Raw genomic sequence first — 105885 nt, forward strand, 5'->3', positions numbered from 1 at the left:
CCTCATCCCTTTTGTATGCGGAGCATGCACGTTTCTGCTCCTCCATTACACACACCAGATTTTGAGGACATAATGCTCTCAGGACATAAGCCTTTAGCGGACACATGATTTCAGGTGGGGGCACATGTGTTTGTCCAGAAGGAGAAACTCCAGTGGACTAAGAGTGTGTTTATATATCCCAGCAAGGCTGGAGAGAGATTGAGCCACTCACCAGACTGTCACTGCCATGGACTGGAGGTGAAGCAAAACAGCTTCAGTTCCTGACCACCCAGAGTTGGAAAGGAAAAAGAAAATACAAGTTTGTGTGTGCAGCACCCAGGACCTGCAAAAAAAAAAAAAAAAAAAGAACAAAAAGAGAGGAAATTTGCGTCTGCTGGATTTAAGAAGTTACTGCTGGCATAAAAAAATGAAGTAGTAAATGCGTATGATTTGGGGTTAGGTGAGCACTGCAGATGCAAGTTCCTGGGGATGAGCCGTGCCCGGTCCGTGCCAGCTGGCAGAGCCGAGCCTGCGAGAATGTCCCTGGAAGCCCAGTAGAGGGGATCCAGCTTTCGGGGCTGGTCGGGGAGGAAAGGGAGGGAAGAGCAGGAGGCTCACCCCAGCTTTGCTCAGCTGAGAAATGGAGTCCAGATGACAACAAGGAGGGGTGAAAGTATGGGTCTCGGCCATCTTTGCTGATGGGGAGCAGGTGGCCGCCCAACAGGGTGCCAAGGCGAGTGTGTGGAGGGAGCCCTGCCCTGCCCCAGAATGGCGGGCCCCGGGGCAGCTTTCACAGGGCTCTCCAGACCAGGGTGTAGGAGAAGGTGTCCCTTCAGAGACAGTGAAACCGGTGGGTCTTACCCCTCCTGGGTAAAGCCCCAGCCTTGAAGCTTGTCCCAGAGGGGTAGGTGAGAGCACGCTTTTTCATATAGACTGTGGCATAAGCCATAGCTGACCCCATGAGGAGACACCCTGGCAGCCCAGCCTCTCCTTCCAGCTCCCGCTGGCACTGGGCACCAGCCCGTCAGGTGGACACTGTGGCAGAGGCCATCTTAGGCCCTGCCCCAGTGCCCAGCCAGGTGGAGGAAATGTCTCCTCAGTCCCGAGGGCCACCACAGGGCTGGGGTGCTGCTGGTGCCAGAACGACACATGGCATCACCTCAGGGACCTCCAACACCACCCCTCCCTGCCACACGAGGCGAGATGCGGGCTGAGGGCAGTGTTGAGAGGAGCATGGTGGTGATTTATGCGTGGCGACCCATAGGACCCCTGGATGACAGGAGTAGCTGCAAGATGGAAACCCCGCAAGGATCCCCTGGCAGCTCGGGAAGCCGCTCTGAGTGGAAAAGGGGCCGGTCCTGAGCTGGGAAGGAGGAGAAGAGGGTGGGTCGTCTCGCCTCCTGTCAGCCTCCTCGCAGCCAGTCCGGCAGCGCAGGCAGCAGCCGCGGGCAGCCGGGTTTTCCTCTCACCTGCCGGGCAGGGAGCCCCGGCCAGCGCTCCCCCTCCACCATGATCCTTTGGCTGTGGCTCTGCTGGGGCTTCTCCACCTCGGTGGGGCAGCCCGACTCGGAGCTGATGGCGAGGTACCTGGAAGAGAAGCTGATGGCAGACTACAGCATCATGGAGCAAGTAGGTTTTAAGGCGGTGGTTGTTTGGGAGCATCTGGTGGCCGGGGCTGGCTTGTCCTGGTGGCTGGGGCTGGCTTGTCCCCTCTTAACCATCAGTACTGACAGGCAGGGCAGTCTGCTAAAACTGGATCCCTGCAGCATGCCCATAGCTGCGGTGGCAGTTTAGCTCCATGGGAGGCTGCTACTAATGAGCAAGGCAGTTATTGGAGGTGCTAAGCCAGGAGACCACCGGCACCCCCCCGGGATGGGTGCTACTACCAGGGGACGGGTCCAAAGCTGACATCCCCGTAGCTGTGCTAACGAGATATTTCGCAGGGACAAGGGAGTTAACGCAGCGTCCTGGCCACGTGCCAGGCTGAGTAATTCAGAGTATTTCAGGCTCAGGGGAAAGTTTTTCTGCCTATGGTCTCAGTCTTGATTTTTAACTCCTGCTGGATGAAACGAGCCACCTAAGTTTCAGCTTGTAAAATGCTTCTTGACCAGAGGAGAAAAAAAAAAATATTCTGCAAGTGAGGGCTGTTATGTTGTGTCATTGTACGACTTCGGATTTTCTGGGGAAATAGGGCTGAAAGGGCAATGAATGTTTTGCAAGTTAGCAAGAAAATTTGGGTGATGGTTTGTGAGGCTGTGATTTAAAAGGTTGAGCTTCAGATCCGTGCTCATATCCTTCAGGTCCATAATAGATACCCTGGGTGACTTTGGGTCACTTAGGCATCAATCAGTTATTTAAATTTGATGAGATCTGAGAGGCTCTGTAATATCTGAGACACCCATGTGGGACTGGCAGATACAATGCAGGACTTATGGAAGACCTGTGTCTTGCTGGAGGCCAGGTGGGATACCCTAGCGTGTCTAAAATGTCAGTGTATGCCTGTATTTGGCATCTGCTGCCATACAGTAAGTGGGAAGAGTGAGACTCTTCATATGTATCTGTACCCATCACAGAACTGGTCATTCAGTCTCTCATCCCACCTAGAATGGGAAGAACCTCTGTCTCTCCAGAAGTGCCCATGTCTCTCCGCTATGAGGAGGTCAGCAACTTTGTTGTCGATCTTGATTTCTGTGAACACATATTCCTTGATGGAAAATTCAGCTGCAAAGCAACGTTGTCTTGCAGACGCACCTGACCAAGTGGGAGAGAATATCTGCACCACTGTTCTGCCAGTGGTAAGATATCTGGGAACATTCACTCACCTGCTTTAGGGGGAAAAATAAGTTGCAAAGCTCAAGCAACTGGCTCACAGTGCTGAAATAACCTGGTTGATCTTGCTTGAGGCAAATGAGGGTGTTTTCACAGGAGCTGTGTTGCTGGCAGATCAGTAGCAGCAGTAACTTCCAACAGAAAAGCAGTGATGTATAAACAGAGGCGGTGACCTAGTCCCCTGGGACAGCCAGATCTAGAAGAGGACATCTGTCCATCCTCACTGAACACATGATCCAGGTTAAGAACAGGCAGGTGCTTCCCCAGATCAAGATACTGTGATAAATCTCTCTAACAGATTCAGGAGAGTGTAGAGGGTTGTGTTTAACTGTAACACCCCGGGAGGATCTTCCACCCACAAAGGCAAGTACAGACACAGGTCTTTGCAGGATGGTGGTATTTGCAACGAGCGTGGATTACATGTTGAGTTATCCAATGATTGACCGCTCTGCTAAGCTATTTGGGAAGGTTGCTAGTTATTACCATTGCACTAGAGGTTGTTTTTCTGGACAGCTCTTTTCAGGTCGTTGGGTTGCTGCTGCCCAGCTTATTCTCTGTATACCACGCTAAGACTAGCAGATGGCCACAGCTATGGGGTCATTACTAGCCATTATTGGGCTCTAATGAGTGCTTTGGAAGGACTTAAAGGTTGATGGGAACTTGGAAATCGTTTCATTAGATGATGCTAGTGAAGCTGGATGGTTCAAAACACTCCGATGGACTGATCGGTATCATAAGAAGGAGAAGAGAAAGCTCTGGGGAGACCTTATAGCAGCTCCAGTATCTGAAGGGGACCTACAAGAAAGATGAGGAAGGACTTTTTTTAAGGGCATGTAGTGATAGGATAAGGGATAATGGCTTTAAACTGGAAGAGGGGAGATTTAGATTTGCTATTAGGAAGAAACTTTTTACTCTGAGGGTGGTGTGGCACTGGCCCCGGTTGCCCAGAGAAGCTGTGGATGCCCCATCCCTGGAGGTGTTCTAGGCCAGGCTGGATGGAGCTTTGAGCAACCTGGTCTAGTGGAAGGTGTCCCTGCTTAGGGCAGGGGGGTTGGAACAAGGTGATCTTTAAGGTTCCTTCCAACCTAAACAATTCTATGATTCTCTGATAAACCTGTAGCAGTCCTTTGGCAGCAGTCACGAAGTCCTAGCAAACAGAATACTGTTATCTGGTGATCTTTAGCTCCCCACTGATGTCTACTGGTTATCGTCAAGACTTTAGAAGGTATTTTTTGAAGGAGCCAAGTCATACAAAGCCTTCTTATGCAAATAAGCAAGCAAACAAAATGGGTGTGATGGGGAAAAGTAAAACCAGTAAGTAAATTTCCAGTTTTCGACAATTAGTCAGTAAAAACCATTGTGACCGTTCCATAGAGGACGATGGACAGATTTGTTTCAAAAAGTAATCCTTTAGTACAAAAAGTACCAAGGAGCACTGATCTCTCGTCCCTGACTCTGGTTCAAGCAGAACCAACTTCACAGATATTTGTCTGGCTTGTTCTGAAGAACCTACAGTGTTGGAAACTGTAAGCTCTTGCAGCAGGCTCCTGAGGTGCTTTACTTGCCTGAGATAACACAGTCAGATAGAGAGTTTCTTCCAAAATTTAAACTGCAGAGAAACCTCCTCTCCTCTCCTCTCCTCTCCTCTCCTCTCCTCTCCTCTCCTCTCCTCTCCTCTCCTCTCCTCTCCTCTCCTCTCCTCTCCTCTCCTCTCCTCTCCTCTCCTCTCCCCTCCTCTCCCCTCCTCTCCCCTCCTCTCCCCTCCTCTCCCCTCCTCTCCTCTCTCCTCGCCATTGAGAATTTTCCAAGGTAGCTGTTTTTCCTTGGTTCTAATTTTACAAAATGTTGGCGACAATAATGCAGAAGGAAATGATAAAGATTCTAGCAGAGGAGACTGTTTAATTTCTCCATTGGGCTTTCCTGAGCTTTTCAATACATGATATAAACAGACATAAAATCATCTCTTTGGCAAGGAGTGCTGTTATTTCAGTGTAAATCAACAGAAAGGGCAAATCAGGTAAAAAAATATCATTGCATTCCTCTGCTCTCTGGAGTTTCACCGACATTTTAAGAAGTCGCTTGGCTTCCTTCATTGACAAGAGACTTGTACTCTTTGTTTTGGGGAGGGATTTCATTTGGAGATGTTGCTAAGCTGAGACTTACAGCATGTGCAGCCAGAGGAGTTGTTGTGAAGGGCAATGCAATGAGTATGATTGCATCGTCATAGGTGAAGTACTTAATTTCATAATAAAATCTGTGGCTGAGTTTAAATATCTTTATTCCCTTTTTGCACATAACTAGTGCTTTTCTCTCACAGTACCTGTGGAGAGTTATTCAGCAACAGATCTGCTGTTGAGGTAATATCAACAAAGTCCTCCCGTGGAGCAGGTCCACACATGCAGCAGATTGGGTTATGCTTGCTAAACCCCATCAGATGGGTGCTAGGTGTTAACCTGGTGGCTGCTTGAGCTCGAAGCAGCCACACGGTGCTGAGCTGAGGACAGTCTCAGGTGACTAGATCATCTGAAAGGTCCCTTCCAACCTAGGCGATTCTATGATTCTATGACTGGGCCTGTGGGGTCAGCCCTTTCCCTGCCCAGCATCTGTAACTCACGATGAGTCCTGAGTGCTCTTGGACAGACGAAGACCACAACTGGGGAATGGGCTTTGGCTTTTACTTGCCTGAGAAAGCAGATGGGTCTTGCATGGTGTTTGATGAGCATTGTGGACCATTTAGCAGCCTTTCTCATCATGTGCCCTATACCATGCAATGGGGCAAAAACAGTGACACAGAGCCTTTGTGAGACTCCATGGGAAGCTATTAGGGAATACACTTCCCGGGCCAAGCAATAGCATCCAGGGCTAGGGCTAAAGGCTGAGGTTGCTGTCTTCATATAGAGGGTCTCTTGACAAGTCACATTTGCAAATCACACAGTACCTCCTCGCCTGCGAGAGCTGCATTCCACTGCTGAGCTTTGATCAGTGGGTCTGTTAATATAGAAGAGATTTAGGTTTTAATTTTAACTAGCGGAACATTTGAACCTGGCCATGGGTGATCAGTTGCTCAAACCCGTGTCGGGATTTAAACAGGTGACATGTCTTCTGTAAGCTGACTAGACTCTGTTAACTCCCTTAACTCTTTGCAGGTTGCACGCCGTGTCCCAAGACAGGCCAAATTTTTGCAGAGGCTGGTACGTATCACACATTTTACCTCATGGGAATTACACTTGCTTTACGTGTATATACGCGTGTGTGCATGCCTGTGCCCAGAAATAATCTGCGTCAGTGGGTGATAGTAGGGTGAGATTCTAGGTAAAAAAAAATCTTCATTTTGATCAATGCAACAGGTACAGGTTCTTCTAATACTTCCCAATCCATCTTCTCAGCCCCACATTTGGAGTGAGAACAGTGAACATAAGCCTGATGAAATCTCACTGAATTTGAAGAGAAAGGGAGAGTTTGCTTTCAAATCTGAAAATCTCTGTTGTTCTTCGTTGATGCAGAGGCCAAAATTTACTGGAGAAAGAAAGACACCAAGGAAGCCAATATTGCTCTTTCAGCATGGGAACCTAAGCTTTAAGATGTAAACCTGCAGCTGTGAGAGGTACAGCAAATCTGTGAGGGCCGGCTGTTTGGCTAAAGAGGCAGCCAGTGAAATTGCCGTTCACGGCCGGTTATTTTTTCTGGCTTTTCTGAGGTATGGAGTTGAGAACCGAAGGAACTCATTTCACACACTGAGCAGCAGTGGTAATAGCTTCTGGTCGTTTTGATCTTTGACAGATTTGAATCAGCAGCCTAGAGGAGGGCAGCTCATGCTCTTATTACCAGTTTATTACTTCTAATCTGAGATACAGTCAATTTGTTTTGATGAAAGCTACTGATAAAGGTAAAAAACATGGAGTGTATTTCATTTATCTTCCCCTCTCTTCTGTCTTTCCAAACATTTGATGTAAACAAGCATAAAATCATTTGTTTGGCAAGAAAATTCCAGCTCCTAGTTCATCATAATAAGCAGGACACCTTCCTAAAACACCCAGCCAACCTGCCTCAGAGCAGTGTGCTAATCTGCCGCCTTGGCATTCCCTAGCTTTATTTTTAATAGGGATAATAAATCACAGCAATAATAATATTAAACAAATGGTTTGTTTTGTTTTTTCCTTTGTGCTGCTTCTCATCTTCTTGAAGGCCTTAATAAAAAGTGGAGAAAACAAACAGGCGTTTATGCAGCTGTAAGCCAGGGCATCAGGCGCTGGTGGATTGTGCAAGAGCTCCAGGGAATGCACAAGGATTGCAGACTGGAACTTGGGCTGCCCGCCAAGCCCGACCCAGCAACCTGTTTGGAAACCGCATCTGCCCCCAGCCATTTACATTTTCTCTATACAAGGAATGGCAGATCCCTTCCAGGGATGGGAAGATGAATCAGTTCTTTCATCCTCAGTTGGATGTGATGCCCTTGTTCAGTGTTTTCCTTTCTCCAGGAAGAGGGAGAGGTGTTGAACATCTCGTTTTCATTTGGTTTTGCCATTCCTCAGTCTGTGAGAGTATCAGAGCTGGAGCTTGTTCAGTTGATATGACAGAGATCAGTTGAAGCCAGAAAAGAGTAGATTCATCAAAAAAACCCTAAGTGATGTGGTTCTTCATATAAAATATTAAGCTGTGGAACTGCTTGCTACAAGATGTTGTGGATGCGAAAAGTTTACATGGATCCAAAAAAGCAGCTGTGTAAAGTCACAGAAGAAAAATCCACAGAGGTTTACTAAACACAAAAATACCACCCTTGGTTCAGGAGTTCCTTCAGCCACAAATCGCTGAAAACTGAGAGAATATTTCTGGGTAGTATCAGTGCAGGTTGGACTGATTTTACACTCTTTTCTAAGCATGTACTATGGATCTCTGCCAGTGATGGGCTACAGGGTTAGAATCACTTTTGTTCTCACCCAGTACAACCATTATTACATTCGTGTCATAACAAGTCCATGTCCTCTGTCATATTCTAAAGACTTTCTGACTTCACTCGAATCCATCACTGCATTCACAGTGTTAGTCTCAGTGTCAGACATGTCACTGCAGAACCACTTGTATCTCAAATAAAAGGCAATGGGCTTGATCCTCTTTTGCTGTTGAGCTGTCAACTATGTTTGAACCCACAGCTTATGATGAAATGCAAAACATGGGAGTGGATACAGAAGATCTGGAACCAAAGGATTTGCTGTAGTTTCAGATTGTCTCTTTCCCTTCTGTTATTGAAGCTTTTATATCTCTTACTGTGCCACAGGCGATTGTCAGTATTGAAGACTGAATAAAAAAACATCAGCTCATTATATCTGGAAACATCCCTACAATGCTACTTCAGATCAAAAGTTCCCATCCTCTCCTTCTTCAGGATAATGAGACTGGAAAGCCATGCCTATGTATCAGGGAAAGTTCTAAGAGCAGCAGGGTCTTGGTCTAATCAATAGCAATTGAGTAAAAGCCACTAGTGGCCTAAGGAGGGGACATCAGATCTGAGCAGATATGCTCTAGTCTAGATCCATCTCACTGAGCTGTCTGAAATCAGTGAGACAAATCACACCTTAAAAATGCTCATTTCTTGCCAATATGGTCCATATGAGCTGAGCCTGTGCTAAGTAGGATGTTCACGGACACAGAGCATATCACACATTCTCCACCTGTTAAAGATATCTATCATGATTAGGTTCAGTTGAGACACCTTTATCAGAGTCTTTCCAAGCCTTGAAAGTGCAGGTAGATGGGGCCTTATTTCCAAGTCTATTGACAGTTTTGTGCTTGTTTCTGGTGGATCCTCATTCTTCCGTTTGCCTGGAATTCACTAGCCCAGCAACTTGGTTAGTTGGATGCTTGCTTATTACTGCTCCTGATGCCATCAGCTACTGCAGAAACATTCCTGTTTCATACTTGCTCATACAAACACTTGCTCCCTTTATAAAGCAATTTGTCAAAATTATTTTTGTTTGGAAAAAAAAAATAATCCTGGAAGCGCAGCTGACGAGCATGTTCTTGTCTTCACAAGTCTTATGTGGCTGGGACTTTTTATCAACCTCAATAGGAAAAGTCTCAGGTTTTTTGGCTTAGGGAAGTTGCTCTGTATGTGCAATGTATTTTACTCTTTGGCTTCCTTCTGCTTTGTTCAGCCTTTGACGGTTTAAGGCAACACATAGAATTATTTTTTTTTACATGGACTGCTTATGGTTAAATACACTGAAGACTTCCAGGAAGAAAACTGTTGAGCTCCATGGAGACATTGCTGTCAAAAAATCCTGTTAGACTGGAGAAATGTTCCAACCCAGGACTTGTGCACAAAAACACATTCCCAAGAAGCAGAAATTGGCTTTCAGCTTCTATTGCTACATTATGTGTCATTCATTGCATTCTCTGCTGCTTCTCTACTGGAAGGAATCCAGTGTGGCCTAAAAGGCTTAAAATATTTTGCCTGAGACATCACAGTGTCAGTGTTTCTTATTAAGTCTCTTCCATCCATTGGCTGAGACCTCCAGGATGGATTCTCAGCAGAGGAGAACTCAACCTACTCCACTGACAGCAGTGTTTCTGTTTACATAAATTACGGATCTGATTGTGTGAATTTGAAGATGCTGCTTCACACACAGTGATCTCAGTCTTTCAAGAGGTCTTACATCTGCTCTTGTGTACAGGCCACAGAGCAGTTTCTCTGACATCAGTTCTGGACCCTATGGGGCCATATTCTGGGTTTCTCTTCCCAGGCCATAAAGAACTAATTCTGTTCCTCTCACGCGGTCAGAGTTGAAGGGTGCAATTTAGGATACATGTGGATTTTGTCAGTGTGTTTCACAACATAAAGGCTGGCATACTCAGAGCTCTCATACTTCCCAGACCCTTCCCAAGCTTTGGAGAATGACTGTGGCCTTTGCTCTTGTGTGTGAACAAAGACAGTGCCATGCTCCTGGTTTACCTTGGCAACTCACCTGAAATTTTGACTGCAAGCCCACCTTGTCTGCTGTTGACTGTTTTTCATGGGCAAGTCTAATATTCATAGGGTGGTAATTTGCTTGAGTACATTAAATATTATTTGAAACACTGAAGGGGTGAGTTATCTAGCTGTCGAGGTTAATGGATAACCTTTTGATACGTACAGGAAACCAGGCCTCGGATGTCTGAATTCACTGTGAAATCCACAATCATCTCTCGGTATGCTTTCACCACGGTGTCGTGCACAATGGTGAACAGCGGATCTGAGGCACGTGAAGCCGTGTTTGAGATGCAGATCCCAGCTGCAGCCTTCATCTCCAACTTTACCATGTAAGTAATGCTGACAGCTGGGTGGACAATGGTTCTCCCATCCCACAGGTAGCTCTCTGAGATTTCAAAAGCTGGCTAATCTGCAGTAGGACTGTATCAAGGCCTTTTTGCATTTCTTTGGGAAAAATAAAACCACACGTGTGATATACTCCATCCAAGACTGGTCATGGCCCTGAAGCACAAAGCAAGTCCTTGGTTGACAGGATGCTAAGATCCAAGTCCTCACAGTGTGCATGGGGAAGAAAATGATTCTATTTCCCATCTATGGGTCTTTTAATAACCTCCTCTCTCTTTGATTTGGACCAAAAAAGTCTGTCCTAGCCCTCAGAAACCTTCTCAATTGAAGTTTCAGCAACACTGGTACACCATAGTTATTCCACCTAACTCTGACAGTGGTGCCTAAGAAGCTCCTTGTTGTTCCAGGTTCTCCATACCGTCAATGGAGGAGGAGAGTCAACTCCAACTAGCAGATAGGTTCACTTGCTGCTGGAGGTGCTAGTCATTCTATGTGGATAATAGAGCAAGTAGAGGGTAACCAAGCTCATACCGAAATGACTGACTAAGGAATAAATTAAGCTGCTGGTTTCAAAAACTGATTTGGTTTGGTCATGCTCAGTTCCCCCCTATGGGTAAATATTGGGGCCACAGCTTCAGACCTGACCATAGCAGATAGGGGACCAGCTCTTTTAGAAAGACTTCCATTTGGACTAAACAGGAGGAAAAACAGTCTTTTGCCATTGGCCAGACAAAATGTATGTTAAGGGCTGTTTCTTTATGACCCTGTAACTCATTCCCAGGGAGAAGCATTTTATTTAGGGGGGCAGCTAATTGAGAGCAGTCATCCTGAATATTGTCATGTCTATTGACAGAGATGGTGGATCTGAGACCAGACCAAAAAAAAGTGCTCCTTGGGTTTCTTGGCAATTGCTTTGCTTTGTGGTTTGCACCCTTGTAGTTGGAGATTACCTACTGAACAGGCATTTTAGAGAGGTAAACTCCTGGACTAAAAATGAACTCTGCTGGTATAACCAGACAGGGAACTTCTAAGTCAGCGTCTGTCTCAGTGACTCGAGTGGACTCAAGGAGAGTTACACCAGCATGACATGTAGCCTATTCACATGTGCACAGTCTGTGAACCCTTCTACAGCAAGCTGTACTGCTGTCACTCTATGTGGGTGCAGAGTGGTCATGCTGCCATCTCTGGTCTCTCCAGGAGCATCGGCAACAAGACTTATTATGGAGAGGTCACAGGGAAAGAAAAGAAACATAGCAGTGATGACAAAGCAAGGGACAAGAAACCTCCGAGCCCTACGGATGGAAGGTACGTTTTGGGCCTTTGTCTGTGTTCTGTGAAGAGACGTACTCTCCTTCCATCTTTATTTCAGGTGCTTTGGCATGCCCATCCATGGATTTACAGGAAGAAATAACTAAGTAGAACGTTATTCACACTGCCTGGTGTCATTCCCATACCTCAAGTCATGTAAAGTTGCATGTGGCATTTTCTAGCCCTGTTACACAGCATTTTCACATCCTCTGTGTAAGAAACCAAGAGACAGATTTTCCTTTAGCTCTGTTCCATGTTAAACATGTTTGTCATATTCGTCTCCATAAGAAGTCATCTCATCTTTTAAGACTTTTCCTCCTGTGGAAACCTCCTACATGCTTAATGCTTTGTGAAGCATTAGGATGTTTTCTTGCTTGCTGGTTTCACATATTTATTGATAGGGAATATTTATATTTGATAAACAAAATCCAGATTCATCATTCACCGGAGGAGGTGGTACCTGATGTGTATGGGGTGTGAAGGTGTCTTTGGATTTTCCTTCCAGGGAGAATGGCTATGAGACATTCAAAGCTTCTGTCTTCATTCCTCGCAAGATGCAGGCCAAGTTCCTACTGCATTATGAAGAGCTTTTGCAAAGGCGACTGGGGAAATACGAGTATACAGTCAGCATCCGGCCCCAGCAGCTGGTGGGGAGGTTACGAGTGGAGGTGAACATCCTGGAGAACTCAGGCATAGTTTCACTGGAAGTGCCTCCCCTTCGAAACAGCAAACATAAAGGCAATGGGAAAGTTGAAGGTAAGGAGAGATTTTATGACCCGTGGTTCTGTTACTTGTTGGTCCTAAATCACTTCTCAAGAACAGGACTGGCAGTGTTAGGAGTTCTCCAAGGCAATTTTGGATAAGAGTGTAGATTGGTGTTTCATTCACTTTAGCTCCTCTCCAAATGAGGCATTAAACAAAACCCCAACACGGTATTAAAGCAGCACTGTCTAGGATCAAGACTATATTGGAAACTAGAGGACCCATCTCATGAAGACAATAAGAAAAATTATGTCAGCAGCTCATTAGGCATAAATTATTCTGGCAAATTCCAACTATGACTTTATTTAGAAAGATACATTTCTTACTTTCCCTTTTAAACTCTTGCTTCACTCACTGTATGCCAGGTACATTCCACCCCAGAGGTGTCTGCCTTTGAGTGACAAGCACGTCTCTAAGCATTGTGGGTCATCAGCGATTCTTATTTAGAGATGTCTCATTCACTGGCATGGAAATCTCCAGGTTCATGAGACCTGCTATAATGGCTGCGTGAAAGGGTTTTCAGGATTATGAACTCTGTGCGGTTCAGTGGTGGAAATTCAGACTTATCATAAAGGCTGATGGCTTTTGTTCTATTTTCTACAGATGGCTATGTGGTATCTGTGCACAAGCATGTGAGAACTTTGAAGTTTAGTGAATATAGGGCTGATCCCATCTGAGCCAGTAGGATATTTTTTTTTTCTATTGTCTTTACAAACTTTGAACTGGGCCTTCAGGCCTTGTGCTCATTTCAGCAGGCTCTTCCCTGGCTCCACTTCTCCTGGGAACTGTTTATTTTAAGTGAATTGTTTTTTCCATCCATCCATGCCAAGGCAGATAGGAAATCCTGCATTTTAGAACATGGGAAATTCCAAGAGGAAAATCCATGTTTTGCCAAAATACTAAGTGTCATCTGAGTATCTATACTTACCCCCAACCATCCTCACTCTCTGTTCAGACAGTGTAAAGGTAATCTTTCTACTGTAAACTAACAGTGAGGAGCACAGGACACTGTGATTGCTACATGTTGACAAAACCTCTCACCAAAAAAAAGAGGGTGAGTCAGAGCTGGAAGCAGGATGTGGAGTTTTGTGGGACTTGGTCCTCAGTTACTCGAAGTGACATAATGCCAGCAAAATCATTGCAGCTGTTCACTTCTGCCAGGTAAAGACCCTAAAACATGTGCACTGGAGTTAAACTGGTTGCTCAGCGTGATCTTACTGATTTCATCCAAATCACAATGAAATCAAGACTCTCAGTGACTTGGACTAGCTTCAGGTCAAGCCTCATACAGCTAATTAGTCTCTCTGCCGTCCACCCATGTATTGTGTGATAAATGTGCTCTGACCCTCAACACGAGGGACAGGAAACCTCTTTCACCTAACAGGGAGTATCATAGTGCATTGTGGTATATGGTTTCCTGCAAAACATCTGGCATAGATCAAGGTCAGAGACAGACTAAGCAGAGCAGACGCACTGTTGATCTAGTATGGTATGGAAATTCCTATACATAAATGACATACAGGGAAAACTCTCGTAACTTGCTGGCCAAACTGCAGTCTGTGAGTGCTGATCATTCTTGGCACTGTGCTTTAGATTTAAAACAGCTCATATAAAAATGGGCCCAAGCTCCAGGATTCCATAATTCTCCCTAGCTGGTAAAATGTCTATAAAATAGGTGTCCTACTGCAGGATGGGCAATGCAACTGAAGCTCAGATTCCCCATGCTTTATCCTTGCTCAGAATTCAATTACAGACACTTTCTATCTGGAGTCGCCCTATACAGTTGGTGAAATCTGTTTGCTGTGGTGAAATCACTGCTATGTAAGTCATTGAAATGACAAACACACTTTTGGGGTCCACCACGGGCAGTCAGGAGTGGGTTGTGCCTCTGCCAGATCAAGTCCTCATTGGTGCCACTCAGGTGAGTGCCACTCAGATGAGTGTATAGGGTTAATGAATTCCGTAGGTTAGCTGATCTTCTTTCGGATCTAAAGCAAGATGAGGAGACTAGGACATTATAAGCAGCCAAAACAAAAAAAAAATTGTCAGAATGGTCTCAGAATGGTCTAATAGAGGTTGCATAGGAGGACGGCTTGTTTTGGATGGGAGGAATTTATTGCTTGTGACTTCTTCTGGCTGGCAAAATCATACTTGGAGCAGACAACACGAACTTCCTGCCTTCCTAAACACAAATGGAAATACCATGAGAATATTCCTAGGGAGGGCAAGGCCAAGGCAAGGAGCATTGCACTTGGAAAGCCAGTGTACTCCAGTCAGCTGTCATCTCTCAAGCTTGATCCAGAAAGCAAAACATCTGAGTCATTAGATCCTTCCTGCGAAGCCTTCTTGCTCATATGACACCCAAAGACTAAAGAGATCTGCACACGAAGTGAGACCTCCAGAGAAGGCTGTGGGTTTTTAAATGAAAGACAAGTAAATCGCGTGCCAGGTCAGAGTGGCTGCTTGGCAGACAGTCTGCAAACTGGGAGAAACCAAGAAGAAGACAGTGGCTGGTCTCTTCTCAGATTCCTGTGGCTTAAAACCCTTCAGTATCATTTGACTGGAAAGCTCGGCAGCAATCTAGTAAATAAGTGGCCAGCAAAGGATGCCAGACCAGGCAATGCCATACTGTGTTACCTATGGTGCCCCAAATGAGAGGTCATGGCTTAAAAAAATGACCAAATCAGGAACAGAGTCTTGCACATTGGAAAATGGTACTGCCTCACTGGTTTGAGTTTGAATCTGGCATGAAAACACTCTTCCTCAATTTCCTATGTCTACAAAGATGTCTGTAGTATCTCATGGTTAATGATTAAATGTGAGATTTTTTTATTTTTGAGTATTAATAGATTACATTGAAAGTATTGGGTGAAATATGTATTGTGACATTAAGTCATCAGTTAAATGACAATCCGAGTAATATGTCCAAAGCGCCACCAACCTGAAACCGTTGTTGAGGATGGGATGTAGCTTCACAAGTCATTTAGATACTTTTGACTCTGACTGACCTGGATAAGAAACTACATTCTTTTCCTGAGTACCAGTCCTGAAGATTCAGTTTTGGATAGGAAAATTAAGCTGAAAATCAAATCTCTTTGGCTCTGGAGCCATCAACAACTCCACATGATGAGCACCAGCAGTGACTGATGATCATAACTGAAATGCTCACCTGTTGTGTCAATAAATGCTGTTTGCAAAACTAGTGAAAAAAAATAATAACAATAGTTTAGATGGCCAAAAGTGGAGGAATGGCTGATCTGTCTTATTTCACGGGCAAATCTTCTTACATTTGTGGTGCTTTCTACATGCCGTCCGTAGAGCCAATCAATGTACCATGCAGGAACCATAGTGGAAAAAACATTTCTCTGTTTAATGATCTTTTAGGATTTGCACTTTTGACTGCAGCCAAACTGATAATATCCATACAGCCTGTGATGAACAGAAGAGATAAAACTTAAAGACCTGTATACAGAAGATGTCCCTTGATGAGAAAGAGTGAAGGACGCTTTTTGTTACCATTGATATAACAGCGCAGAAATCACAGCAGTAGGAGCGGAAGCAGTAAAGAGTCCAATTCTGCCTGCTTTTGGCTGTAGGGGCCCAAGATACAAAGACTGGACTTAGTTCCACAAATTTCCAGTGATTTATGAAAAGTCAAGCTGTGCTTTGCTACAGATAGAGGCTCTTGGAAAGTCCTACGTACATCCTCTTTGAACATGGAGCAGAGACAACTGGGATGACATGTCTTTCCAGGATATTTCCTTTGACAGTGACTCCTGTATAAACAGCTCCATCTGAGAGTTGTATTTTTCCCAAAGGAAGATATTAGGCATGTGAGTTTTGGAAAGTGATCTTTTGTCACGTGCAGGTGATGTCTTCTGTCACATAAAAACCCCAAAACAGGAGACACTGAGGCTAATGATCCTGGTCTTCTCTGGTGACCTCAGAATGGAGCCATTTTCTGAATGATGTCCTTCCCAGCATCCTCAGGGATGACTGTCCTCATCCTTTTCCTCCAGCTCAGCGGTGTGAGAACTAGTCATGGACTTGTGCAGGGAGACAGTAGGCTGCCTGAGAATGACTATTTCTCGTCAAAGTCATAGCTCTCGTAAAGGTTTTTATTTGTTATCACAGTTGTCTAGAAGTTTCCACCTGTTAGTGGAGGATGAACTTGGCATTTGAGCTCTAATCCTGACTCTGCCAGTCTCCAAAATAATTTAGTTTTGACTGTTCATCATGTGAGGACTACAGTTTCGTATGAAAAATGCTTTTTCCTGCTCTGTTTCTTTCTTTATCTGAATTTGGTAGAAAGTTTGTCTAAAGGCCCTATTAACTACCTCAGTGTGAGCACCGACCAACTCAAGTCTTTGGAGCTCATCCACGCTCTGTACTCTGAATATCTCATAGATTTTCCTCTCTCAGTCACTTGTTTGAAAAGAACTGGGCCAATAAACAGAGGACAGTAATTGTGATCCAGATATCAAGTGCTGCCTAAAAAAAAGAAACCCAGGGGAAGACGTAGTTAGTGTATTTAAATATATAAAAGGCTGCTGCAAGGAGGAAAAGAATATTGTGTTTTCCGTGTCAATAACAGAAAGAATAAGAAGTCAAGGCTTTATAATTCAGAAAGAAAAATGTAAATTAGACCTTAAAAATGTCTGACAGTGAAAAAGGGATACTCTGGAGAGGACTGGCAAGGGCAGGTACTGAGTTTCCATTACTGGAGGTCTGGAGTGTTTCCAGACCATGTCATAAAACCAAGTAGGAAGGGATTCGGTCTGAGAACACGGGATAATTATACAACCTGCCTTGCAGATCTGATTTCTATTATTCCAGAGGGAAAAAAGGTTCTTTTGGACCTTTTCTACCAGAAAAGGTCTATTTGTTTTTAATCTCCGTCCTGGAGATGGGAGGTGAGTGGCTATGAAGAAGATGGGGGAGCTTCCCCAGCTGTTCATGTCACTAATGATAGCTATGTGAGGGAGCCTTGGAAACCTCCTCTCCAGGGGCTCCAGGGGATGACATATCTCACCTCCAAAGATTGTTTTGAGGAGTAATAGAGGAGTGCAGTGTGATCCACATGATCCCATCTAGATTCTACAGTGCTGCACAAAACTGGATACACGTGATTATGCCCATTTGACAGGTGGGGAAACTGAGGCACGGAGCAGCTACCTAACTTGGCTGATTTCGGATGGTTGGAGTTCTGGTTGGAGTTCATAGGAATGCTAGGACTGGAACTCATGCTGTTGTGGCTCACAGCATACTCTGCTCACCCATCAATGTACTTACGGCAGAGAAATACAGAAGTGAAGTCCAAAGGCCACAGCCATGGATGTACATCTGCAGTTGGCATAATGGGAGACCTGTTTCCAGTGTGAGACTGACTTTCACTAACCCTGATATGATATGGCCAGGCAGCCTTACCGATGACAGTTCTTAGCAGTTGAGGAGGAGTAATGTGAAACCCTCAAATAGATCAGAAAATATAAATGAACTGTGAAGCCATTTCTATGAATTCTAGGCATTTCTCACACACTGTCAGCTAAATGGGATTTTGGAAGTGATAGAAGGCAGATGGAAAATCCAGGAAGGCCAATACAAGCAAAACTGATGCATTGTGTATTAAAAACATATTACATCTGTTGATTCATGAGATCAAAGGGCAGCTCTAAAAGTAAAAACAAATCAAGATTGAGGTAAAATCCTATAGAGCTATTGATTTATGACTTTTCTGTGCCAGAAGAAATCTGAACTGCACACAGGTTTTAGAAAAAATGTCAAAGCTCTGTGTAATCATTTTATAAGCTGCTGTTAAGATCCAACACTAGTGTCCTTAAGTGATTCCAGTGTACTGGGTGGGACCTCTCTCTCTACCAGGATGGATGGATTGGAATCGGCATAGTCAGAGAAGCCACGATGCAGGGTCAATTCTTGACTTCACTGAAATTGAGTAATATCTGTCATTCAGCCTTCTTGGTCAAGACTTTTGCTGATGAGTTTGTTTCACATTGCAGGTCCTCCAGCTCTAATTTATTTGTGTAGAATTTGAGCCTATGAGAAAAACCTTCCCTGCCTCAAAAGTACAGTCTTGTGCCTTGTCTATTCAAATGTGCTCACAGCTCACAGGACAGCTATAAAAGTAAAGCCAAATCAACATGGAAGTAACAGCCTAGAGTGCTAGTGATTTATGACTCTTACTTTCATTCCTTTGCCTAGAGGAGTCTACGTTGTGCATAGCACTTTAAAGTAAAGATCACAGCTAGAATAATAATTTTATAAACACACAAGAACCCTAGTCCCAGCATTTCTATGGACTTTAACCTGTGGGAAGTCAGGTGAGTTAGGTAACCACTCCACGCCTCCATTTTCCTACTTGTTAAATGGACATAATCATATGGATCTGATTTTGTAAATCCCTGTGGGATCTGGATGTGAGGTGGATTGTGTTCAATGTTGCATACAGACGTCAAGTTGCATTCCTCTAATGCTGCTCAAAGCACTTTACAAAGGTGGAGAAATGCCACTCCTCGTTACATAGTGTTAAAGGAAGCCCTGGAGAGGAGCTTTCCACGACTGCCTGCACCTTGTCATTGTGATCAGTATTGTTAATGGGGTATAGCACATAATTAAAATTATCCTAAAGCAGATGTCTGTGTCTGACCAGATGTATCATACCCTAATATCCCCTGACACTCTTGACCCGATCTCCACTGAGAATAATGGGAGCCTAGAAAATAAGCTCAGACATAGGTGCTTGCATTGTGAACACCTAAACTGGAACTGAATCTCACCGATCTTTTCTTTTCCCTGCCATACCACAGACTTCTTGGTCCATCTTTGGCAAGGACGTGAGACCTCCCCACACAGTATAATTATTCCCATCAATTTTAATCAGCACATGAGCGGATATAATAGAACTTCTTTGCCTCAGTGAAGCGTTGGAATAATCAATGTGAGAGTTGAATCACCCAAGAAAAACATCATTTGAGAATCTATTTTGATGTTTTCAGTAGCTAGTTAGGATACGGGGGAAAGACCTCAAAATCTGGGGAAGTCCAAGGCCAAATCTGACCTTTGCTGAATCTCACGTAAGGGTTCTTAGGGTTCAAAGGGAATGAAGAGTTGCCACACCAAAAGAGAGTAAGGTGGGATTTTGGCCACACAGGGAAACAACAAGGAATCTTCATATCCCTCTACTTTAGCAAATGAACACAGCTAACAAGACAAGCAGAGGTTCCTTCAGGGTGACTCAGACCTAAATTATTTTCTTTCTCTGAAAGGCACAGCTCTCTTCATTGACTCAGGAAGGGAGATTAGGGTGAGTTACATCTCAAGGATGCAGTTTGCACGACTGCACTAGCAAGTGCTGGATTTTGTCTCAATCAGAAAGACTGAAATTGCAGCAGCTGTACTGATAACTCTTGGCTGAACATAAAGGCAGGTAAGATATTTGGATGTAGATATTACACATAAGACGCTTGTCAGATCAAGTGATCAATTAGTCAGATCAGTCCCACCTCACATGCCCGAAGTTCATCTGAACAAGTCGCCTCAAGAACTCTTTATAATCAATAGGGAGAAATCTGCCATATGATTCATCTAATCCTAGAGGAAATGTTTAAACAGGTCAAATGAATCATACTTGCATTGACTGGCAGGATCTCAGGTCTAGGATCTGCGTTCTTCATGTCTAGAGTTGGCTGGAATACATACCACTTATGTGTCTGAAGTTGTGTGTTCATACAGAAAGCAGTTTGCAGTCATACAGAGAATATCTGGCCTTTGAGTTCAGCGACCTCCAAATAGAAGCGAGCACAGGAATTTTGCCTAAACATTTATATCCCTGATGGCATTGTGATGTTGGTTTCAGTTTAGAGGGGAAGGGTTATGTCACGTCAAAAGGGTTTTAGTCTTGTTTCTGTTTCAGGGTCCTGCCAAGGGCCTTCACTGAAACAGTTCTGTTTCAGAGCTGAGGGCTCTGACTAAGACAGCTCAGCGTTTGCCTCTTTCAAAACCCTGTCGAGGGCTTTCCCTGAGGCAGCATCACAAAGCTGTAAAGATAAATGATTTATTTAAGTGACAGATATAACAGATTCAGAATTGCGGTTGATAAATGCACTAGCTGCGATAGCGCTAATATGCTACAATAATGCTAGCAAAATAGATGAATAAATGAATAAATGAGTCAATGAATAAATGAGTCAACGAATAAATGCTATCCTGGGAGTTCTTCATCCAGAGGTGAAGGCACAATACTTTTACCAAGAAGGCATCCCTGTCTTGGTAGGGGAAGAGGAGCACAGCCTGTAAACTGTCTTTTCTAGGTCTCAAGTTTCTTCTCCCTTGGAGAGATCTCTTCATACAGCTAACCTCCTTATTGCCCTTTATGTCCTAACCTTATCTGATCCCCTCCCTTGGGTGACATTTTAGTGTGATTTGGGTAGAGAGTTGGGTGCTATAGTCATATATGTTTAGTATGTACTTCTTTTTGCTCATTATCATACTTAGGGATGTCAACTTTAATATTAATTTTGTGGATAATTAAGCAAAAAGTCTCACTCTGGGCACCAAGACATTCAAGATTCTGTGCTGAAGCCATTTATCTGCTATTTATCTGCCATTATCTGCTATTTATCTGCCATTTATCTGAAATTTTGAGCCAAAACAGGACCGTTCTACCACCACAAGACTCCCTCTTTCGGCTGATATCTCTCCTTCCCCAGGGTTTGCACAGGAGATAAGGGGCCATCAGCACTATTAACCTCTTATGTACCAAATCCCACAGATTATTAAGTCCTTATCACTGGTGAGTTGAATCTTTAATCTCAGTATGTAACTATGCTAGTTCACCTGACTCCATGCTAATACTGTATGTGCTGTGCTTAGACATCTGTAAGACAATGGGAAAAACTTGTAAGATTGTGGTTTTATCTCAACAGGTGATGTTTCTCCTCCTCCTTCTACTGTAGTTGGACATACCAAAACCTTAGCTAAAGTTACATTCAATCCCAGTGTTGTCGAGCAAACCAGGATCGCCCGAAATGGTATTTTGGGAGATTTCATAATTAGATACGATGTCAAGAGGGAGCTGAGTGTTGGTGATGTTCAGGTACTGTACACACGACTCATCTTTTCTGTGTTGTTAACTATACCTGAGGTGGTTCAATTGCTTTGCATGCTCCAGATGTCCTAGAAAATGTTCCCCAAGTGAAAGGCTACTTCTTCATCCTATAAGAACTATCCAAAATAAAACCAGTCAGTTGGCAGCTACGAGATGGACTTAAAAATCACACGTATAGAAATTCACCGAGTTTCTTTTTTGTACCTGCTTTTCAGTTTCTCAATATACTGGCTGGATACAAGGCCAATTGCCCAAATGTACTTTGTGGTTCTAATCCCTGGGAACATATGTTATACCCTTAGAGCATTTGGAAGGAAACTCCAATGTCCACCACGGAAGGCAATGTGGAGAGCGCCAGTACACTCCCCCAGTCTGGATAAACCAGGGACCAGAATTAAGAGGGACACCAAGGAGCACTCATATATTCCAATGTAGACACAGACATTGAAAGCAGGATGAGGTGTGCCCAACCAAATATCCCAAAATGATGTGTGTGGAACATTGTACCATGATCTACCTTTGATTCCTGACTTCCTTGCTCTTCCACAGATTCTTAATGGGTATTTCGTGCACTACTTCGCCCCCATAGATCTTCCTCCGTTGCCAAAGAACGTTGTATTTGTGCTTGACAGCAGTGCCTCCATGGTGGGAACGAAACTGAAACAGGTGAGGTCCTTGCATTTATTATAGACTGGTGGGCTGTAAGGTTGTAGAGAGCTTGGTCCAGGCTTATTCTCACCAGACGGGTTCTTCTGCAAAATGTTTTCTTCGTCTGAGGTGAGAGGAGGCTGGGAAGAAACCTCAAGATGAGATGATTTACCAGCAATCCTGTTAGTGGGAATGGGATAGGAACAGGAAGTGCAGAGGACTTCATCACTCTGTAAAAAAGGTTGATGCTGTCAAAACTGAGCTAGGATGTTTCAGGTAGGATTGTGCTGGGCAGTTCTGTTCTGAGCAGTTTGAAGAGAGGCAGATTAGGGAAAATTCCCAGCAAAGTGCATTCACCAGACCATTGTATCCAGCTTAATAACAGAGAGAAAGTACTGCTGTCTTTAAATTACCTTGGCAAAAGCCTTAGCAATGTATAACTCGGTGGGTTCTGTTGAAAGAAAGGTCAATTTGTCCTGTTTGAGAATCTGAGTCTTTCAGCATAAATCTCAGACTTTTTTCCAGGGCACAGATCTTAACGTGAGCCAACACGCCAAGCTGAAGGGCACATCACCAACGCTTAAAATTGACCTTTGACATGGAGGGTTCAGGCTGGTGCCTAAAAGTTTTTTCTTCTTCAATTCTCTGAGCTGGACAGATGGAAACCATCTCCAGTTCAGGAGCCAAGTGGTTGGCTTGGAGGGAGCTGTGCCTGGGGGAATGTACTCTTTCTCTCAGCACAGTGCTATCAGTCTAATCCAGCAGCAGCGATGAATTAAGAATTCATTTCTGTTCTGAATGATTTGACAGATATATCTCAGGTCTGCACTCACACTGGAGAGGCAAGTCCAGTTTCCATCTTATGTATCTGTGCTTAAAAGGAGAAAAGCCCTGGTAGGTTTAGTATTGTTTCCTTCCATTTGAAGCCTTGCCCCACCAGCATGAGATATGGAGAAGTTAGTTGGCTTCTCTCTATTGAATGGCCACATCTTTATCTTCTACATTCTCACCATGGCTGAGCTAATGACAATGGACAGTGGCACTTTCCACATAGGTTGACACCAATATGGGGTAGTTTCGGCTTGTGTGGATGGTGTGATGTTGTAACTCTACTAGAACGTCTGAAGGCCGATGGCTTCAACTTGTGATCTTGGCCAGCTAAGGAGCTCTAACTGGTTGCCTGCCTGGAACATGCTGATGGAAAGTGCGGTTATTTGAGAGCCTTTTTTGTTTCCTTGGCCACCAACGCTAGCCCAAATGTCCTTGAAAACACAGCCTATGGTCATTGTCTGACAGTTCTCCGACAGTTCAACAAGGATATCGGGGGTATATACGCTTTTCTCTCTCTTTCTCGTAAAAACTTTACTATCTGGTTTTAATGGTGATCATAAATCTTAATTTAGAAGCTGTGTCCCCTATTAAATCAAATTATCTCCACTGTGAGCTAAAATGGAGTATGATTTTTATGGCTCCTAATTATCTTCCCCAGTGACTGGAGTAGCAGAGAGTTGTTAACAAACATACCTAGTTCTATGCTGAATGAGGTCTTGAATGAAGATGCTTTTGAATCTTTACAAATTCATGTGGACAGAGCATGGCTCTTGGCCTTCTGACGAAAAATGTCCGCCTTGCCTCACAGAATAAACAAATACTGCACAAACGCACCCAGTCCTGCATGCTGAAAGCAGACAGTAAGTGATACAGGGCTGAAGCAGGGAGATTAAGACTCTGAAGGGCTTTGGTGCTGGTGTGAGCTGCACAAGTGGTGCCTTGGGTCAGCCGATTAACCTTGTACTATGAAAGCTTTTATTCTCCTCCTGAGCATATTAGTGTTTCGTTTCATATACTTACTAGAAACAACATGGCCAGGGATTAACCCTTGAAGGTCTACTTCATAGCCTAGCCAGCTAAACATACAGGAATCTCAGGTTAATTATCTACAAATAGGTGCCTTTTGAGCCTGAAGTGGGAGACATGTCTAGCCAGAACCTTTGTTGAGGGTGTAGCCAGTTTTTCCCCGGTTATCTCAGATATACACTTTTTATGGAGACCCACTAGTGTGCTATGGAGGAGTGCTATGTGCAGGAAGCACTTACCTTCCTCTGATTTCAACTGCTCAACTGCTCTTGGAATTATGACCTAAATCGTAAACTCCACACACAGATTAGTCAAGGAAAGACCAAAATCTAGGACTGGCTGAATAATATGCCTCTTTTCATACGCTAAGAAAGTGTGATCAATTACAGCCATGACCCATGTCTGCTCAGTGGCCTTTTTACCCAATTGTTGTTGTTATTATTAAGATGTTTGTTAAATTACAGACACGTCCCCTGGTGGCAGGATACATCCGAGCAGAGGAAATGCCTCTGTTTCTTCTTTTCTCTAGGACTTTTGCAGCTGTGGTGATCTGTGGTGGTAGGGAGAGAGCTGGGAATTCCCATGGGACTGTCTTGCCTCATTTCTCTTTACTGAGTCACATGCAAGATCAGCTAAAAATACAACCAGCACTTGTAAAGAGTGCGCTTTCAGGTCAGCTGCACCAACTATGGCAAAGGGCAGTTTTTAGGGTTGTATAAGCAAGAATGAGAAACATCAGCTATGCACCCTTTTCTGTAGTAACCTGAGGAGATTTTGTACTCTTCAGTGACCCCTTCGTGAAGTTAATGGCAAAATGAGTCCAATGAGGTCAGGATTTCATGCATCCTGCAGTTCCCACAATTTTATTGAGAGTCATTTCTTCTTTTCATCTCCCAAGGTTTTCCTTTTCCTGCATGAATTTTTATCTGTTTGTGCCATCCCTTTCTCCCTAAGATATCTCTGTCTTTGAAGTAACAAGGTGTCCAGACCCAGTTGCAAACACGTATAGTGAGTCTGGTTGACCAGATTAAATCAAATCATTAAGGCCCTTGAGATATTCCCCTCACATCACTGAGGTATGTATTAGCTTTCTGGGGAAAATTAGCTAATGTCCGTATTCCTCCTGCAGTTTTCACAGCCTCTGAACTCTGGTAATGTCTAGCAGACTCAACTGTATCACAGCAGTCCACCTCCACTGAGAAACCGGGCCTTTGCAACAGTCCCCATCTAGAACTGGCAGAGAGACAAAGGTCAGGAAGAGAAAACTCTTGTGCATCATGATAAAATGTTTTTCATGTGTTCAAGATTTTGCACGTCACTACTGCGGTCCCACTGGCAAGGAAAATTATGGTTTTGTCCTCACAAGCTTTTATCCTTCATTTGCAAAGAGATGGTAAGCTCTGTGCAGAATAGTTGCTTTTAACAGGAGCCAAAAGAGCCCAGGGAACAGGTTATACTGCAAGGTTTACTGGGAATCAAAAAATATTTGCCCTTTGAGCAGTCTGACCTGAGTGTTTTAATGGTATCTTTTATGGTATCTTATCTTACGGTGTCTTATCCCCAGCGTCACTAAACATGGTGAAAAAGGACCTTTATCATCCCTCAATTCAATGTTATAGAACAAGCATGTTCCAAGCTATGAACGTGTCCACAGGAGGATGGATTCGCAGATGTTTTGCAGACATGTGGTGAAATGTAGTTGTTTCAACCACAGATTCATTTCACCTTACCTTTCCCACAGGCAATAAATGCCCACACACTCAGTTAAACAGTTGGCTATACCGCAAGCCTGGCAACTTGTCAATGGTAGCATGCCAGACTGTAATTTTCTTTGAGGTTAATTGTGCTAGGAGGAACTCAACTGAAGCTGGGACTTGCGGCGTATTTGCAAATGCTTCGGTTTATTTGCCTGCATCCATCCAAGGGATACTGTCGGTAGCCTAGATCTGTGACCCACACCTTCTGAGGGCCCGAGAGCCTTACACATACCCGTAAACTTCTGTCTCTCAGCACACAGACTCCCTCTGAATAGTTTCAGGGTGGTGAGAGAGCAGACAAGCACCCAAACACTTGATGTTCTCACTCCAGACTTCACTGACTTCTGGTTGCTGCAGAGCTGGCTGCAGGCCTGTTGACTACTAGTCCAAATAATGGCTGCTGCCCAGGAGAACTGCCTTAAATCACCAGGGGACTTTGGAAAAAATGCTAATTCTAATTACAGCCTTTTAAACAGTGAGTTTAAAGCTACTGTGAAGAGGAAAGATTGGTCAGCTTTTTCCGTTTCTATTGGAAAACAACAGCCTGAGTGAATGAAGAGCCGTATGCAGTGTCTCCAGCCCTGACAGCTTAATGCAGCTGCCTCCTACTTGGGAACACACAACAGCAGTTTCATCTCATTCCTCTCTGTAGATGTGAATATATGTATGTATATGGAATATTCGATCTCACAGAATCACAGAATGGTAGAGGTTGGAAGGGACCTCTGGAGATCATCCAGTCCAACCCCCTGCCAGAGCAGGGTCACCCAGAGCGGGTTGCACAGGAACGCGTCCAGGTGGAGTTTGAATGTCTCCAGAGTTAGAGAGTCCACCACCTCTCTGGGCAGCCTGTGCCAGTGCTCTGCCACCCTCAAAGAAGTTCCTCCTCATGCTTAGGCCCAGCTTCCAAGAAAGATGCAAGTACTTGTCATGCAGCAAAATACTCTGCCTTCCCCAAACCCTAAAACTTATAAATAATGACACGGTCATACAGCAAAACAAGTAACCTTCAGAGCAAGATGCCCTCAGATATTCAGGACAGCGAGCATCTAATTCGGGTCTCGGGACTAACAGCCAACGTGGCCCCAGCTGATTTGCTCCATGCCGAGGCAGTCGAAGTAGAGACAGAGTTTCCTAAGAAGATCCCAGCCCACCTACAAATGGCAAGTCCTTTAATTGGGTTCAGAGTAAATAGGTTGCAAAGGCAGAGTTTAGCATGGAAATGTTGCTGAGTCTTGAACTGAAACCCCATGAAGACTCTGGGAGTTCTCCCAAAGGGTTAAATGAGACCTTTGCTGAATTCATCAAAGGATTAATCAAAACCAGATGCTACTGAAGTGACAGACACAGCCCAGTGATCGCCAGATAAGTCCATAGTGATAAGGAAGCTGCTAAGTCAAGCTGGGAAGTCAGTCCATGGATCAGGGTCATTGAGGTCTATGACCAGCTACTGTGAGACAGCTACAGCATAGCTCTTGGTCTGGGACTCAGACTGGGACTGAGGGCCCAGACTGGAGCTTAAATGGGCAGGAGTGTCGTTGGAGGCCCCAGGTGGGGCTGGTCAGAGCCTTTAAAGCCTATTAGTATGCTCAAAGCTCTGGCATACGCATGCAAGTCTATGAAGCTACAGATCTGTGTTTCTTTAGTAGTCTTTTCCAAGCTGGAATTGTGTTTTTCCAGTTGCTGGAGCAATACCTGGAAGCCAGACCTGGCTTCTATTCATGTTTGTATCATGGATCTGTTATGTGAACTTAGGTAGGTTATTTTCTTTGTCTGTGCTTGTCTCTTTGCAGAGTCTTGTCTGTTTAGCTGGGCTTATGGCTGTAAAAGATCCCCCAAGTCTAAAAGACACCTGATCTTTGCCAAGACTTAAGCTATTAGTCTAATACTGTTGGCAACAACATTGCTATTTCCAAGTAAATACCCCTTCACCCAAACGTGGAGTGTGCGCTCCACTTTGCCCAACTGGGACAGTCTGTTTCTAACTGTGAAGAGCAGTCGAAGCTCAGAAGTTCTTGTGGGACCCTGAAGCCTGCTGGAGTGAGTCTTCCGTGTTATATTCCTGTATGAAGTCACCAGTGTTCACAGGCAGTTCTGACTCTGCGATCTGCATGATGTAATTTGAGGTCCCTTAGGAATGAGAGTTATGATACTACCTGTGTCGTGAGGAGAGAGCTTTTGCTTCGATAGTTATCCCTGATGTAGTGACTTCGTCTTCTCCAAAACATCTGCTCTTTTCTCTGTGGAGTTTTGGGCAAAGACTTGGCCTGCTCATGTCTGAGGCAGCAGTTTGGGATGGAAGTGGGCAGGAGAAGGGTTGGAGGCAGAGATGTGCAGGAGGGAGTGGGGCTCCTGGAGCTGCTGAGGGGATTTGGAAATGGGGAAAATGGGAAGGGGAGCAGGTGTTGGAGGACTGTGAGGGCCCTGTGTCAGATTCTCAGGTGGGAAAACAGGCAAGTTTGGTTTTTTTAAAGAACAATTTAGTGCTCTTGTATTGTGTAACGCTAAACCTGAGCAAAAGAGCTGGGTCTTTGCTCCAACCAACCAACCGTTGTCACCATCCCTCACTCACTGGAGATGATCATGAGGAAGTCACATCTAAAATTAAGAGGTATTACAGTTCATAGAAGAAGGGCCAGAGCTATAAGAGTAGGTGGCTGCAGAGTCACAGCCTCTGCAGAGGGATAACATGTACTTCATCTCTGTGGAAGTACAACATTCCTTTTCACGGAGAAAGAATACCTCCTCCCTGTATAGGAACAGTGCGATCTCTCCTTGGTGAAATAGCACAGAACTTTTCACCATGGAGAGGACACATATCTCTGTGAAGGGGCAACTTATCTTTCCTAGCAGGCTACACGCGCAGGTAGGGTGTTCTGAGAAGGGGATAGAAAGCTTCAAACCCAGCAGGCTTCCGACTGCTGAGGTACCCACTGTGAGAGAGTGGCTACGTGATGAAGAATGGAGGCTAATCAACATGAAAAGCAGAGCAACCCGTGTCTCAGACCAACTCCTGCTGCATAATGTCGCAGCTAATGATTGCTGAAATCAAGGGGATGTACTGTGGACAACCTCTTGGGCATGTCAACTCTTCCCAGCGCTGTCAGCAGCTGATCTGTGTGACGGAGAATGAAAGTCCTGAGTTGTTGTAACAGTTTTCATACCCTGGGACTAACGCCATCTTCTGAGGATGGACAGAGGGAGAGTTGTCAAGCTCTGCATTGAGGGCATAGGGCACGGTTCCCTTGGTGCTGACCTTTTTGCTGCTAGCTCCATGGAAATTGTTTGTCATGCAGACAGGGTGGGGGTCTGAGTGTCTGACTGGCATGGTATGGGATGTGATGCCACTGGAAATGAGCTAAGCACAAGACAAAAATGTGGCCTTCATACACTGCTGTGTCAGTCTGGCTGTCTGCCCGGGTAGCTCCGTTGTTTCCAGGGGAGTTATTTCAGTATGGCACTGTCGGGCAGCCTTTAAGCTTTTCCATTTGACTTATTGTACAGAGAAGTTTACTGCTCCAACTGTGATCCATACTGCACTGTTGATAAGGACTTGAAATAATGATGCTTGGTGCTGGTAGGAACTTGCCTTCTTAAATCTTTGTATTGGCATTTATTTATATCCTCAACGTTGCAATGAGATTGCAAAGACTTAGCATCTGCTCTGCCCTCTGGGCATGTGAAACTCCGGCTCCTGAGAAATCAGATCATCTTGCAGTTTTTCATGTATTTATCCTCACCATGCTGTTGGGTGCTAGAGAAATGAGTTACCCCAACTCATAGCGAAACTTGTCCACAGCTTGGAGACAGTTTTATCTTCCACTGAGCAGAAATTCAATGTTCAAATGCCCTGAATGAATGTGGAGCTAAGTGGTTTACTCAATGTTAAGTGGAAAATCTTTTTGCAGAAAAGGCAATAGAAACGGTTGTTCCAAATGATGGAGAATTTCTTTTGCAGACAGGGAAACTACAAAGCAACTTTTTCTCAGGCCATATAGGGAATCAGCAATGTTCAAGTTACTAGCAAGGGATCTGTGATGTTCCGGCGGGAGAGGCTGGACCATGGACTGGAGACAGACCTTTATTGTCCAGAACTCTACAACCAAACTCCCTCCCGTCACAGGCCAGAGTCAGTGTAAAACAGCAGTGTAAAACAAAATACTTGTTGTCCAGAATTGTGAGGGAGTTTTCTTTGATTACGCGATCAGTCTCTCCCAGGAAGAAAGCACAAAGATACATTGACAGGGAGAGGGTGAGTTGCAGTTCCTGAACTGCACAACGCTCCCTGCAGAGGAAGAAAGGACAGATTGTCCCCCAAAAGAGGGGGATGGAAGAAGGTAAAAAAAATTCCAAGGGTACACTTCTGGGTTAAAGCCCATTTTTGGTACAAAAGTCCCTGTTGCTGGCAACTGGCATGTGATTTGCATTATGTGGGCAGAAAGGAAACTGGGACACAGAGGAAAGCAAACCTCACAAGATGTGGCTTCAGACCTCAGCGGGAGTGACACGGCCCAAACCTCTGCTCTGCTCTCTCTGTACCTCAGCTCCTCCGTGTAAAATGGCAGTGGAGCTCACACCACCTTTCCCTTGGCTACTGGATCCCAAACTAAGCCATGTCAGTATCTTGGCTGACCTCGATAGCACCATTTCAGGTGCGACACTGAAGTCAGCCTTTCCTTAAGTCACAGTATTAATCCCTCTGACAGACTATGGGCAGATTTGACCAGATATGGCTGTTGTAGCTCGGACAAGCCAGTTCTGGACCTTTTAATCATCTGCCTGTGCATGGTTGGAAAAGGAAAGATATGAACCAAAGCATAGAGGATAGTGAAGGGGAGGGGGGAGCTCTTCTGTTTTTTCTCCTTGTACTTCCTTGCAGTGTTTTGCCAAACAACATATTTACTTGTACTGTTCTCCTTCTCACTGTAGGAGATCTGTTTTCTGAGCCCTTGGACAGAGCTGTGGGTTCCTAATTCCCTTTGAGCTTACATTTTGTGCCTTTTAGCTCCTTTCTTGTCAAACGTGGCCTCTCACAGGCGATCTGGAAGGACAAAGCAAAGCCTACTGAAATTTTGTCTTCTAGTTGTGACATCCTTCAGTAGATGGTTGCAGATGGTCCTATGTCTGTTACCTGCAGACTGTCCTCATGCAGTGCTTTCAGCTGATGGGTACTGCTTTCCAAAGGCTTTGGTGGTAAATGCGGTCCTCTTTGCTATCCATGCTCTTTAGACTGACTCATCTCGAGCCCATACGGTTGCCTCGTGCTGGGTGAAGCTGGAAAGGGGCTGTGTCACTGGTGTCAATGTCTCACTGCCCAGCCGTTGCGAGGGCAGATGCCAGCTGTGTTTGGGCGTGCAGAGTGCAACTGAGGACTGCCAAGTGATCTCAGGGGTGTTGGGAGAACTCCCCCTGTATCTGGAAACTGCTTCCAAGAGTTACACTGCAGTGCTGCGGAGACCCACTATCCATATAGAATTGGATTCAGCGTGAACTGAAAGTCTTTTGATTTTTTAAATTCTTTTTTTTTTTTTTAATGGGCTGGCATGAAGCTTGCGCAGAGGCTGTGGGCCTGGGATGAAGCACATTGCTCCTAGGCAATGGAAAATGTGAATACGTGGGCTTGGGACACGCATTATAATGAGGTGCTTGAATTCCCCCCTTGCTTCGTAGCAGGGCCAATATCTGGCAATGCCGTGGCATCTAACAACCACACATTGTCTCCCTTTGAACTGCACAGCTTTCAGGGTAGCCAGGCTTCACCCTCATCTTGCTCCTCAAACAACCAAGAGACTGTGGAGTAAATGTCATTGGAACTCAGTTTCCTCCTAAAAGGTACCCAGATGGTCTGACATCATCCCAGATGTCTCTGAGGCAGCTCTTTGACCCAAGAAAGGGCTGAAGGCTCTCAGCTCTCCCATGGGAGTGTATCTCTTCCTGTGCTTTGCTCCACCAGTGTTTAAGCTAAGCAGGGTCTGTCAGAGCTAGCTCCAAGGGGTCAGGTAGAATGGTGACAAGTCACAGCCAAACTGGAGTGTAGCTGAGGGATTTCTCCTCTTCCTGATGTTGCTGGGGGTCGCATAGCCCTGAATAAACCTGGCCGTGATGCAGGGCCCTTAGCAAGCAAGAACCAGAAAAGCAGCAGTTGTGTTGCATGTTGAGGTATTGGTGTGGAGGTGACAATGAAGACCATGGTGGCTGGGAGCTGGCTTGTCCCTGACTTTGTAAACCTGAGAAGACACTATCTGCACATTGGTCATTTAGACAGCGAGAGCCCATCTTCAGCTTTTCATCATTTCTGAAGCAGAGACCAAAACTGTAATCATTCCCTGGCATCCATGGTCATCCCCCTTGTCCTCAGCTGTAGACCATCACTCTTCTGTCCCAGATTTGGGGAGTCATATTTTGTAGCCCAGGAGGTGGCTGTTTCAAGCCCTAGGTTTCAGCTGAGCTGACAGCTCATTCACCAGCACAGCTTCTCGACTCAAGCTCACTGGAGCGGCAATTCAGTCTCCACCTTTCAGCTCAATTTCATCCATGCTAATTTGGAGGAAATGGAGGAATCTTCCTCCACCGAGTTCCCCTCTTTTAAACCTTGATTTAAAGGTTGTCTCTGACAGCTACAAACCATTCCTAACTGGCAAAAATGGATTTTTTTCCAGCTGTTCTGCATCGCTACTTCCTGACACCGTCTCCTTTAATCCTTGCTCCACCCTCCACACAAAAATGCATCTCGACCTTACAGCACCTGGCACAAGGGTGCTGGATCCTTAAACTGGATTCCTCAGTGTGAGCGGGTTAGATCTGTGCCTGGCTTATCTACAAAATGAATCAGTGCCATATGCACTGCCATGGAGGAAAGATATGTTCCTCACCAGGGAAGAAATGGTTAATTTTCTGCCTCGAAGGAGAGTGCCTTTGGCAGGAATTTCAGTGCAGTGACTCACTGGGGCCAGGCGGGACGGGAAGTGTAAAGACCCCATCAGCATTGGAGCAGCTTGGGAATCCCATGGCAGCCTCAGCCCTTGGCTCCTCGGAGCCAGGAGAAGTTCCAGCTGTGGCCTTACAAGGCCAGAACGAGAAACCTGCTGCCGTGTTCCGACTGAAGTTTCTGCCAGGCACTCTCTGCACAAAAAGCTCTGCAAATCCTTGCCTAGGGGCTGGTGGAGACAGGAGGAGATGGCTGGGCACCAAGAGCGCTCAGTCAGAGCGCTCAGTCGGAGCTGCGTACTTAAGGATTTCAAGCGCTGCACTTTTACCAAGATACTCCCCTTATTTAAAAAGCTGCTTTTGCCTGACAGCTCCTGAACCATATCCAGCCCTCCAGAGCGAAGTCACATATCTCTCGCAGCCCTTTTATGGGTGAGGGATATTGGTAGCAAAGCATGTGTTGCCACTCCATGAGGACTGCAGTCTTTGGGATAAACCTGGAGGTCTGTGTGGGCTGGAAGGGGAGAGAGGGAAACGCATCGGATGAGCCAGGCAATTCAGAGCACTCTAAGAGAGGTGGAGAGCCAGTTCAGCTCCTTTTGGCTCCAGTAAGCACTGTAATGCTTGGAACTGGGCAGGATTTAGTCTTGAGGTGAATCCCACCTTCTCTATAGTTGAGCTACTCAGTCTTTTGGAGGCAATGCTGGGAGACAGGCACATCCAGACAATGACTCAGCCCATCCTAAAACCTGTCCAAAACAGATGGGATGGATTACTCTCTGGAGGTGTCTTCCCCTGCCTAGAGAGGGATTAGATGCAATGCCCAGCTTTATGATGACTGAATTGGGAAAGCTGAATCCCACCCTTTATTTTAACTTGGGATGAGGTAAAAGCTGCAGGAGAATGAACCGTATGGCTTCCCTCATTCTGTTTGCTTTGGAGAAAAACCATGTGCACACACACATACTTGTACATATGTTTGTGTGTGTATATATATATGTCTATATTACATAAATTCAAAGTTTTTTTATTGAAGTTGCAGAAGCAAGTACATGACAGAGATGCCAGAATCCAGGCTGTCTGTGCATGAGCATTAAAATATGACAGAACTTTTTCCTGGGAAAAATTGACTCAAGCTCCATGGAAATGACTTAACAGTGACAAAAATAAGAGACAAAAAGGAAAGGGAATGAAAGAAGGGGAGAGAGATGGTCCCAGCCCCATATTTGGCCGCAGTATGAGGGTGTGGGGAAGTGCTGCGTTTTCTAGGAAAGTCTGTTTCAGTTCCCTCGTGACCCCTTCTGCCATTCTAGCTTGGATGCTGCGTACATCAAACTACATGGCTGCTCTGCCTTGTTTCTCTTTTTCTTTTCCTTTTCTTTCGACTGAACACAGGCAAGAATGTCAAAAGGAATTTCTGAGCACACTGGAGGTGAGATGCAGTCTCTCTGCAAGAAGGCCAAAGCAAGATTATTTTTCCTCTTGCTTTGTTCTCAGAAACAACAGAGCTGTTTGGGCCCAATAAATCCCTCTGAGAAAAGTGCAGTTTGACAGAATTGTAAAAAACTGAAAAGAGGGTTTTTGTAATGGGAAAGGTCAAGTCATGTTAATTATAATTAGAGCTATAATGTGGATAATGAGATTTGGGGATTTTTCCCTCCAAATTGTTGCTTCTAGGCACTGCTGTTTCTCTCCCTTGTCTACCCTGAGGGGCAGTGGAGGGGGAATGTTGCACGCAGGGAGCTGTTGTGGTCTCATTGTTTCTTGCTTTAACATCCTGCCCCGAATTTCCTTCAGCAGAGGTTGGCGTGAAGGCTTGATCACACTCACACAGGATAGAAGCTTCTCCATTTTCACTTTCTGATTACTTTGATCCCATTTTTTGAGGGATAAATGCATTGGCCACTCTCGTTATCATGGAATAAATCCAAGAGTCCTTTTCTCCACTGTGTGATTCCTGCTTTGCCCTTCTATGCGTGCATGAGAGATGGTTTGGCCTACTGGATCGAGAGCTGGAAACTCCAAGTTTTGGAAAGCTCTCCATTTTTGGCCTTGACATCATTACTAAAGTATCTGTGCCTCGGTTTTCACTTCTGTAAAATGAGACTGTGAATGTTTGAAGGCCCTTCTAAAGTGTGATGTCTTGTATTATTTGACGCATTTTTGCAATACAAAAGAGGATATAAGAGAGCATAAAACCTTTCCTTCTTGTTCATATAACTGATATTTAGCTCATTTTAGCAAGTTCTCTTTGGACGGTTAAACTGGGGAGACAGCCTTCATGTTTGGGGCAGGCATTCATCATCTTCAAGGTCTATTTGGTGCACATCGCGATGTGAACCTAGTGGGGTTCTCCTCTTCTCTTTGAAAGACCCTCTTCCACTGGTGTTTGCTTTAGTATTATTATCTATGAAACATTCATAAAATGCATGATGGTGAGACGTGGAGCAATGTTCCAGCTAAGCAAATGGAGGAATGAATCCCGTGATCCCTACAGAGGAAAATGGTTTATACAGAGCACAGAAACAGGCAGGGAAGGACTCCAGACCTGGCTCCAAAATTTTTGAAACTATGGGAAATATTCCCCTTAACTTCAGATGGACTGGAAGCCAAGTCACCAGCTGGGAGGATTAGAGATTCCGCTGCGGTGGGTAATTTGCTGCAGTTGCATCATTGCATCATTGGCTTCGATGCAGAATCCAGAGGGATATTGATGACACAGCTTGATCAGTCCTTTGAGCTCCTTTCCAAACTGTCTTTACATAGCAACATCAGGACTAGAAACATATGGTTTCCAGCACTGGTGATTATCTTTTGTATTTTTTCTGGAAAAGCCCTTCACATATTTCCCTGATAGGCATGAGAGAAACCTTTAAATGCTGATTGAGTCCACCATATTAAGGCTTAATGATGGCCAAGAAGGGGCAGAGCTGAGAAGCTGCTGATCCCTCTGCTTATAGATATCGCCTCCCATGTGTTTTGCATTTAAATATAGGGTATGTCTGCATGGATAGAAGCTGCTTTTGGGCATCTTCTTTCAGCTGGTCTTACTAAGCTGAAGTTTGTCTCCCTGTGAACACAGCTGCATAGCTGCTAAATCAAAGTTGGTCACACTGGGGAGAACTGGACACATCTGCACTCTTCCTGTTGGCTTTTCCTCGGTTGTCTGTCTTTCCCATCACCCAGAAACCTTAACCTCTCTTTTGATGAAGTCGTCTTGATACCAGCTTCCCTCACGCTGGTTCCCTGTATTTACACAGGATGACGAAGAGCAGAGCAATAGAATGTTGGCATGTTGCTGGAAAAACAACAGGCCTGGGACAAAACTGACAACAGGTAGAATCTGCAATGACTGGTCAGGGCTTCTTTTAATGTCATATTCATTTGAACATATTAGCTTAAACATCTGTGAACTGTTCATTGGAGTATGTATATATCATTCGGTATCCTAATTACGAACAGAGCATGTGCATCCTTGATGTATTCAGAGGTATTTCAATTTATAAGTAACCTTTTTAACTATATGCTACTTACAGCCTACTGCAAGTCTAGAGGGCTTTAGAAGAACTCCATTAGGTTTTTAGCCTTAGTCAACATTATTCAGCATCCCTTAGTTCAGAGCATGGTTTTCCCAGTCGCTGGGAGCTTTTATCCCAATCGTTATGCATGATTTTTAAGTTTAGTTAGGTCTAAACATGTGTCCCACAGACACAGATCTTCGCAAGAGCTTTTGGGCAAGAGTTGTTATTTTGTCTTAGCATAGCACATGGCATCACACAGATCAGGCCTTGAGACAGGGAAAGACATCCCAGTTTTCCTCATAAGCCAAACTGGCAGTGTAGAAATACCTAGAAGATCAGCAAACATCTTAAGAGTTAAATTCTTGCCCACTAAAGGAGTGAGAGTTGTGCCTACTGGTTTCTTTTCTCTTCTCTTTCTAGACCAAAGAAGCTCTCTTCACAATTCTCCAGGACCTAAGGCCTGAAGACCACTTCAACATCATTGGCTTTTCCAACCGAATAAAGGTCTGGCAGCAGGACCGGCTGGTGCCAGTCACTCCAAATAATATAAGAGATGCCAAAAAGTACATTCATAACATGTCGCCTACTGGAGGTATGATCCAGAGATATGAAAGGGATTAATTTTGCTATCTGATTAACTACATCAGAATGGAGAGGGGAATGTGGTCCTGTAGCATGTAGCAATACAAAGACATTGGGACTCAGGTCATGGGACAAGGGGGCCCCTTCCCTACCTCCTCTCAGGGTTATGTGACAGAAGGCTATGTGCCCTTTATCGGTGTACATGATGCAAAGGTGTCCCCAGATCCAGTAATATGACCTAATATACTCATTAAATCCAAATTGGGTCCATTCTCCAATTTATCTGGTGAGACCCCTGGAGTAGGAAAGTTCCCAAGGTTATTTCTTGAGGACACAGGAAAAAATACCATATCCTGGTTCTTGCGCAGTTTCTGAAAACCTATGTAAATGCAGGCACATGGTTTTGTCTCGGCTGGAAACTCCAGGCATGGGCTACCCAGTGTGGACTGTGGACTTGCCTTCTGCAAGAGCTATTTTCTCACCTAGTACTGTTTTCTTCTCATCTCTACCAAGGAGCAGACAGAATGACATTTAAGAATTTCTTGTCCTTTTTTTTGTTTGTGCCTTGTTGCCAGGAGTGAAGAGGGGAGAGGAGGAGACTCCAGAACAGTGGCAGAGTGAATTTGAATCAGTGGTCTCCTATGAGGCTATGGACACTAGTATAAAAAAACTTAGTGAGGATTGTAATCATAGAATCACAGAATGGTTCGGGTTGGAAGAGACCTCAAAGATCATCTCATTCCAACCCCGTTGCCATGGGCAGGGACACCTCCCACTAGATCAGACTGCTCAAAGCCCCATCCAGCCTGGCCTTGAACACCTGCAGGGATGGGGCAGCCACAGCTTCTCTGGGCAGGCTGTTCCAGTGCCTCATCACCCGCACAGGAAAGAATTTCTTCCTATTATCTAATCTAAATCTCCCCTCTTCCAGTTTAAAACCGTTACCCCTCATCCTATTGCTACACTCCCTGATAAAGAGTCCCTCCCCATCTTTCCTGTAGGCCCCTTAGGTAGCAGAAGGGGCTATAAGTTCTCTCTGAAGCCTTTTTTTTTTTTTGCAGACTGAACAATGCCAATCAAACATACTTTGGCAGCTGTGCCCATCCTAGCTGAGCACTCCCCAAGCAAGCAGAGAGCTGCAAAATGACCTGTGCAAATCCTTCCCCATGCAAACAGCCACAGGTGGTTGAAGGTCAGACAGGGCCTTCCCATGGCTGCCCCTGAGCAGTGACCGCTCCAAGCAAAGGAAACTCCCTGATGGAAAAACACGGCAAACTGGATGGTTTGCCGTACTGTTTGTGTTGTGAGAGGAAGAGTTTAGGAAGTGGTCATGGGCCCTGCCCAGTTAAACAATTACCAACAGTGGGACTAAACTCAAAGAACAAAGCTTTTTACTCCTGAAGTGCCAAAAGCGCTGTGCAGGAACCAGCTGAGTTTGCCCATGAACCTGCCAGAGAACAAAACTAAAAGGAAATGATTAACTCAGGTTCAAGAGGAAGGTGCAGTGATTCTCCACCACAGGCCAGCGGTATACTTCAGTTTTGGCTAACTCTGCATTTTTCCTATAAATGTGCTGTTGCTTGAGTATCTTTCAGTGAACATGGACTCAGGCTCACAGATCACACACACGAAGAACGTGCTGTGCTTACACCGCTCTGTCGTACTCACACACCAAAGAAATGGGGAAAAAAATATTGCTGCTAAATATTTTTGCATGTGGCAAAAGGCAGTTTTCAGTGCTTGGTAGCTCTCTGATGTGGCAATCTGCCACGTGGGATGGTTTTCTTTTGTTTCTTGGGAAAAAATTCTTTCTGAAATTTTGAGTCTGGAGACTGAGAGAATATTAGGATATTTAGGTGCAGGGTCTTGGTTCAAAACCATTTTGCAAAACACCAGTCTGGATTTTGAGGACTTTTCAGAAGTTTTAGCCCCTTTCCTGTTCCTTGTCTTGCTGTAGTCACTGGAGCTGTGGACGCTACGTTTCTAGCTACATGATGCATGGTCAGACCTGCTAGCACATCCTCGCTGATATCTCCCTAGATATTTCCTTCTGGATCTCTAGGAGGAGTTTGTTGTGTACGGCTCAAGACATTTCACCTGTTTTTTTCTGAGATGTGTTTTTAACCCAGACATACTAATCTTGCAAAGGTCCCACAACTAATCCCTCTTTGATATAGCACAAAAAATACAGCGAGCAAGGAGATACCCATACTCATTTTCCTGCTTTCTTTTTTTTTCTGAACACTCAGGAGGTTTGAATCCTTTTCATGGTTATTCTTCCAAAGTACATGTACTCCCTCATTTATTTTCTGTTTTGTCCCTCTCTCCCAATTCAGGCAGCTCCATTCTTCACTAGCCAGTTTTGTGAAAACACACTCTTGGGCTAACAAAGCCATTTCTCTTCCCTTTAAAATTTGTTAGCCCCTGGGGTTTGAGGAACAAACCAAACCACTTGTTTTCCCACTAGAAGGCTTTTTTCCTCTCTTCGAATCTTGTGCCCTTCAGACAAAATGAACAGAACTTGCTCTCCCAGTTCAGATACCATCTGGGAGAGTCCCTAATTAAGTTTAACTGTTTTTTATGTGCTGGCAGGACATGGTATGTGCTGTGACTCTGCTCACCATGGCTGACTATTGTACATTGAGACATTCAAGGATACAGCAATTTTACACAATAAACTGCAGTTCATAAGACTATAAATACCTCTGTTAAACTGGTGCTGAAGTAACAGAGCTGAAGTGAGTTAAAGGGCTAGTGCAACCACGTGTAGAGAAAAGGAACTTCCTGATGAACAGAGATGCTGTCGTCATACTAATGGGAGCTTAGGAAATTATTTTTATCACTCTTACAAAGAGAAATGAGCTAATCATTTTGGTACCTTCCCAGGGACTAATATTAATGGTGCTCTCCAGACTGGTGCAAAGCTGCTAAATGATTACATTGCTCAGAACGACATCGATGCCAGGACCGTCTCTCTGATCATCTTCCTCACGGACGGGAGGCCCACGGTGGGGGAAACACAATCGTCCAAAATCCTCAGCAACACCAAGGACGCCATCCGTGATAAATTTTGCCTCTTCACCATCGGCATTGGCAATGATGTGGACCAGAAGCTGCTGGAGAGGATGGCACTGGAGAACTGTGGCATGACGAGGCATTTCCAGGAGGATGAGGATGCAGCCAGCCACCTCAAAGGGTTTGTTCTGCTTTTTATATGCTTATACTCTTGTTCTCTGGGCAGGCATTTGGGGAAGGAAAATCCACTAAGGAGATATCACAAGAGATAGGAGTTTCTCTGAGGCTCAACTGTGGTTGAGAGAGGCAGAGTACGCTGAGGTACTGAGGATGCCTACACAGAAATTGTCTCCTAGTGGTTACGTGTGGACAAGAGTGTCTTCCTTTTAAATCCGATTTTGTAGATCCATCTGCCACTCCACCCATGTCATTTGCTTCTCAGAACGTGCGTTTTGGATAGCAAGTGGCTTTCGCTGGCAAATGAAGGATGTGCTGATTGTTTGGGCTGCAGGAACCCAGCACTGCAAGTACTTGTTCAAACACCTCTATCTGATTAAACAGCTCACTGTTTATCAAGCTCAGTGATGGCAAGCCCATTTGGCATCTGGTGCCAAATTTACACAGAAAGGCACAATCACTTCCTGGAGGCCAATTCAAATCACTGTTGGAGGGAAAATCTACATGGGTGCCAATGTAATTTTGGATTTTTGTAGTCAGCGGGTTGTATTTTTACACAGAATCTTCCTTGCTATTGTACTATAAGACAGATTGTATCCCTCACTCCACTATTCGTTATACCCCAGGAGTTATTTCACAGAAAATTCTCAGGTTTAATTCACTTGTGTTTTAAAATGCATCGAGGTTCCTGCATCAAAGACAGTGAGTGCTCAGAGAGACTTTAAAATAAAGCCAACCAATTCAGGCTTTGGGTTTCCTTGGAGAGAGAATAAAACAGAAAGTGTGACTTCCAGACAATCTGTTTGAGCAGATGTGAAAAATAAATGCAGCCTGATCGAAAAAAGGGCCGAGGCCAGTTCATTGTTTATTTACCAAATTATACTCAAATGACTTGCCAAGAAATGAGGAGTCTGGCATTTAAATGGGAAATATGGCATTCCTGGAGCAGGTTGGGAAGACACATCAAAAGCACATCACTGCAGGGAAAGCACGGTACTGTAAACGTAGGCCTTGACCCCTCGTGAAGGCTTTCTGGCCTGTCCAGTGCAATGGTAGGTCATATTAATAAAACATTATAGGGTTAAACTCTCTGGTTCCATGGAATTTTGTTGCTTGCTCCAACAGAAAGCCAGCAATAAGGTAGCAGTGAGTTCTCTTCTGCCAGTCCTCCTGTAGTTAGGATTCCTCCATTCCTTGGGAATGTCCTCATTTATGGGGGCATAATGCGATTTCTTCTTGGTTTTTTTTCTCCTCTGACTCTCAGAAAACTATGTTCCTGCCTGACCCACACTGACCATCCCAACCTACATTATCTAGGGCTTTTCTAGTGATACAGAAGCTTTGGTTCAGGTACTCTCCAGCTTTGGGGGTCATCTTGGTCTTACAGTTTCTGGGTCTGGAATACCATGCATAACACGGCTAGAAAACTGTGTGTAACAGCATCTTTTCAAAGTACGTTTTGAAATAACTAGGGTGCTTTCTGTGAGCCTGAGCAGCCAAGAATTTACATTTGATGGAGGGGCCCTCTTAAGGACACTTAAGTGGTCACAAATATCTCCTTGGAGACCTCTTGAATCATAGTGGAATGTAGGTGACGGCCAGACCATGTTGGGATGCTTCTGAACATACTTAGGAGACTGTTTCGATGCCTAAGAACCACTGAAAACTAAAATGAGGCAGAGAATACTTCAGGTTGAAAGGGACCTCTGGAGGTGATGTAATGCAGCCCTCTGCTCAGAGAAGAGCTAACTTCAAATTTAGGAGAGGTTTTTCAGGGCCTTGTCCACTCAAATTTTGAAAAACCCGTCTCTCTGCACCCAGTTACAGTGGATGCAGTAGTTAAATTCGGGACTTGGTAGCTCTAACTTCTCCTGAATGTCTTAGGAGCTACATTAGATAGTCTGACTGTATCCTTGGCCATGTATAAGTGCAAGACTATGTGCATACATTTGGATGAACAGTACTAACGGTAAGAAATCTGTCTTTGTTTCAGGTTCTATGATGAAATAGGAACACCCCTTCTCTCTGACATCCGTGTTGATTACCCTGAAGACAATGTGGAGCAAGTCACCCAGAACTTCTTCCCTAACTATTTCAATGGCTCTGAAATTATAATAGCTGGCAAACTCATCAATCGTACCTCAGATAGCCTCCATGTGGAGGTGACCGCTAGCAACTCTAAGAAGTACATCCTCCTCAAAACAGATGTGGCTATTGACCTGCCAAGCAGGAACGACATTAGAGGTGTCCCTGGCCTGGAAGATGGCAAAGGTGATAAAAATTACATTGAGAGGGCATGGAGTTACCTCACCATCAAGGAATTGCTTAACTCCCGGTTGAAGAGTGATGACAATCAGGAAAAAGACTATTTGACGGAGAAAGCCAAGTCAATGGCCCTGACTTACAATTTTGTTACTCCCTTCACTGTTCTGAAGATGAGGGAGGCTGGGCTCCATTCAGAACCACCTCAAGAGGATTTTCTTAGCCCTTCGACCGATGGCATTGGTGAGAAGTTGCAGAGCTTGCAGGGACACAAAGCACCACCAGGTATGAGGGAAAAAAAACCTGTGTACTGGTAAGAAATCTTTTTGCATAGGTAATGTCTCATGGCTAACTTTGGCAACAGGGATGATCTAGCCCATGAACTGCGGGGTAATAAACAGAAAGCTAACATCATATTGATTTTGCTCATTGTGGGATGGGTGACCTTGAACAAACCTTTCAGGCACCTGACTCACCCCCTGGAAGCACTTACTGCTCTGTAAAACTATTGAAGAAAAATTGATATTCTAAATGAAGCCTAAACTGCAGGAATATGTCCTATAATCTTGCTGAATAATATTTTGGGAATCTTATTATACTATGGCTCTTTCTGATGCTCAAGAAGTAATTGTAACAGCCTTCCTTCCCCACGTCTAGGTATACACAGACAGCAAGATAAACAAAGAATTAAAATCTCCAAAACTTCAGGTCAGTGCCTGTTTTCATGCTTTTAATAATTCAAAACAGTAGTGGTTGATTTATGGAAATCTCAGTTGCAAGCCATTGTGGTATAACTGTCCTGATGGATCAGCCAAAATCCTATTTACCAGACCTGCATCATAGGGAGAAAAATGAAAACAAAACCAAAATACAGAGAGGAACAGTAATGAAAAGAGGTGTGAGAAAACATAGCAAGGCAGATGATCTACAACAATTAATCCTCATGTTTGAGACTTCTGTAGATTAGGGCAGAACAGGAATCACATTCTTTCGGTACTAGAACTAGTCAAAAAACATTTTATAAAAGTAAAAAGTGGTGTTGAAGGAAAAAAGAAAAAAAAAAAGAAAATTCAATAGTGCTTTCCTATTTCCCTATTGGTTCTGCACCTCTACTTAACATCCTTTTCATACATTAAACACTGCAGAATAAGCCCAGATCAAGAATGTAGACTTGAATTTCACTGGATAAGGTCAAATTCACCTTACGGACTAGGGGTTTGGCTGGTCTTCTTTTAATTAACAAATATCTGGTAGTTGATGATAGGTCAAGGACTGTTGAAAAATGAAGGTTGTGGGATTGTTTAAAATCTGCTGTTGACTGCTCCAATCTGATATCGAGGGCTAGGAAGATTCAGCATGAGGTGTGCCCATGCAGTAGTCCTTGGTTAAGAGTTTTTGTGTGCTGTGGGGGATGTAGCCTCCCAACAGAGTATGGAGGAGTAAAAAACACCTGCATGACAATTCCCATAAATCACTGAAATGATATTCCAGGAAGAAAATATCCTGATTTTCACTTGGACTGCCTCAGGGTTTAAGTTTTCATTGAAAACCTAACCTCTTCTGTGAGAAAAACAAAAAAAATAAAATAATCTTTATGAAAAACAAAGCAAAACATGGCATTTCCTGGCAAACTTCATCCGACCCTCTAAAAACAACAAACCAGGAAGTCTTAGAAAAAACAGGGACAAACACATTTTGAAAAGCTGTTTTGTTACATTCTTGGAACACTGCAGTTTTGTGTAACTCTCTCATGTTTGTCTCTTTTTTTCATGATTTCTCAGCGGATGGAGACCCTCACTTTGTCATTGATTTTCCTTCCAGCAAGTTCTCCGTCTGCTTCAATATTGATGGAGAACCAGGGGACATTCTCCGACTGGTCTCTGATCACAAGGAATCTGGTGAGCAGTCAAGCAAAGCAGTCGCTTGTGGAGGAAAGCTGAAGTGCAAGGCCAGCTCTCTAGCTATAAGACGGAGTACCAAGGTGCTTCCCAGGCAAAAAAGCATCAGGAAATTAGAAAGAGTTGCTTTTCTGGCCAGGCAATGGAAAATTGGTGCACAACAGTTTTCCAGCTCTAACAACCTGGATTAGATGGGGAGTTAGACCGTTCACTTGCACTTACTAACCTCCAACTTTATCATAGTTTATGGGTAAATCCCACAGCAAGCCTAAGCAAGAAGGAGGCCTGGCGACTGCTACACACACAATTCATCTACAGAAGTCTTTGTCAACAGATTAGACCTAACCATAGAGTGAACTGGCCTGTGTGTGTATACAAACTTTTCCTAGTTCAGGTCTTCAATGACTGGAATCATTGGAGCAGCAATTACATCTAAACAGCCCAAAGACCCCCTTGAGTGCCTGAGGACCATATTGGACCCCTTCAGTCCAGCTAGATTGGAGACCTCAGCTCCTGATGATCCAGTATGGTCTAGGGTTGCACTTGACCAGTGCTACAACAGCCACAGGCATTTTTTCAAACTGCATGCAGTGTTTGTGTAAACCACGCAGCCACCTCCGTGCCGTGCGATTACGCATGGGCTTCAGCTTCCTGGTGCAGAGACAGTGCATTTCTTTGATGGTGCAACTTCATCAGCCCTCTAGCTACAAAGTCACAACGTACAAATAAGAGATTTGGACTCACCAAAATTGCTCTGTTATTGGAACCTCACTCTTTACTTACAGAGCTGTTTGCTTCAGGGCAGAGCAAAGTATCCAAAGAGGCTAACCAACAGCTCTGAAAAAGCCCACACGATTCAGGATCTGCTTTGCCCAAGCCAGTCTGATCCCCAGGAGCCCAAACTGTGGTCTGGTCTGATCTGATCTGGAATTCTAAGCAGGGCAGCTAATAAGCGGATTATGTCCTCATCAGGGAAATGGTGGGAGGAAGGGGTGTCAAAACCAGAGACAATACACAGGATTGTTTTACAAAGAAGATAAACAACCCCACAATAAAGTTATAAGAATTCTGTTCCGTGTGGCAGTGCTCTCACCTCCATATTTCTGTGTTCACGCCTGGCTTAGTGAATAAGGTCCAGCTTTTGGCAATGTTTCCCTTAAACATCTGTCACAGATTGTGTTTGTGCTACAGCTTCAGTGATTCTGTGGCTCAAACATGGAATCAGCTTGAGAAAAATAGACGGTGTAGCACTAGCAAGTTGAATCTATGAAGACAGAAACGAGAGATTTCCTCAGCAACGGTGGGATATGGAGATATTTCATCCCAGTGTTGATGGCTTGGGTCTAGTTTGGGTTAGCCCCAAGCCGCCTCCTTTATTGTTACTATCTAGTAGCTGTTCTGAGACCTGTGGGAAGTGAGACACTGTCTTAAGGACAGGAAGTAATGAAAATCATTAAAATGATTTGGAATCTTTGTGTGGACATCCAGGTTTCAGCTGACTCAGTGTGATCCAGGGAGGTGGTTGAGTCACCATCCCTAGAGGTATTTAAGAAACGTCTAGATTTGGCACTTCAGGGCATGCTCTAGTGACAGAGATTGTAGGGGTTTTTTTGTGTGTGTGTGTATGGTTGGACTCGATGATCTCAAAGGTCCTTTCCAACCATGAAGATTCAATGATTCTATGATTCTAAGAGGTCTGCACCTTAGACTACTTAAAAGTGGTTCTTTTGGGACAAAATTGAGGAAAGCTGGAAGAGCAGCACAGGCGAAGCTGAAAATAACCCAATGGAAGTGCAGGCTTCAGGGTCCTAAACTGCAGTGATACAGAGAGAACTGAATTTCTTAACACTGGCACCTGAGGAGGTTTAGCACTTCACTACAGGTCCTGCTCAGTCTTTAGCATGTTGACCAAAGCAGTACCCCTTCCTCTGGGGCTTCCCAGGCTAGTTCTCTTCTTAGGAGTCAGGTAAAGGGGGACATCAAACTCCAACTGGCTACTACCTGAGATACTCTGAGACAGCAGCATTCAGATACACCCAGGTCCTCTCCCTAGAAGTTCAGCCCCTATGCCAGTTGGTGATATGAGGAAAAGCAGGCCTGCCAGCGGCTCTTCTTAGTTCTCCAAGATCTGGTATGTTTGCCCAGGTTTGAGTTATGCATCAACAAATAGGTGATTGAGGTAAATCATGCCACAGTTGGTTGGGCTATAGCAGTCAGGAAGATAAATATTTGCCTTATGTGGCTCAAAGCCCCCCCAACATCATTGTCTTGTAGATAGGTAGGCCTAAGGTTGGATGGAGCTTAGGAAGTGGCTGTGCTGAGGAGCAGCTGATCCTCTCCCGTAGCACTGTGTACACAATGTTAGGAGTAATGGGGCTGGGGGCACCTGTCTCCAGGGAAGGCCAGTATTTCTGAGCTTGGGTAAATTTAGGCGCTCTATATAACGTAATCAATTTATAACAGACTGGCCATACTGTTTTGAATAGCGGTAGGTGAAATAATTGAGCATGAGGTGGTGAATTTGCATGTCCTCGGTTGCAAAGCTCATATATTTGAGACAATAGACCTATTCTTGGTTCCAGCTTTCATTTATTATTTTCCTGCAAGGTGTAACTGTGAATGGGAAACTAATTGGAGCTCCTGCACCACCCAACGGCCACAAGAAGCATCGGACTTACTTCAGCACCATCACCATCCTCAGCAATAAGCCAGAGAGATCTTACCTAGAGATCACACCCAAAAGAATCATCCTGGATGATGGGGAAAGACTTCTTCTGTCCTGTGATCGGAGTGCCGTTGTGCGGAGCAGCAGCCTCGAGGTGTCCATCTCTGCCAATTCCAACATCACTGTGACCATACGAGACACAATCAGCTTTGTCATCCTCATCCACCATTACAAGAAGCCAGCCCCATATCAGAGGGATCACCTGGGGTTCTACATCTCCAACAGCAAAGGCCTCTCTTCTGACTCCCACGGGCTATTGGGTAGGTAACAGGTTCTCAGATTCAGAGCTGTAAGCCAGAGAAAAATGATCTCCCAAACTGTTTTAAAGGGCAGAGACAAGGTTTAAGACATTTAAGGAGGTAACGAACAAGGCAGGTGGGGGTTAAATTCTCAGGTGAGACTTTTACTTCCACTCCCAAACAACTTCTTTTTTTTTTAGCATCTTTTTCTGTATGAGCTATTTCCCACCATCCTAGCTATGTGGCTGTGCCTGTTTTTCACATTTCTACTCTTTTTATGATTGTCCAATACAGTTGTCATTACAATACACATGCTTGATGTTCCCAATAAAGAGAAAAACCCCAGATGTTGCACGAGAACCCTGAATAAGGCATCAATAAGAGATTCTTTAACAGTAGTCCTAATTCAGAATAGCCTAGATGCTAATGTGCTGTCAGGGACACAGCAAAGTAGGGTCTGATTCTAGACAGAGAAATCAGTCAAGTGAGGACTTCTAGATTCTGAAAGAGAGCTCTAGTCACAGAGCTAGCACATTGCCAGAGATCATTGATTTAGCCTTCAAGTGCTGCACTTGCACACGTCCAGAGGGTCTGTTTTTGCAGGACTGAGCTGTTTATACCTAAGCCTGATTGAGATCAAGAAACATTAGTACTTTTTGTGGCCCCTTCGTTTCAAATGTGAAGTGAGAGAAGAACCATCCCCACATTTTGAGAGTAATGAGGCTTTAGGAAGGCTCAGAGAATGTCTAGATGGTTGGGTTCTTCCAGACAATGAGAAGTAGTGATGTTTACGGCTGTGTACAAGTGCAGAACTAGGACTGAAGCCATAGCTTCTGTGATGTTCAGGCCAGGCTAAACAGGAAATGATTCTTCGTGAGTGGAGTTTTGGATTTGGGCTGCTTGCATGTGCAAACCTCTAAATCCTTACTTAGGTTTGGCTGAAAAGAGCTTGCCCCCAAGAAAACAGGGGAAGAGAATTTGGAGCTTCAAGCCTAGATCATCTTTCTGCTTGCTGATGGGCTTTCTGTGGGTTATATTATCTTCTAGTAACCACAGCCCACAGAGGGGAACTTGCTACTAGCAGCTCAAACAGGTCTTTAGCTCAGCCAATGTATCTTGATGAGTGAAAAAAGAAACAGGGTTTTATTCTAATCTGTATCTCTGTTTGTGAGATTTAGAAAAGAATTGCAGGACCTAGATTCACCCTACTATTGCAGAGAAGCCCTTTACAACTCCATATGCTAAGAATCCTTAAAATGTGGCCTATTAAAAAACAACAACAAACCAACAACTTATAAAGAGGCACAAAACAGCCAGTCACGGACTCTATTTTATTTTACCTTGCAGGTCAGTTCTTGAACCATGAAGTTAAACTTCTTCAGGAATCTCTAAACACAAGTCGTCAACAGGTTGGTCAGAATCAAACTGAAGCATTAAAGCCAAACCCTACGAATACCCTGAAAGTGAAGGGAAGGCTCGTTCCTGTTGTGTGGAAGCAGCGGAGAATCTACAACGGCCAGCAGGAAGTTGACTGCTGGTTTGCCAAAAACAATGCAGACAAACTGATCGATGGGAGCTATAAGGACTATTTGGCTTCTCATCCTTTCGACACAGGGACCAGCTTTGGGACGATTAACAACGTTTAAGACCGATCATAGCAATGCATTGCAGCAGCATGTGTGACAGCGGTTCCCTTCTGAAGCCTCTAGAGCTAGGCAAATTATGAATATTTCTTTACTTTTTGGTGCCAAAGAAACCAAGGCTTTTTTTTGCCCTTGGAAATCAGCTGTCTCTCTTTCATGCTAGATGAACATTGTTGATCAAATTTCTGAAGACGAGGAGGTTGGGGGCGGGGGAGGCAAGAGTTGAGGACATGGTTAAAGGCGTGATCGGTGCTCTCCCAGTGGGAAGAAAGGGAGAAATGGTCCACCACTCATATCAAACTGGCCTTAAAATAAACCCGTGCAGGGATCTGTGCAATACCCGCCAGGGGCTGGTGAGTCACCCAGTGAGAGGCACAGGTCACACAGCACCGTGTCTATCTAGAGAGACAGCCTTGGGTGATATGCTTTGTAAAGAAGTGATTTGGAGCACCTGCTCCAACCATGGTCCCTGGGGAAAGAAAAGAGCAAGAGGAGAGGTGGGTGGATATTCATCTGCAGTGACCCATTAGCACCAAAGAGGTAACAAAGAAATCAAAACCTTAAATCAACAGCTGACAAGCCGGTATTGCTTTTTTGGTTACTGGGATGGAGGTCTGGATTTGCCACTAAGTATGAGGTTCCCTGAACCACTATGGACCATGAAAATAGCAGTGAAAACCTTTATGTGGTTTATTGCTGTCTCAGTGCACAGGCTGCAGGCTTAAAAAGCACCTTCAGTCTTCAGCAGCGACAGGAGTGCCGCAGGCTCCCATTCCATGAAGCATCTCATTTAAATAACATTGCAGGCTTAGTGATTTCTTGAGTCTTGGCTCCCTCAGAGAGAAACAAAGTTCCACCATGAGCTTCCAACAGACCTGCCACCTCCTTGAGCAGAGCATCACTTCTGCTTAGCAGAGATTTAATTTCCCTAAAGGATGATGAACTGGCACCTGCGATAGCTTATGAACCTACAAAGCAGACCAGACATTTCTAGCTGCTTTCCTAACCGGGGGGAGTCTTTATTTACTCCAAACTGCCAAAAAATTTTCATTCCGATTTCCCCTGGCTCCATCGCCTTCCTTACACTGCAGGAATTTGTATGCAGCAGTAATTTGGCAGCAGGAGGTTACAGAAGGGTTCACCAGCCACCCCCACTGCAGGTGGTGCTGCTCTGCAAAGAAACCTCCAAACCCAAACTGCAAGGCTGCGGTTTATTTTAAAGTGAGACATCACTGAATAATGCTATAGATCAGCCACGGGAGAGTTTGCTTAGTAGAGAACTTGGCCAAAAAGGAGTTTGGCAACCACAAACACATTTACATGGCAAGGCCAAACTGAGCTCGTGTATACTCTCCCTTTCCAGAACTGAAAGGAGGGTGGGGGCGGAAGCATCTCCAGGAGCTAAACAATGTCCATGTGTTTGGAGAAAACAGACTTGCCGGAGACCGAAAGAAATAGGTTCAACCTTGACTGATTTTTTGCATACTTAACAATTAAATCATATTGTTGCCGTAGGAATTCCAGCTGCTGGGGGGTGGGGTGGTGATTTTCCAGTTGCTTGGTCGTCTAGTTCGTCCTGCTTGCACTGCGGCAGCAGAGCAGGTAGCAAACATGGTTGCCTATTCACACCACGTGCTGTGGGGAAGAGGGAAACAGCCCAAAGCAACCAGCTAAATTTAATCGCACTGTAGAAGATCCTTACAGAGAGCTCAGTTAGTGCAGAACTCATGCCAAGGCTCATGCTTTGGAACAAAACATAAAGAAAAAAAAACTACTGCTATCTTGAGAAATAGCTCTCCCGCAAGGCATCATGCAATAACCAAAGGGGTTAATGCTCTGGAGCATGCTCACAGGCCAGAAATGAGATGAGAAAAAGCATCTGTGAAGTTGATTTCTCCACCCATGAAGACAGTGGGAAGATCATCCGGCCCATTTCTTAATAACCTCCCATTTCACTAGCAGAGGGTGAACGGGATAACGGCAGTGAACTTCTAGACAGTCCAGGGTTCAGCAGCTGTCTTCTTCATCCTGTCCTCACTGAAAAGAGATTTCTTTGAAATCTTCACTCTCCTCCTACATTTTGCTGTTCAAATGTATCGCTATGGGGAGTGATTGGCTTAGGCTCTCCTCTCATCTCTCCTGAATATAGGTAAGTATACACATATATATATATGCACACACACACATATTGCTAATGCTTCAGGTGCATCATTACTCCTCCTCCAGCCAAGGAAACATATGTCTTTCAGGGCCTGAAAAGAACAATGATCAAATCCCTCTTCCCAGCCATGTGAAGCACCTGGAGCAATATACTCAAGTTCTCGTTAAGGCTCCAGTTATCCATTTCACAATAAATATTTTACAGTGAACACTGCAGTGAAGCTTTCATTCGGCAAAGATAAAACAAGCTTTGAAGCTAAGGTTATGTATGTTTTATGCTACTGGACAAGCTCATATTACCAGATGGCTGAAAGAACCACTCATGAGATAACAACAGGTTGGGAACCAAAGTAATTTCAGCAGAAAATTAAAGGTCAGTGACGTTCTTCAGCCTCTATACACTTGGTAGGAAGCAAGAAGTGTGTTATATGAACAGACCCTCGGGGTCTACTCCCACATTAAACTGAGAATTTAATCACATGAAGACGACTGATCCAGCCTTTAAATACAGTAGCATAGGACATGGGAAATCAGAGTTTGTGCTCCTGCTGCCCCGAGAACAGTAAGAGCAAAGGCAAGTCACAGACCTTAAACTTCGGCTTTCCCCGTCTATAAAGGGGGCATCACAACACTCCCCTCTCTCAGAAGGGGAATGTGTCCCGGCTGGTCCTCACGGTCCTTTGCCGCAGCACAGAGAGCTCCCAGGCACTGCACATACAGGCACACGTTTGTTCTCATCACAAAGAACATCAGAGAGCCCTTAATTTTGCAGTGATATGGTTAAAGGTTGCAAGCTGCTCAGATGGCTCAGGAATGAGGGCTGAGCAATCACTTTGGAGCGCAAGGGGAACAATCGCACACCCCCATTTCAGACAAGGGAACGGGACTCCTGAATTTAGGGTTGTTGAAACCGCACTGGCTACACAATGCTCGCGAGGGGAACCTCCCCCCACATCGTACTTGCCCTGCTATTGCCTACTCTGAGATTTCCCAGCCAGCCTCAACTAAGGGCTAAGAGGAAGACCATGTCACCCACCTTCCACTTCAGGACGAGGACTCTGCTGTGGCTGAATTCGCACTCTTCACATACTGCAGCATTGCGCTACGCAGCCCTGTAGCAAGAACAAAACCTCGAATACCAGTACACCGCAAAATAAGGAGCAAGTTTCCAATAAGGCAGCTGTTTTAATCTATTTTCAGCCAAGACCTTAACGGCCCAGGAGTTAATTCCAGCCCTTACCAGCACAGAACTCCGCCAGACAAGCAAAAGTTGCACTGCGAAACCGATTTCAGTAAGCAATATAAACAATCTATTCAGAGGGCTGTGTGCCATGTGTTCCAAAAGCCATTTGACATGGCCAGCACAAGTAGGATTTTCACCCCTCATTTAAGTAAAGAGGAAACAAAAAGGGACTTAATTTCCAGAAATACAGTACAAAGCTGCACAGCTGCAAGCGTAGCCAGGCACATCCAGTTCACTAAGGGGCATGCAAGTCTGAGTTGCATCTAATGCTTCCAAACTACTTTGAAGTTAGGAAAAACAACAAACCCAGAAAACCCCACAAAACCAAAACATTTTCACACGCTCCTCAGCTCAGCTTTTAAAAGTCAAAAGCCATCCACGTTCAAAAATCCAAATCCTTTATTTTCTACTCCCTAACAAGGAGCGTTTTCTTGGGAAAATACAAGGGAAGGAGGGAAAAAGAAAGGATAATTCCTGCCCAACAGTTCTGGGGACCATCTTGCAATAAGCAGAGCCCATCTATAGCTCAACCAGGTCTATTGGTTCAGTGGGTCCTGGATCAGAACCTGCCCTGAGGACTATGCACCATTTGGACATCCCAGCTGTGTGTCTGCACTCGGTCTAGGAGTGCACTACGCAGCTGCTCTGCGCTCTCTCTTTCTCTCCCCAGGAGAGATGTAAAGTGTTTTGCATTTTTGTGTGTTTATAGATGAATACAGTACATTAACAAGAGAGCAAGGGCAAAGCATCTCGCGCTTGGAGCCTGGATCCAGGGGTCTTCTACAGCAGTCCTACCTGAGGCCGCTCCCTTACGCCCAGAACATCAGGGCTGGTTAACGGGGCTCCAGCTGACTGTTCAGATCTAGTTTTTGAACCAGGTCCTGCAGAGATTTTATATGTTTGTTTTAAACTAGGTAAAAGGAAAGTAGTCAGCTTCTAGTTGGTAAACACTCACTTGTAAGGTGGTAACTGGGATTGATCTCCCAGTCTGTGCCAGCCTGGAGTGGGCACAGGCTGATGCTGCAGTATCAGGTCTTTGCACTGAAGTGGCTCATACAACCCATCCCCAGAAACCGAGCACTGTGGCTCAGCTCTTCTCCCCTAGGCTTACCAGGACAGCCCTGCTACAGAAAGGCAACCTGCCCTGTGAGAAACTGGACAGGAAAGATTTCAACAGATCCCCTTCACAACGTTTGGGTCTTGCAAAACATCACGCACATGGAAGCATTTCAATTATGAAGCCGTTTTAGGGTCAAGTATTTATTGCATTCCTTATAAAACAGTAAAAAGCGTCAGATCCACTAAGACAATTTTCCCAATTCAAGACATTTAAATACATATTGCAAATCAATTCTTTTGAGTATTGTGCATATATAAAAGTGTCACATTTCAGGTAGCACACGATAGATCTATTTTTCCTTTCACCCCCTATAAAAAAAAGAAAGGCAGACAATCTTTTGATTTCAGTCTCTAGCCCTGACAAAGAGTTACACCCAGGGGCCAGCCAGGGGAAGAACATACCCATAATATCCCCAGCTGCACCGTGCCTGCATGTGTACAGGTTAGGGTCAGGCAGCTAAAGCAGATACTGCTCAAGCTTGTATAGGATGCACAAAACACCATCCCAACTGCAGGAGATGACGCAGGCAAAAGAATCCCTGCAGATCCATAGGAACCAACTGGCATTCCCCACCCTGCCCTTCCTCGGCCAGCTCAAGGATCACAGCGCTGCTTCCCTTCCTCCACCTCCCGTGTCTCAGTGCTGTCAGATGACCACTTGATAACTGGGCTGCTTCATCTTCTGGTTCATTCCCTGGAGTCCTGAAATATCCTGGTCGCTTTCAGACTGATCAAAATCCATTTCTGGAGAGAGTAACACCTAGAAAGGAGAACAGACAGATGTTGTTGAGAACAGACAGAGTGAAAGCTCTCAGCTCTTCTTGATACTGCTTGCTGAAGGGGACAAGGACCCCTACAGGGGGTCTGTTGCAAGTTCTAATCCTTTCCGGAAGATGGGAAAGGTCTCAAGGTCACCTTGACCATCTCTCCAACAATAGCCAGACAGGTTTGGGCACAGACACCATGATGATCTGGTGTCCCACCATCCCACCCACCCCCTCCAAGAACAGAACAGGCAGCTAAAGGTTCTGTTCACCATGGGACAGGACTCGCACATAGACATGCATGACCGGGCCAGGCTGTAGCCTCAGTGGAGACATACAAAAATTAGGCCACATATTTTGCAAACAGCTGTACCAAATGTAGACTTTTTCCCAGGCCCCCAGCTGCTTGCTATCTCCAGAGCTCAGCCAGGAGAGCAAGGGGAGCTACAGAGTCAGCTTCAACCATGGCCAGCAAGCTCAGGAGTGGTGTCCTAGCCTGGTAGCATCTTATTTCTCCCTGGCACAGCAGCTCCTGGCTCAGCCTAAATTGTGGGAGCCAAAATAGAGGACTGACCCCTCTCACTGGTACCTCTCCAGGTAAGAAAGCCCACAGCTTTGCTGCATGATCAAAAGGCTGCCCATTGCCTCCAGGAACACCTACGCTCTCAGTAGCTAACTTCAGACTTGAAGCTACCAACAGGCTGTTTTGAGCTAACTGGCTGCCACCGGCCTGGAGCGTTTGCATGATGCAGACAGAGCCACGGGTGGGAGATCCTCCAGCAACATCATCTGGAAGAGGAAAAAGGCCGGATTTTACTCAGGCAATGGCTGCACTGACTGCAGAAGAGCTGAAACCCAATGCCAGCCAGCAGGCTGGATGCATGAGCAGTTTGCACAGGTAATATTCATAGCTTGATAGATTGTTTGCTGAACCCCATCCTACCCCTTTTTCTTACCTCAAAACCCCAGCTTTGGGCAAGAAAAGCCCTACGGTCATTACCCCTGACAGCAGCTACCTCTAAGGACGGCTGAAGTGCAGTCAACCCTCGTGCTACAGCTTGTGTCATGCCCAGCAGTACTCAGGAGCTCAGTCAAATCATGGAATTTCTGGTAAACTTTAGCCACCCGCATCAGAAGCCTGGCCAGGTCCTTGGCACCCAACTCTGCAGAGGGGTACAAGCCTAAGAGCAGTCAAGGGTCTCCAGTTTTATTTCCCTAGATGAGCAACGCCAACAACCCTTTCCCCCTCCTCTACTTGCCCATCACAGAACCCAGATAGCATCATTAGTTCATGGCTGATGCAAGGACAAAGACCAGGTACCACAACCACCCCCACAAACAGAGCTTCCTCCAGCAAGGCAGTGTAGACCCCCCACCCAAGCCTCAGCCCCATCTGACCCCACTTTGCTCCAAAGACTGGACCAACACGCTATGGAGCGACAGCCTTCCAGCTCAAAGGCAGAAGTCAAGGGAGGGTGTGTGGGCTTTCAGCCCAGTGCATTCACACGCTGAGTGTCCCCAACAGCTCAAGCGGGAACCCAGTATTCCTTGGGCAAAACCAGGAGCACAGGGGAAATTAGTCTTATCTGTGTCTATCTCCGTGCACAGTTGTGAATTAACGTCCACTCGTCAGCACTTAGAGAGCACCATGGGGCCAGTCACCACAGCAACAAAACAGGAAAAACAAACTCCAATGAGTCAATGACTTCAAAGGAGCAGAAGAGCCGCAGGGGAAGGTTTCCTCCCCACCCTCACGAGCTCTCCAGCCCCTCCATCTGATGTTTTTATCTTCACAGCAGCACGTCAAACACTCAAAGGATGGCAGTAGATCAGATTGAGCTCTCTTGTCCCCCCCTTATCAGTCTCAAGGAATTTTTTTTAGTTCAAGATACGCACTGGAAAGTTTCCATCTCTTCCAAGTGAAGATTTCCTTTGTTTATCATATTAATATTGTGATGCTGTTGAACCATGAACAAATGGGCAGGTAATTAGTCACACACAGCATTATAAACTCACTGAACTCTGACAGGCTGCAACAGGCTAGTTTTGGGGCCTAATGAACTGGTAATTTTGGTGGGTTTTAGCTGCAAACTCAAATCCCCTTGCAGCCAAGCATGGATGACAGAGCAGACATCGAGCATTGCGCACCCAGACCCATTCAGGCTGCTACCTGCCCACCACACAGCTCTCACAAAGCTGCTCGAGCCAACAGCAACCTTTCCACAATTCCCTGGGGAGCTTCTTCACAAGACGGCACCTCATCGCTATGACAGTACACAGGACATACCCTCAGATAGGGTTTTCAAGCCAAACTCCAGTTTGGGAGATTTCAGCACAACTTGGACAAGATGCTTCCCCTGCGGCTGCATCCAGGTCAGGATCACAGCAGGTCGGTGGCACAGCTGGGAATGAACCACGGTTTCCCAGTCCCAGGACAATGTGCTACTGTCTCACTCTGCAGTCCTCAAATACTTCATGCATTCCTCCCCACACCAGGAGGCCAACAGCCTGCAAAACAACATGAGTCACGCTACCGAAACAGGGCTGCCCATGTGCTCTGCCAACCTCTCCTGTCCGGGGGAAGAGGCTGCCTACTGCTCTGGTACTCCATCCAAGCAGACCCTTTAGATAACTAAGTTCTCATCTGCCACTTAGATGGCTATGACACAGGTTGTCAAACAAAGAGCTTCTGGAGACGTTTCCCTGCTAGCCATGGAAACCTGTTTGCCTAAATCTCCACCAGCCTGGTCTAGAGGTAGGAACCATCCCACCATCCTCCTGTATCTGAGCTTAGATAGGTTCCCATGAGTCAGTAGGGCTGACAGGTGGGAGAATCTCCTTCCAGAGGCACCTCTATGCCCACCTTCATTTAGCTTCTCTGTAAGGACCAGGCATGTTAGTTCACTTTAAGCTATTTAAAAATCAGTTCAGTTAAGCAATGAGCAAATCAAACTCGCTCTTGAAGTATTCTTCAATACTTAAAACCAAGCAGCACAGGTATTGGCATTCACCAGCATCTTCAGTCTAGGGATCTGCCAACAGTCACAGCTCCTGTGAAGGGAATTGGGATAAGGTGCTGAACTCCATGCTGACCAAAAGCAGACCCCTGTGTAGTATATTAGCTTTCCTTAGCTTTCCTCCCAACCTTAAACTAGCTTCTAGTTTCACTCTAATGGTTCTCGCAAGCACTACTGTTATTAGACCAACTTTTGCTTTAAGGCTCATCTCTGGAAATTGTAAGCCTTCAGAAAAGGAGCAGAAACTCATACACCACCCTTGGGGAAAAAACTAGAAACAAGTTTAAAAAAAGATCAAATAAAACATTATTAAAACTGAGTTGTTTTCCTGAGTGGAGGAAACAAAGAAATCGCTGATACGATCTAAAGTTTATTGGCACTTGCAAGGGCAAGGGAAAAGAAACTCAGGTCAAGGGCAGGACACATACACAGCAGAAATAGGGGCCATGCAGATGAACACATTTCCCCAGCCTGAAGAGCACTGGATTCAGACTGGCACTCAGAGATCTCTTTCCATCCCACGAGAGGGCAAAAAAACCCCAAACTGTGTGAAGACCAAGGCCAGGCACGAGTCTGATACAACAGAAAGCTTTAAGACTGACTTGGAAGGAACAGTGAAATTCTTCCAGCTGTAAGAGCAGGTTTGTCCCTTTCAGTGCTTCAGTGCAAGAGTTCAGCGTTTGCTCCATTATAAGCAAGAGACCATCACCACATCTGTGGCTCACCAGAAGAGCCTTAAAACCCACAAGAGGCTGCCGGTTCTTTGGTCTACACTGCAGCCACAGAGTCAGTAAGTGACATCAGTGGCAGAACTCCTGGTTTCTGGGTTTATTCTTCCTACCCAGCTGGTCTACCAAGCCAAGAACAAAGCTGAATTTTCCTGCTAACCCTAGAGAAAATACCGAGTGGGGTTTTTTAACAGGTTAATTTCAGCCCCCTCTTTCCGTTCTCCTTCCTTTCCCGCCCTCTTTTTCCAACAAACTGCTAGTTCAAGTGAAAATAATGACAGTCTCTATTGGCAAGACAGGCAGAGGGGTGAAATTCAAGAAGGCAGCTTGATGGGGAGCTGTTGGCGCCTGCTGCTAGACAGCACTGATGAACCCTGATAAACCACAGGACACGTTAGCCTCAGCCAGCTCTGCCCTGTACAGATGCTTCTCAGCCCCCCCTCCTTCCTCCTCCTTTGGGCAGCAAGGAGGGAAGAAATTCCCCCACTTGAACAGGTTATTAGCAGAAACAAGCCCAGCAAACCCTCATTTCCTGTTTTTGAGCCTAAATTCCAGCCCATCCAGCTGTAAGGCCCAGCCAGCCAACATGATCTTTAATTTATAGCCTAAAAAGTTGACACACGAAGCAGGAGTCTACGCGTCAATCACATTAGTTGATTGAGGCCCAGCACCAAGAAGCAAAATTGGAAAAGCAGGTCACCCATTTCTGTATTTCTTCATTATCTTCCTTCTCAGGCCAAATTATTCATTGGGACAGAGGCACAGGAACATCCCTGAGCAGAAAGGACGCAGTCTACATAGACTGCTCCAGGTACAAACTGGTCCCCTTGGTAGCTCCACTGCAGTAATGGATCAGAAGGTTTCAGGGTGGACAGATGACCTGCATGTTTAAGGTCTTAGTAGAAGTTCGTCTGAGAAAAGGAATCAAGTACTTGGAAGATGGGAGAAGCCTTTGATGGCAGGAGTCAGACTGTGGGAGCTGTTTCTATCACTTGAAACAACCTGTCTAGGCTGAGCTACCAGAAGAGTCTTTACTAGCTTCTGCCAATTAACAGGTATCTTCCCTTCAGATTATCCAGAACTGAGCTAGAGGCCACAAAACTCTTGCTGCCCACTTCAGTAGAGTAAGGCAGAGGGCCAGCTCCATTTCCATGGAGGACCAGTAACTGTGACACCATCTGTGTATCCACAGCAGCCACCATCTATGGGATCAGATGCTGCCAGTTTAGGTTCAGAAGGCTGAAAAGAAGGTTGGTGTCTCAACTAGAGATGTTGCCTCCTCACCCTTGCTTCTGAGCTGGTGTAATTTTAACTGATCTTAAACCTTCAGGAACACACCAGCACATCCAGTCAGCAAGGCAGATCCTCACCACCAGCTTGACATTTTGAGCAGACCTCCAACCTAGCTCTTCTAAGGAAGTACCACTCTTGAACATCAGTCACCACCAAGAAATCAGGACCGTGCCTTAACCAGGGACAATTTCATGCCCAGAGGGAATCCACCTTAACATCCCAGGTATGAGTTCTCAGCTTCAATGCATGACCATCAAGACATACTGGTACTGCCCAGCTCAGGCCTCTCTTCCCTCCTCTCTCCAAAACAATACAGATTTCTCGAGGATGCCCTCGCCACTCGCACCACTCAGGAAACTCCCCGGGGCACAACTGTTTCCATGTTTCTAGTGACCTCTCCAACCTACAATTGTTTATCTGGAGGCAGGGCCAGGAGGAGTGACTCACTTGTCTCAACAGCTGCTCACATCTGCCTGGCCTTCCTGCCAGAGGGAGGATTCCTCTGACACTGCATCCCTGCGAGCAGTGGCCACTTCTCCACTGCACCTTTGAGCTGTGGAAAGAAGCCACGGCTGCTGTGCAGACTGCCAAGCACACCATTAAACACTATCACCTCCACGTGTATTGCAATGTCACCAGTAACTGGCCATCCCACCCATCAGCACAAGAGCCAAGTTATTCTTTGTAAAAAAGCTCTCAGAGAGCAAGAGCTACTTCTGTTCATCCTAAATTCCTCGGCAGAAGCTACTCCAGGAGCCAGCCTGCAACTGCCATCTTATCTCAGCGAGTCTCGCCAGCGAACTGCAGGATACCAGCAGTCATTCACAGAGCACTTTGAAACAGGGTCTGGGTGCCAGGGGAAAGAAGGGAATTCAACCCAGTGACTCAGGTTGTGGTGTCTGCCCAAAAGCCAATGAGAAGCAGACACCACCTGCACAGCAAACCATGTGTCATTAATAAGAACAAATCTGCTGGGACTGGAGAATTTCCTACTCCCCATAACTTTTTAAGTGTCAAGCTCACACTACAGAAAATACAGCTTCGTACAGCCAAGGAACCATCATCTGGTTGAAAAAAACCCAAACAAACAAACGCTGAGAAAAATAGGCCTTGTCCTCTAAAAAGGATGCTACTGATTACAGTGAGGAAAGCAAGATTTTCTAAGCCCAAATTAAAATTTCCCACTATTAAAAATGGGAAAGTTGAGAGAGACCACGCAGAGGTACACGCCAGTTCAGCCTGCCACTCCAACAAGTCCACACAGCTTACTGCAAAAGCTAGCTCATACCCCATGAGATACAGTCATCATTTAGGGCAATGTTTCAACAACACTTCATAGGCTATGATATTCCTCATTGTTAGACAGGACAAGATGCTCCCAGTAAACACCCCTCTGTTGACCTTAGCTGCATGCATGAAAAGTTTATTTGACTTAGCAGGCTCGTTACCCACATTCATGAAAGACGCCAGGTCTAAGCAACATGATGGCATCAACCATGGCATGTGGTAAAGCACTCCAGCCACACCACAAGCTTGCAGTTTGGTCTCAAAACACTGGACATCCTTGGTCTTACCTGAGATTCCTCAGTCCGCCTAGCATGAGGAGTTTCCATGGATCCATTGATGTCCAGGGTGTCCTTCTGCTTGTATTTCCTCATGATCAAGCTATCCACAACCCAGAACATAATGGCCTTGGGGAGAAAGAAGTTACATTAATGCATTGCAGAGACCAAAGTCATTCAATCACAGCTATTTCTTCTCCTTTTCTTTTCCCTAGATATCCAGCCTTGATCAACCTAATTTAATATCCAAATGAACCCTGCATTAAGTGTGTCCATGAGGGTTGGATGAGTCAAATTACTGAGGTCCCTCCTCATATAGATCTTACTGATTCCATAGCTGTTGAAGACCCAGAGGGGAGGAAAAAAAAAAAAAGACAACTACGATAGGCCAAGTGTTATCAAAACACTGGAACAGGCTGCCCAGGGAAGTGGTTGAATCACCATCCCTGGAAGTATTTAAAAGATGGGTAGACATGGTGGTTAGGGATATGGTTTAGTGGTGGTTTTGTCAGTGCTAGGTTTATGGTTGGATTCAATGATCTGAAAGATCCCTTCCAACCTAGACAATTCTATGATTCTAAGTTTCCACCAAGAAATAACCATTGAACCAAGCTCCACACAACGTTCATCTGCTCTGTTTGCACCAGTCCCTGGTCAGTTCTTTGAGAACCAGGGTTTGCTTTCAAATAAGGAAGCACAACTGGTAGCAGAGGCAGATAACACCAACTTTGCCATTGCTGCATCCACTGCAATGCTCATGGTATGAGTTGAAAAGAGTTCAACTCACTTCTTGTCCAGGGGCATCTGAACAGCAACACTCTGTTCTCACTTCCCATCTTAGCAGGAACTGAGCATCAGGTCAAGGATCAGGGGCACCAGGAAAAAAGCTGAGCTTTCAAGAGGTTTTGCTAAACTACTTTTGAGGAGAACAACAGTTTTGGGTAACCTGAACACCTTGCCCTGCTCTAATGCAATTCGAAGTCTAGCCAAATGGCTAGATTGACAAGTTGCCAAAGGTCACCACTGACGAACCATCCTGTAGGAACTTAAAGGGCTTTGGGGCATCCCCATGCCTGTAACTTGCTGCTGAGACACGGCCCTTGGCTAACAAGGTCCAGATTTCTTCGAAGACCTAAAGAGTCAGCCACCCAGCAGCTTGGACAAGGGAGTGGGAATTACAACCGTGTCAGGGTAGTAGCGACAGATTTGTGTATTTGTGGCAACAAATATATTTGTTTCCACTCCCCTCCACCCTGGCCCAACCACTTCAATTACTCAAGGCTGCCCCAAGCCAGATTCTGTACATGCTCCCTATTGAGAGGGGACCATGATTTCCAAACCACCCCACCCAGTGCTTCCAGAGGCATTACTTACATTGACTATAAAAGGTACAACAAACATGACCAGGACGAGCTCCAGCTGGGGGCTTGGGATGTAACCCAGGAGGATCTGCTGAAGCTGCAGAGGAGAAAACATTTAGAAGCATTATTTGAACAGCTCTGTTGTGAGACCTCTGCTGCAAACTGGTTGCCTTCTTACATCAGCAGTCTCCTATAGCTAGGGCTCTGCAGCCTTTGCTTTAGCCCAGCTCCTAGCAAGATTACATGGGCTATTCCTTTAGCCCAGCTGCCAAACATATGATTTTGTATGGAGCAAGAAAGAAGCACTGCTAGTCTTTCAATGTAACTACAGACCAAAACAACCGGTGGGACTGTCCTTGTCTCCTTGGAGCCTAGCTGCAAAATAAGGACACCAGCCATGCGCAATAAGCCTGGAGAGGAATCCAGCAGCATCTCTGGATCTAGAAGTGTGTGCTGTGCAACATGTTCGTGTCCAAGTCTGAGGACAGCAGGCTACTGAGTTTGAAGGACAAGCCCTGAACAGGAACAGATAAGTGCTCCGAGATTGCTGTAAATAACTCTTCAGTCAAGTCACATCAGCCTGCGCGGCACTCTGTAAATGCACTCAAAATGGGAGTTACCCATTGACTCCCAGAATTGGGTTTTATACACATCACACCTACCCGCCACCAGGTATGTGGCTACAAGTGCCACAGGTAATTATTTTTAGTTTTTGAAAGAGAAACTCATGATCAACACAGTTACCATCGCATGAAGTACATACAGAAGGGGAGGGGAAGGACAACATACTACTTGGATAGTTCTTTCCAAATTAATCTCCAAGAGTCCCCCTAGTTTAGGCATGGGATCGCAAAACACCAGCAGGAACTGACTTGACAGGATAATGTAAAAATCCTCTGGCAGAACTGAGGTAGCTCAGCTGCCAGCCCAGCCCATTTCAACCTTCCAGGGATGGAAAAGAAAATTAAAGCAGCATCTTATTCCACTAGCTTTTGACTAGCAAGAGAACGTACCAAAAGCCAAACTGTCATGAAAGTCATGTTTCCCCAAGCTTAAGCAATAGCTAATTATTACAGAGAGATGTCAACAAGTCATGAGGATTAAAGACCTATAATGACGGCGACGACTAATACGGCGAAGCTGACAAGAAACAAGCCACAACAGCTGCGGCTAGAAAAATACAGCTCAGGAGCTTACCTTTGTCCAACCAGGGATAAACAAGACAAGGCTAATCACAGTCTTCTCAAAAGCCATTATCAGCAAGTAGAGGATACACTGGCCAATCCAGGCAGCGGCTTGTGGAGGGTCACCTGGGAAAACAGCATATTAAGTCTGAGACAGAGGCCAGGAGGAGACAGCCTTGCAGAGGAGTCGCCTCCTGCTTGATACCTGAGCTGGTGAGAGGGACAGAGAAGTGCTTCCATATTGCAAGCTTTGCAGCGAGACAAATACTCAATACTAAACTTAAAATTAGTGGAGAGATTTTCTATCTTTATTTGTAGGAGCACACGCTTGGGGTAGAAAGGTTTGGTGTCCCTGCTACAAGTCACTACTCCATTGAAGATCCAAACATAACCCAGATTTAAGCTCAAATCTTTCTAGTTTGGACAAACAAGCAAAAAAGTAAATCTGACTTGTATTAGAGAAAATTTAGCAGACAGTTGCAGCTCCTTTTGCATCTTTGCAAACTGGTGCAGAGAAACAAGCGCAGAAAGGGAAAAATGCCCCCACTTCCATTTGTGCAGACTCCCTGTATCAAGGCAGCTATTCGGCTTTCATACTGCAGTGGTGCTTTTGAATTAAACTTGTCTGTAAGCAAGAGAGCTCTCCCTCATGAGACACAACATGCACCACTACCGCCACTTTTATTCTAGAAGCTGGTTCCCTTCTTCTGCTCCTTTTAGGGCTGATTCCGAAATGGAGATGACAATTAACCAGACCTCTGGTTAATCTGAAGGGCAAGCAAGTAACAAATTTCAGACATGACTCAAAAAGCCCTACTTACCTAGCAGATGCTAACACACTATATGTATTTATCTTTCTCCTTTCTGGCTCTCCATTCCACCAACCTGCCTCTGAAGTTCACCAAGAGGAGAAAACCACCACCAAAATCCATCTTGCCTTGCATCTCCTCCCCCATTGCCTGTCCTTCTTAGATCAAGGGCTTTACTGGAGCAAAAGTCCTACAAGTGACCTACAAGGCAGGCAGTCACCTTCTGTAAATGGGAGACACACAGCTCTGGCTCTGCCTGAAGACCTGGAACTCCTGATGTTTATCCAGCCACCCCAGCGCTTGCAGACACTCCTGGGCTCTCAAAGGCCACAGCCCAGTAGCATCACAAGCGCTTAATGGAAAAGTCGTTCCTGGTAACTATAAGGGAACAGGATCAACTTTTACGAAACTTGGTTTGGATAACAAATATCCACTTGGGGAAAGGATACATAGCCTTTGAGATGCATGTTTTCCCTCTCCTTCAGACACCGGTGGACGTTGCCAGTATCCACCCCACAGTGTTGAGCTACTTTGAGCTGGATGGATACAGGGATTTGAGAGGTGGAAGCCCTGCTTGTACAAGAGGGTAGGTATCTCATCTCCTCAAAGTACAGACCACTAATATCCTTTATATAGGGAAATCTTGAAAGCTCAGAAATCTCAGCATCCTACTCAGATGGTTCCTTACAAGCATGTGTTGCTTTGGGGCATCAGTCACCCAGTTTGCCCCTTCTCTGGTACCTTTTTGCCAAGATACCATAGGTTTCATTTCTCTTCACCAACCAACCTAGAAAAGCATGCAGAGAAAAGCGTGTTCCCCTGACTTTTCCCCCCCCCTTCCAGCAGATAGGAGTCTCATAGAAATAGCTCACAAAATCCTGGAGCAGAACGTCAGAATCCAGAACAGCAGATCGATAATCCCTTCTGAATTAAAGCTAATCCCAATAGTAATCCTCAAAACAAGATACTACCGGACTGGCCCTCCTCTATACAAGGACCAGTTACTACCCTACACTCTTCTCTATTAAAAAAAATAAAATAAATCAGTCAGTAAAGACATCACCTGCAATTTGTTCCCTGCTGAGCCTTACCCACCCAGTTGCCAGCAATAGCACTGAAGTTTTAGTCACCATTTTCAATACGAGAAGCATTGATTTTCCATCCTAAACAGAATTAATTTTTTTGCTGATGAAGTGAACAGCTGGTTATGTGATACGTGCTATCTGAGCAAGAGATGGGGGCTCCATCGCCCCATGTTTTAGAGCGATTCACTCAAAAAGAATCAATGCTAATTAAATATGCATGTTTCCAATGGGGTACTCACCAAGTAATAAGTAAAAGCATATTTTTACTGTTAACAACGATAATGGTACCATATCCATTACATGTGCTTGCTCCAGCCCTCTGTAAGCACCCTGCCAGCTGGTTATCATCTTCCCAAGCTCGTCAGAATATCTCAGGTCTGCAAAACTGAGCTACAGTATCTGTCTCAGGAAAGCTGCAGCATTTCCTCTTACCACTTGAATATAGAGATAAGCCCTGGCAAACACTCGTTCCCCATGTAATCAGGCCAGAATTCGCAATTGCATCTGTGCAAGAGAACCCAACCCACTGCGAGATGCCGATGCACGACAGGCAGCGGACTGGGAGCTCTGCCCTGGCTTTTCTCAGCACAATACTGTTGAGACGTGGCGGGGGAAAATGACACCAGCAGTTTGCAAAAGCACATTTATCCAAACCACTCCGCAAACCTCCAGCCACAGAGACCAGCAGCGCATACCAGGATTTAATAAGAGCTGGTATCCAACCAAGGCCAGCTCTAAGGGGATCTGCTTTCCAGCAAGGGCAAAACAGGTTTGCGTGTTTATTTGTCCTTATTCTGTCATTTGTTAGCAATGTCCCAAAACATTTGCCCTGTTGCAAAGCTACAGTTAAGAAGTAGAGGCATCCAGCTAGTGTCTCCATGCCTCAGAGCGATCACCTTGCATCCCAGCTTTTTAATTGCTCAAGCCGTGATTGAAAAGGAAACAAAGGAGGGAAGAGGGAAGGACCGGGAGGCCAAGGGTGCAGAGAGGCTGCTGAGCCGCGAGGCCAGCAAGCGGAGCGTGCCAGGCCAGCAGGCAACCGCACGGAGGGAGAGAAGGAAGGAAGAGGGAGCCAGGAAGGTTACGTGTGAGTGCAAGCAGCAGAGCCCGCAGAGGATCTCAGAAAGCACATCTCCGCTCCTTGGCAGGCAACAGCTTAATGGGTGGTCTGCAGAAGAGACGGGAGCGGTGTTATAGGCTGCTGGCAATTAAAGGCCAGTGTCAGAGAGGCTTTGATCCTCCTGAGGCATGGACAGCCTCTCCCGATAGATGCAGATGCACAGTTGTCTCTGGCACAGCAGGGCTTTTTGCCCCACACCCCAAGACCAACCGATCCTCCTACAAACCCCCGGGTTACCATCACCCATCAGAGCTCCGAGTACAAACAAAACAGGAAAAACAAACACATCCATCGTGTCCTTCCTCCATTTGAACTCTTTCCCTTCTGCTCTGTGTTGTCAGCTGTGCTCCATCCCCTGTGGGGAGAGGGGGCTAATGGCCACAGCACCCTTTGCAAGTCGGCTCTTCTGCAGGAGCGGGCACGATGGCACTTGCCCAATACTTCCCTCTGCTGTCTCAGCTTGCCCAAGAAGCAACAGCAAGTTTGAGATCTCTCCCAAATACCTGCTCCCTCACACCCTTTTGGGGAAAGGTCACTACCATTCATCATGACAAACAGCTGTGGTTCTTAGTTTTGTATACTGTGCACCTGGCAGCCCTACCCCTCAACAAGCCAGCTTTACAGACAGGTTTTGGCTAACCAGCCTGACACACAGACCCTAAAGAAGAAAACCTGCTTCTTAACCCATCCTAGGCGTGGACTTGCCTGTGTCTCCAAGGTTAATAGCTCCTCACCCCAAAATTTTCCCTTTCACTTAGCAAGAAAGTCAAACTGCTCATGAGTTTTGACAACTTTTGGAAACGGAAAACCTTTTCTACCTTGACTAGCGAACAGTTTTTGCTGTGCAAGATCCCATTTAGGGAACACCACTTCTCCGGGACTAGAGGTCTGCCCCAGTTAGGCCACCCTCACTGGCTAGAGCATACACAGTACGGCAAGCCTACGCTACCGAGCGGGACAGACCTGCACCGCTTACTACCCACCACATCCCACCTTGTCAAGGGTGCCTCCATCAGGGCATGGAGCTTCAAATATTCATATTTCTCACTCTGGTCTTTTCTGCATCACCTACAGAAGATGCTGTGAATCTTCTCCACAGTTAGGGGACATCAACACTTGCACGTCCAGGGTAGACAGTGGAAGGATATGGAGACCCACAGACCTACACAGAGGCCAGATTTGGCCATCTGTTCTATCACCTTAAGCAGCTCAAAACTGCTACTCTTTTGCAACCCCTTCCTCCTCCTTTCCCATTCTGAACTTTGCTTTCCAATTATGGGATGAGATGTTTCTGTACAGGAATCCATCCTGGAGTACACAATTAGACAGGACTTCATTTCCACCCCCTGACAGGAAGATCAGAGGGTGTCTTTACAGCTACTTTTTACTGCATCTTGGTCTCCCAAGCACAAGAGGCCACTCAGTAACAAAATAACTCTGGACAAAGATGAAAACGAAACAGCAGCATGGCCCACAGTGCTACAAGGATGACTTCAGCTATAGACAGTGGCTCATTTCCTCTTCGCAAAGGAGCTCAGCTGGCTCCTCCTTACTTCAGCAGGTTTGAAGTCACCCAAGGACCATGGATCCACCTCAGAATGGCCACCATCCAAGTCTAACTCACTACTAATTCATCCAACTCCAACTAATGCCAGTAACACACAAGTCAGCACCTGTTGGCATCTCATCAGGGAAGAGGGAGCCTTTAGCGTAATCACTGGACAAGCCCATAAGATGGATTGGCCACATCATCTCCTCCTTTAAAGGCTAGATGGTATTTAAAGGTCCCTTCCCCAAACTATTTATGACGCTATGATTCCACAGTTAGGAAGCGAAGCTGGAAAACTTGAGCTGATCCCAGCTAATCACACACCTCGTTTAGGCGCTGGCTTCCTACAGCAAGATGGTCACAGGCATCCTCAGATGCCACTTAATATCTTTAATGGATCAAGTGCTGTCCAGAGGTGCCCTGATCCATGGATAAGAGAGGATTCTTCTTACATAAAGTGTTTCCAATACATAAATCTAGGTGAGTACCTACAAGCCTGTTTCTGCCACACAATATTGCCAGGCAGCAAAAACCGATCTGCTACCTGGAGGGCTTAAAAAAAAAAGTTCTCCTCTTTTGTGTATTCAAAGTTTCCCTTTCCTTGTAGAAGAGTGGGGAACGGGTCCAAAGGATCTTTGCAGCCTCCACATGACACCTGTTAGGAGATTACGTGTATCCTGCTCTCTTTGAACACTTCCAGTTTCTTGTCCCCAGTCCTAGCTGGAAGGTAACCCAGGACATCTCAGCCCTACGCAATGACTCTACCACCAGACCCTCCTTTTAACTTACTGAACACCCTTTGCTCAAGTCTTCTTGTAGCCACCTCCCACCCTTATAGAAATAAATACCCTCCTTCACCCCGAAGAACGCACACATTGCGTTTAGACTGTTCTCCTCCAGCAGCATTGCTGGTGCTCCCCACCCCACCACCAGCAAGACCTCCTTGGTGCAGAGCCAGGACCACTGGTGTCCGCAGCAGCCTCACACAAACACACGTCTCATTCGGCTTGTGTGTGGGAGCCCGACTGCTCGCCGAGCGAAAGCAGCACTGCTTGAGGTATTTGAGTTGTTACCATACAACAGGATTAGTTTTAATCCAGGCTGTGTAATGTACCAAGCTGTCAGCATGGCCCACATGTTCCTGGCAGACAGCTTTATTTACAGTCTTTTGGGAACTGTGCGGGCACCGAGCAGGTAGGGAAAAGCTTAACCACAGCCAAAGCAGAGCGTTCCGGTGGGGCTGAGGAAGAGCAAACATTTGAAAGCACTGAAAGTTGTACTGGGTGACATAGTGGGGATAGAAAAAGTCAATAAAACCCTCTAATGAGATACTCAAGTGGTACCTGCAAAACCAAAGGATCTAACTATCAGCGCCGAGTACAGAGAGGAGGGTAAGAAATAGCAATAAAGCATCTGAATTGCACAGAAGCGCTCACTTTGAGGGCAAGAACAGGTTTTCAGACATTGGGACCTGATCCATCAGAATGGCCAGATGGGTCCAGTGGACATCCCAGACCCTCTCTGGCACGTTCCACATCTGAACTAAAAGTGCATGTACAGCTGGAATCAGTCCCCGGTTTGCAGTGTCACACCACTGCTCTGGCTCTTCGGTCCCTGCAGACACTGCTATTGCAGTGGGGTAAACACTGCTGCCACCAGCCAGATTCAGGAGGTCCAAAGGTTTGTATCCCTGCTCAGAACACACACTCGACTGTTTGAGGATGGTCCTCAGTCCTCTCCTTATTTTTCCCGCCTTGGTCCTAGGGGTGGAAAGGCCAGGCTTGCTGAGGACAGGACAGACCCTCAAGGTTAGAGCTATTTTCAGCTGCATTTCCTCAAGCGTTAGCAGCCAACTCCCTTGGCTGCTTCAGGACATGGGAATATTTGTTATGGAAATTTTGTACAACATCACAACGGGGCCAAAAGCAGCCTACACAGGTCCTCAGTTAAACTCAGCAGCTGGCACAGAGCAGATTCTCCTATAACTAAATTTGACCAGCAGAGTTCAACAGGCCACTAAACAGACTTTAAAGCCCTCCAAGCAACATGCCTTTCCATTTCCAGACAGTGAATGAGCACAAAGCATCAAGCTTAGACTCATCAGTGACCGCAACCGCAGTCATACACAAGTCAGCATCCAGATGGGCTTCCAGAGAGGCATTTTCAAGCAAGAACACCCTCTTTTTCTCCCAGTCCTTTCTTAATGCTCCTCTTCAGCATTTTACTTGCACATTGGAGAAACCATCTCTTAATGCAGATTCATAACATTTGCTTACCTAAAAGAAATATTCCAGTATTTCTAGAGTAACGCTTTACAGTTATAGACACATCTACAATGCCAGGACACCATGGCCATCCAGAGCTTCCCTCTAGGGAGCTGCTTATTGCCATGGGAATGGGGGAGGAAGAAGAGGGCTGGAGCATTTGGAGATGAGGCACAAAGCTGAACCAGGCTTCATCTGCATGCTCTGACTCCAGCCAGCTGCTCCCCTGCTCAGTCTGTACAGACCCAGCAGCATCTCCAAGACCTGGGGTATCCACCTCCCAAGTCCTTTGCAGCTTAAGCTCTGCTCTCCGCCCTGCAGAAGTCCCCTACAGGGACAGCACCTGTAGACACGGCCTGCTGCTACCCTGCCAGAGCAATGGTGCACAGAGCATTCATGGAATTTGTTAGCTTTGAGTACGTGTAAGGCAGCCGTCATTCTCTAAAGTCTACTTGAACCAAGATGAAGAATAAACTTCTTCAATCTTTGATCTTCGGAGCCAAGCATCTGCAGAAGATTTTAAAATGCAGTTTCCTGTGCTTACATGCAGTCCAAGGAGTAATGAAGAGCTGTTGGGCGACAATGGAGGAACATAAACATATAGGAGCTTTTGAGTCTCCACTAGCTAAAAACCAGGTCATTCCTGGCTGCAGCCGCCTTTGGCTACGAGCTCAGGCACAAGAGAGGCTGATCTCAGCGTCCGTGTCTCCTGTGTTTTGTGGTTTTTTTTTTTTTAAATACAAGAGTAATTGATTTTTCTAAACAGTTCTGGACAACTGGATGCTTAAAATAGTAGCGTAGATTTAGGTGCTTTTTCCCTCCCTTTCCTTTGCTTCTCCATTAATGCAGCTATTGCATTCACACAGGGAGAACCACCCAGGGCCGCGGAGACAGGCGTACCAACAGCAGGGCAGAAAGGACTGCTGGAGCCCAAAACAAAGGATAACTGCAGTGATTTGCAGCAGTTGCAGGGATGCAACAAAGAGCTGGAGGCTCAGAACGGAAGCAGTTGCAACATATTTTTTTTTTTTTGCTCAAAGACCATGGAGGTAGATGGGTACTGGCTATACTGGGCAAAAACATAATTGGTTCTTTCCTGATGGTTGGAGAAATGGCACTCACCACTCTCTGCAACATGGATTTGGTGCTTTCCTGCCCCTCCTCCTCTGCAAGGCTGCAAGAGATGCTTTTGCTCCTCAGGAGAATTGAGGAAAGCAACATGAAGTCTGGTACAGCAATTAGACCAGAATGTGAATCATACTTCTGGAGTCTGTATCAAACTGTACGAAGTTTGCTAGCATCTTCCAAACGGATTTGGAAGTTACTTAACAGTCAAGATGAGGATAGCAGTGCTTTGCTTCCCTAGCCCTACAGCAGGATGGCACTGGACATGCCACTTGACTCCTACTTAACTTTCCATCGTGGTCACTCTGGCCAGAGACCTGCACCAAAAGCAGTGCTTGGTGGATGCGATATTTAATCCTCAACTCAAGAGCTAAACTCAAGCAACAGCAGAAACTTTTTTCCTTTTATTAATGAAAGCAAGGTTTCCTCAGAGGAGTGAGCTGTTTCTGTAGTCTAAGCCAACCTTCACGAGGGGCCAACTACAGCTCAACAGAAGTTCATTACTGCTCTGCAAGGTTAAAACAAGCTGTCAGTACGCTTCTACATTTCCTTGCTTCTGCCCAACTGCAGACGTGGCACATGAAGCTGAAGCTGTGCCCTGGAATGGCTGCAGTTGGGCTTCGAGTCCTTGTTGCTCAAAAGGGAAAAAACGTCAGTCCCTGAACCAAGAACATCTGGAATTCCTCTATCACCTCATCTGAATGACTTCAGTGCTCTGTGCTTGGCTCCTCAGCTCTTTGAGAAACAGCCATTAGGGAAAGAAGACAGTCCCCACCAATTGCGTGCTGCCAGGATGCTGAACCTGCTCTGGGGACCACTGCAGCCTTTAAAGCCAGTCTGAGCTTTGATGAGAGCCAGCCCTACCACATCCCATCATTTCAACCCATCTGTTGTCATCTCATTCCCAGACTGTAGCTGCTTCTGCTGTCCCACAAATGCAACCATCCCCTTCATCCTGGGCCATCACTCATTTCCACATGCTGAACGTGAGCCCGAGTAAGAACTCACAAGTCAGTGGGGTCTCCAGACTCATCCTAGTTTGGTTCAAGTTCCACCAGCTCAGTTCTTAGACCAGCTGGTAAGAACACAAAGGACTGAGACTACCTTCAGAATAGACTTAATAATTAAGGTCTTAAAGGTGGGAGCATGATCTGTATGAATAGGATCTATTTTCTAAATTAAAATTGAATTCATCTTTATTAAGTATAACGTAAAATAGGTAAAGGGTTAATTTTTCCCTTTCCTGCAGCCTGGGAGCAGCACCACTCTCCCGGCAGCTGGCTCTGCTCTTTCTGAAGAGAGGTGCTACCCTCTAGCGGGACTGGCTGGGAAAGGCTTTTCTGAAACAGTTTTGCTTCCCCATCTCAAGACAGGAATCGAAGCAGAGAGGTTGCCAGACTGGAGCATGCTTAAAATTATTTTTTAACATCAACTGGTACAAAAACCCAACCAAACCAACCCCAAAGTCATTTGAGAACTCAAGTTTTGGGACCAGGCTGTGTCCTGCTGATGCCTACAGCTCAAGGCAAATGCAAGAACAACTCCATGTTCTGAACTGAGAGGCTAGGACAAAAACATAAAGATCACAGAATGGTTTGAGTTGGAAGGAAATTTAAAGCTCACTAGTTCCAACCCCCCCTGCCCTGGGCAGGGACACCTTCCCCTAGACCAGGCTGCTCAAAGCCCCATCCAACATGGCCTTGAACACCTCCAGGGATGGGGAAACCACAGCTTCTCTGGGCAACCTGGGCCAGTTTCTCACCAAAGAACCCCACAGAAGGCACCACCACTGCACCCAAACACCTGAATTTATCATACACACGTCCTGGGGTACATTGTCCACCCAAGGAAATGTTCAACCTTACATCACCAACTTACTGTGCCCAAGTAGCCATAGCAAGGCAGCAGGCAGAGCTACCTGCAACCTGGTGATGTCCCAGCATTTAACCTGCTGATCACTACTACACTCCACGAGCTCCTTGGAGAAGGGATAACAGAAGCAGGCCGCTCACGTGTTTTCTCCCCAGATTGCAGTTTCTGCCATTTTCTTCTCCTCATTCAGAGCTGGAAGCAAACAAGCCACCTTTGTGCAGAGCAGCAGACACCTACCGTATTCTCCAAAGACCAGGTACGTGTACTTCTTACGATGCACCATCCAGGAGACAACTTTCACACCAAGCCAGATCAGCAGCATCCCCAGCGTGGCATCAAGGATGAAATTTATAAGGTAGCTAAGAGCAGAAGAAAATTCAGGTTTCAGTTGTGTTCTTAAGCCTAATTCTGAATCTTTTATTTCAATATGAGAATCCATAAGAAAACGCCCAAGATTTAGAAGATTCCCCACTTAATAGTCCAAGCTCACTTCCTTTGTCTTTTATTGGGTTTTCCCATACCCTGAGTTTCAGGGAAACAGAACAAAACATTTTTGGAATTTCAAATGGAAGCTTGCTGGACACCACAGCTGCTCGGCAAACTGCGCAACAGAAGAGGCAAAAAGTCCATTTTCCTGAGCAGCTGCAAGAGGCTCCTGTGAGCAGAGATGCAGACAGTCTTGGGAGAGGCGACCAGCCCTGGCTCAAGAACAGGCATCCTGGGGTCCCCAAAACCCTCCGGATCAAGGTCCTCACTGCCGATCCAGGAGCTGAACCCATCCCTAGCAGGAGATTTTTGCCCAGCGGGTTTGCTCTGGACGTTAAGCCTCACTGGACAGAGTGTCGGAGGCAGGAGACCTGCAGGGACCTTCTGGGGATTGCAGGGTCCAAGCTCTAATCCAGGGCTTGGTATTTTAATGAACTCCAGAGGAAAAAAAAAAATTCTCTCTCAGACTAATGTCTTCTGGCCAGTCTTCCATTATTGGAACATTTTCTGCCGAACCAGGCCAGATTTCTACAGCATGAAGAAGATGCGAAGCACAGAGCTACAGGAACGAACATTTCCTTTTCCAGAACTTGATACTGCCTCTGAATAAATCTGCTTCTGATATCCATTTTGAAAACATGACATTAGGTTTTTCTACATCCAAAGGCTCAGACTAGGTTATTACAGTTTCCAGGTGCCAAAAATCAGAGTACGCCAATACAAACATGAGGCTCTGGTGGTTTACACTGGGCAGCACGCACAGCATATAAGCCTCGAAGCCCAAGGACAGGGCTGTAGAGTTTTAAGCTGCCTGGTCCAGGATTACAAGTCAAACAGCATAGGGAAACATAAAACACACATTAAGAAAAAAAGAAAAACAACAAAAAAAAATCCTGAAGGGCACAGCATAGACACTGTTTTAAATTAAACCCTTTTGTGCTTATTTAAAAAAAAAACACACACAACAATGACAAATCATTTTAGAGGTTTGACCCAGCCAAACTTGCGTCTGTTCAAAGAAACATAACAAGGCGCAGCACTTTCATATATATTAAAGGAGATGGGCCAGACAGTTTTCAGCAGTATTTTGAAGCCTAGAGGAGTTTCTCAAAAACAGGATAAAGTTAATTCTGAAACTAAATTTGCAGCTGCAAAGCGGCTGGTCTGAGGTAGAGGTGGCACTTCTACCTTAAGTCCAGAGTCTTAAGACTTTGGAGAAAGACCTTAAGACCTTAGAAAGCCCTCGAACAGAATTGTATGAATACACCTGGTAACTGAAGTTCCAAAACTGAACTGAAGTTCCAAAAAAAAAAAAAAGCCATCCTTACATTGGACAAAGGCCTTCACCCCCCCAGTTAGGAAAGCATCCTCAACACTGCTCTGAGCCCAGCCAAATTGCAAACGAATGGCACATTTAACAGTTGCAATTGCATGGGGACCACTGCATCGTTTCCTGCAGCTTTTTGCAATACATATATATATATATATATATAGGGTGCTATTAGGGTGCTTTTAATAGCCAGAAAAGCACAGTGGCACTGCCTTATCTCCATCAGACCAGGAGACTACAAAGAACACGGGACAACCCAGACCCTGAAAATAAGCTCAACATGGTTTAACCCTGCCTAGTACTTTAAATAGATCAGTTTCCACTGTATATGACGTTTTCCAACAGGGTTGCTTCTTCCTTTTACAGATGTAGGACATGAATGCAAGCACCTTGCATACTTACAGAGAGCAAGGGTCCTCTTCAGTGAGATCCGACAGAAAAACATTGGCAAAGTGGATGAAGAGGGCACCTATTCCTTGCTTGGAGGTATCATAAAACCTGGAGAAAAGAAAAAGCATAAAGATCTGTGCCCTGGAGCACCAGCAGCCCAGCGGTCACCCAAGTGAAGGCCCTGCATGGATCTACTTTCCACCCAAGATGCCCAAGAAGTTGCACATAGAGGAAGTGGACAATTTGGCTGACTCCAAATACTTAAAAAAAAAAAAAAAGACAGCACATAGCAACTCAGTCTTGCAGATCTGCACCGATGCTGCTGAGTTTAAGCCCACAGCGAAGGGCAGTTCACCCTCCAGTGCCCAGCCCAACCTCAGCTTCTCCCACCAGTAGTAGGTGCAGGGAACATGTTCAGCTACTTACAATTTTTGCACCCATCCACTGGGAATCGGATTGAATTCCTGAATTATTTTAGAGGGAGAACTAAACTGAGGACACTGACATGTTTTTCACCGCCAACATTGGCTGGTAGCTCCACGCTGCCTGACCATACTCTAGTCTCACCCATACGCCCACCTCTCAGCACATGGTAAATCCTACAATACAGAGATGCTTTGTAGAGGTGTCCAAAGCTGATAATATCCAATTACCTTCCACCAGGACAGCCAAATACATTGCCTGGTCTATGCCTAAGTCCACACTTGAGCTGTGTCAGGGGACACCAACGTGATTAATTGACTTTAAGGACATAACGTGACCCTGTCTAGGAGACAGCCCATGCACAGGTATGCCAGCAGATCAGAGAGGATTATAACCCCTCAGTTCAGTCACCTCCAGTACATATGAGCTGTCCTGGAGGAGCTAGGCAGGGAATTTTGCTTTAAGGAGCACCAGCTACTTTATGGAGATTTCCTTGGGAAGTGGCAGCACAGCGCTTCCATTAACAACTAAATACTATGCAGGATATTCAAAGGGCCCAGGAAATTGTTAGTACAAGAGAAAATATTAGATACACAGTCCTTTCAATCTCCAAATTAAAAATCTCACCATATCCTCCAGGGACGCCTCTCTTCCTTCGGTTCCTTAAATCGTTTTACTGCAAAGAAAGTGAGAGAGGTTACGTCAAGCAGCAGAGCTGAACGTATGTGCAGTCTGTGTTGATCTTCAATGCAAAGGAAGACAAAAAACCCTGGAGGACCCTCAGCATTTGCCAGTCTAAAGCTAAGCAAAGCCAAAGGACCTGGCTCCAAGATGACCAGAGGCAACGCGCGCACCCACAGGTCAGAAGGATGAAGAGCAGAGGTGTTTGGGAGGTCGGTGTGTGCTTCTCGCACCCTTCAGCGGCAGCATTGTCGTGCCATGAGAAGTGACCCGAGGGAAGCTAGGGAGGGTTCATCATTACCCACCAGCCCTAATAATTCTTCCAGACAAAGAGAAATTACAGTATTGACAGTGAAATGATATTGCTCAGGAGTCCACTAAGCTTTTGAGTCACAGCAGTGCAATAAAGCCAACTCCTCCTTGCAGCTAACAGGACCACAGGACCTTCTGCACATCTCCAGCATAAAGGTACTAGTGCCAAGCGCCAAAGCCCTGCAAGCTGGCATGGCTCCAAGCTTGTGCCAATTAGTATTAAAACATTATTTCATCACACAGCACTTTGCATGCCCACTGGCTACGACTGTGCAGCAGTACTAGGAGGCGCATGGCTTCACTACCACCGACCTGAAAGAGATATTTGAAGCAACTCTTCCTTCCTTGATCAGGTTGGTCGGGGCTCTGAGCAACCTGACCTAGTTGAAGATGTCCCTGCTCATTGCAGGAAAGTGGGACTACATGACCTTTAAAAGGTCCCTTCCAACCCAAGCCATTCTATGATTCTTTAAATGAAGTCCCTCTGGCCATAGAGGAGTTTGCTCCTTGCAGCCTCTCAGGTCTGTCCTGCTCTAAGGAGCCCTCAGGTGCTTTCTATCATAGTTGCTGCTCTGAGCTACCCCCTGTTACTGCCTGAAGATAACAGCAAGTTGGATTTTTACCTAGTTGTGCTCAGAGTGAGGTCTGAGTATTGCAGAAGCATCCCAAAGGGTCCCGGTTAGCTTGTCAGAGATCCGATGCTCTCCTTGGTTTCAACCAGCTTTTACACGCACAAATAGGAGCTGCTAACGGAAAAGTACCAACTACCACAACGCAGGCAGAAGTCATTTTTCCTCTTTTGCTGTCAGTCCATGGGCTAGAAGCCCATTTTAGAAAGTACCAGCTACCAGGCCAACTCTTCTCCCTTTAAACCTACAGCTACCAACGCTCTGGAACAAGCAGACCTGGAAGAGGCTTTTCTGCTACATTAGCCTTATTAATTAGAAGAAAAAAAAACCCAAACAAACCAAAAAGCGACGGGCATTCAGTGGCACTGTCTTGCTTTGTGGTAAGGCTGCTAACAGCACTACATCTAGAGTAAGAGACATCATCATCATCACAGCTGCTGCCTCCAAACTCCAGGCAAACACAGAGGCTGCAAATCCTTGACCTCACCTTGGCCACTGGAAGCATTCTCCTCACCAGTGCTAATGAGCTCAAGATGGACTGGGAGTTAAAGCTGCCACAATCAGCTCCCAAACACACCGTCAGCTTGAACAGGATTCAGAGTTAAAAATAACTATCTGTGACTTTTTTTTTTTGGAGGGAAATGGAAAAAAATAATAATTTAGTGCATCCTCTCTAACTCCTGACAGTCCGGCTGCTTGGTGGTGCCATCTAGCGAAGCCAGGAGCCTGAAAGCAGCAGGACATGTGAGTATGAATCAACGCGCCATGTACAGCCCTGTTAGAGAAACCACCCCAGGAGAATATATTGTGTTAATCACCAAATCCTTCTGCACATCCCAGCTGTGCCCCATACCGGGCAGATCACTGCCATGAGCACCGAAGAGTACGCAGACCACAGAAGTCCAAGCGGACCATCAGTTAATGTATTTTATCATCACTAAGTCTTCACCCTTGGGAGCCCTGTAGCCTAATTTGCTCCTTTAAAAAGCGACCGAAAGCCAGAACAGACACACACCATTCTGCTTATCGCAGCTATTCTTTATCCCCCTTCCCCGCTCCAGCTACCTGTAATCGACCACCGCCTTCAAGTTTACACCCAGCAAAGGGATTTTTCTCACTGCTGACAATTCTTGGCACATGAGGACCCTTCCCAGGACAACCTGGGGATATGGAGACAGGGACCAAGAGTGCCACGGCTGAAAGCAGGGGCATCACAGCCATATGCTTGTGCCTGCTCTCCAGTGGGGTAAGGAGACGCGCTTTTACAGGCACGAGTTTCCTTACTGCCCGTGGGAGGAACAAGGCACAAGCAGCATCTCTGGTCTATTTTAGATCACCAACACTGCCGATAAGGCCAGCACGATTCCAAACATAACTTGGTATCCAGCTCTCTTCCGAGATTTACATTCCACCCACTGGTTAGTCTTTCAGTTAATGAAAACGTGGAGAAGCTAACAGCTCCTTTCCAATTAAAAACTGCCCTTTTAGAGCCAGGAACTGACCTAAATCCATGCACACTACAGTAGCTGGCCCCGTGGGCATCCCATAAAACACCCCACATGGAATCTGAATGACTCGGGTTATAACCTGAAAGAAGGGGTTTTTCCTCCCCTGCCCCGTGGGGAAACACACAGCTTTGACGGCACAACTCGTGCAGGCTCCACGCACCAGGACTCACACCCACCTCCAAAAGTAGAGTCAGAAGCAGGCTCCGTAAAGGCTAGGAAGAAAAACCAAAACATTGGCTGGATACAGCCCGTTTCCAAAAGAAGGTCTCTCTGCTGTTCTGCATCTAGACAGTAATTAACTGATCTGTTCAGTCCGGCTGTACTTGAGCACTCAGCCTGCCAGCTGGAGCCCCACCATCTGCCCTGAGGGACAGCCTGCGTTCCCTTGGGAAATGCCGGCCCGGTCCAGCCTGGAAAGATGCAGGAACTGCCCTGCCAGGAGCCTTGACATTTTAGAAGTATGTTACGGTTTGAGAAACCCACAACAATTTATTGCCATTTAGACAATTATTCTCTCACTCAGACCCCCCCCCCCCCCCAAAACTGGGAAGGGCAATTGGAAAAAACAAGGAAACCCGAGGGTTGAGATATAAACAGATTTAATAGAATAAGACTAAATAATTAACAATAATACTAGAGAACCAGTATTGATCCCAATACCAATATAAAACATGCAAGGATTACACTCTGCCAACTCCCAGCAGGGGACAGCAAATGTGGGACACTGCGAGCGCTGTGGCTTTGGGAGGAAGGGAAGGGCTCAGGGCTCCGGCACCGGGGCAAGAAGTTCTCTGGACCACCACCACCAAAGAGAGAGAGAAAACTTTTCAGCAAACTTTCTAATTTATATTGAAAGTGATGCTCATGATATGAAATAATCCTGTTGACCAGTTTGGGTCAAGGGCCCAGATCTCGCTCCTCCTCATCCCTGCACCTGGCAAGCCGGAAAACACTGAGACCTTGAATCCCGCAAAGCGTAGCTGGCGATAAAGTAAATATTTTCATGAATTCAGACACTAGAGTCTTCTAACAGTGCAGTTTTCCCAAGCATTAGAAGAAAAATTAGTCCTGTGCTGCTCAAACCAGGACAAAATACAACTTTGTACTTCTTTTACTGGCAAGGTGAGAGTGATATACGACAAGACGATCCCCAGCCCCAAGACTTTGGTCAGGCACGTGCAGGGGTTTTGGTGTCACTCTCAAGCCCCCAGGAACACCAGCACTCCAATGACCTAATCAGCTATTGCTGTTAATGGGTAACAAAGCAGCAGTCAGGCCAGGTTATGCCAAGCGTTTCCACAGCAGTTTGTGGCCTGTCCCAGTCCAGAAAGAAAACCCACCTGGTTTCCCTTACCCAGCTGAACCCCACCACGAGATATCCCTGCAGCAGTGACTTCCATCAGCACAAACAAGGTCCACCAGCACTGATGCTTTTCACCCACCCACAAGCAAAAGGCCCATGGACCAACCAAGCCATCTGAATAGCCAGAAGTATTTAAACTAACCCAAACCTAACAAGCTTGCCCAGCTCACGGGGCAAAGAGCACAACGATGCTGCAGAGAAGCTGCTGAAGGGGTCCGCAGGCCACCAAGCCAGTCAGTTGACCACTAGCCCAACTGCAAGAACACCAGGGATGACTTCCATTATCGTCTTAATGAGAAGCGACATGTCATGTATCCACAGCCACTCAGGCTAGGAATACAGTAATTCAGCGTGATGACAAGTGAGAGGTAAGAAGTTAATGGTGTGGTGCCTTGTTGAACACAGCTTGTCATGCCTCATTAGATTTAAGAGAGTTATCCGAGACTGTGTAATTATCAGAGACAGTAAAACTGTTGTATTAAAGATAAAAGCTAGTATTATAGAGAAATAATTAACTGCTTAATAGGGCATTTACTGGGAGAAGCTGCAGCAGGCTGTCTCCAAATTAGACCAGAAATCCAGCCAAGATTACTGGAGCTTAAACAAGGCAGCGGAGTTGTTTGGTAGCTGTGACCCAGAGGTTAGGGGTGATGCTAAATCCACAGGAAAGTAGCACCAGGTCTTTGGAAACTCAAGGAGCTAATGAAGTCCTCTTTGAAGCGGCACTTTGGGAAGCACAGTAAGGCCCTGGAGAAACAGGCTGAGCAGCAACCGCAAAGCATCCCTCTCCTCTTCCAAGCCCTGCAGAGAGCCAAGCCATGGCATGCACGGCCAGAAGCTCAGCTGGACAGGGCTGGAGAAAGGCTGAAGTCTCCTTTCACTCTTCTCAAAAGGTGTCTCCACTCACTGGGGTCAACTCAGTTTTCCACTGGCTGTAGGCATGGGTTTGCTACCATGGCTCAGGCAGACCAGTCCACCCTGAAGACTTACTTTAGGAAGGGTCATGCATGCTTATGCATGCATCAAGCAAACAAGAAATATGTGAATTTTCAGTTCTAGCACCTACAACCAATTAAAAAAATGAGTTAAGTGTACACAGAGCTGCACAAGATGCAAGAGAATCCCCATCCAACTAGACTAATAGTGCGACTAGCACGTACTGATCTACCCCAGAAGACATCAGGAATTTGTCTTACCAACAGCACTGATTATTTTAACTCTGCTTCCCTTCTCAGCTTTGTCCATTTGTAAAGCGAGCTGGCTTTTGCAAGGGAGCAATGTTACTGCACATCTCTACAGCTGAGTGATCCCCCAAGCTGCCAGCCACCTGCAAGCCCAGTCAGGGCAGCAGCCTGGACCACCCCAAAGGCCAGCAAAGCAGACATCCCCCTGTCTACTGGCACACACTTGCTTCTCACAGACCCACGTGTTAGTCACCACTTTTGGTGTCTTTGCAAGTACACACACAGTAAGGACTGCCGATCTCATTTCACACCTCTTCATATCATTACGAAGTAGGAAACTAGTCCTAGTAACATATGCTGCACGTAAAATTCACATGAACCTCTAGATTGTCTCCCCACATCCTTCTAAGAGGGAAAAAAAAAACCACCAGTGGAGGTACAGGCAAGCTTTCAGACAAATCTTTGAAGTCTAAAAGAAGCAAGGAACCTCAAAGGTGAACGCAGGCTGGGAACAATTGCTCTAGGGTTGACTTCAAGCAGGGAAGCTTGAGAAATCAGCCTCAACTCCCATTTCCACTGGTGGTGTAAAGTCTGAATGTTTGCAGCACGTTTAAGGCAAGTCCTGCCTAGTGTCGATGGCCTGATGAGTTGCGCCTTTTATCACAGAGCAGTGTTCTGAAGAGCAGCAAGTTCGGGAGTTGTGTCAAGTCAACTACCTCTTTGACAGCACAAAACCACCCAGCAGTGCTTTCTGCTGCCGCAGAGACGCCACAGGTTGATGGGAGATGCTGGGTGAAATAGAGCTGTTTCATGGCTGAGGGTCCTTGTAACAGGGCCGGATGCTACAGCAAGCACTACTGAAAAACCCAAGCTGCTAAACAGAGGAAGATGGAGACTACTTGTCCAGGTTCTTCCTGCAGGACCCAACCCTGCACTGAACCCAGTTCAATCCGATCCTGACTTATTCCATTTAAATTCCAACTAACAGTCAAGTGAGCGGCTGCCAACAGTAAAATAGTTCACACTGTAGAAATGAAGCCTTTCTGAAGGAAATGCAAAGATAGTCCTCAAGAACAACAGAAGGAAGCATCACAAAGTCCCAACTTGAAGCATACAGGCTGTTGCAAGCATAGGGGTGAAGTGCTGTGTGACTGTTTAGACTTGCCACATGGTCCAAAGCACATCTCAGGAAAAGGCTAGGCAGATGGGAAGATGCTCCTAGAAGAGTCAGGAGAAGGGGACCCAGGTCCATGCCATTTTTGCACCCAGGAGCAAAGCACCAAGCACCAAAGCACTAAGGCTTTTGCACCCAGGAGCAAAGCACCACTGAGATGACAGCCTGCCTTCTTGAGCTGGTGTCCTCATGAGTCACCACTCTGCCCCTACTTGGCTCCAGTTACTGCAGATAAAAAGCCACGAAGTTAAACAAAAGGGAAGGAAGATGAGTGACAATTTGAGAGACATACCCTGCCCGTGACTGAGAAAGGGCAGGGCAGGAAACAAAATACTCCCAGGCCCTTCCTCTTCAGTCAAGGACAATAAAGATCACATATTCCCTGAGGGTACCAGGCTGGGTGGAAGTTGGACATCTGACTAAGAACCTGTGAAATGTAAGAACAAAAAACCAACCAACCAAAACAAACAAACCCCATAAACGTTTGGGAGGAGAGTCTTTCCTTAGATTCATAGATCTGTAAATAACAAGAAAACTAAAAGACAAAAGCTCAGTGACAGCTATCATCAAATTATTATTTTTTTCAGTCATAAGAGGTAGACATCTATTATAGTGTTTTCTTGATGCAGTAGAAAGGGGACAGCTTTGCCTGCCCTAGACACATACAGTTCCCTGAAGTTGCCCAAGCCTGCAGCAATGCTTTCCCATAGTCCACTTTTGTTTTTAAAAAAATTCCCTGATTATTATAATCAATTAAGACAAGCACAGCACCAACCACTCAACTCCCTCATGCTGTTCCTCAACCCATTTATGGAGCATTCCCACATCAACATCCCTCCTTTACATCCATTGACTCTACATTGTGTTCAGACAGCTTTGCTGCACACGTCTGTAGCAGCACAGGTGTCTTTTACCTCTTTTGGACATAAAAACCTTAATCCAGGCAGAATTAGCTGCGGTAGCAACGAGCAGTCGATTAGCAAAACAAACTACTACATCAGGTTTCTACAAAAATTAAAGGGGGCAACTTATTTCCCAAGGAGAAGCTTAGGTGTGCTTGGCTGAGAGTCAGACTATCTCCTTGATAAGCCTGACTGCAATCATCCAAAGGGCTCAAAAGTTGAGTCATCATCTCCCTTCCAAACTTCAGACAAAGCTTTTAGGACTTGATTTACAGGAGATGCAAGCCTGACCCCACCGAGCTCAGCGACAGGCCCCAGAGGATGAATACGGAAAGTAAATCTGATACTAGAAGTACTCAGAGAAAGTGCTGCAGCCTTAAATTGTCAACAGTCCACCAAAAATAAAGGCTGCAATGCCCAGAACTGGTTACTCTGTCACCTGTTTCTAAGAGAAGGGCCTACCTCCGGGGCAACATCATACTAGCAAGAGGAGCAGGACTTTATTTCTGGCCTTTACAGAAGGGGACTCAGAACTACTGTACCCAGGAGGAAAGAGCAGCTCTCCCTCTGCCCAACCTCCATGTTATTTATAGGCAGTATAGTCTCCAATAACATATTTCAACCTATTTTGCAGGACACACCCTTTCCCAGGCTTTTTCCAAGCCCCAGGCAGGAAAGAAGCCAACATGCAGGATACAGAGGCCAAAACCCTGGGGTCTGCACTATTCTTAGCCTGAGCATGCAGCGACTCGGACAGCTCGGCCTGAGACACAATGGGAGGAAGCAGCAGCCACTGTTTGCAGACAGCGGCCAATGCGCTGCTTGTGAGATAAGCGCGCGCCCGAACCGAAAAGGCTCAAAGCCTGTATCCTCCGTCAGTTCTGGGAGCAGCAGCAGCCCTACCGGTGGTGCAAGGAGACAGATTGCTCCTGACTTACATCCTCTAGTCTGCACTAGATGTATTTAGTCATGCCCTCCCAAACCCCCTTGTACCAACGCTAGAGGAGCCATAGAATGGCTTGGGTTGGAAGGGACCTCAAAGATCGCCTAGTTCCAACCCCCCTGCCCTGGGCAGGGACACCTCCCACCAGCGCAGGTTGCTCAAAGCCCCGTTCAACCTGGCCTTGAACACCTCCAGGGATGGGGCAGCCACAGCTTCTCTGGGCAACCTGTTCCAGTGCCTCACCATCCTCACAGTGAGGAATTTCTTACTCATATCTAATCTAAATCTCCCCTCTTTTAGCTTAAAACTGCTACCCCTCGTCCTATGGCTCCCCTCCCTGATCAAGAGTCCCACCCCAGCTTCCCTGTAGCCCCTTCAGGTCCTGGAAGGGGCTATAAGGGCTCCCCAGAACCTTCTCTTCTCCAGGCTGAACAACCCCAGCTCTCTCAGCCTGCCATCTCTGGGTCTACAAGACGTAAGGCAACAGGAAAGCATATAGATTGGACTAGCTTCTACTGAAGATATCCAACTATTGCTGGGCTACTCTACAGCATCTTTCAGATAAAACGATTTTATTCTGGGTTAGAGTGCTATGGCATGCAAGAGGAATATGCATGAACAGCAGGCACTCAGGAAGCTGCTGCTAGAGCAACAACCCTGTGAAAAGTCCTGCATGGTGCTGCATACTGCAGCTCCCAGGCTGATGCAGGTGGGCCATAGGAAAAAGAAATAGTTCTGCTTTTTCCTAACAAAAAAAAAAAGAAAAGGCCTGGACATCTCACTTAACAGCTGCTCTTCTCCCCTTTCTTGTGTAGTTCCTCATGTTATTTGGCCCATCTATTCCTATTCCCCACACAAATCAAGAGTCATCTGCAGGTCCAATGCAGGGGAAGCTCTGGAACTCACAGAGCAGCACCACCTCCCCATCCTCTACCTTGCAGAAACATCCCAAGAGCCTCAGCTGGAACACCCATCCACCTGGGGACCCTAACTGCCTAAATGAAGGCCACATTGTACTTTGGTTTGGTTCTCAGTTTTAAGCTCTACCCTGTATGTCTTGTTTCTAATGGGGATTTTTACAGCTGTCATTACAGCCAAGTGCCAGGTGGTCACAAACCATAGCTTTGAGATAACAAGCATTAGTCACACTCTGCACTTTGAGGACAGGGCACGTTATTTGATGAAACAGTAGGGTTTATAGGAGACCTGGAGTGGGGCTGGGCTCTAGCCCCAACGCAGAGCGTTTTATTTAACTCTGTCCTGGGGGAGGCAGTAGCAACTCTCTGCACATAAAACATCACTACATTTCGAGTCAGTCCCTTGAAAATGGGGTTTAGACAAGGAATGCTTTATCTTAAGACCATAAGATCCGAGATCGTTAAGAGAATACCACCTGACGAATGAAGTGATGCAACAGGGTTAGTAAATTACCACTGATGTCTATCTGCCATACACTTTTCTCACAAGTGCTGTTAAAAAAAAACAGCTGGAAATTTAACAGATTCCATCTGAAAGCTTTGCTTGCTCTATCCCTGAATTACAGAAGACTAGTTTCTCTGTGAAGTCTCTTGTACAGGGTTAAAAGACACTTATAATATCAACTGTTCACCACCTGTTGCAGAACTAATTCAGCAAGGTGCTTCGCAGCTCTTGGGTTACCGGTAACTTTTCATGAAGTTCTAGTTTGCCAGCTCATTTCTCAGCTCACCCAACCCATTTGTTCCTTCAGGAACCGCCCAGTCCACGCGGTGCTATACGCCGCTTCCACCGCTTGGTTTAGCTGTTCAAAAGGTGACTTCCACAAAGAGGTCACCGTCATCAACAGCTGAAATTCAAAAGCTTTGTAGAAAGCTGCATTCAGCTTAATGAAGCACAGCAAGTGCTGCGCAGACCTTCCAGCTTACAAAGCACAACGCGCGTTTTCAAGCTCAGCCAGTTTTCAGATATACTGAAGCAGAAGAAATATGTCTTGAGAGTCCTGCCATATGTAGCTTTTTGCTTAACTCACAAACCAACATGTAAATTGACTATTAAGCCCCGTGTCTCTGGAGGTGCAAAGCACGGTTAACCTTTGTGGATTTGTTTTCCCCTAGAGGGAAAAGCATCTGCAGTGGTGAAGTTCCCATTTAAATATACATGTGCGTGAATAATCAAACACAGTTACGCATTTCTGTTAGGGGAAGCAAAGCCAGCGGAGCCCGTCTTGGGCACGGTGAGCCTGTAGCGCTCTCACGTCCCAGGCAAGTTTATTTCAGAACAGAATGGAAGTCTGGACAGATCAAGTGCTCTACCATTTCTTTCTTCTCTTTCCTGACACAGACTCACACTTCCACCCACCCTTATGAGAGATTTTCAGTGTAAAAGTCAAAACAGAACAGAACGTACACAGGAAAGTTTTGAAGCCCAGAAACAGTGCAGCAGTTCAAACTATGTACAGCAACAAACCTAAACTTAGCACTGGGGCAGGATCATACTATAGTTTGGGTTGGAAGGGACCTTTAAAGGACATCTAGTCCAACCGCACTGCCATGAGCAGGGACATCTAGAACAACTAGAACAGGTAGCTCAGAGCCCCATCCAACCTGACCTTGAACGCTTCCAGGGATGGAGCATCTCCCACCTCTCTGGGCAACCTGGGCCAGTGTTTCACCATCCTTAGCATAAAAAATTTCTTCCTAACATCTAGTCTAAATCTCCCCTCTTTTAGCTTAAAAGGCCCTTGTCCTGTCGCGACAGGTCCTACTAAGTCACAAAAGGTTGCTTAAGTTTGATCTATCTGATGGAGATGAGTAGCATGGCTTCCACCAATCCCTCTCAAACTTCAGACACTTCCGTTCACTGGGAGACTGTTTCCTATTTTCACTAACCAATTGCCCACCATTCTGGAGAAAAATGCATTGGAAGGTCAGCTGTGAAGTCCACAGGGACAGGAAAACATGGACCATGGAGCAAGGGGGTACTTATGTTCTTTACCAGGATCAAGACGTTTTCAAAAGTCAAGCTGAAAACCAGGTTTCGCTGTGTGAACAGGGCTACGGAGATCAGTCCAGTACAGCTCTCCTTGCCTGGCAGCATGAACTCTCTCCAAGAGCTAAGTCTATTTTGACACCTGCAGCACAAGTCCTACTAAAACTCATTGAGGAGCTCAGAGGGTTGCCAAGGCAACTTCAGTAAGAGAGAAAGTTGGAAGAGACTTAGATGTTCTTAGACATCCTCCACACTGTTTGTGATGGGGTAGAGAACAAGTATACCAGCTCCAAGGAAAGCCTTTTCCATCCACAATGGAGAAAAAGCTCCATTAACTCCCCAAATCCGTTTCTCTTGCACTCCAGTTAATGCACAAAGGCGGCTATGGCTAAAATTTATATACAAGATCTCCCTTGATATCATAGGGTTTTGCTGTCCAAGGGTGCAAACGTGGACAACCTTTGCTATCATATGGCCCCTTCCTCCAAAAAAAAAAAAAAATTTAAACAAATAGCAGGGACTCAACCCCCAAATCACACCCAGCATCTGCAGCTGAGATAACTGCAACATGCTTCTTCCACTCAGCTGAGTGATGCTCATTAAAAACTACTTCAGATGGGATTGCGCAATTATCCCTGCTCCTCCAGGTCACGACCTCCCTAAGGGCAAGTTCCTGCCCACGAAAAGGGATTGCCACACACACACAGCTGCTCGGTGTTACGGCATCTTGCTACAAGAACTAAGACACAGACACTTGAATGAAGTGTCCTTACAGCCAAAGTGCACCCAAAGCCACCGCAGGCAGGTGGGGAAAATAACAACTCATTTTCATTCGATTACCAAAAGGGGCAAAATTACAACCAGAGCAAGCCCTGGACCGTATCAGAAGTGGGTTTGATTCCTCAAAGACCTTCTTGATGGAGAAGTGAGAGAGTGTTTGTAGACTCAAATAAACTCTGTCATCGCTGTTGCTCATGGTAGCTGGCAGACTAATACAACCACACTAAACAGCTTTCCTGATTCCCCACCAAGGCCGGGCATCATTTACTTCTGGGTCCTGTTTTCACCACACAAAGGACCCATTTCTCATCCCCCACAGCAATGGGGAGCAACCACCCCATGCATCCCATTCAGGCAGTCAAGACTAACTTCCTCCATTGGGTCTTCCAACCAGGTTATCAGGAGAGAATCTTTCCACAGCCCCAAGAGACAGAAATTCAAGGATACAAACTCTTCTGATAACAACCTATACTGCAATGGGCCGTGCTTGGGACCCACAATCACACCCCGTGCACATGGGCCTGCAAAACTTTGCAGAACACCACATTATTGTTCGACCAAGTTCCTCTAGATGTTTTCAAGTGCTCTGAACAATATCTGCAAAATTTGGAAGTCTTATCCGTTCAAGTTCAGGCGCCCCTATAGCTGAGATGAACTGGGACTTTAAAGTAGAAAGAATCCAACAAGCATTGGCTTGGGTTCAGATAGGAATAGGATTTCCACTCATTGACCTGTAAGATGGAGCAAGCCGGCCTGCAATATTCCATTAAAGCCAAAATCGCAGACATACAAGTGACAGAAATACGCACACAAAAAAGAAGTATCAAAGAAGGGCTGACGCTGACTCCAGTGACAGCAGCATCCCAAGATCTAGGTGAGGCAGTCATCCAGCTGGGACTGCCCAACTTGATGCTGGGCTGGAAGGAAGATGCCAATCAGGTTCTCGGGAACCTTGTCGACTCTGAACACACATCACCAACCAGCTCCAGAGGCTCCCACACCTTCCACCTGCTGGAACCTTCTCCTCCTCAGGAGGCTGCCAACTGAACGGGCCACATGGATAGTCCTAAAGCAAGTTATTACCTAACATAAAGTCATTGGTAAACCCACTCCCACTGTCATGGATTAAATGTCTGCACACAAACAGCCCCAAGAGCAGATCTGAGAAAGCCTCCAGATAAGAAACAGCTGGGGTGAATTAGGGACCACCAGCCCAGCTGCAGCCAGAGGAGGTGCCGTGGTTGAGATCCCAGGGCTGTAAACACATCTGCTTTTGGGGTCCCAGCCGGCAGTTCCCTTCACAGGTTTAGTCATTGAGCTGATTCACAACGAAACCACAGCAAATCAGCTTTCGGTTTCATTTACCAAGAGGATGTTAATGTTCAAGGCAATACTAGCCCTTGCACCAGGGGGAGAACAGTTAGCCCAGGGCTGATCATTTGCTACCAGGAATTACAAAGCCTTCATCCACAGGAGTATTTTGATATGATTAACTGATGTCCTTGATTTTATGGGACACCCCATGGAGTTTACGGGACACCCCACGGAGTTTACGGGACACCCCACGGAGTTTACGGGACAATTAACCCCCACGCACACATCACAAAGGGGACCAGACACACAAAATTAATCTACTCTTACTGTCAGTATTTGGTGACACGCAAGCAGCGAAGTGTTGCCAAGTGGGCTACTCCAGCTGGAAAAAGCTATCAGTTATCGCAGGAAGAGCTTGTTGCAGTTTTCCCTGGCAGCTTGGCATTAAACCGCAGCGCTGGAGCCTTTGAAACTGGTTTCCAGAAGGCAGCGAGGGGCAAGCGAGCCTCAAAATCTGCAGCTACTTAGCCAGAAAACTTGGAAGTTTGAGTTCACCGTCACCACTGGCTTTTAAACAAGGAAAACAGATCGAGTTCTGGCACGTTCTCCAACTTGTGTTAAATCACTTAACCCTAAAGGGAAGCGGCGCACAAGCTGCTCGGAGCGAGACGCAGCTGTAGCACGAAACAACAGCAAGTTTTCTCGGGTCTTTCAGTATTAATGCTCCCCACCTTTACTCACTACTCAGCCGCTTTCTCCCATCACCACCCTCAATCAGCAAAACACATTCTCTCGGTAACCTCCCTCCCTCCCTCCCCAGCCTCTCAAGCCCTAAAAACTTTACAGTTGAAGCAAAGTTAAACAAAAGAACATCACAACGCGCTTACGGGCGCTATTGCTGTAATCAAGCGGCACCGCATCTGACACCCGCCCTATTTTTGTTAGCGTCTTCTTCCTTGTAAATCCTCGGGTTTACACCATTAGTTTTCATCATTTACATCATTAAAATTTTCTAAGTGACTGAGTAATGGCTCGTACGAGCGGAGCCAACCTTTACAGATTATAGCTGCCAGTCCGCGGTGCTTCATTACCACCAGATTAAGGCTGGAAACAAGAGTTTTTTAAGAACAAGCATCTGGCGCCGTAACTGCCAGCTCGGTACAGAGCGGCAGCCACAAAACACCGCGCTTCGCTTTAAATCCTACAGGTAGATGAACGCGAAACTTGGGGCTTGTTATAAATAAACGGGTACCCAACACCCCCTCCCGCCCGCCACCTCCGGGCGGAGCCGGGCGAAGGCAAAGAGGGTCCCCGGCGGGGCAGAGGGATGCCGCCACCCCCCCGAGCATCCCCCGGTACTCACGCATGAGGGTGCTGAAGGCGCAGAGAGCCAGCAGCGCCTGCAGCAGGACGCCGAAGCGGCCCAACAGCGCGCCGCTGCCGCAGCCGTGCGCCGGGCGGGGAGCGGCCATGGCGGGCGCGGAGGGACGCGGAACAGAACGGTCCCGCCGCGCACAAAAGCGGCCCCCGAACCGCCCCCGCCTCCCGGGCGACGGACACACCCCGGGGCGGGGGCGGGCGGGGCGGGGGAGGGCCCGGCCGGGGTGGGGATGGGGATGGGGATGGGGATGGGGATGGGGATGGGGATGAGTAGGAGTAGGAGTAGGGCGTAGGAGTAGGGGTAGGGAGTAGGGAGGTGGAGGTGGTGGTGGTGGTGGTGGTGGTGGTGGTGGAGGAGGTGGGTGGGGATGAGTAGGGAGATGGGGATGGGGGTGGAGGTGGAGATGGATGGGGATGGAGGTGGGGATGAGTAGGGGGATGGAGGTGGGGATGAGTAGGGGGATGGAGGTAGGGATGGAGGTGGAGATGGGGATGGAGGTGGGGGTGGGATGGAGGTGGGGATGAGTAAGGAGATGGAGATGGGGATGGAGGTGGGGGTGGGAATAGAGGTGAGGATGGGGATGGAGGTGAGGATGGGGATGGGGACAGCTAAGGATAGGGATCGAGATGGGGATGGAGATGGGGGTGGGGACAGAGGGACGTGGGGATGGATGGAGATGGAGGTGGAGGTGGGAACGGGGATGGAGGTGAGGATGGGGATGGGGACAGAGCTCAGAATGGGGATAGGGATGGAGATGGTTGGAGATGGAGGTGGGGATGAATAGGGAGATGGGGATGGGAACGGGGTTGGAGGTGGAGATGGGGATGAATAGGGAGATGGGGATGGGAACGGGGTTGGAGGTGGAGGTGGGGATGGAGGTGAGGATGGGGATGGGGACAGAGCTGGGGATAGGGATTGAGGTGGGGATGGGGGTAGGGATGGGGATGGAGATGGGAGTGGGAATAGAGGGAGGTGTAGATGAAGGTGTGGATGGAGGGAGATGGGGATGGGAATGGGGATGGAGGTGGGGATGGAGGTGAGGATGGGGATGGGGACAGAGCTCGGGATGGGGATGGAGATGGAAATGGATGGGGATGGATGTGGGGATGAATAGGGAGATGGGGATGGAGGGAGATGGGGACGGGGACAGAGCTGGGGATAGAGATTGAGATGGGGATGGGGGTAGGGATGGGGATGGAGATGGGGGTGGGGATGGAGAGAGATGGGAATGGAGGTGGAGGTGAGGATGGGGACCAAGATGGAGAAGGGAGTGGGGATTGGGATAGAGGGAGATGGAGATGGGGATGGGAATGGAGATAGGGGTGAGGATGAAGGGAGATGGAGATGGGGATAGAGATGGAGATGGGGATAGCGATGGAGTGTCCTGGGAGGGACTGGGGTGCTGGTTTGGGGGAGCCCTGGTGGGGATAAGGGTGCTGGGGAGGGTGCGTAGGGGTCCTGTCAGGGTTGGGATGCTGGGCTGGGGGAGCTCCAGAGGTGTTTGGGGTGCCAGGATGGGTAGGTCCCGGCAGAGTTCGGGATGCTGGGCTGGGGGAGGCCTGGCGGGATTTGGGGTATCAGGGGAGTTCCAGGTCCCAGTGGTGTTTGGGGTGCAAGGCTGGGGTAAATCCTGGTGAGGTTTGGGGTGCCAGGTTGGAGGAGTCCTGGTGGGGTTTGGGGTGCCATGGCTGGGGAGGTTCTGTCAAGGTTTGGGATGCTGGGGTGAGGGAGTTCTGGAGGTTTTTGAGGTGCCAGGCTGGGAGAGTCCTAGCAAGGGTTGGGGTGCCAGGCTGGGGATTTTGGATAGGGATTGGGGTTCCAGGTTGGGAAGGTCCCAGTGGGGTTTGGGGTGCCAGGCTGGAGAGGGCAGGCAGAGTTTGGGGTGATGGGTTGGAGGGAGTTCTGGTGGGATTTTGGCTACCAGTTTGGGGATGGTAGGAAGGTTGCCAGGAGGACTGGGGGTACAGGGCTGGGAAATAGAGTCAGAGAAGAGAAAGAGAAAGAGAAGATAGAGTGAGTCCCAGCAGGGCTTGTGAGAACTGGGCAGGGGGGGCATGAAATCACCCCAGCAGGTTTTGAGGATGCTGGTCTGGGGGCATGGGGGTGGGCAGCAGGGTCAGGGGTTCAGGCATGGGGTGAAGATATGAATTGTCCCAGCAAGGCTTTGGGCATACCAGCGTGGGAGAGGAGGGGGATAGTGCTAGTCAGGGATTTGGTGGTCCTGGTCTGGGAGAGCATGGAGTCAGCCCTGGGAGGTCTGGGGATGCTGGGGGCTCCCAGGATGCTCAGGGCTGGAGGACTTGCCCAGGTTAGAGAAGCTGAGGGAGCTGGAGATGAGACATCTTTGGGGACAGCCCATAGCAGGCTGCTCATCCCTATGAGGAAGATAGAGCCAGGTGCTTCTCAGTGGTGCGTGGTGGGAGGACAAGGAACAACGGCATCAATGGAGACAGGAGAGGATCTTGCTGGATGTAAGGACAGCAGTGACACAGGATGCCCAGTGGGGCTGAACAGGCTCTGTCCTTGGAGTTTTTCAAGACTGGATTAAACTTTGAGCATCCCGATCTGATCTCAGAGCTGACCCTGCTTTCAGCAGGAGGTTGGACCAGACACCTCCCCAGGTCTTTTCCAACCAGAATTATCCTATGCCTTTATTCCTGTGGTGCATGGCAAGATGACCTGAGACATTGCAGGGTCTGCTGATGGGTCAGGATCTCAAACTGCAGCCTCAAACCTGTTTTTTATTGCTACTCTATGTAATACTAGTTCCATCCCCCTTTACCGCCTCCTCCCCAGAGGGTAGGTTTCATTTTCTCTCTCTTTTCAGCATACTTGAGGCCGTGTTTAGGGAGCACCGAGATCACACGCCGGAGTTTTCTTCCCTGACTTTGAGAGGTGGGAACTTGTGTTTAGTTACAAAGCCAAAGAGGCTGCAAATCTCATCATATCATATGATGCTGAGCAATGGCCTTAAAAACAGCGGTAAATGTTGTGAGAAAAGAAAACTGTGGGAGCTGACGTGCTTCCCAAGTAGGTCCTGTTTGCAACACAGGAGGGAATTCTGTTATCATGGGCTTGGGAATCCCCTGTCCTGGTGGGGTCATCAGTGCCAGGCAGTTTGGGCAGATGCCTGTTGCTGCCTGCGCTGAATCTCCCCAGCCCCTCAGCTGAGCCAACACACCCCCTGGTGCCAACGTGCTGGCTCCCCATGGCTGAAATAACCCTCATCAGAAACAGTCCTGCCTGTATTTCAAGGCTGAATTGAATTTTGGGTTGATAGGTGTTCATTTAGCTCACTGGCTTCAATCATGGTTTAATCATGAGTTCAGTCAGCAAGCTGGAAGTTTGCTCTTGCTAACTCATTTTTGGCTGATTTTATATGTGTAACTGTTAGTTTCATAAAAAGGCTTCATTCCCCTGAGTTGGTAAATCCGATTGTGTTTTGCAATCAGTCGCCTTTCTATTAAATTCTAAACCAAATATTGAAGTTTGTGCTCTTACATAAGCTGGTTGAACACACTATACGTGGAAGCACCTATTAAGCAAATCCGTATCTTAACACAGGTTTACTCAGGCTCTAACATTTTGCATTTTCTTAGATTTTCTAGGCTGCTGCTAAAGACCCCTTTTCAAGAATTGGTTGCTGGATGATAATTTTCCACCTGGGAATTGCCTCAGGCTCTATTTGCCCAGGTACGGCGCAGCAATTAGTGAAAACACACACACACACACATTTAAACTAGACACACACAAGACATTTAAACTAGAGAGGTATTTCATAAATAAAATTTTATTTTCTATGAATAACCTGCAAATAATCTGTTAAGAGATGGTATCTGTGATGCATCGGTGGATTGCACGCGTATGCACAAGGGGACAGTTTTCCTGAGGCTTTCTGGGAACCAGTGGTGCCTCCTCCCTTTTCTTGCTCTCCCAATTAACGGTAATTTTTCCCTGCTGCTGCATTCAGCAGCCCAAAGTTGTCCGAGGCCTTATTTTCAAGTGCTGCTACATTTACAAGAGAGCACAGTATCTATCTCACACGTGTGAAAACACACAGCCGTAAAGGCGGGCAATAAACACCCCCCCACTCCCCCACCCCGATTTCACCCCTCCTTGCAGGAGGAGGCAGACAGCATTTAGCAGCTATTGCTGCTCCACACCCCGCCATGAAACCGCACCTTTGCTTTATCAAAAGCCTGATTTGCACTTCAAAATATTGGGGTTTTCTGAACCCGTGCAAAAAGCCCTTAGGGCTCGCCTGTATCCCGGGTGGTGTCCGGGACCTCGGGGGTCGCTAAATTCCGCTCTATTATTTTGGCAACTGGGATGCCGCCCAGCTGCCTCCCTGCTTTTTTCCCTGGTGTTTTCGGTCCCAGGACACGAGCTGTGACCATCAGGGCAGCTAAACCCAAATCATGCGGCGGTGCCCTCAGCTCCCACAGCCTGACACGTTATTTCCCTTAAGGAAATTTTCCTTTGGGGCTGTGGATTTTATCCCGAGTTGACGTAAAGCTGTTTTTCAAGAGGAAAGTTCAGAGAATGAATGTTCTCCTTTATTTATTCAGGATAAAGGCCTCGCAAGCTGTGGGATGGCAGGACTTCCCAGCCAAGCTCAGCAGCAAGAGCAACGTGATGACAGGGAAGAGAAGACAAGCGCTGCGCCCCTTCTCTTTTCCGTGAACCTTGGCTGGGTAAACGCCTGGAGAGGCCCACAGTGCATTGGTCAATTTATGCAGTTTTACTTCCATCTATCCACTGATCTTCAGGAGCTCGCCCAAACATTGATGAGAAATATTGATGATATTTGCCAAAACAGCAAAGTAAGAAAAAGCAAACCAAGTAAGCACTTATGCCGGAAATTTCCTAAGAATTAGAAATTAATAAAGGAGTCATTAAAGAAAATACAGACCCAAGAAAACAGAATTTAAATATTAGGCCATATATGTAAGCTTAAAATCAGAAAAGCCAAGACACCAAAGCGGTTTCAAGTGACAAGTGATGCAAAAACCAACCCAGGCAATTCTGTACGTGCACGAAAGCAAGAGGAAAATGGAGGATGGAGTAAATCTGTGAATTCTCCAAGAGCGGAAAGCCATATAATGGAAAACACAGGAAATACCTTCCTTTCTTCACCCTTCAAAAAAGGATTAGCGAGTGAAATTAATTTTGAGCAATGGGAGCAGAGATGGAGCTGGGCAAGAACAGGTTAAAAGATGGGAGGAGGTGAGTCTGATGTATACAAGGACCTGAAGAAGCCTATGAAGGAGTAGCTGTGAGGTGGGAAGAGTAAAGCCTGGCTCCTCTCAGAGGTTATCCTCACAGGGGATGTGGTGAGGAGGTTTCGGGGGACTGGAGAAGGGCAAACACTGACCCTGTCTCTGAGAAGGAGGGGAATGAGCGTCTGTGGAATCAGAGACCGGCCAGCTTTATTCCAGTAGCCAGGAACGTACTGTTAAAAATTATCAAGCAATCAATTTATAAGCACCTAGGGGATAATAAGGTAATAAAAAAACATCCATGGCAAGAATAAATCATATCAAGGCAGTTTTATTTTCTACTCTGGCCGACTCTTTGACTTGGCGAAGGCTTTTCTTGCCACCCCAGTGGCTCTCAGAAAAAAGCAGGGAATGTATAGAATCGTAGAAGGGCTTAAGTTGGAAAAGACCTTTAAGATCATTGAATCCAATTGTTAATCTAACACTGCCAACTCCACCACTAAAATATATATGGCTCCCGTGAGCTCTGCAGGAGAAAAACCTCCAGATAACCCGCCCCAGTCACTCAAAAAGACGTTTTCTGCTGCATTGTAAGAGGTGCAATGAGTCCGAGGTAGGCATCTAAAGTTAGGTGAGGTAAATCCCACCCTCAGGAGATGATCAACAGTATCAAAGTAGAAGAGTCTGCAAACATGTGTGAGGTTAGGGTGAGAACTGGAAATGATTTTATTAAGCTAGAGGGATGGTCCCGAAGTTAACAGAATGAAATGCAACAAGTCATATAGGGAGGGAAGGAGGAGGCAAGTGGCACACCTGGCTGGAAAGAGGATCAGGAGACGTAAATGGCCTGCAGATAAAATGTGAGTCAATAATAAAAAAAGTGTTGCAAGGAAAGCACATCCTGTTCTGGGAGGTTATCGGGAGTGTTTTATGGAAAATTTGGGGTAGTTGCTCCATTGCCTTCAGTGCCTGGGTTTGGCTCAGTTTTGCTATCACATGAAGATGGGTCCATGCTGGAGTCTGGAGGAAGGCAAGAATGACAAGCATTTCAGAGAATAGGAATTGGGAAGGAAACAGGATCATTTCTTTCCCTAATAGGTGACATTGGAGGATCAGGGTTTGTGGCAAAACTGTTCCAGTACAGAGAAAGTTATCTGAAGGAGTCATTCTTCACAGCTACCTACTGGTTTCTCAAAAGGACAGCACCATTATGAACCATTTATGTATGTCTGAGCCATATATCATAGAATCATAGAATTGTTAGGGTTGGAAGGGACCTTAAAGATCACCTAGTTCCAACCCCGCTGCCATGGGCAGGGACATCTCCCACTAGATCAGGTTGCTCAGAGCCCCATCCAGCCTGGCAGGGATGGGACTTCTACCACCTCTCTGGGCAACCTGGTCCAGTGTCTCACCACCCTCATGGTGAAGAACTTCTTCCTAACGTCCAGTCTGAATCCACCCATCTCTAGTTCTAATCCATTCCCTCTAGTCCTACCATTACCCGACATCCTAAAAAGTCCCTCACCAGCTTTCTTGTAGCCCCCCTTAAGATCCTGGTAGGCCACTATAAGGTCTCCTCGGAGCCTTCTTTTCTCCAGACTGAACAACCCCAGCTCTCTCAGCCTGTCCTCATAGGAGAGGTGCTCCAGCCTTCTGATCATCCTTGCGGCCCTTCTGTGGACATGTTCCAGCACATTCATATCTCTCTTGTAGTGGGGGCTCCAGAATTGGACGCAGTACTCCAGGTGGGGTCTCACGAGAGTGGAGTAGAGGGGGAGATGCCATCCAAAGGGAGTCTTGTTGAACTTCATGAGGTTGGCATAGGCCCACCTCTCCAGCCTGTCAAGGACGCTCTGGATGGCATCCCTTCCCTCCAGCGCGTCAGCTGCCCCACACAGCTTGGTGTCGTTGGCAAACTTGCTGAGGGTGCACTCTATGCCACTGTCCGTGTCGCTGACAAAGATGTTAAACAAGATGGGTCCCAGTACTGATCCTTGAGGGACTCCACTTGTCACTGGCCTCCATTTGGACATGCACCCATTGATGGCCACTCTTTGGGTGCGGCTGTCAAGCCAGTTCTTTATCCACTGAATTATCCATCCATCAAACCCATATTTTATCAGCTTGGAGACCAGGATGTCATGCGGGACAGTGTCAAAAGCTTTGCTCAGGTCCAGGTAAATATAGATTAGATAGAAGGAAGAAATTCTTTACTCTGAGGGTGGTGAGTTACCCAGAGAAGCTGTGGCTGCCCCATCCCTGGAGGTGTTCAAGGCCAGGCTGGATGGGGCTTTGAGCAACCCGGTCTAGTGGGAGGTGTCCCTGCCCATGGCAGGAGGGTTGGAACTAGGTGATCTTTAAGGTCCCTTCCAATTCTAACCATTGCATGATTTTATGATTTATGCATCTTTTCTGGCTGAGGAGACAGCGATTGAGAAAATCAGATGTTCAGTTTGGGCTCAAAGAGAACTTTTTCAATCACTTGAGTTGTAGCAGTAATGGAGCCTATCACCACTGGAGTCAGGGCAGGAAAGGACATCTCGTTACTCATTAAAACTCACCCTTGACCAAGGATGTCACAGCTGTGCCTTTCCTGTGCTGTGTGAGCACGGCACATGGCCTCAACACATCAGTGAAGAGCAGCAGCAGTAAGAGTAGCACTTAGCAGCATGGATCGGTGCAAGCGTTTCGGGCTGGACAGATCTGCTAAGAGAAATCAGCCATGGAGGTTCCAGGAAACACGTAAAATAAGTGCAAGGTGCTGAGCTAGATTAAAGTGCATTTTTTTTTTTTCCAGTAATCCTGCTCTATTTCACCCCATGAGTGTTGAGACCCTGCTCATTTTCTTCCTGACCTTTGGTGCTTATCTTCCATTTCAAAGGGCTGCCCATGTTCCTTGAGGATAATATGCTTTTTCCCTTGCCCTTGTTTAAAAAGCCAAGTCAGCATTTTTTTTTTTCTTTTGGTGACAAAAAAGGGTGTCTTGGAGTGCTGGGAATAGCCCAGCCCATCACAATGGCTAATGACAGCCCTCTGCGTGTCACCCTTTCCCATGCGCAGCTGCCTGGGATGTCAGATACGCAATGCAGGTACCGGCTCACACGCAGCAGCCCTCGGTGTGGCTGGGCTCTGATTTCAAAACAGACCTGGGGGGAGGACACGTTTTTCAAGGTTTCCTCACTTCAAGGGCACATAGTTCTGAAAAGCTGCTGGCTCGGGATCAGGCGGGATGCTCGGCACTGGGCCAGGGGCTCCAGCTTATTTGCATTTGTTGCTCCTTGCACCGAGCTGAGAAGGAAATAATAGTGCAGGAAACGGCATTCCTCTCCACGTCCAAAGCCCCAGTGGTATTTTTTTAAGTCTATTACTTTTTTTTGTAATGTTGCCATGGCCTTGGATGCCCTTGTAACAGTCCTGGTACAATCACAGGACTAAAAAGCCAGTGCCTGTCCCATACAAGCTACTCTTGGGTGGGATCCATCTCACCTGGCTTTAGGTGTCCCCTGTTGAGGTGCCTCTTGGCCCCTTTCGTAGCCAGTGGAGAGCAATAGCCTCTTGAAGGACATCTACCTCTGACCCATTCTGGTCAGCTCTCAGATGAAGTTAAGTCTGCTCCATCTGCAGGCAGTTCAGTGGCGGCCCCATGTTTCAGAAAAGAGTCACAAAACCACGAGTGCTGATTTTTCACACTGCAACATCGTTTTCTTCAAGTCACTTGCCCCATAAGCGCTCAGGTGTTTTGTACCCCCAGGGTCCCCAGTGTGATGGTAAGGATGAAGAGGGGGCAGTGGCAGGTCTGCAGGTGGTTATGGTGGTAAGTTGGAGGGGGCCACAGGAAACTTCCCTTTCCAGGATGACACTCATGTAAATTATTCATCTGATTTCATTTCTCATCTCATGGAGAAATTGCTTCTGAAAACAAGGTCTCTTGAGAAAACTTCTTTTAACTGATACTTGGAACAGACTTTATTCATGCTGCCAGCAGCAATGATCCCTGCTGATTAAATAGTAGATAGACCTTATTCTTGCTGAATTACCCATTTTTACAAGGCCTGGCATATTTAACAATCAGTGCTAGGTTATATTCATAAGCAAGAGGCCAACAACAATTTTTATATCAGCCAAGACTTTGTATTACAGGATACTCCAAGGAGTAATTGTCAAGATAATTCTTTTGTATTTTCAATAAATGCTTTAGCTGCGTTATGATGAGAAGTTCAATGTCTTGCTCGGAATAAAAGGGAACAATTTCACGCCTTAGAGGGCCTGTGGTATCATTGGCATGCTGTGTTTGGCTTGGAGCTGAGTGTCTCAAACGTTGTTTGCCCAGCTCACCCCTGGCCATGTAAGCGAGAGGGCAGGTGACAGTGGCTTTCAGGTCTGTGCCAAGCTGTGTTGATATGCAGAAAGAGGCAGGTCTCAGCCTCCCTTTTTCTCTCCTCAGCTGTGCAAATCAGCCCGTTGAGCACATCCCATTCACCCTGCATGGTCATCCCTATGGTAGCAGGCAAAAGTGGAGGCTCCTACACCACTGCAAAGGAACCTCCTGCAGGTCCCACCATCCCTACGGGGATGATGGTCCTGAGTCAGGGTTAACCCTCACAGGGTCATATTATCACCCTACATCCCTACAGATATGACGGTCCTACACCACCTCAGCAGCTACAGACTTCATTTTTACTGGTGCTAGGAACTAGAGGCCAGACTCCACTCCTCAGTCCTGCACAGAGCTCTCAACAGCTGAGAAATCATCTTTCTGCCTTGCTGGTCCCCTGGAGTGCAGAGCCCATCTTAGACTGACTGGTTCATGTACCATTGGTAAGACTCCAGGTTAATGGAAAGTGGACTGAAACTCCAGTTTCAGTGGCTGGCTTTGCTACAGTACTTGTACACTACCATGAGCCAGTTAATAAATCATTCTGCAATTTCCTCTTCCTCTGAATAAACTGGAGGACAACTACAATTCTTCCAATTCTTCACATTTTGAGGACACCTTATAGCCCATGGATCCCAATTAGACCATTACAGTAGCAAGTGAGATGAACTTATTTGAACCACCAGAGCAGATGGTTTGCTTGGCCTTATTTTATTCTGTAATGCAGTAGCTTGGACCTAGCACAGAAGGGGCAGCAGCCCTGCAAGTAATTACCAATGTGATTTGGTGCAACTTTCACTCAGATCACTCTGCTGATCTTGGGTGTAGGGAAACTTCTAAAAAGTTTAACCTGGGCTGACTGATGAGAGTGGTGAACTGCAGAGCTGGGGCAAGAGGCAGGGATTTCTTAAATCAACTTTGCCACTGAAATCATAGAATCATAGAATGGTTAGAGCTGCAAGGAACCTTAAAGATCATCTCGTTCCACCCCCCTGCCATGGGCAGGGACACCTCCCACCAGCCCAGGTTGCTCAAAGCCCCATCCAACCTGGCCTTGAACCCCTCCAGGGATGGGGCAGCCACAGCTTCTCTGGGCAACCTGGGCCAGTGTCTCACCACCCTCAGAGTAAAGAATTTCTTCCTAGTATCTCATCTAAATATCCCCTCTTTCAGTTTAAAGCCATTACCCCTCGAAGTGGAGGTATCCTCTATACCTGTGTCATAACAGATGACAGGAGAAAGCCAAATGGAGTGCCTAACTGAAGTACGAGTGCCCACCTGAGCATAATCAGAGGCAGCTCTAAATTTCCTGAGCCGTTTCATTTTGTCAGGACATTTAATTATTATTTGTCATACTGCAATGCCAGGAAACACCACCCGAGATCAGACTTCCCTCAAGGGTGCTGTGCAAGTGCATGGGGGACAGTCATCACAGCAGAATTTTAGACCTGCAGCGGGGTGTTTGTGGTGGTAAGATGATCCCTTGGTTTGTGACTATTCAGATAAGAACTGCTTGAAAAGCTCAAAATTTGCTTTTCAGATCAATTTCTTTCTTGAAAATTAAACTTTCTTCTCAAACCATAAAAGAAAAATTACAGTACAATTTCAGATTGGTCTCTGTATCTCCTGGCATGGGGCTGAACTTTGGCTGCATGCTACATTCAGGTTCATGGCTCAGGCTCATCTTTTGTAAGAATGGGATGGCCAGATACACGTTCCTTCAAGCCTGAGATGATGTTTGAATTTATGGCTGTTGTGGTCCAGGCAGAGCACCCTAGATCTGAACCGCAACAGAGTGTATTTAGGTTGGCATCAGGACACCTTTTTCAGGGGTAAGGCTAGTTAAGAGATGCAGTAAGTTGTTGGGGGCAGAGGGAGGAATTCTGCCACTGGAGGGTTTTAAGAACATCCATCTTTGTATAGAATCATAGAATGGTTTAGGTTGGAAGGGACCTTTAAGATCATCGAGTCCAACTGTTAATGTAACACTGCTAAAACCACCACTAAACCATGTCCCTCCGCACCATGTCTACCCATCTTTTAGATACCTCCAGGGATGGTGATTCCATCACCTCCCTGGGCAGCCTGTTCCAATGCTTGATAACCCTTTTGGTGAAGAAATTTTTCCCCATATCCAATCTAAACCTCCCCTGGTGCAACTTGAGCCTGTTTCCTCTTGTCCTATCACTTGTTACTTGGGAGCAGAGACTGACCCCCTCCTCGCTACACCCTCCTTTCAGGTAGCTGTAGAGAGCAATAAGGTCTCCCCTCAGCCTCCTTTTCTCCAGGCTGAACACCCCCAGCTCCTTCAGCCGCTCCTCACAAGACTTGTGCTCCAGACCCCTCACCAGCTCCGTTGTCCTCTGGACACGCTTCACAGTAGCCTTCTCTCGGGGACGGCTAGGTAATTTCTGCTTAGGGTTTGAGGATGGATGAGTTGATCTCCTAAGTTCCCCATTAACTCCATTTTCTGGGCTGCCATGCTTTTTTTATCCAGCCTGTATCTCCAGCCTCTCCCTGTGATGCATCGTTATTTATTGGAAAGACAGGTAGTGTCCTAATCCTATGCTTTTGGAGATCTGTCTCCTAATCCTACTTGGAGGCACTACTGACAACATTTCAGCTTGTCAGTCAATCTCTGGTGGTCATTGAGACGTGTGGTTACACCACTATCCTGTCACCCCCCTCTGAGGGCAGACCCCCGGGCTAATTTCAGGCAAGGGTCACATTGAGACAGCAGCACTTGCCCATCTGCCTGTCTCACACCTTTCCACTTCAGGGGGACCAGACTTCTCCTCAGGCAAAAAAAAAAAAAAAAAAAAGGGCAAAGAGAAAAAAAAAATCAAATCAAATACATTTTTTGTTCTTCACAGCTCTTCTCTCTTTCCAGCAGACCCGAGGTTTCCCCAGGGAAAAGGAAGCCTTTTGCTCTGCATGGTCATGAGTTTGGATGAGTCCTTTCAGATCTTTTTGTGGATGTGGGAATCTGAGCGCCTGGGTAACTATTTATGCGAAAAGATCAGTTAGGAAATGGAGACCTACCCAATTGGCGAAATGTTAAATATTCACAAAATTCATGTAGCATGAACCAGAGAGGACCTTGATTATTTTCCCCTGAGTTCTATCACTCATCGTGAGTCTTGAAATAAAATGCTAATTTGCCAAGTCCTGGTGAATATTCACCGCTCCCAAGCCTTTCTTCCATTAGCACTTGAAAATCACAGGTTCCCTCACAAGCCATCCTTGATGTTTTATAAATGTTATAGCTAAGGCATCGTTTCTGCTTCCTTTGATGCATTTTTTACAGCTGCAGTAGAGATATTATTTCAATTCAGGCTGCAGACAGTCATCCTGAAAGAGACCTCAGTTACCTCTCCTGGGATGTTCCCAAAACTGCAAACGCTACCTGACTTTAAGCTAATAACCTGCTTGAGGACTCTGTTTCACATTTACAGTGCAATATCTCAGCTGCAGAACTACGGGTTAGGAGCATGATATAACCTCACAGGTACAGAAAAGCTTTCAGAAGAGGGCTTGATCCTCTGACGAAGTTTCACTCTTTGGATTAATGGGGATGTTTCCTTCCAGAAAAACACTTGGGTGTGCAGAAAAAGGGGTGTTAATGGTGTTGGGATTAGAAATGATGCAACAAATATTGCAGCGAATAAACCTCTTTAGGATTTAGGAAGAAGCCTGACTTCAGCCTGGAAACCTCTGTAAAACTGGCCCCTGTGCTAGTCTACAGTGTTTCTTCCCAGGTATTGCTAAAAAATATCAACTGTCTTAAAACTGAGTCTGTTACTCACTCAGCTGGTCTCTGATGAGAGACACGCACAACCTTTCTTCAGGATAAAAGTCAAGCCAAGAGAGAACTGCCAAGTTCTTGGTAGCCTTATGAGAAGCACAAGAGAGTCCATAATGATCGTACTGGAAATTAAATGGGAGGGAGGAATGAAAGCAGTGAGACTTTATTTTTCTTAGGATCCTTAGGATCCTACCCAGGAAACCAGACAGTGTGAGGCACATCCCAGTACACCGACCAACATGCCAACATTGGTTTTTGTGCTGTAGAAGGCAAACGTTGCAAAAAGCAAAATAACTGATTATCCCGAGCCAGTTCTTCCTGGAGGACTGAGTGCTGGGATCTTTATTTTGGGTTAAATTCCCTGCTCAGTGACCTCCTCTGTTTAAGCAAGAAACAAAAAGTCACAAAGGAAATATCAAGAATGGAATTTCTCATTTCTCCTATGACAGGTAACCCGAAATCTGATGGTGGGTAGTAAAGCAAGTTGCTCTAAAATATGCACTTTATTGAAAATAATAACTTTACTGTTATTGTTTTCAATTTATTATGATATCCAGTGTCTTTCTAAAGCAAGGAACACAGTGATGAGGTTACTTAGGTTAGTCCTGTGTTTTTTGAATTCACGGGGAATCTTTTTCCTGGCTCCAGCTGTCGTTTGATCAGATCCGTAAATCACACCCTTAGATAAGATCTCGTACAAAGCAGTCTCACTTACTGAAGATGTGTTTTGACATTTTAGTTCCCAAACACTGGCCCCATGCCACAAACAGTCAACATACAACTTCTCTTAGTGCAGAAATATTATAGCGTAAGTATGTACGTGTGCTGAGCTCACTCTCTCCTTCAGTTCTGGAGGGGAGGCTGTGGCTGCAGGCCATTGGGTATATTTTTTAACAGCTTAAGGTTGTTGACATGTACACATGCAGTCAAAGCTGGCTTTCTAGGCTTTCTCAAATTGTGTCTCCTCATCCCGTGTCTGAATTCAGCGTCTGGAGTGGACAAAAGAATCCTTGAAGCCGTTTACAGGGGAGCCCCCATGCTCAGCCGGCTGAGCACGGCTTGCAGACCAGGCTGTATTTCTTTCTCTGATTCCCGAGCTCTGCAGCATGCGGATGCAAAGCTATCCGAAATGCCTGGCAGCTGTCCAAAGAAGCTGTATCCCGCAGGACTGAAGGTTTCTTACAGCATTTCCATCTTTAGCAGAACAGAAAAATATTTGAAGGAGCAGGACAGTGGCCGCTGCAGATGATGGTACAAATCTATCCCACCCTACAGTCCTGCTCTTGCTTTCCATAACTACCTGAAATACTTTCCAGAGTTAGTTACATATTTGATTATATTTTAAGGCCTTGTTTTCTTTTATTATGTATGATTATTTTTTTTTTTTAACAGTGTCTGTGAGGACCTTTCCTGCAAAGGTTTCCCGGAACAAACAAGACCAAGCTTGTTCCCTCATTGGGAAGGCAAAGACAGAAGGTACATTCATGACAATCTTGAACCTTAGTCAATGGTTCAGGCTGTAAAAATTGAAAACATAAACAGTGTCTTGATTAAAGCTAGGGCTTGGTTTACTTCTGAGCACTGTCCCACAGCAGTGGACAAGACACTCACAGTGACCCATCATTGGCCGTTTAAAAGTTGAATCTAATCCAAACTAATCCTTATCTAATCCAAGCAACTCACTTGATCTCCCTCCAGTCAATGGGAGGCCTCTTTGGGCAGAGGCTTTTGCCCTGATTTGTTTTTGGCTAGAAATCCCAATCTGTCCCCTTCCAGCAGCTGCCTATCCGATTGCATTGCAGACCCCGCCCCCCCGCCACCTTCCCCGCGATGTATTTTGCCAGGTTTGACCCTCTGCAAAACAAGAATTAAACTGCTTTGCAACTTCAGCTTGTA

At 46.2% G+C, this 105885-nt stretch overlaps 2 protein-coding genes across 5 annotated transcripts; one reads left to right on the forward strand and one right to left on the reverse strand.

Moving 5' to 3' along the window:
• The first annotated feature begins 1375 nt into the window (after nucleotides 1-1375).
• ITIH5 (inter-alpha-trypsin inhibitor heavy chain 5) lies at nucleotides 1376-50365 on the forward strand. The gene is made up of 14 exons (XM_054218188.1): nucleotides 1376-1608; nucleotides 5955-5999; nucleotides 9941-10104; nucleotides 11318-11425; nucleotides 11934-12184; nucleotides 21133-21302; nucleotides 21864-21980; nucleotides 36445-36616; nucleotides 39493-39802; nucleotides 41792-42345; nucleotides 42718-42768; nucleotides 43842-43958; nucleotides 46566-46943; nucleotides 48270-50365. The coding sequence occupies exons 1-14, from the start codon at nucleotides 1489-1491 to the stop codon at nucleotides 48566-48568; spliced, it is 2856 nt and encodes a 951-aa protein (XP_054074163.1). The 5' UTR covers nucleotides 1376-1488; the 3' UTR covers nucleotides 48569-50365.
• Nucleotides 50366-53201: 2836 nt separating this feature from the next.
• LOC128916463 (store-operated calcium entry regulator STIMATE-like) lies at nucleotides 53202-90742 on the reverse strand. Of its 4 annotated transcripts, none has more exons than XR_008468977.1 (9): nucleotides 90570-90742; nucleotides 76077-76125; nucleotides 75039-75134; nucleotides 73058-73179; nucleotides 63010-63122; nucleotides 61826-61909; nucleotides 60464-60580; nucleotides 54513-54640; nucleotides 53711-53847 (listed from the first exon to the last, which is right to left on the reverse strand). XR_008468977.1 is itself a non-coding variant. In XM_054218201.1 (8 exons), the coding sequence occupies exons 1-8, from the start codon at nucleotides 90676-90678 to the stop codon at nucleotides 53734-53736; spliced, it is 804 nt and encodes a 267-aa protein (XP_054074176.1). In that variant the 5' UTR covers nucleotides 90679-90742; the 3' UTR covers nucleotides 53202-53733. The 4 variants fall into 4 exon arrangements, 2 of the variants coding, with proteins under 2 accessions (XP_054074176.1, XP_054074191.1); XR_008468980.1 differs by lacking the exon at nucleotides 53711-53847 and adding an exon at nucleotides 56139-56902 and having other exon boundaries at nucleotides 54533-54640; XM_054218201.1 differs by lacking the exon at nucleotides 54513-54640 and having other exon boundaries at nucleotides 53202-53847.
• Between the last annotated feature and the right edge of the window lie 15143 nt (nucleotides 90743-105885).

Source organism: Rissa tridactyla, chromosome 1, assembly GCF_028500815.1.
Source record: "Rissa tridactyla isolate bRisTri1 chromosome 1, bRisTri1.patW.cur.20221130, whole genome shotgun sequence".
Classification (NCBI taxonomy): domain Eukaryota; kingdom Metazoa; phylum Chordata; class Aves; order Charadriiformes; family Laridae; genus Rissa; species Rissa tridactyla.

Excerpts from the sequence above, each read along its gene's own strand:
- ITIH5 (XM_054218188.1), top strand. The coding sequence starts at position 1,489 with ATGATCCTTTGGCTGTGGCTCTGCTGGGGCTTCTCCACCTCGGTGGGG. Across the intron at positions 1,609-5,954 it reads ACTACAGCATCATGGAGCAA|GTTGCACGCCGTGTCCCAAG; the intron begins GTAGGTTTTAAG and ends AACTCTTTGCAG. Across the intron at positions 43,959-46,565 it reads CTCTGATCACAAGGAATCTG|GTGTAACTGTGAATGGGAAA; the intron begins GTGAGCAGTCAA and ends TTTTCCTGCAAG.
- LOC128916463 (XM_054218201.1), bottom strand. The coding sequence starts at position 90,678 with ATGGCCGCTCCCCGCCCGGCGCACGGCTGCGGCAGCGGCGCGCTGTTG. Across the intron at positions 76,126-90,569 it reads CGCCTTCAGCACCCTCATGC|TAAAACGATTTAAGGAACCG; the intron begins GTGAGTACCGGG and ends CTTTCTTTGCAG. Across the intron at positions 63,123-73,057 it reads CCTGGTCTTTGGAGAATACG|GTGACCCTCCACAAGCCGCT; the intron begins GTAGGTGTCTGC and ends CTGTTTTCCCAG.